Here is a 144,179-nt window from a genome sequence, read left to right as displayed (position 1 = left end):
ATATTCCAGAAGGCCAAGGTGAACAGCAATTCTGTCCTCCATCTACCCTTGATAGGCATCATTTCAAGAATGTAATGCCCCAACATTTTTGCCCTGTCTAACATGGGTAGTCATGTTCCTAATGTTCTACATGCAGACTGTGCTGTGGACAGGCAACTCTACCAATACTGGTCAATGAACTCATGGATCTTTGATAGCCATCCTGCTATAATGCAATGCCTTGACATTTCTATATTTGAAGGGACATTCCTAACTTTAACCTTCAGACCAATGCAAGTTCCTGCATGCACACCTAAACAAAGTGTCCAATGGGACCGTAGCTGGTCCATTCCACCCAGAGTGTTTCACCAGAGCTAGGAACCAAATAGGCATATAGGCCAATAAGCCACATATTTTAAATTTATTTTACAGTATAGCAAAAACAAATAAAAACATTTTTGCTATTTTTCGGCAACTTAGGGTGTGCTCTGTGTCCCACCCACCACTACCTTACAGAACACACCCTAATCCCATCTCTAGGTTTTCACTTGGAGTGAACAGAGAGCCGGTCCCATATATTCCAGAAGGCCAAGGTGAACAGCAATTCTGTCCTCCATCTACCCTTGATAGGCATCATTTCAAGAATGTAATGCCCCAACATTTTTGCCCTGTCTAACATGGGTAGTCATGTTCCCAATGTTCTACATGCAGACTGTGCTGTGGACAGGCAACTCTACCAATACTGGTCAATGAACTCATGGATCTTTGATAGCCATCCTGCTACAATGCAATGCCTTGACATATCTAAATTTGAGGGGACATTCCTAACTTTAACCTTCAGACCAATGCAAGGTCCTGCATGCACACCTAAACAAAGTGTCCAATGGGATCGTAGCTGGTCCATTCCACCCAGAGTGTTTCACCAGAGCTAGGAACCGAATAGGCATATAGGCCAGTAAGCCACATATTTTAAATTTATTTTACAGTATAGCAAAAACAAATAAAAACATTTTTGCTATTTCTCGGCAACTTAGGGTGTGCTCTGTGTCCCACCCACCACTACCTTACAGAACACACCCTAATCCCATCTCTAGGTTTTCACTTGGAGTGAACAGAGAGCCGGTCCCATATATTCCAGAAGGCCAAGGTGAACAGCAATTCTGTCCTCCATCTACCCTTGATAGGCATCATTTCAAGAATGTAATGCCCCAACATTTTTGCCCTGTCTAACATGGGTAGTCATGTTCCAGTTGTTCTACATGCAGACTGTGCTGTGGACAGGCAACTCTACCAATACTGGTCTATGAACTCATGGATCTTTGATAGCCATCCTGCTACACTGCAATGCCTTGACATTTCTAAATTTGAAGGGACATTCCTAACTTTAACCTTCAGACCAATGCAAAGTCCTGCATGCACACTATAACAAAGTGTGCAATGGGACCATAGCTGGTCCATTCCACCCAGAGTGTTTCACCAGAGCTAGGAACCGAATAGGCATATAGGCCAATAAGCCACATATTTTAAATTTATTTTACAGTATAGCAAAAACAAATAAAAACATTTTTGCTATTATTCGGCAACTTAGGGTGTGCTCTGTGTCCCACCCACCACTACCTTACAGAACACACCCTAATCCCATCTCTAGGTTTTCACTTGGAGTGAACAGAGAGCCGGTCCCATATATTCCTGAAGGCCAAGGTGAACAGCAATTCTGTCCTCCATCTACCCTTGATAGGCATCATTTCAAGAATGTAATGCCCCAACATTTTTGCCCTGTCTAACATGGGTAGTCATGTTCCCAATGTTCTACATGCAGACTGTGCTGTGGACAGGCAACTCTACCAATACTGGTCAATGAACTCATGGATCTTTGATAGCCATCCTGCTACAATGCAATGCCTTGACATATCTAAATTTGAGGGGACATTCCTAACTTTAACCTTCAGACCAATGCAAGGTCCTGCATGCACACCTAAACAAAGTGTCCAATGGGATCGTAGCTGGTCCATTCCACCCAGAGTGTTTCACCAGAGCTAGGAACCGAATAGGCATATAGGCCAATAAACCACATATTTTAAATTTATTTTACAGTATAGCAAAAACAAATAAAAACATTTTTGCTATTTTTCGGCAACTTAGGGTGTGCTCTGTGTCCCACCCACCACTACCTTACAGAACACACCCTAATCCCATCTCTAGGTTTTCACTTGGAGTGAACAGAGAGCCGGTCCCATTTATTCCAGAAGGCCAAGGTGAACAGCAATTCTGTCCTCCATCTACCCTTGATAGGCATCATTTCAAGAATGTAATGCCCCAACATTTTTGCCCTGTCTAACATGGGTAGTCATGTTCCCAATGTTCTACATGCAGACTGTGCTGTGGACAGGCAACTCTACCAATACTGGTCAATGAACTCATGGATCTTTGATAGCCATCCTGCTACACTGCAATGCCTTGACATTTCTAAATTTGAGGGGACATTCCTAACTTTAACCTTCAGACCAATTCAAGGTCCTGCATGCACACTATAACAAAGTGTGCAATGGAACCGTAGCTGGTCCATTCCACCCAGAGTGTTTCACCAGAGCTAGGAACCGAATAAGCATATAGGCCAATCAGCCACATATTTAAAATGTATTTTACAGTATAGCAAAAACAAATAAAAACATTTTTGCTATTTTTCGGCAACTTAGGGTGTGCTCTGTGTCCCACCCACCACTACCTTACAGAACACACCCTAATCCCATCTCTAGGTTTTCACTTGGAGTGAACAGAGAGCCGGTCCCATATATTCCAGAAGGCCAAGGTGAACAGCAATTCTTTCCTCCATCAACCCTTGATAGGCATCATTTCAAGAATGTAGTGCCCCAACATTTTTGCCCTGTCTAACATGGGTAGTCATGTTCCAGTTGTTCTACATGCAGACTGTGCTGTGGACAGGCAACTCTACCAATACTGGTCTATGAACTCATGGATCTTTGATAGCCATCCTGCTATAATGCAATGCCTTGACATTTCTATATTTGAAGGGACATTCCTAACTTTAACCTTCAGACCAATGCAAGTTCCTGCATGCACACCTAAACAAAGTGTCCAATGGGACCGTAGCTGGTCCATTCCACCCAGAGTGTTTCACCAGAGCTAGGAACCAAATAGGCATATAGGCCAATAAGCCACATATTTTAAATTTATTTTACAGTATAGCAAAAACAAATAAAAACATTTTTGCTATTTTTCGGCAACTTAGGGTGTGCTCTGTGTCCCACCCACCACTACCTTACAGAACACACCCTAATCCCATCTCTAGGTTTTCACTTGGAGTGAACAGAGAGCCGGTCCCATATATTCCAGAAGGCCAAGGTGAACAGCAATTCTGTCCTCCATCTACCCTTGATAGGCATCATTTCAAGAATGTAATGCCCCAACATTTTTGCCCTGTCTAACATGGGTAGTCATGTTCCCAATGTTCTACATGCAGACTGTGCTGTGGACAGGCAACTCTACCAATACTGGTCAATGAACTCATGGATCTTTGATAGCCATCCTGCTACAATGCAATGCCTTGACATATCTAAATTTGAGGGGACATTCCTAACTTTAACCTTCAGACCAATGCAAGGTCCTGCATGCACACCTAAACAAAGTGTCCAATGGGATCGTAGCTGGTCCATTCCACCCAGAGTGTTTCACCAGAGCTAGGAACCGAATAGGCATATAGGCCAATAAGCCACATATTTTAAATTTATTTTACAGTATAGCAAAAACAAATAAAAACATTTTTGCTATTTTTCGGCAACTTAGGGTGTGCTTTGTGTCCCACCCACCACTACCTTACAGAACACACCCTAATCCCATCTCTAGGTTTTCACTTGGAGTGGAGAGAGCCGATCCCATATATTCCAGAAGGCCAAGGTGAACAGCAATTCTGTCCTCCATCTACCCTTGATAGGCATCATTTCAAGAATGTAATGCCCCAACATTTTTGCCCTGTCTAACATGGGTAGTCATGTTCCAGTTGTTCTACATGCAGACTGTGCTGTGGACAGGCAACTCTACCAATACTGGTCTATGAACTCATGGATCTTTGATAGCCATCCTGCTACACTGCAATGCCTTGACATTTCTAAATTTGAAGGGACATTCCTAACTTTAACCTTCAGACCAATGCAAAGTCCTGCATGCACACTATAACAAAGTGTGCAATGGGACCATAGCTGGTCCATTCCACCCAGAGTGTTTCACCAGAGCTAGGAACCGAATAGGCATATAGGCCAATAAGCCACATATTTTAAATTTATTTTACAGTATAGCAAAAACAAATAAAAACATTTTTGCTATTATTCGGCAACTTAGGGTGTGCTCTGTGTCCCACCCACCACTACCTTACAGAACACACCCTAATCCCATCTCTAGGTTTTCACTTGGAGTGAACAGAGAGCCGGTCCCATATATTCCAGAAGGCCAAGGTGAACAGCAATTCTGTTCTCCATCTACCCTTGATAGGCATCATTTCAAGAATGTAATGCCCCAACATTTTTGCCCTGTCTAACATGGGTAGTCATGTTCCCAATGTTCTACATGCAGACTGTGCTGTGGACAGGCAACTCTACCAATACTGGTCAATGAACTCATGGATCTTTGATAGCCATCCTGCTACAATGCAATGCCTTGACATATCTATATTTGAAGGGACATTCCTAACTTTAACCTTCAGACCAATGCAAAGTCCTGCATGCACACTATAACAAAGTGTGCAATGGGACCGTAGCTGGTCTATTCCACCCAGAGTGTTTCACCAGAGCTAGGAACCGAATAAGCATATAGGCCAATAAGCCACATATTTTAAATTTATTTTACAGTATAGCAAAAACAAATAAAAATATTTTTGCTATTTTTCGGCAACTTAGGGTGTGCTCTGTGTCCCACCCACCACTACCTTACAGAACACACCCTAATCCCATCTCTAGGTTTTCACTTGGAGTGAACAGAGAGCCGGTCCTATATATTCCAGAAGGCCAAGGTGAATTCTGTCCTCCATCAACCCTTGATAGGCATCATTTCAAGAATGTAGTGCCCCAACATTTTTGCCCTGTCTAACATGGGTAGTCATGTTCCCAATGTTCTACGTGCAGACTGTGCTGTGGACAGGCAACTCTACCAATACTGGTCAATGAACTCATGGATCTTTGATAGCCATCCTGCTACAATGCAATGCCTTGACATTTCTAAATTTGAAGGGACATTCCTAACTTTAACCTTCAGACCAATGCAAAGTCCTGCATGCACACTATAACAAAGTGTGCAATGGGACCGTAGCTGGTCCATTCCACCCAGAGTGTTTCACCAGAGCTAGGAACCGAATAGGCATATAGGCCAATCAGCCACATATTTTAAATTTATTTTACAGTATAGCAAAAACAAATAAAAATATATTTTTGCTATTATTCGGCAACTTAGGGTGTGCTCTGTGTCCCACCCACCACTACCTTACAGAACACACCCTAATCCCATCTCTAGGTTTTCACTTGGAGTGAACAGAGAGCAGGTCCCATATATTCCAGAAGGCCAAGGTGAACAGCAATTCTGTCCTCGATCTACCCTTGATAGGCATCATTTCAAGAATGTAATGCCCCAACATTTTTGCCCTGTCTAACATGGGTAGTCATGTTCCCAATGTTCTACATGCAGACTGTGCTGTGGACAGGCAACTCTACCAATACTGGTCAATGAACTCATGGATCTTTGATAGCCATCCTGCTACACTGCAATGCCTTGACATTTCTAAATTTGAGGGGACATTCCTAACTTTAACCTTCAGACCAATTCAAGGTCCTGCATGCACACTATAACAAAGTGTGCAATGGAACCGTAGCTGGTCCATTCCACCCAGAGTGTTTCACCAGAGCTAGGAACCGAATAAGCATATAGGCCAATCAGCCACATATTTAAAATGTATTTTACAGTATAGCAAAAACAAATAAAAACATTTTTGCTATTTTTCGGCAACTTAGGGTGTGCTCTGTGTCCCACCCACCACTACCTTACAGAACACACCCTAATCCCATCTCTAGGTTTTCACTTGGAGTGAACAGAGAGCCGGTCCCATATATTCCAGAAGGCCAAGGTGAACAGCAATTCTGTCCTCCATCTACCCTTGATAGGCATCATTTCAAGAATGTAATGCCCCAACATTTTTGCCCTGTCTAACATGGGTAGTCATGTTCCCAATGTTCTACATGCAGACTGTGCTGTGGACAGGCAACTCTACCAATACTGGTCAATGAACTCATGGATCTTTGATAGCCATCCTGCTACAATGCAATGCCTTGACATATCTAAATTTGAGGGGACATTCCTAACTTTAACCTTCAGACCAATGCAAGGTCCTGCATGCACACCTAAACAAAGTGTCCAATGGGATCGTAGCTGGTCCATTCCACCCAGAGTGTTTCACCAGAGCTAGGAACCGAATAGGCATATAGGCCAATAAGCCACATATTTTAAATTTATTTTACAGTATAGCAAAAACAAATAAAAACATTTTTGCTATTTTTCGGCAACTTAGGGTGTGCTTTGTGTCCCACCCACCACTACCTTACAGAACACACCCTAATCCCATCTCTAGGTTTTCACTTGGAGTGAAGAGAGAGCCGATCCCATATATTCCAGAAGGCCAAGGTGAACAGCAATTCTGTCCTCCATCTACCCTTGATAGGCATCATTTCAAGAATGTAATGCCCCAACATTTTTGCCCTGTCTAACATGGGTAGTCATGTTCCCAATGTTCTACATGCAGACTGTGCTGTGGACAGGCAACTCTACCAATACTGGTCAATGAACTCATGGATCTTTGATAGCCATCCTGCTACAATGCAATGCCTTGACATATCTATATTTGAAGGGACATTCCTAACTTTAACCTTCAGACCAATGCAAAGTCCTGCATGCACACTATAACAAAGTGTGCAATGGGACCGTAGCTGGTCTATTCCACCCAGAGTGTTTCACCAGAGCTAGGAACCGAATAAGCATATAGGCCAATAAGCCACATATTTTAAATTTATTTTACAGTATAGCAAAAACAAATAAAAATATTTTTGCTATTTTTCGGCAACTTAGGGTGTGCTCTGTGTCCCACCCACCACTACCTTACAGAACACACCCTAATCCCATCTCTAGGTTTTCACTTGGAGTGAACAGAGAGCCGGTCCTATATATTCCAGAAGGCCAAGGTGAATTCTGTCCTCCATCAACCCTTGATAGGCATCATTTCAAGAATGTAGTGCCCCAACATTTTTGCCCTGTCTAACATGGGTAGTCATGTTCTAGTTGTTCTACATGCAGACTGTGCTTTGGACAGGAAATCTGGCAGCTGGATGATATATTTTGGTGCATTTAATCAAAGCCATTTTATTGAACAGTTGAATCATGTATCAAAAGAATAGCTTTGGTCACCAAACATCTTAAGGAAAAGAAAGATAATTCATTTAAATTTAAACAAGTTATTATAGAAGAAATTACAAAATACAAAGCTTAATCTAAATTTAATAATTTTTATGTTTTGTTGAGTTTTCCTTGTTATTAAAGTTTTTTTTTCACCCACAAATAATTTGGACTGTGATATGAGGACAGTGATCTTCAATTATTTGACTAATGCAATGTATATTCATAAATCTAATATTGTAAAGCATGCTATAGAAAATATTAATTTTAAAAGAGAAATATGTGAGGAGTGTACACATTTATGCTGAGCGTAAAATGTATATACATTTTTTTTCAGAACAAACTGAAATTTTGCCTTTAAATTGCACTTTAAGCTAAAAACTAGTATTTAATAAAAATTAATAAATAGATAAAACATCTAGTAAATTATTATTTACTGTTATTATGGCAAAGATAAAAGAAACCAGTTATTAGAATTTATTCATTAAAACTCTTGTTTAGAAGTGCTTTCTGTTAAACAGATATTGGAAGAAAAAATAATTTTGACCTGTGTGTGTGTGTCCGTGCGTGCCTGTGTGTTTGTGTATGTGAAAATTTGAAATCTTACTTGTTCATGACTTCTTTGCCATCTGCCAGTCAGCCATGGTCTTCTTTATGAAGTCGTTGCAGAAGTTGTGTCATGATGGAGATGCTATATTGTCCCTGAACACTTATTTTAACTGCCCTTTGGTTAACTTTCTATACAGAAACACCTCCTGATTCTCACATCATTCTGTTAATACATTTCTTTTCTACCATTAAAGATGGCAAACAGACTTTAATATCTTCTCACATGAGTGAAAATCAGGTCAGTCTCTGGAAATACAGGAAAGCTGCAACCTTTACCTTTCAGTTGAGATTTTTCCACTCATCGCTAACATTTCAGGAATGGTTTATTTTGCTTTAAAGCCCAACATGTGTGAAGGTAATCCCCTTATTCTCATTTATTTTATGGCTGATAATAATTAGTCTATTGACTAATAAGATACTGATTCAATGCTTGATTCATCCTCTATAGTGGATTATTTTATAGAGAATGTTGAGCAAGACCTGGGAACCTCGGGCAGAATTAGGTTTTGTTGAGTTTTATTTTTAATTAATTAATTAATTTATTTATTTTTTTGTTGCTAAATTTAATGTGACTGTCTGTGTTTATACAGACAATGTAATGTGAATGAATGTGTTAGTTAGAGAAATACTATCGTAGTTTAAAGTAAAAAAGCTACAATGTTTAAGTGTAGCTGTTACAGGCCTGCTCAGTATTTATTCTACAACTCTGTTCTATCAACAATTGTCATAATTATCTTATAAAACAGAAAAATGTCAGGATTGATTTATATTACTTATTATTTGCTACTGATATCTCATATCACAAATGCAGCTGTTGTATTACAGAGATAGTTTCATTGTTTTGTTTTTTAATGCTTTTTGAATATTTAACATATTAACAAATAAACGTTTTACTTTAATAATTTTCCCATAAATGTATCATCAAGTATCACTGAAAATGAGAGAATCTCTGCTTTAAGCTATTGGTTTATGGCACATAGTCTGGATAATTATGGTTCAGATGTGTTACAGTAATAAATATAACTATTTCTTTAAATTAGAATGATAATGAATCAATAATTTGCTTAGACTTTTATTACTAGATAAAGCATTTTTGAAAGATTATTCAGCTACACACATTTACATGACTGTTTGTCGCCACCTTTTGGCCAACAATGTAACTCCATAAAAGAAAAGGCATCAAATAGCTTTCAAACGGTCATTTTATCATTACCATAAAAATAGCGTTCATATCTGAACTATCAACAGTTATCTTAGTACTTATATTTGATTGTTTTTGACTCAGAGATTAATAGGCTGCTGAAAAATAATAAACATGCAACTCGCGATCTCGTAGTGTAGATCACAATTTTCATCCTAAACATTTTAAACAATGAAAACAAATTTGAAAAGTTTGTGGTCTTGGATAAACTGAATTTAACGTAACATACTAAAAAATGGTCTAGAACCGCCGCTGATTTAAGCCTTTAACTCATATGGTTTGTGTTTTGTGCAGTTACTTGTTGTTGATTCCTCCTGCATATGTGATTCTTCCTGAAATCCAGGATATGCAGCAGAAATCCGCTGGTGAAGTCGATCTTTCACTCACTCCAGCAGCTCTGTTTTCTCGTCTCTAAGGGCACCGAGTAGTCAATGAACTCCGAGGTTCCATGATGTCATCAAGGCTGAAGCTGATTGGCTGAGTGTCAGAAGGCTGAATTTATATTTACGTTTAAACGTCAACCAACCTAACCATCGAATTAATGTTGATATTTAAATAGGATTTTTGGTTTAACAATGTTATTTAGACAAAATGGTCACAAAATCACAATTACTTCAACAAAAAGTTGATCAATAATTACACTGAAACCAATATTGGTTACTATTATTATCAGTACCGCCGCTCCCTATACGCAGAGTACGCAGGCTGTATGTAGGGCCTCAACTCCGGAGGGGGGCACCATCTCGGCTGCTCAAAAAAAGTATTGATATTTATTTATTAATAACAACATAAACTGGGTGTAAATAACATATATATTGATAACAAGTTGTTAAATACATTTAAAAATCATTTTGTGACGGACGCATAAACAAACATGTGACGTTTTTTTTTTTCGCGCACGCGGCGGCGAGGCCCGGTCCATTTATCCTTGCGGCTGCCAGCGGCATATAATCATAATTGATGCAAGTTGTAGGTCTATGCCAGGTATAAGACAACAGCAATCTGAAGCCGAGAAGAGGAAGAAAGTACAAGATGAATCGTGTGCATCACTTTTAGGTAAGTTCCACGAATCTGGAAAACTTATTTTTGGTTGTTCAAGTAGTGAGGCTAACGTTTAAACTTCGCCACAACTGCTCTGCATTGTGCTTTAGACAGGACATGTTCTATGACTTTTCGCGTTTGCCCCTCTTCCCCATGTTGCTGATAATTACACAAACTCAATTATTTTTATTAACTTGTGCAATACTCTACAATTCTGCTTGCACACCAGCTACTGTACATAGACATGCACTGCACAATTATTTCACTCTTATGCATTATTTATTATTATGTAGTTATTATGCTATATAATTATATATTATATCATTATTTGCAGACAGCAGTTATCATTGTTTATTGTTTTGTCTATTTCTATACATTTCTTATTGCTGCTGTTGTTATTGCTTGAATCACTGCAATGACAGTAAAGTCTCTTTAGTCTCTTTTGTCCATTACAGTATGAAATAACAAAACTGAGGAATATTCTGTGATTTCTGAAAGATCAATAATATAAAATGAGCCAAGTTACTGTAAACCACAGGCCAGAAACCATTTTTATTGCATGAATTCATTAATGATTATTTTTTCTGAATGTTAATAAAGTTTTTTGCTTACAAATACTGCAATTAATTCTTCAAAAACACAAATGTCTTTGATTTATACTGAAAACAAGGGTCAGCTTTTGTCACCATAGATTACAGTGCAAATGAAATCCACATTTTAATTGTAGTTTTGTAAATATTATGAAGAGTGCTTGACTAGCCTATTGTTTTAATGGTATGTCATGAGTTTTTCTTTAAATGACTAATTTCTTCTGTATTGTACATGGAGGTCAATGCTGAAATTTGTCACAAAAGAAGATGAGGTGGCCTGACCAGCACAGACACCAGCAGCTGCACAGGTACAAGTGCAGGATGCAACACTGAGGACTGTTCATCTCTACAGGTACAGAGAGGGTTTATTCCTTAACTTTTGTAAATGTTTGAAATTGGGAATGCTTCTGCAGAAGACATGTCAGTATATATTTTGATTAAACTATTATTTTGTAATAGACTAGATAAATATTTGAATGTTTAAGCATAATTTGAGTTTTTATATGCATATTTATGTACATACAAAATAAATACATGTTTAAATGTTTGTGTGTTTTTGTTTCTCTGTGGGGGCACCACCGTAAACTTTCGCATAGGCCACCCTTTTGGCCAGCAGCGGCCCTGATTATTATTGATGTTTAGGCAGTTTTGCGCCCTGAAAAAATGTTATTACAACAATGATAAAAGATCAAAATTATCACAAAATCAGGATTTGTTCAACTAAAATCAGTATTCGCATTGGAAAAACACTGAAACAACATCAATTCAGTCCTGCTTTAAATACAGTATGATTCTATTCCAATGAATAATATTTGTGTTGTCTCCTTTTAATCAGAGACCACTGGACTGAAAAAAATAAAATAAAAAAGTCAGTAATTTTACACTGTAAAAATATTTTGTTAACTCAACATCTAAAAATGAGTACAGTTAATTGCATAGATTTGTTTTACCTACACTGTTTAGCATGTGCGGACTTAGTGATGTGGGGCCCTAAGCAATACCATGGCCCCCAGCATTTTTAAAAAATAAACTGCATGTTAAAGTATATATGGGCCATTCTTCAACTATAGGCACTTTAAGCCTTGTAAAGTTGAATAAAAAAAACTTTTTCAAAATTAACATAACATAGCCTCATAAGTTTAAACAATTTGTCTAGTTTTAAGATCTGTAAGAGGACAAACTTAGATATGAAGAGAAACATTTTTTCCATTGTGAACTGAACAAATGTCAATTCCACCACATCTCAGTATACAGCTTTTATTTCAAAATGAAATTAATTATGGCATTTTTGTATCAATAGTTTAATCAATTTTCCACAATATATAATCATTATAATATTGTCAATGAAATAAATTAGTTGTATGCTGAATTAAAAAAAAAATAAAAAGATATTTAAAAAGATATTTACACATTAAATCAAAAATAATTTTGGATTTATATATACAGTTGAAGTCAGAATTATTAGCCTCCCTGAATTATTAGACAGCTTGTTTATTTTTTCTCCAATTTCTGTTTAATGGAGAGAAGATTTTTTCAACACATTTCTAAACATAATAGTTTTAATTACTCATTTCTAAACTTATTTATTTTATCTTTGCCATGATGACAGTAAATAATATTTGACAAGATATTTTTCAAAACACTTCTATACAGCTTAAAGTGACATTGAAAGGCTTAACAAGGTTAATTAGGTTAACTAGGCAGGTTAGGGTAATTAGGCAAGTTATTGTATAACAGTGGTTTGCTCTGTAGATTATGGATAAAAAATTTAGCTTAAAGGGGCTAATAATTTTGTCCTTAAAATGATGTTTAAAAAATTAAAAACTGCTTTTATTCTAGCCGACATGAAATAAATAAGACTTTCTCCAGAATAATAAATATTATCAGACATACTGTGAAAATTTCCTTGCTCTGTTAAACGTCATTTGGGAAATATTTAAAAAAGAAGAAAAAAAATTGAAGGGGGCTAATAATTCTGACTTTAACTGTGTATATATATATATATATATATATATATATATATATATATATATATATATATATATATATATATATATATATATATATATATACATATGCATATATATATATATATATATATATATATATATATATATATATATATATATATATATATATACATATATATATATATATATATGCATATGTATATATATATATATATATATATATATATATATATATATATATATATATACATATGCATATATATATATACATATGCATATATATATATATACATATGCATATATATATATATATACATATGCATATATATATATATATACATATGCATATATATATATATACATATGCATATATATATATATATATATATATATATATATATATATATACATATGCATATATATATATATATATATATATATATATATATATATATATATATGCATACATATATATATATGCATACATATATATATATATATATATATATATATATATATATGCATACATATATATATATATATATATATATATATATATATATATATATATATATATATATATATATATATATATATATATGCATACAYATATATATATATATATATATATATATATATATATATATATATGCATACATATATATATATATATATATATATATATATATATATATATATATATATATATGCATACATATATGTATATATATATATATATATATATATATATATATATATATATATATATATATATATATACATATGCATACATATATAGAGTATACACATACATATCATTTATTTATTTTTTACATAAGGGATTAACAGTTCTTTCAATAGTTGGATAAACATAACAGATTGTCCTTGGCCTATATGTTGTGTTATATAGAGCAGGAAAAGTATTAAATAAAAACTATGCAGCCCACTTTAACCACCATTAATGTGGTCTAAAAGAGAAACCTGTGGCTATTTTACAGCTTTGCCACGCTCAATGAAAAACAATCACATCCTTTGAAATCTGGGATTAAGTAGGATTAAGCTGGCAAATATTAATTCCCACAGGGCCGGTGTGTGTGTGTGGGACAGGACTATAACTACAATGACACACTGACACACACACACAAGCACAAGTAAATGCTGGGATCAGAGGAAAGTCTGTCCTACAAGAGCTCTTTCATGAGGCCTGGGCTGCGCGTTTCATCCAAACAACCTTTCAGTGCTCTTAGCTCTCTGTATTGAACAATGCAGTGCTTTAAGGTGGTGTTGTGTAGTTTTGTACAAGAGCAGATGCAGAGCTGAAGTGCTGAATCATGAAGAGTTGAGTAAAGCATGAGCCAGTCCCACACACACACACACACAGTCATATGTCTGACTCACTGAAGGCCATTGGGGAGTTCAGTCACGAAACAATTCAAACACGTATTATTAGACTCCTTCTGGGATGTTTGTAAAATAGTTTAAAGGGACCACATCATGAAAACTAACATGCATTGTTTATCAAAGTATAAGGGTTGAGTGTGAGTTTTGTACATGCAAACGCCAGTCACATTTGTTCCATCTACCTCAGCAAGGAAACGCTATAACATCTCCACAGTAATGCATTAGAGACCACATATAAGACAATTTTGAAGGATGTAAACAAAAACAATGGTCCCAACGTATTTCATGTTGTATATATTTAATTTCTATAGCTACAGAGAATCCAAAAAGAGCCCACATTGATAAATAATGTAATGACAGCAATTTTAAAGGGTCACGAAAAACCAAAACACATTTTTTGAGCTGTTGACAGTCATATGTGTCCCACGCTGCTAAAAACACCATTAGGACATATATATTACACAAAACAGTAAAAATTGGTTGTTTTTGCGTTATTTCGAGCAAATTCGTTCTTCCAGTTTGAAATGAATTTTTGAAGCTGCGTCACGTCGATTAGATCCTTGTGTGTATTCCAGCGTGTAGACTGGATGTCTGTACCTGGGAGTGCATCGTGACGTCTCAGAGTGTGCTGCATTCATTTATGAGAAAGACTTGGCTCAAACCAATCAGCGCCCTCTATTATGTATGCGGTGCAACTTCATTAATATGCATGATAGCTTCGAAGACTGTTTTTACCTGCACAGTGTTCAGATGGCAGAGAGACGCCACGTTGTGTTGCCAAAATAAGTGGAACAAGAATTGTTTGGAGATAGGGGTCGTCAGTGTTGCTTTTATAATTTGCTGCAGTGAAGGTTTTGTTTTCATTCTCCCGCTATGAGAGCGCAGCTGGACTCACGTGTGGATTACAGTGCAGAAATACACGTCTAAGGAACATTTTTACCCAAAAGCTTTTCTCATCTGGAAATGGTGAAACCCAGATTTGCCGCTCGTCTCCTTTTAATAAAGACGCAGCTCCAGTTGGTTGATTGTCCTGTCTCTACAGATTTGGTAAGTGTGTGATCAGTGCTCTTTGTTTGTTTATTCAGATGGCAAAGTTAGTTCGTATCGTCAGCAGTACTCTTTCAGTGTTTAAAGACATACATTATTAAAAATGATCAAGTTACTAAGTTTACAGTATGTTAATATCACTACAATATTATGGAAAAGATCCGCTGTAAATGCTGCTCTCCGAGTGTAAACATGTAAACACCGCAATCAAACTATCACCGTCGTGTAGGATTTTCACCGCATTTTGTGACAGGATAGTCTATACACACACACGGCTTTCTGACGCTACCTACCGAATGCATCTAAGTTTCTGAGAAATGCGGAGGGTTTTTTTTTTCCATTCGCCGTGCGGCATTGCTTTAAAAAAACACACTTCCAGCAGTTCCTCGAATCAAATATCTCGTTTGTCACAAGGGGCATGAATGAAATGAAAAGAAAGCTTCAATCTGACGTCATGTTGACGTCATGTGCCTGCTGGGTGTTTAAGGCCATTTCGGTCATCATACAGTAAACATCTGTCATCTCATCAGTGACATTGTTGAAAAGGCCAGGTATATTTGGCGTTCTGATTTGATGCTGGTTTGATTGACAGCTGGGTCGGGCCTGCCCAGAAGACGCAAATCATTTCCGTTCCTCGATAGTGTCTTATTGTATGTGCGCCACGAGAAGTAAGTGTTCATGTCTTCTGTCTGTGTGCTTCTAACACTTAGTTTATGGATTTAGTGTTGTAACGCAAACTTTGAATTATGATTGGACAGCAAGATTGCAAGTACATCATCAACGCGAGTGGTGCGCGATCCGAGCAAACGCCATTATTAACGACGCTTGTGTTATCTCCACAATATATACCATTGAATTGTGTTGATATGTAAATTAGTGAAGTATTAAGCAATGTAAATGCCATGTTTACTCAGTATTTGGGCATTTGGATCTGTCTCACCTGTATATGTTTACTCATGCATATTTAGACCTGATGTCCTGTTAATCTTTAATTATATGCCATAACTGATGTCATATATCTTATATTATATGTTATATTGTTCTGTATATTATACAAATTGCAGTTTAATTATTGTGGTATGCTTCTCTTTTGTTTAAAATACCACGCACGCATGTGCCTTTATGACTGCATATAAATGCTGTAACAAATCAGCTACAAAGCCTGACTTGTGCTTTCTTACCGACGCCCCCTGGTGATCACATCTCAAATAGTAAAGCCAGTGCCATTTAACAAACTCACTAAGGGTGCTTTCACACCTGCCTTACTTAGTTCAGTTGAATAGCACTAGAGTTCGTTTCCCCTTGAGGTACGGTTCGTTTGGGCAGGTGAGAATGCAGCAATCGTACTCGAGTGCGCACCAAAAGCAGACCAAATAAGCATACCGAGACCTGCTTGAAGAGGTGGTGCTTTCAAACGAACCCTGGAGCGGTTCGTTTGTGGTGAGAATATGATTCGTACTAAAACAGGTCCAACCGCAAAAAAGTACTGCGCCTTTTGGACTAATCCAGCTGCCGTAGGCCAATGCGCTGTGCATTAGGGGATATGGAGGAAAAATATTTTTTGACAGCGCTTTACCAACAGAGAGAGAGAGAGAGGGGAAAACGTTACCTGATGGATCGTCTGTAATATTTCCGCAAGATGACCATGTCGCAGTTTAGCTAAATTAATTCACGCCTCCTCCTGAAGTGACGAGCGATGCATTAAAACACTGTTTTCCAGCCGCGGCCGCGCTTCATTCTCGAAATGTATAATTTGTCTAAAGCAGGCATACAATCAGTCAGCGCAGTCGTCCCTCCAGAGTAAAAACGAAATTTTGTGTCTGCCGGTTTTGGTTACTTGCGGGAGTTCATTGGCATTTTCCCAGCATGTTAATTCTAACCAATCAATAAGCAGTTTAGGGAATATGTTCAACAACATCTGGCCAATGAGAGATGTGGATTTTGTCAGATGACTGCATTTTGGTTCGTTCCAACTGGTTCGGACCAAAGCCAGCAGTGGAGTGAAAACGATCCAAAGACGGCAGAAAATGCAACAATGTATTATTTATTACCCTTGGTCCAGACCAAATAAAGCGAACTACAGATGTGAAAGCACCCTAAGAGACATGAATCTAAACAGTCTCTGGGTCAATGCGTGTAAAGATTTTGGACATCTTCTTGGACACTTTTAACGCTTCCAAACAGTTTGCTGCAATTATAAATCGCCCATGTCTTGAGGTAGTTATGAGGCGATTTACCTTCTCTGTGCGATTTGATTGGACAGGAATCACAGGACTGAATTTTCTAATCACCATAGACAAGACAGAAATAAAATAGTGACTGCAGGTTGAAGGAAAGTAGTGGAGTAAAAGTATTAATACACCATAAAAAAAAATGAACGAAAGAAAAAGCACACATTTTTAAAACTACTTAATAAATTACAATTCCTGAGAAAAACTACTCAATTACAGCAATGTGAGTATTTGTAATTTGTTCCTTCACGCCTCTGCATTACAAGCGAAGCGAAAGGGTCAAATTTGAATCTATTTTACGCTCACAAAGCAAATAACCTCAGCCCAATAAAGCCTCCGCACAATCAAACGCACATATGACGCCTATGCATATTGCGATGATATTTCCAGCATCTCGTCTCATTCTTGTGGTAAATGCAGTGCAGTTATTTATGTGAAGATGTTTGCATGCGTTTATGAGACCTCGCTGCAGTCATGGCTTCTAATGACTGTCATAGCGCCGCACACCGCCTGTTCTCGCAGCCTCGTTAGGGCTCGACATTGACAAAATAGGTCATTGTAATTCACTATATGCTAAAGGACACAGGAGCGCTGGAGCGAGGAGAAAGCAGCCCATGAGAGAGAAAGAGAGCAAGAAAGCAGGATCACTGCAGGACTCGGGTTTGTGTCGAGCTTGAAAGGCATCTGAAGCACAATCACATGCAGGCAAGCTTCTATTCTGAGTTATTATGAATTTTTCAATAAGATCTTCTCTTTTTTTCTTAAAGCAGCTGGATTTTCCCCTCCTCTATTCTCTCTGCTTTTATAATACAGAGAAAAAGGTTATTGTATAAGCAGCACACAAAAATATTACTGCAGAACAGGGGTGTTTTACCTCTTTGAGAAGTGATATTCAGACACTAATTAACCGTGCTGTCTCGGGCCTATTCAGAGACCTGCCCTGAAAATGACAGATTAATTATTACACTATGAACAATATCCAGAGATTTCAAATTGATATACACACTCACTGGCCACTTTATTAGGTACACCTACTACTACAAGGTTGCGCCCCCTTTTACCTTCAGAACTGCTTTAATCTGGCATAGATTCAACAAAGTACTGGAAATATTCCTCAGAGATTTTGCTCCATATTGACATGATATGCATCACGTAGTTGCTGCAGATTTGTCTGCTGCACATCCATGATGCAAATCTTCCATTACACCACATGCAAAGGTGCTCTATTGGATTGACCTCTAGCGACTGTGGTGGCCATTTGAGTACAGTGAACTCATTGTCATGCTCAAGAAACCATTCTGATATGATTCGCGCTTTATGAAATGAAGTGTTATCCTGCTGGAAGTAGCCATCATAAGATGGGTACACTATGTTGTCATAAAGGGATGGACATGGTCAGCAACAATATTTAGGTAGGCTGTGGCGTTGACACGATGCTCAATTGGTACTAATGGACCCAGAGTGTGAAAGAAAATATTACGCACAATTACACCACCACCACCAGCCTGAACTGTTAATACAAGGCAAGATGGATCCATGCTTTCATATTGTTGCTGTCAAATTCTGACCCAACCATCCAAATGTGGCAGCAGAAATTGAGACTCATCAGACTAGGCAATGCTTTTCCAAACTTTTATGGTCCAATTTTGGTGAGCCTGTGCCAATTGTAGCCTCTGTTTCCTGTTTTTAGCTAACAGGAGTGGCACCCGGTGTGGTCTTCTGCTGCTGTAGCCCATCCACTTCAAGGTTGGACGTCCATACCTCGGTTGTAACGAGTTGTTATCAGCTGGAACCAGTCTGGCCATTCTCCTCTGACCTCTGGCATCAACAAGGCATTTGCGCCCACAGAACTGCTGCTCACTGGATATTTTCTCTTTTTCAGACCATTCTCTGTAAACCCTAGAGATGGTTGTGCGTGAAAATCCCTGTAGATCAGCAGTTTCTGAAATACTCAGACCAGCCAATCTGGCACCAACAACCATGCCACGTTCCAAGTCACTTAAATCACCTTTCATCTCCATTCTGATGCTCGGTTTGAACTGCAGCAGTTCACCTTGACCATGCCTACATGCCTAAATGTATTGAGTTGCTGCCATGTAATTGGCTGATTAGAAATTTGCGTTAAGGAGCAGTTGGACAGGTGTACCAAAAAAAGTGGCCGGTGATTATGTAACGATTGGGATATTTTTTTGTTAATTTGGTGCTTGTGTCCTCATGACTTCCAGCTGATATAATGAACAGGGTATTAAAATTAAACCGCGTTCCAGAGAGAGTATGAGGTTTAAATTTCCTGCTACTTGGAAAACACTCAGATTAATAAAAATGAAGATTCAATATAAGTCATGCCATAGAAAGAAAGAAATAAATTTAAGATCCTTTTAGTCAACAGTTCCTAAAAAAAATCATTTTATTCTTAGTGTGAAAACATTTTGCCACTTTAAAGAATCTTTGGTCGCACTTTATATTAGGTGGCCTTAACTAATATGCACTTCCACTGAAATTAATCATTGGTAACAATGTACTACAGAGCACCAGAAGTGTTCTGCAATAAATTATGAACACATTAAGTACATTGTATTTATATACCGATATAAGTAAAAAGTAGTTAAGGCCACTTAAAGGGCACCTAGGTTACCCCTTTTTTCAGATTTAATATAAGTCTTTTGCGTCTCTAGAAAGTGTATATAAAGTTTCAGATCAAAATACCCATCAGATTTTTCATTATACCTTTTACAAGATGCTGTTTTATACTGATTTCCAGCAGGGGGTGGTTTTGTCGTACTGCGCCTTTAAGCCGAGTTCTGCCTGCCTACTATTTCTACATGCCTTCTCCCTCAGCTGCGTCAGACAACAGACAGACTTAAAGGAAGAAGGTCTCACGTAGCGTTTGTGAGATACTACAGTAAGAACTAACCTTTACTAATCAGTATTGTGAAGTTGCATTGATGAGTCACACACAATGCGCACACACACACACGCACGCACGCACGCACGCACACGCGCAGGCAGGTAGGCAGACAGACAGAGCGCGCTTAGCTTAGCTAAGGCTAACCTCAAGTACTGTGTGGATATCTGTTATGCTAATGTACAAAATAAACCTGATTTAACTTCCACAAACCAGGATAGAAGCGTCTTCTTTTATAATTGTTCTGACACACGGCTGTGCTGATGAAGTAAAGCTGAAGTAAAACACTGTAATTAATTACACACATACTCTGTTTTAAAACACTTTAAACATGTGAAACTTACTCTTAATCACATTTGATGATGATTGCTGATCCTAGCGAACAGAACTTTTATACCCGGTTGCTTTGCGTATGTCTGCCTGGTCTTGTTGACATATACACGTGACTACCGGAACATGTTAATGCGCGCATCTGTCAATCAATTCGGTGGGCGGGGGGAATCGCACACCTACGTAATGGTGCGATCGATTTGAAAACAGCTCCAATTGGCCGACCCTTTTTTTTGTAGTTAAATTGAAAAAAAAGGACTGGGTGTGTTCATATCACCCCAGTATGACGGTCTATACACTATACCAACACACAGATCTGTCCAAACAGCTTGAAAAGTAGATTTTTTACCATAGGTGCCCTTTAATATACAGTAAACTGGGACTGAATCTTTTGTAGAATTTAAAGGTTTGATTGAGAAATTATGAAATGTACTGTTGTTCTTTAACTCTAGAAAAATCATAGTAAGAGCAGAGTGATATGACATGGGGCATAAATGTGCATAAAAGGGCACCTATGGTGAAAAATCGACTTTTCAAGCTGTTTGGACAGACATATTTGTAGATATAGTATATAGGCGGTCATTTTGGGGTGATATAAACACACCCAGTCCTTTTTTTTCAATTTAACAACATTAAAATGGTGGACCAATTGGAGTGGTTTTCAGACCGACCGCAACTTGACGTAGGAGTCCGGTCCCCCCGCCCTCCGAATTGATTGACAGCTGCGCGTATTAACATGTCCTGGTAGTCACGTGTATAATATCAACAAAAGAAGACCAGCCCAAAGCAACCGGGAATAAAAGGTCTGTTCAGTTTGCTAGGATCATCAATCGTCATCAAATGTGATAAAGAGTGAGTTTCACAAGTATAAAAAGTGCATGCGTGTAATGAATTACAACGATTTACTTCAGCTTTACTTCATCAACACAGCCACATGTCAAAACAATTATGAAAGTAGACACTTCAATCCTGGTTTGTGAACGTTAAATCAGGTTTACTTTGTACATTAACATAACAGATATCCATACAGCAGGGGAGATTAACCTGTATTCCGTCACATTTGCATGCAAAGCTAAACGCGCACTGTCTGTATGTATGTGCGTATCGTGTCCGTGTTGGGTATGTGTGTGTGCGCACGTGAACTTTAACAACATTGTGTGTAACTCATCGTTTTAACTTAACACAGCAAATGTATCAAATACTCATTGGTAAAGTTCTTACTGCAGTATTTCTCACAAACACTACATGAGAGCTGCTTCCTTTATGTCTGTTTGTTGTCTGAAGCAGCCAAGGGAGGAGATTAAGAGCCTACTCACACTATGCCATCCGTACCGTGCCCAGGCCCGTTTCCCGGGTCGTTTGAGAAGTGTGAGTGTGCTGAATCGGGCTCAAGCACGGTTCACTTGGCCGGCCCTGGCCCGGTTGGAAGAGGTGTGCCTGAGCGCGGTACACTTGGGCTTTGGCGCGGTACGCTTGTGTGTGATTGCAAAACGCGCCAAAGCCCGAAACTGAAAGCGAGACGTGACTTTTAAGGGACTGTTTGATATGGATTTATTAATCATTCTTACTGTTCAATGAACGCAAACTGCCGTAGTTTATTAAAGACGAGAACTCCTCACAGCATGACAGCTGCGCGCCTTCAGCAGACCTCCTCATTCCTGCAGAACGAGAGCTTAATGATTGTTTATCAGCGCCAAAAGTGGCGGATCTGTCCGGTGAAATATCTGACTGCGTGTCACCGCATCCCTAAGGACTGTTTGGCGAAATATTTGACTGCATATCACTGCGTAACAAACGACTGAAACGATATAACTAGAGAAATCTCCACTGTGCTACTGGGTGAGAGCGTATGGCAAGCCATTTTAGCATTTAAACCTTGTTCTGACTATCCATAAATATATTTAGAGATATCTCTAATTATATTTTGACTAGTCATAATTATAATTCGACTAGTCAGATTGGAGATATCTGCAAATATATTATGACTGACTAGTCATATTCCTCCATTGACTTCCATTGAAAAATATTTGCAGATATCTCTAAATGAGTTTTGACTAGTCACAATTGTAATTAGAGATATCTCCAAATGAATTTTGACTAGTCAAAAATCCAATTCAAGATATCTACAACTGTAATTCGACTATTAGTAAATTAATTAGAGATCTTCAAATATATTTGTAAATGTCTCTAAATATGACGAATTAAAGATATCTCCAAATGTATTATGACTAGTAAAAACTCAGAGATATCTCTAATTACAATTGTTACTAGTCAAAATTCATTTTGGAGATATCTCTAATTACAATTGTGACTAGTCAAAACTCATTTAGAGATATCTGCAAATATTTTTCAATGGAAGTCAATGGAGGAATATGACTAGTCATAATATATTTGCAGATATCTCCAATCTGATTTCGTACTAGTACAATTGTAATTGCAGATATCTCTAATTGTCATTCTAAGTAGTGGAATTATAATTATGACTAGTCAAAATATAATTAGAGATATCTCTAAATATATTTATGGAGTCAGAACAAAGATTTAAATGCTAAAAAGGCTTGCCATAGAGAGCGCTTCACTGAACAGAGCAGCAGCGATGACGTAAAGAATGACGTAAGCGTGCCGAGGCCCGATATGGTGTGAGTGCGGGCCGTCGGGGGAGACGGGAGTGGGGACAAGCGTGCTTTGGCCCGGTTCGAGGCAACTGTACCTAGTGTGAGTACGCCTAAGGCCCTTAGAACGGTGGGCGGGGACGACTAGCCTTAAAGGCGCAGTACAACAAAACTGCCACCCAGCGCAAAAATGTATAAAATAGAATTTTATAAAAGGTATAATAAAAAAATCTGATGGGTGTTTTAAGATGAAACTTTACAGACACATTCTGGAGACACAAAAGATTCAAAATAAATCTGAAAAAAGGGGTAACCTAGGTGCCCTTTAAACACTTATTCAACAATTTTGTGTGTTTGTTACTTCATCAGAAATCGATCACAATATAAACGATAATCTAACAAAAGATACAGTTGAACAGACCTTATGCCTCTTTGGGTGGCGCAGATTAGTTATAATCCGTCTTTTCTGAATCTCACGTTCTGATGAGCTGTGAACAGATGAGATGTGCAAATCATGGATCAATGTGCAAAATAAACAGTGTACAGTATTCACTCACAGATATGCGGTTTAATACTTTTTATTTTAAACTTCGACTCAGAGCGCTCATTTAATCTACATGAGGATTGTTGCATCCGTGTTGAACAGACATAAAGCGAAAGTGCTTACAGGTGGTGCCGTAAACGGAGAGTTAATTGGGAGTTAATGAGCCTTACTGAAGATCTTCATCTGCGAGACCTCGGGTGAGCTGCAATTAAAGCAAACCTGCAGCGTGCAGAGACTCCAGTCCATTCGGTGCAATAAAAAAAGCAGCGACCCGACACTCGGGTCTGGAAAGCACCATCTGCAGCTGCGCCCCCGGCTCCAGGACAATAACAACGCCTGATGCTCAAAGATATCACTCATTCTACAGCCTCGGCTTTGTTGATTTAGATTTATAAAGAAAATAATTTGATTCTCGTTCTTCACCTTTATTTGACTCTTTGTAATGAAATTGTGATGTGACTTCTGGTCTCCCTCCCTTCCATTGATCTTCTCTTGGTCAGAAGTTATTATTTAGATTTTTTTTATTATTGAAATGACTAGAATCTATTGTTTTTGTTTTAGATTTTAATTATAAAGGTAGCATTCTTGATTATACCGTATTATTGATATGCCTTCTGGGTTAAATTAATCTTCAAATGTCAGAACTATTCATTGTAAACCTAATGTTGGAATGTTCTCAATTGATTTGACTTTGCTCTCTCTATATTTTAAGGATATGTTCAAACCTTTGAAAATTTTCAACACTCTTGAATCCATTGTACAACATTTTTTTCTCTTTCTTTTATGGATGATAAAATGTGCTTTGTCTTGTTGTTTTTCCATGTGATATTGCTGTGCGTTTGTCCCCTGTAAAATATTTAAAGATTATTATATTTCCAACCTGCAATTAAAAAATGAAACATGCTGTAATAACAGCTCATCATGCTGACTGATGTTGTAAACTAGAATTTTCTTATTGTATTATTTTTATGCATAGTCACAAACACACTTGTACAGCAAGTATATTTGTCCATTTTCTGCTGTTTGTTATTTCATTTCCCCATTGCCAAATAAATCGGAAGTCCTAAACCATTCTTACTAATTGATTTGCAAATGTTAAAAAATGCTGAGTTATTTTAACCCAAAGTGGGTTAAATATAGACAAACCCAAACAATGAGTTAAAGCTTGGTCCTATAAATGTAATAATACTAATGAAAACAACAGCAGTTGATTTTGTCCACATTTTACCCAAAAATTGGGTTTAAATAACCCAACACTTTTTAGTTACACCCCACCCGCCCTCAAATCAATCTAAATCCCCCTTCTCTGTACTTGAAATACCACAGAAATGATACTGTAATTCCCGCCTGATCTGATCTCTTATTGCATTGCTAATCCGTTCTCTAAAATACTTTTAGTAAAATATTGATTGAATCAACTCCTGATTTATACAAAACACACAAACTAGACATAGAAGGTTAAGTTATACCATATGTGGTATAAGGAATGTCCTATTATACACACACACACACACAAATAAAAGTAAGCTGTTCTCCTAAACATAGGCACGGTTCATGAACTAAAAGTTGTGCCTGCCAAACTTTGTAAAGCATGCAACGTCTTCCTAAGGTTATTCCAGGTTTGTCTGGTCTACATCTCTACATAATATCAACAGTTCTTTCCTTCGCTGTCTCTCTGTAGCTCACGGCGCCGACACAGTCAACACGTTAAAAGAAGCCTGGCGCTTTCATCATTCTTTCTGTTTGCTTTTTCGGGGCAAATGAAAGTGAGTTTGAGCAGCATTGTGGGGTTTGGTTAATCAGCGTGTTGTGCGCGCCTCAGTCTGCCTTTAATTAATATCTGTTCTCTCGTCCCCGAGGCCTGCTGTCCCGCAGGAGGGATGACATACTAAACCAAGTCCCTCAGGGATTCGCTTTTGGATTTATTTTGTGTGTGTGTGTGTGTGTGTGTGTGTGTGTGTGTGTGTGTGCGCGAGCGTGTGCTAATTTTCACATTCCTCCACCAGGAAGAGGTGTGTATGATTTCATGCAGTTTTCACAGTTGAGAAAAAACTCAAGAGGGATTTATGGATATTCTGGTCTCTTTGCTCAATCAGGTGCTGTTTCTTCAGGCTGTTTGTGTTCAGATGGTGGAATTATTTTCGTATCAAGCAAATTAGATGCTGATAGACAATAGCTACGCTTCCATGCAAACATGGGAATTAGACTTCTATGCGAAGCTGGAATATGGCATAAAACCAATTCAATCCAAATAGTTAAATTGATCAAAATCTTCAATTCCTGGTAAACTGGAGCCAAATATCAAAAAGGAAAGGAGAAGTCACTGTGGGCCTTTTTCATATATGATAAATATTGTACATCTTATATAATAAATTACTTGTGTCATAGAAAATGTAGACGAAACACAATGATAACGCAGAGGGATTAAATGATGGATATTTTAATCTCTTTGCAGAATCAGGTGCTGTTTCTTCAGGTTGTTTGTGTTTAGATGGTGAAATTAGTTTTGTATCAAGCGAATTAGATGGCGACAGACAATAGCTACGTTTCCATGCAATGACTTGAATTAGACTTCTACACAAAACTGGAATATCATATAAAACATTTGTGAATTAAGCAGCGCTTCCATCCAAAGAGTCAAAGCGAACAAAATCATCACTTCCTAATAAACTGGGGCCAAATATCAAACAGAAAAAATATTTTTTTGCAGTAGGAACAGCCACTGTGGGCCTTAAACTGCTTGCGCATTAGATGATGAAAATGAAACACTGATCGCACAGTGGTTTTTTAGCTTTGGGAGCGCAGATGCTCAAGACAGTTCTGGGGTAATAATACTGAACCACTTCCGCTCAGGCATTTTAAAATGACCAAATAACATTTAAGATGTTTTGCAATGCAGTCGGCCCACTGATTTGTCCATTACTGCCATACCATCACACTCATTTTTATTAAACACTGAAAAAAAAGATTCATTGGATTTACTCCATGTTCTAAAGCAGTGGTTCTCAAACTGTGGTACGTGGGCTTCCTTGTAGTGTTACGCAGAGGAATGAAATATGTCATGTACATGCTACACACATTTCAAAATTTATCAAAAATGATGTATATAATATGCCAAATATGACATATAGGCTATATTTCTGAGGTAATCTGCCATGTTTTTTTAACTGTGAGAGTTGTAGCTGCTTTACTGGGCCTACTACACTACTGTTTTTCACTACTGCTAATTTTGGTGGTACTTGGAGAGACAATTTTTTTCTGAGGTGGTACTTAATGAAAAAAGTTTGAGAACCACGGTTCTAAAGGTTAGTGGTTGCAAACAATTTTTATGGGGTGAATTTAAACAAACAAAATAAGTTGAACATAATTACATTTGGGGTAGGATGGTGATCCAGTGGTTGCCACTGTCGCCTCACACCAAGACGGTCGCTGGTTTGAGTCCCAGCTGGGTCAGTTGGCATTTCTGTGTGGAGTTTGCATTTTCTTCCCGTGTTGATGTGGGTTTCCTCTGGGTGCTCCGGTTTTCCTCACAAGTCCATAGACATGCGCTATAGGTAAATTCATTAGGAGTGTGAATAGATGTTTCCCAAAACTGGGTTGCAGCTGGAAGGGCATTCACTGTGTAAAACAAATGCTGGATAAGTTGGCGGTTCATTCCACTGTGGTACCCCAGAGGAATAAAGGGACTAAACCGAAGGAAAATGAATGATTTAATTACTAAATGTAAAGTTTGTTTAAGGCGACGCAGGGGCGCAGTAGGTAGTGCCGTCGCCTCACAGCAAAAAAATTGCTGGTTCAAGCCTCAGCTGGGTCAGTTGGCATTTCTGTGTGGAGTTTGCATGTTCTCACTGCGTTCACATGGGTGCTCCGGTTTCCCTCACAAGTCCAAACATATGCCCTATAGGTCAATTGAACAAACTAATTGTCTGTAGTGTATGTGTCTGAATAAAAGTGCATGAGTGTTTCCCAGTGATGGGTTGCAGCTAAAAGGGCATTCACTGCGTAAAATATGTGCTGAATAAGTTGGTGGTTCATTTCGTTGTGGCGACCCCATATTAATAAAGGGATTAAGCCTAAAAGAAATCAATGAATTTTCTTTTATTTATTTAAATTCAGTCCATATAAATTGTTTGCAACCACTTTTTCAAAGCCAGGCCAGATTCTCCCTTCTGCCAATCACTCCGATTACTGTTATCTGTAAACCTGTACGTCATTCCACTTCATCACTTCAGCACCATAAGAACCCTCACTCAGTGTTCGGCCTCTTGGCATACACGAAGGACTGCACTCTCCTAATAGTGTCAAATACTCTACTTACCTCTCTTTCTGTGATCTCTAGTGTCTGTGTCTCACCTTCCTACTGTTTTTTCATGATCCTTCCTCTGGTTGTCATCGATCCCCGTACCAGATTATCCGTGTGCCTGGCTTCTCTGTATACTCCTCCAGTCCTCCTTGATTCATCTGGTCATCTATAACCATCCTGCACATCAGTTACTGTGAGTTCTGTTTACCCGGTCATCCATATAATAAACTGCTGTTATACTTACATCGTGACAATGTGGCTCAGTGTTCAGCACTGTCGTCTCACAGTAAGAAGGTCGCTGGTTTGAGTCCCGGCTGGGTCATTTCTGTGTGGAGTTTGCATATTTTCCCCGTGTTGGCGTGGGTTTCCCCCACAATCCAAAGACATGCGCTATAGGGGAATTGAATAAACTAAATTGGCCGTAGCGTATGAGTGTGCATGGGTGTTTTCCAGTATAGGGTCATAGCTGGAAAAGCATCCTCAACCACATAACATGTGTAAAACATATGCTGGTTAAGTTGGCATTTCATTCTGCTGTGGCAACCCCAGATTAAGGACTAAGCCGAAAGAAAATGGATGAATGAATGAATGAATGAATATACTTACATCTCTGGTTCTCGTCTCCCTCTCTGACACACTTGCCTTAAAAATGTAGTAAATCCAATTAATCATTTTTTTTTCAGTGTATGATTTTTTTTTATGCTCATTCCTGTTTTTTTTGTTTGTTTGTTTTTTTGGTAAATGTGCTTCCATTGTACTTTATAAGCATTTTCTTATCAAATGTTTATCGTACTCTGTTTTCAATTTTTTACTCGATATTCCAAAATGTGCATAAAAAAGGTGGATGGAAGCAGGTAATGAATGGTCAAACTAACGACTGAGAATAGAACAATTGATCAAATCACACGAACAGGTGTATGAAACAGATAGATTGAACATCAAATGGAAAGGTCGACTGAATCATAGAAAGACAGAGTGGTTGATCAAATGTATTAAAAATAGATGCAACGATTGATTGACTGATGGATGGACAGTGATTGACAGACAATTGATAGATGACAGAATGAACAATCAAACAAATGATGATGTAGCAAATGAATGATAGCTTGAACATACAATAGGTTTAGTGAACAAACATTCAGTCAAAGAAACAAAAGATGAGAGAAAATGAAGCGCTATAGAAATAAATAATAAATGTTCAGTCAAATAAATGACAGACTATGCAAATTAATAAACAATCAACCAAACAGTCCACCAATTGACAAAGCAATTGATTAATATAGAAACATATAAACAGAGCAAAGAAATCATCTGTCGAATGATAGAACAAATACAAGCAATCGATAGACAGACAAAACAACCAAAGCATTAAATGTTAGACAAGACAGACAGACAGACAGACGCAGAAAGAAAGACAGACAGGTAGACAGATATAGATAGACAGACAGATATAGACAGAGACAGACAGATAGACAGATATAGATAGATAGACACAAGTAGGCAGACAGACACGAATAGACAGACAGATAGATATAAATAGACAAACACAAAGACAGACAGACAGATAGATAGATAGATATTAATAGACAGACAGACAGAAATTAACAGACAGACAGACAGATATTAATAGACAGACAGACAGACAGATATTAACAGACAGACAGAAAGATATTAACAGACAGACAGATATTAATAGACAGACAGACAGATTGATAGATTGATAGATATTGACAGACAGACAGACAGACAGACAGACAGATATTAATAGACAAACAGACAGACAGACAGACAGATAGATATTAATAGACAGACAGACAGATATTAATAGACAGACAGACAGACAGACAGATATTAATAGACAGACAGACAGACAGACTGATAAATAAATAAATAGATAGATAGATAGACAGATAGATAGATAGATAGATAGATAGATAGATAGATAGATAGATAGATAGATAGATAGATAGACAGACACAAGTAGGCAGACAGACACGAATAGACAGACAGACAGATATAAATAGACAAACACAAAGACAGACAGACAGACACAGACAGATAGATAGATAGATATTAATAGACAGACAGAGAGACAGACAGATATTAATAGACATATTAATAGACAGACAGACAGATAGATAGATATTAATAGACAGACAGACAGACTGATAAATAGATAGATAGATAGATAGATAGATAGATAGATAGATAGATAGATAGATAGATAGATAGATAGATAGATAGATAGATAGATAGATAGATAGATATTAATAGACAGACAGACAGACAGACAGGTAGACAGATTTAAATAGACAAACGCAAAGATAAATATAGAGATAAACAGACAGGGAGGTAGACAGACGGATGTAGACTGATAGACAGATAGTTAGACAGACAGGCAGAAAGACAGATATAGACAGACAGGTAGACCGATATAGATAGACACAAATAGACAGATAAATAGACAGTGAGGCACACAAACATATAAATAGACACAGACATACAGATAGACAAACACAAATAAACAGACAGATATAGGTAGACACACAAAGACAGACAGTTACACAAAAATAAATAGACACAGACAGACAGACAGACAGACAGACAGATAGACGGATGGACAGAGAAAGACAGGAAGAGACAGATATATAGATAAAAAGACAGATCTAGTTAAACAGAAATTCAGCCAGTCAGCCAGAAAGACAAATAAACAGTCAGAAAAACAGACAGATAAAAAAAAAAGACAGACTGATGACACACAGATGGACTAATCAAACAAACAACTGAAAGATAAACAGAATGATCAATCAGTACACAGACAGACACAAACAGAATAACAAACAATAGACCGAATGTTTGATCGATCAAATGACAGATGAAGCGATCAGAAAAACAATACATCGACTGATTAACGCACAGACAGAACGACAGTCAGGTAAATAAATACCAAACAAAATGAATATATTTAACAACGTAAAGAACAAAATAGCCTTTTATTCACTTCCATATTAGTTCCGAGTCTCTTTTCTCTTTAGAAAACAAGATTAATATCTATCACATACACAACCAAGTATAATGTGCAGATGAAAAATAGTTTTGTCTCTTTCCAGTACATATAATATAGTATTTAGACAGTTCAGAAAAATAAAAGCCTCTCCGTCCCTTTAGGAAATAAACTCCCAGAGAGTGATTCTCATCCGGGAAAGGGAGCTCAGAGATCTGCTTCCCAACAATCCAAGAGTCCACATACTCCTCCTTCAAACGAGTAGCTGACTTTTTAGATTGTTTTTTTTACACAAATAAATGCGTAGCGCAAAATATCCCAACACATTATAGAATATAGAACCATACAATATGTTAACAGATCCCACAAAACATTTCAAAGAGAAAAAAAAAAAACAAGTGAAAAGACTTATTACAGCATCTGACAACTGCAGATGTTCGGATTCAGTAACTTGAAAAGCAAAACGAGGCAAACGTCTTAACAGTTTCGAGCCACAATTAATATCAACTCCATCATCTCCAATTAGGTGGTGGATTTGTGACTTCATAAGTACACTACCTGACAAAAGTCTTGTTGCCTATCCAAGTTTTAGGAACAACAAATAAAGTTGACTTCTATTTGATCATTCGATATCAGAAGTGACTTTTATGAAAGGCCTTTAAATTACACTTTTTTTACCTGAACAAAATATGATCATGCTGTGATTTTTAATGATTTAATTAGGACAGTAAGGTCTGACTTTGCTCAGACAAAACGTCATGTCACTTAACAGAAAAAATGTACAGTATCGAATATAAAGTCAAGGTGCAGTGAAAAAAATAATTAATAATGTGGATGACTCCCATGAGCTTGGAGGACTGCATCCATACATCTAATAAATTAATTAATGAACTAATAAAACAATCTGAAATGGCAAAGGAAGTGTTCTTGCAGGACTCCCAGAGTCCATCAAGATTCTTTGGATTCATCTTCAATGCATCCTCCTTCATCTTACCTAAGACATGCTCAATAATGTTCAGGTCAGATGACTGGGCTGGCCAATCCTGAAGCACCTTGACCTTTTTTGCTTTCAGGAACTTGATGTGGAGGCTGAAGAATGAGGAGCGCTATACTGCTGAAGAATTTGCCTCTTCTGCGGTTTATAATGTAATGGGCAGCACAAATGCTTTCATACCTCAGGCTGTTGATGTCGCCATCCACTCTGCAGATCTCTCGCACGCCCCCAAACTGAATGTAACCCCAAAACATGATTATTCCTTTACCAAACTTGACCGATTTCAGTGAGAATCTTGGGTCTATGCAGGTTCCTATAGGTCTTCTGCAGTATTTGTGATGTTTGGGATGCAGCTCAACAGATGATTCATCAGAAAAATCGACCTTCTGCCACTTTTTCAAATGATCAACTAGAAGTCAAGTTATTATTTGGTGCTCTTACTACTGGGATTGACGACAAGACTTTTGTCAGGTAGTGCAGGTAAAGCGAGCATTAAACAGGTTTTCTCAATGAGAAATAGTGATATGATTGACTGTCTTACAATGGAAAAATTGTACACGGTACGAAATCTTTGCTGGTATAGAGACTCTACTTAGAAACTCCTCCACAAAGGAGAAAAACCGTCCCCGCCAACATCTCTACGGTCCAATCAATTATTCAATAAATGGCTTTTTTATGTAACACATCTTCATTTGCATAAAGGATTCAGTGACTAGAACACTTACACCGACCAACAATCATTTACAATTGTTTTTTTTTGTTTTTTTTCCAAAATCTGCACAATTAAAACTTGCACAAATACAATTTCTCCACAATTTCGGGTCTAACAAGGAAATAGTATTGGGGAAAACGTTCAAAAACAATTTTCAGCCTTGTTTTTTTAGCTCAATAAATATTCCTCTGCATTAATAAACCATATTCTGGGATGAATTTAGAAAATAAGTAATGTATTCCAAAGCTATGAATACCAAAATAGTCTATCACTGGACAAGCTCGTATCCAACTTTAAGGCCTATTAATTGTGGTATCAGGATACCCAAACAGTCTTTTTTAGGTCCAGAGACGTGCAGCATTAGATTGATTGTGTAAAAGGGGGCAGCGATTTCATCAACATGACAAAAAGCTCATTAATATTACACTAACGCTAATCAGTTACCTCAATATTTGTAAAACAGAAACAGTTCTTAATAGATATGGCTCGCTATTTCTGTCTTTTGAGCTTGCTAGTTTGTAAACAACCCATCCGGGGATACATGAAGTCATCAGTATGTAATAGTTTGATTCGGGGAAGCGTGTGCAGGATGCCGTCACTGTATTGATCAGTACAGTAAAGATAACAGCAGCATCATGGCAGGGAGAAAGAGGAGGAGTTTCGCTCAGAGACATCAGCTCAAATGCATTCGCAGTGCATTACAGAGCAAAAGCCGCACAGACATTCAGAGGCACAAACGATCCAGAGAGAAAACTTGACGAGACGCCAGAGCTACCACACCGCATTAAAGATCGAGAACGGGGAATGCATTAATTGCAAGTCGATAAATTCAGAAATCACAGTGAGTTCTTTGATATTGCAGACTTGTTATTTTGCAAATGCATGGCGGAAAAACCACAAGTAACTCACCGGTGAAAATCAATCAATTTGGTTTGTGAATTTGATCTGGGTTAAGCTCCCATCAGGTCACTGAGCTTAGCAAATCTGGGGGTGGGGCAAATCCCAAAATGCCCCTCTAAAAAACATTCAATGTGTCGACTTGTGGGCGTCCGTGACATCATCTGTACATATCAGAGCCCACCGAAAGCTTCTCTCAAAAGCGACTTCTCTCAAAAACAAACAGTCATTCACTGAGATTAGAAGAGTTGGCATAACAAGACGTAACAAATCAGCCATGATGTGCAGAAAATGCAGGAGAGGACAATCCGAGAGGTGACACGCGTAAGCAATTGCAGCATGCTACGAGCAAATCCTCCCAAGTTCATTACAATTACGCAGATATCAAAATACAGGAATAGACAGAAAAAAGCTTCAACTTAAATGTAGTGAAAGACACCGACCGCCCATATGTTCTTCCAATTGAAAATATAGATGTATTGTTTTAAGTCCGGCAAACTCTAATCTGATTAAAATGATAGAAAATGGCCATGCTGTAAAAGTTGCATGATTTATAAGCAATCACTATCCATAAATAGCTTTCGCTACATATAACCATCATGATTTCCCAATAGGAAACTTGAGACTCAAACGATAAGCACAATATATGCATATAATCGTTGGCTTTGTTTGTAGGTAAGAAAGAGTCTTGGTGTATTTGAGTGTCTGCTTTCACGCATCAAGCTGTTGACAGCTTTGAGGTAACAACCGTGAGTGCGATTTTAACACATCAGACGAACATAGCATAAGAGGCAGGCCAAGTCTGCGCAAAACTACAAACCATATCAAAAGCAGCTGAAGCTACATACCTCCCGTTCTGCCATTCACCACTTTGACCAATTACAACACTTATTGAGTTTTACACTTATAGCTGGCGAGTCGGATGCATCAGTTATATATACAGTGTCAGATGTGAGCGTTTTGGTTGTGTGAAGGTTCTTATAGCCCTTTGATGCGGCAGAGTGAAAATCAAAATGACAGCGAGAGAAAGAGACATGAGAGGGAAAAAGGAGACAGAGATGCTAAGATGCATTGAATATAAACAGTTGTCTTTGGTCTCCTCTGACGTTTTCTTTAAAAAAAAATGCAAAGCTTCAGTGTGACACCTTGCCTGTTTTGTTGATCCTGCCAGAGAAAGGGCTTCTTAAAAGAATTATAATCAAAAACAGGAAAGCAAGAACAAATAATTGAATCTGTCAGATCTTGGAATGGGTGTAACATATTTACAAGAAAGTTTTGAAATAAAGGAATGACGTCGTAGAGGAAAAAGACTGATACATTGCAGATCTTTGTATCATTCAGAATCTCTTTTTTTTCTCCTTGGTTCCACCTCTTGAAATTGTAGGAATGGCCAACATCCCTCTGGCATTCTCCTTTGTCCATGGAAAAACACAAAATGTTTAAAACAACAGTGTATCACATCCTTTAAAAACTGATTTGTGTGTCTGTAATGCCAAAAAATTTAAGAAACTTGCGTTTTAATCTGTTAGATTTCAAACGCATGCTTTCTGTTTTTACAAAATAAAGATGTTTTTTTTTTTTTAAGAAAGCAATACTCTTTATGTCTGTAAAGGAAAATGGCATTTCATGCCTCAATTAACTCGAAGGTTACCTCGTCTGGTCCTTAGCTCATAATGTTATGGTGAGAAATCAAAAATAAAGTGAGACCTCAGTGTTCCAAATTCACAATCTCATGATGAGAATTCAGGAAAGTGCATCTAGAAATGCACAAAAAATAAATAAATAATCGCTGATGACCGTATAAAAGGTAAAGGGAAAATCAAAAGAGCAAATAGCCTATGAAATGCCACCATGGAGCCCAGGACCGGGCTGCTCCGTCAACCAATTGTGAAGGCCGGCTGAGAGCACACTCCTGTCGCCGAGTCGTCACGGGAGCAGAGGCTCCGCCCAACTCACAGCTGAACTTATGGAGTGTCCCGTCTTTCATTGGCCATCTTCAGCTCCTCATTAGCTGGGGAGGGAGCCAATGACCATGGCAGGAGAGAAAGGAATTAAAATGCGAGTTATGGTTTCTGTGGTCCAGGGGAGAGAACGACAGGTGTGGAAAGGCCGTCCACGCTCAGTGCTGGGATCTGGATCTGATTGCTTCCGTTAGAGGGGAACTGCAGGAAAAAACAGGAAGGTATTAATTAGGACTTATGCATGGCTTGATTAAAAGTATGCTTAATGTGTAGCATTTACGTTGCAAGGATCGGTACGGAACGGTAATTATTGTGAAAAGCACTAAACAAATAAACAAATTAAATTTTTAATAGGTTTTTAGTAATATTTAGAATTGGATCTTATTTTTATATCACAGGTTTTCATTTTTATTTCATTCATTTGTTAATTTTGTCATTTGTTTTTTCTTTATATATTTTATTTGAGTATTTAAAATGGAAATTCCAGTGACTGTTTATGTTAAGCAATGAAAAAGCTTTTATTGTATGAAATAAGGTTCATTATCACCAGTGTTGGGGGTAATGCATTACAAGTAACGCAAGTCAAATAATAATATTAATTTTTAAAGAAACAAGTAAAGTAATGCATTACTTTTTTAACAATTAAGTAATAATATTTGAGTTACTTTTTAAGTTGAATTAGTTCACTTTTAAAATATAAATATCTGAATTATAATTAAAGTAATCAATGAATTGCGCAGACAATGAGAGAATGTGTTCGAAATACTGAACGCATTGAACAAAAGCAAAAGGTTATTGTCTCAACGTACAGTGATTTTACATAAGACAATTAGTACAGAAGTAGCAAACGCATTGCTTTAAACTTTCAATGATCTGTATCAGGAAGATCACTAATAATCTGGGTCAGGAAGTGTTTAGATAACATTATCCTAAAAATGTTCATGTGCTTTTAAAGATAAATGAATGTGTAGGTTATACAGTGCACTGTTAATTGCAGAACTCCTCTATAACAATTAAAAAAAAAAAACAAGCTCTGAAAGAGATCAAGCATCAGCCAGGTTATTAAAAAAGGCAAAAGCACCTCAAAATAACGTAACACATTACTTACCATAAAAAGAAAAACGTCATGCAAAAAATAAAAAATAAATAAATAATGCAACTAGTAATTTTTTAGAGAGTAACTCAAAACTGTAATGTATTACTTTCAAAAGTAACTTTCTACAACTTTCACCTTATCACAACAGACAATTTACAAAATGAATGCTTGGAGTTTATTCACAATACAATTTCAATGCTTAAATAACCTGGTAAATGAAGCTAGTAAATAATATTGGTTTCTAGTTTTAATAAAATGTAAACTCAGCCCAACAAACATATCTGCCAAGACAGGCTAGGGTTAGGTTTATTGTGCCTGTTCTTTAAAAAAAACAACATGTACATATATTCATCCAATCTCTGTACTGCAGCTACAGTATAGTCCAGCAGAGGATGCTCACATGCTTTTCTTGGGGTCAGTCCAACAACAACAACAAAAAAACCTTCTCAAAAAGCAACACAATTGCAATCAGATCCATTATTCAAAGAGCCAAATTAAAGACGGTGAAATCGCTGAAATGCTGAGCTCTACTTGAGATTCATTCATTGATTTTTAAATGGAAGCAACACAAATATGGTAAAAGGTCAGCAATGCCTTCATGTATAATAAATTAAAAAAAGCTATACAACTTTCATTTCTGTTGCTAATGCAAACAATTCAGCATGAACGTGATTTACCTAAGGTGAACATCTTCTGTGCTATTACAGCCAATTAAGTTTTTGGACCTTTTTTTCTTTGAAGGTGCAACTGTAACTGGGCAAATCTATCTGCAAATGTTGCAGACTTGGCTGTTCCCTCAACTTAAAGAAGCAGCACGTCAATTCATATTCCACTAGGATGGGGCACCACCCCATTAGCACTTATCTGTTCGTGCCTAATTGAGCTAAAGGTACCAAAGCATTGTAATCAGCCACCAGGCAGCTCGTGACAGAGCACTTAATCTCTGGCCTCTAAGAAGCCCTGACCTCACCCCATGAGATAAGTTAAAGATATGGTGCCCTATCATACACTGAATTTATAAATAGTTTTAAAACAAATCTTTGCGCTTAAAAAACAAAATTAATTTTGTAGGCTAATGGATGCATGTGCGTACAACACGTTTCCTCATCAACGAAAGAGAAAAAATGAAAGTGAAAGTAAAGGCCGATTGGAGGAGGCTCATCTCTCATTCTCCCACTGCAGATGCTCTGTTTAACCGTTTTCTCACTAGTGAAGCATTCAGTTTTTCCACTTACAAAGTCTGCCATGTAAATAGCAAATGCGCTATGGCACCACGCAACTGACTCTTAAAGGGAATGCAAGATGAGGCTCTGATTGTTTTTTTCTCAAAACACACCTATAACTCATTAAGAGAATAAGCTCAACCCTGTTAGACTATGCAACGCGACGCAGAGCCTATTTTTCCGTCCTTAAAATAGCAAAAGTGGATTTGGAGACACCCTTTTGCGCCCTGTGCATCAGACTTTGTGCCTAGATGGTTAAAATAGAATCCATGGTGTTTCGCCCACCTCTACCAGCTAACATTGAGGAACTAAAAGAAGGGATAACTGCAGCTATCCAAACTGTTACGCCCGAGATCCTATGGAGAGTGTGGAATGAATTCAAGTATCGGAGTGATGTCACTCGAGTGCCTGTAGGGAGTCATATTGAACATCTATGAATTTGTTTTCGACTGAAAAAAACTTTAAGTACTCTTCACATTGATTAATTACCAAATGGTCAATCATGTTTATTTGATTAAATACAGATTTTCAAAGTTGTCATTCTTTTTGAATCACCCTTTATTATAGCAAATTGGAGCAATAGCAAAATTTAAATAAATGATGTGTGTTTACAAGTGTGGGAATAACTGGCTAGCTTTAAACAGCATGGCTCATATATTCAGATGTGTCATCCAAAAATTATTCCTTCTAATGGCTCGGTTTCTTTTTCCCGCCAGAAATAAAAAACATTTAAGAATAAAAAAAAGAAATCAACAAATAATTAAGAATAAAAATGATCACAAGACTATTTGGTCTAAATTAAAACTTTATTTCAAACAAAAGAGCCCTTTTATTCAACATATTTTGTTTCCTCCATGCCAAAAAGCTTTCATTCCTCAACTGCAAGTAGTCAAAGTCAAAATGATTAGTCCTTCTGTGAATTTTTCTTTTCTTTTTCAAATATTTCTCAAATGATGTTTAACAGAGCAAGGAATTTTCACAGTATTTCCTATAATATTTTTTCTTCTAGAGAAAACCTTATTTGTTTAATTTCTGCTAGAATAAAAGCAGTTTTAAATTTTATTAAAAAAACATTTTAAGGTCGATATTATTAGGCCCCTTTAGCAATATTTTTTTCTGCTCGTCTACAGAACAACCAGCGTTATACAATGACTTGCCTAATTAATCTAGTTAAGCCTTGAAAAATATCAAGTCGAATATTATGTACTGTCATCATGACAAAGATAAAATAAACCAGTTATTAGAAATGAGTTTTTAAAACTATTATGTTTAGAAATGTGTTGAAAAAAATCTACTCTCAGTTAAACAGAAATTGGGGACAAAAATATACAGGGGGGCTTGAGTTGAGAAAAGAAGATGTATATCAAATGTTTATGGTGTGGTGTATTCGCTGGTTATGAATGGAGTGGGCAGAGAGTACATTCTCAGCCATGTGATGCGCTGAGCGAGTGTGAGGAGACAGATGGTGTGCTGCTGCCATGCTGTGGACAGAAACTGTGTGGACAGGAAGTCTCACCTGGAAGGAGAGCTTGGCAGGGCTGCGTGGAGCGATAGGACTGAGCGTGCTCCAGAAGTGAATGGTTGATGGCAGCGGACTCGGTGTCAGCAGCACTGGAGTCTGAGCGGGAGAGAAAAGGGAGGGAGACAATTCAAGAGGTTGGTTGTATGTGTGTGTGTGTGTATGTGTGTGTGTCATTTTACAAGGTCATTGTGTTATTTCTCTTTGTTTTTGGTTATCTGGTAACAGAAGTGTTCAGTATCTCTCTGCCTTTGTGAAAAATCCCATTGAGAGCTTGCAGCATGTGAAGCACCCTTTCACACAGCACAAATGCTATTGTTGCCTCACACACACACAAAAACACAAGATATTTCAGATAAACATAAAAAGTACAGCCTAAGCAAAGATCTGGCTCTTAAAAACGCAGGTAGGACTTCAATGAAAATCTGTAAGATAACGCTTAAGATCTGTGATCAGTCATTTATCAGTCATTGTGTTGAAATCAGAGTGGTCAAACTGATTAAATAGTTTTTCCTGAGGTGTACAAGTCTTAATAATGAAATTGTGAGCAGCACAAATCCAATCCCACCACATTGAGCAACCAACATTTTTAATAGTCTTTTCTACCCTATTAAAACATATGCAAGTAAACCCACTTCTTGGACAAGTAAAAAAAAAAGAAGAAAATTTGAAATATACTTGCGGTGGTAGGCGGATTGAAACACATCTTTTACCCACAGCACATAGATGGTCAACTACATGCGACAAACGAAAAAGTAATGTGATGTTAACTATATTTTTATTTAATGGGACCCTGTTTAACACCTTTTCTTTTTCGATGGTTTAAAGTTATTTAAAAAAAAGGCTGTTGAAATGAAAGAAATCCACCATTTTCTTACTTTTAGCCCATTTAGGAGCCATGTGCACCCACAGACAGGTAAAGACTGCTCTCTCTCTCTCTCTCTCTCTCTCTAAAGTTGCTTTATTGGCATGACATTTTGTACAGTATTGCCAAAGCATTTAAGATTTGTATTAAGTATGTAATATAATAACATAATTAAATTAATAAAGTATACAGCAAATGAGAAATAAATAACAGTAAAAAGAAACAAAAATAGACATTATTGCTAAAAGTTATAATAATTACAAGAATGAAAAGTTAAATTATTTAAATGAGGCAAATTAGTTGATTAACATTTTCGCAAACTTTTGTTGCAAAAGGTGCGTCTCTGTGGGTCTGCAGAGCATGTTTTTTTAATAATAATTTTTTTTTATTTTCTTTTTTTAAACAATATTATGGTAGCCAAGAGCTTAACATGCTGTAATTTTATAAAAAACATGCGCAATTACAATAAAACACCAGCAAATTGAGAAAAGATTCTCATCGGTTTGACATCAAACATGTTGCAAATCCACACAACGCATACACGTAAGGAAAAGAGGCTGCATTTCTCACAACACATGCAAATAGCATGGAACACAACGGAAATGTTTCATGGGGACCCTAAAAATGCGACAATGAGTTGTCTCTCACTATAACGCTGTTCACATTTCGGGGCCTCGCAGTTTCGTGGATTTTTTTTTGTGTGCAATTTGGCTTTTTATTTTGCAGCACATTGTGTTCTGTGTTCTGATTGGCCGTAGGCCATTGTCAATCAGTGTCTGTGTCTCCTGTACAATACAGAATGTGTTCAGCTTGCCAAATTAATATAAATCTTTGATCGCTAACAGTGTGAGTTTCAACAAGGATGCAAAAAGGGTTGTAACTGTCTGCAGCAAGACCATTGTAAAGGGGGTCACACACCGGATGCGCTTCGCCATGACCCACTGCGCAGCAGCCATGCATTTTAGAACTGTAAACATAGGTTTATGTTAGGGTACGCACACTGGCGCCGCAAGTCGTTTGCTGTCTGTGGTGTCCAGCTACAATTCAAGACACTGTTCATATTTCTACCGTGCCACAGAGAGCCATATGAATAATTTCATTTCAAATAACATGCTAATGTGCGAGTCTGGTGTGTGTTACTTCCAACTGTCATGTGTGGCGCATCCGGTGAGCAACACCCAAAGGATGAATTCTGCTTTCTCTTTGTGGATCAGTGACTACAGGAAAAAGAACATTACGCTGGATGCCAAAATAATCCACACAAAAGCTAAAAAGTTTTATGAACCTTTTGCTGACAGCAGTGAATGTTTGCCCCTGACAACAGGTTTTGATCTTTGATTTCATTCAATAGCACTAGACTTATTTTTCTATGAAAGTTTGAACTTTGAGAGTGTTTAATCAAGAGAAAAAAAGTGTAAAAATGTTAATGCCTGTCTGAAAAAAGTGTGTAGTGACAGGTTTTACAACCTTAAAACATCTATAATAGAAACAAAAAATAAAGCTGACTACTTTGCAGATTTCGCCTACTGTGGGTTATTTTTAGAACATAACTCCCGCGAATAATGAGAGACCACTGTATATTACTAAACAAATTCATAAGAAAAATGTCCACTACAAAGAACAGTATGTAAGCGGGCATGTATTCACAACAAACAAAGGCATGTTTTGATGATGCCTTGATTGAATGTGGAATCATGGTGGTTGTAGTCTTCATTACATCCGATGGGACTCCGTCAGAAATCATTTTAATGGATGAGCTAAAGTATTCAACACTTATTTTTATGGCAGCATGATGCAGAGGAAATTGCGCGTGATTGAAATTGAGGAAATGTGAGGGTGATGTGGCACAAAAGCTGCAGAGTTTTTATTATGAAACAGTCTACCACTTTGGTTTTTATCACTCACGATCATTTATAGAAAAAGCAACGCTGCTTTATACTAAATAACACTTTAAGGTTCTGTTAAAATGCTGCTCTGTGCAGCCTATTAAAATACAAAACACATTAAAGCATATTTGGCGTTTGCCTATTTTCTATAAAACCAAACCAAAATCGAGGGTGTACTGTCATTAGCATGAACACACAGAATATGCTCCGTCTCACTATTCAAAGTGGATTATACCCCCTAAATTATTTATTGATAAATGTTTTCTCTTTTTTTATTCTTGTTAGATGTATATTGTGTTTGCCTATAATGCAACTCAACCTTGAGATGACATTACTTTATATAACATTGCATGTACCATTTTGTTAGTAAGTTCAGTTTGAAACAAAGAAAAAAGGCTTATTTCTCTGGATTTGAACATTCTTCAAAACGTTTGAGATTGTGTAATTATTCAAGTCAGCAAAATATACAACACTGTTCTATTACATGAAAATAAATTGTACATATTGTGCGATATTAAAACAAGCCTAATGAAGAGCTGAATGACTCACCAGGGAATGTGAGGTGATGACTGTGGGTGTTAAGGTGTTTGTGGCACTGCCAGAGGCAAGCAGGCTGTTCACCGCTGCATTGACCTTATCCAGTGAGAGTCCAGGGGGCAACAGTGTAGACGAGGATGGCAGCTCCAGCACACGTGGCTTCTTTGATTTAGGAGGCTGGACGTCCTGCGTGCTCGCCTGGAGGGAGGCTGATGCAGTATTGGTGTCCTCTGAAAACAGTTTTAAATGAGAGGCTGACATTGAGGATTGATTTTTAAGCACTGCGGTTTTGGTGACCTATAAAAATGTTGAAGAACTGTGAAGCATGCCTTTGAGTGGCATATAGTTTTTATATAAAGCTTGAATGAGAAATTAGGCAAAAGATATTTACATCTGATCATGTACTTAATAATTACTGCAAACAATTGTTCTACAAAGTACTGTACACAACAACAAAAAAATGTTTGGCTGGGAAAAAGTAATATTTAAAAAAAAATCATCTATAAGGTCAATTGATATAAAAAACAACAACAGTAAGGACATTTATGGAGTAGAAATAACTAGAATTTTTGACTTCAAAGTGCAAGTCATATATTTGTGACTGTTGGTATCCTGCAATTTGTGTTTTAATTTCAGTTGTTCAGCGTTGACGTTCAGTAAATAATCATAGATAGTAGATAGTGTGTGTTTCCTTCAGTTATTTTAAAATCAAGTAATGCACCCTTCATTCAGAAATCTGCGAGCATATTTACAATACAAAACCTGTCAGTGAACTATAAGGGCAAAAAAATAAATAAAAAAGTAAAACAATCGTTTATTAATCGTAATCAAGTTCAAATGTTAAATTAATCGATAATTTGATTTTAGACCTCGATATCAAGAACACATTCGGGAACTTTCACTCATCCTTCGTTCTTGCAATCTTGAGTTTTGGAACTGAACTTTGATGGCTGATGACGTTAGAGAACCCGAGGATGCAAGAACGCATATTGAGAAACAGCAATATATTAAGTCAAAACTAAATTTTATTTTTGACGCGATTAATCTTTGCCCAGCATTAAAAATCAAAACAAAACATTTTTTAAGCACTAAATATACAGATGAAGTCAGAATTATTAGTCCCCCCGTTTATTTTCTGCTTTATTTTTTTATTACCGTTTTATTTTTTTTATTCCCAATTTCTGTTTAACGGAAAGAAGATATTTTCAACACATTTCTAAACATAATAGTTTTAATAACTCATTTCTAATAACTGATTTTTTTCTAAAAACTGATATTTTATCTTTGCCATGATGACAGTATATAATATTTGACTAGATATATTTCAAGACACTTCTATACAGCTTAAAGAGATATTTAAAGGCTTAACTTGGTTAATTAGGTTAACTAGGCAGGTCAGGGTAATTAGGCAAGTTATTGTATAACGACAGTTTGTTCTGTAGACTATCGAGGAAAAAAATAATGCTTAAAGGGGCTAAAAATATTGACTTTAAAATGGATTTTAAAAAAAACAACTGCTTTTATTCAAGTTGAAATAAAACAAAAAAAGACTTTCTCCAGAAGAAAAAATATTATCAGACACTGTGAAAATGTCTGTGCTCTGTTAAACATCATTTGGGAAATATAAAATAAATAAATAAATAAATAAATAAAATAAAATCAAAGGGGGCAAACAATTCTGACTTCAACTGTTCATATAAGAATGACTTATAAAAGATCATGTGACCCTGAAGACAAGTAATGATGATACAAATTCAGCTTTGTAATCAGAGTATAAATACTATGTGACAGCATTTCACAATATAACAGTTTTGACTATATTTTGAACCTAACAAATGGAGATTTGTGAAAACAAGAGAGCAAATGTGAGTCATTGGCAAAACAGTAGGTTGTTTACAGTTGCCAAGCAAGCTGAAGCATTAACATGGAATTTAAATGTCCCTTTTATGATAGAGACTATAATGCTAAGAAACAAGCCAAGATTAGCTGGGAATTTGTAAATGTAGTAACCCTAAAAATAGACCAAATCAGTAAGCTGCTATAAACATTAGCAGCCATTTTGAGCTTAAACTCTTTATAATGCATAAACAAACTGAATGTTTGACTAACCAGGTAGCTCAGGTTTCTCTTTCACTTCTCCTTCTCCAACCGGCGGGCCCACTGGCTCCACGCAAGGGGATGTAGCATCCACAGGGATTGGGGCATCTGTAACTCCAGGAACAGGCACTGCAGACACCGGCTGAGAATGGATATTAAAATAAATTAACAAAAAGCTAAATGATTCCAGCACTTAAACTAATTTTTACTGGTGCACATTGAATGCTTAATAATTGATCGTAACACGACTGTTTACCTCAACATCTGCTTTGTCCTCCAGACTGACAATCTCTAGCAAGTCTTCATCCGCTGAAAGGCTGGACTCTTTGGACTGCCCAACAGACGGAGGCTTTATGACCACAAACACATGCTGAGAGGGGTTGACAACACATTCTCCAGGAGGCAGAGGAATGAGCGAGGTTAGAGAACTGGGGTCAGACAGGTAGATCTGTGGTGGGTCTCCTAAACTCTGGCTCTTCTGTGCTTGATTGTTCTGTGAGATATAAAACACTGAGATATATAAAACAATGCAGAACAATGGCATGTTGACCTGTGCTTTAATGAGCAATGGTACATTAATGAGCAATGCACAAGCTTATACATCATTTACATACACAGTGTGGCATCTTCAAATGTAAAAAGAAAATCTTATGAGGAACTATGGCTTATGATTTGTTTATTTTACTTATCAGCAACTTATAGCAAGAATAACATTGATATGATACATTCAGAATAATATACACTCACTGGCCACTTTATTAGGTACACCTTACCAGTACCGGGTACATTTGAGTACTGTGAACTTACTGTCATGTTCAAGAAACCAGTCTGAGATGATTTGCGCTTTATGAAATGGTGTGTCCTGCTGGAAGTAGTTATTAGAAGATGGGTACACTGTGGTCATAAAGGGATGGACATGGTCAGCAACAATACTCAGGTAGGCTGTGGCGTTGACACGAAGCTCAATTGGTACTAATGGGCCCAAAGTGTGCCAAGAAAATATCCCACACACCATTACCCCCCTATCACCAGCCTGAACCGTTAATAAAAGGGAGGATGGATCCATGCTTTCATATTGTTGACAGCAAATTCTAACCATATTATCCGAATGTCAGAACAGAAATCAAGACTCATCAGACCAGGCAACGTTTTTCCAATTTTCTATTGGGCAATTTTGGTAAGCCTATGTGTGGTGTGGTCTTCTGCTGCTGTAGCACATCCGCTTCAAGGTTGGACGTGTTGTGCGCTCAGAGATGCTCTTCTGCATACCTCAGTTATAACGAGTGGTTATTTGAGTTACTGTTGCCTTTCTATCAGCTTGAACCAGTCTGGCCATTCTCCTCTGACCTCAACAAGGCATATGCACTCACAGAACTGCCGCTCACTGGATATTTTCTCTTTTTCAGACCATTCTCTGTAAACCCTAGAGATGGTTGTGCATTTTCAGCGGTTTCTAAAAATATTCAGACCAGCCCATCTGACACCAACAATCATGCCACGTTCAGAGTCACTTAAATCACCTTTCTTTCCCATTCTGATGCTCGGTTTGAGCTGCAGCAGATCATCTTAACAGGGCTCGAAATTGCGACCATTTTGGTCGCATATGCGCCCGAAAATTAATCTATGCGACCTCATAATATATCTGGGAGCATTAGTGCGACTACAGATAATGGTTGTAGTGCAACCTGTTTTGAGTTTTTTGTAAAAACGTGCTGAATCGCTCTTCCCTGCCGCTATATTGGTTCATATTAGCTGTCATTTACTCAAGGTATTCCGCTGTCAGAAGAAAGGGAAGGAGCTTTTATGACCACGGGAAATGCAAACGGCTGAAGAGTGAAAACCTAAAGCACACAGGTTTGCAAACCCTACCTAAAGTTGAGGCGCAGATGAAAGCGATCATGACACGTCACGTGGTGAATAATGATCCGCCAGCCGAGATCAATCGAGTACGCGCTTCTTGGAGAAGGTGCCCGAATCTCCATCCGTTGCATTCACTGCGTGTTTAGCGCAAATGTCCGCTAAAAGTCAAATCTAATACTGTACATATCATCGCCAAAGGAGCTCGCCTTTACTAAGTTTACACTGAAACTGCGGCTCATAACAAAGACCGGTATTGCGCCGATGGTTAGCGCAAGAGTCCTGCTCTGCCTGCTCATAAATTGGGTCGGCTGACTCGCCAGCTTTCCACTAACAAAGAAAAATGAAGATCATCTCAGACTGAACCTCTAAATTGACACAAACTGAAACCAAAACTTTTAAAGAGTGATAGTGAGACTTACTTTCTTTTGTCTATTCTTTTTGAGGTGTATATTATTTTTTTATTTATTTACTGATTACTGCTTTGCAGCTTTCATCATTGAATTGAATGATTTATTATAATCTTTTGTTTGTTTTGTAGCAGAAATATTATTTATTAAATTGACATGCATATAAAAACAGCAGTACAAAAAAAATATTTCTTACTGCAATGCTCAATTTTTGTTTGATGCAAACTAAACAATTATTTTTCATAAATTAACAGACTTTTTATAGCAGATAACCTACATTCATGCACATTCAAGGCAGTATCATAATGAGAAATGGAATTCATTGTTACTATTATTGTCATTTTTTATCATCATTAATATTCTATGGCCTAATTATTAGACATTCATTTTGGAATTATTGCACACAAATATCAATGTCTTCGCAGCATTAGTTAGATAGTTGTTTCTGGTTTTTGTCAGTCCTATTAAATGTTGTTTTAAAATACAATAAATCCCTTAAAAAACAATTTGCAGCGGTGCTCATTCATTTTTGGTGGATGCTCCTAAATTTTTTCTGGTGCTCCTAAAATTTTTTTGGTGCTCCTAAATATCTGAAGTTGGGAGCACCGGTGCTACCAAGTAAAAAAGTTAATTTCGAGCCCTGTCTTAACCATGTCTACATGCCTAAAAGCATTGAGTTGCTGCCATGTGATTGGCTGATTAGACATTTTTGTTAATGAACAGTTGGACAGGTGTACCTAATAAAGTGGCCGGTGAGTGTAGATATAATATAATATAGATATATTACAATATATTAGAAACATATTACATAATAACAACTTCATATTTCAGTAAGCGTTGATATAAAACAAATAAATAAATTGCAAACATGTATATTAAAGCATTTGATATGATTTTTCAGTTCAATAACTCAGTGTGGCTTGTGAAGCAAATTTTCATATTCACTTTAAACAGTTCGCTGATAGCATTTGTGCAAATGTGTCACACTGCAGCCAAATGTTTACTTTAGTTTTTGAGTAGCAAAGAACTGCGTACATGTGATGTACATTTTGTAATTACTGCAGTATGCATGTGCTGTATGAGCACCACCAGATATGTTTTACTACACAATGTATGCACAGAATGCACATGCACTCTGAACATAGCTTATCCACAAGGCTTCAACATAACACATTACTGAAAAAGGCAAAAACAACAGATGCCTTTGTTGACGAGTGCTTGGGGAGGATTTAAAAATACCTGCAACTCTATTTTAAACACTGACACCAAAATCGTGTCTAAAACTTGGCATGAAAACAGCTTCATAGTATTTTCCTCACTATTATGAAGCATATTAGAGTGAGAAAAAAAACAGATATAATCAACAAGAAATAAAAATTGCTTGATTTTGTCCAACAGGGATTAATAGGAAGATCGGATTAGGGCTGCACAGTTTATCACTGAATTATAGTTATCGCGATAATAATATATGCAATATATGTATCGCAGACATGTGTGATACATTTATTTTATGCATTGGTTGTTTATCTAAGTGCGGCACAATGGCTCAGTGGGTTGCACTGTCGCCTCACAGCAAAAAGGTCGCTGATTCGAGTCCTGGGTGGACCAGTTGGCATTTCTGTGTGGAGTTTGCATGTTCTCCTTGTGTTGGCGTGGGTTTCCTCCAAGTGCTCTGGTTTCCACTACAGTCCAAAGACATGCGCTATAGGTGAATTGAATAAACTAAACTATCTGTAGTGTATGAGTGTGTGTGTGAATGAGTGTGCATGGGTGTTTCCCAGTACTAGGTTGAAGATGGAAGGGCATCCGATACGTAAAACATTTGCTGGAATAGTTGGCAGTTTAATCTGCTGTGGCGACCCCTGATAAATAAGGGACTAAGGCGAAAGAAAATGAATGAATGAATGAATGAATGTTTATCTAAGTTTGACGTCAGATGGGGCCTTACAATCTGAGTAGATTGCTATTGGCTGGAGTGGGCCAAAAGTACAAATAAATACTAATAATGAGAGTTAAGACATTAGAGGAAAACGACAACAGCCAATCAGAGTCAGAATATCTGCTGAGGTTTTCATTCATACAAAGGGCCCTATCATACACCCAGCGCAATGCGGCACGACGCAATTGTTGTTTGCTAGTTTCAGCTCGACGCAAGAGTCATTTTGATGTTTTGCACCAAGCTGTTTAAACAGCAAATGCATTTGCGCTCATATGTGCGCCCATAGGCGTTCTTCTCCAAAAAGGAGGCGAGTTGAGGCGAATTACTGGTGCGTTGCTGTTTTGAGGGACTAAAATGCACTATTCAATAGACAAGCAGAGAGGTGGTCTAATGTCCAGCGCAGAGCGCGTTACTTGTGCGCCTTGCTTAATACACACAGGATGTATAGCAATATGCATATGTTTACAAATGAAAAAGAAGTAAAGAAATAAAATATTACAAAAGTTTTTTTTTAGCCTAAAGCATAAATATAAACACTACTGCCTCCATGCCTTCTTCATCTGGGGGGGGCTTTTTCAGTTTTTATGACAATTTGCTTTTGTATGATATTATTATTATCATTATTACTATTTATTATATGAATATTTATATTTGTTTTATAGGTTATGTCTGTGCGTAAAACATGTTTGCCTATCCATCAAAGTGAAAGTGAAAGTAAAGAATGAGGAGGCTCATCTCTCATTCTCGCGCTGTAGATGCTCTGTTTAACTGTTTTCTTGCTAGTGAAGCGCTCAGTTTTACCACTAACAAAGTCCGCCATGTAAATAGCAAATACGCTATGCAACTGACTCTTAAAGGGAATGGGAGATGAGACTCTGATTGGTTTATTTTCATAACACACCCTCAACTCATTAAGAGAATAAGCTTAACCCTGTTATACACTGCACCATGGCGAAAAGCGGATTTTTCCTTAAAATAGCAAAAGTGGATTCTGACACACCCTTAATGCTTTTGCGCCCTACACTTTGCGCCCTGATCGTCAAAATAGAGCCCAAAGTGTTTTAAAGACTGAATGTTTACAAATTAACACAATTTATTATTCTGAATTAGATCTGAAAACATATCCTTCACCTGTTTATTTTAATATAATCACACAAATAAATTATTTAAAAACAGATCTAATAAAAATAGCATTTTTCTAGAGAAATATTATACTGTAACATATGTCGTGTTCGCAATACTGCATATATTTCCAGTATCGTTCAGCCTTAGATTGCAAGGTTATCTTTATGTATTGGTGAATTTTATACGAGATGTTGCCCTGCCCTCACACCAGTAAAAACATCAAATAAAAAGAAATGTTGATTAAAAGAAAGATGGGAATTTATAAGATGACAAGAGGACATAGACTAAAAAATGATGCACTTTTATAATAAATACTGCATTTTTACATTTAAAACAAACAAACTGACTATACAGAGTGAGTCTAGATGAGTGTTAAAGAGTGAATCTCTACCGTGATTGCAGTGGCAGAGCCGGAGGGAGTCTGGGGGCTGAGGGCTGGTGTAGCACATGGTGAAGGCTGGGTGACTATCACCTGCAGATTGCTGCTCTCCACAGTCGACTGCGCTTGAACACTTCCCTGCTGTCCTTCTGTCTGACAAACTCGCATCTGCAGCATACATATGCATAATCACTGTCATTTAAATACCTGACTCCCAATGTGCCACAAAAGGTTTTAACCCATTGAGAGCTCATTTAACTAATGATTTACAGTAGGGAAAATAAGTATTGAACACGTCAGCATTTTTCTCAGAAAACATATTTCTAAAGATGTCGCTGACTTAAAATTTTCACTGGATGTTGGCAACACCAAAGAAATGCATCTCTAAAAGACATTGGGTTATTTATTTAACCCAATAGTTGAGTTAAAAAATTATTTGGTGGCTTGTTGAGCTAATTTGAACCTTTATTTTGTTATTTTCTAATAACTCAACCAATTGGGTTAAATAATGGGTGCTTTGTTGGGTTATTTTTAGCCTTTGTTTATTACACATAATTATTTTTTTTTATGCTTGTATTGTTTGGGTTTTTACCAAAACCAGGTTCAACTCCATGTTAAAAGCTCCTTCAGAAATATTATTCCCTGGAAAAAAAATAATGTGTTCAATACTTATTTCTCCCACTTTATGACAGACTTAAAAACAGAATGAAGTCCTGACCTCATGCATGGTGCGGTCCAGAGATGCAGGTTTAGGATTGCAGTCATTTAAGACATGCTCTGTTTTGATGAGTTTGGAGTTGCCTTTGCAGGGCGTCTGCAGAGACTGAATAGTGAAAGTGGAGTAGAGACCAGACTTCATGTAATCGTTGCGGGAGCTGCGTTGCACTGAACTTGGGGAGGAGCGCTGAACCTGCAGGCTCTTGGAGAGGCATTGGTTGGCGGTGGTAGCACCACCCATAGGTTTGGTCTGGATGGACAGCTCCAGTTTCTCCCCCGTAGAGGCCCTCTGGGAATCCTCGGTCCCCTTCAGTCCATCAGCAGAGTTTGGGTCCGGATAGGTTACAAACTTGTAGACAAACTTCTGACCGCTAACTTTCTTAATAATGTTCTGTGGGAGCATAAAAGTCTTGATGACAAATGGAGCAAAAATAATATCCATCTCAACTTAAATCTTTAAGCCTTTACTTTAATCTTTAATGTTTTTTCATTGTAGTTAATGGCATTTGCTATTATTAAAATATTATAACATAGTACATTGATCATTAGGCAAAGGTTAATTATTAATATATTAATAATATATACTGTGTGTATTTATAATGTATATATAATCTGCATTTATCATGCATATATTTGAGAAAAAAAAATTATATTCAGATTTAAATTTGTTTATATTAGGGGTGTAACAGATCACTGTAAAATATAATGAGAGAAGAAGTTGTGGTGTGTTATTCAGGATGTGGTTGGTTTTTTAGGTTATTAAAGGTGTTTTCTGTAACTACTTGTTTAGCCTTCAATAATGCATTGAGTGTAAGCTGCACGATTAATCCTTAAAAGATCAGGTTCTCAACACCCACATAACAAAAAATACAAATAAAGTTGATTTGCATATGTTTATTAATCCTTCGAATCACTGCATTCAAATCTGTGTTTGAAAAATGCAAAAAATCAAAAAAAGATTCAGTTTTTAGTCTTTGAGTTGGTTATGAAGTTACAAACAGTCAAGTAACACAAAAATACTGGGATAACAGTTTATGGTTTAGATAAAACCACTGATGTTTATGGTAAACATTAATCCCACATCCTCATCATATCCTCAAAAACGAAAGTTGTAGGCAGCAATTACATTATTTACCCAATAAGTGGCGACATCCAGTCATCAAAAATAAGCTACTAAATAATTCTTCAAAAATGATCCATCTAGCATTGAAACATGAAGTTTTATGAGTGAATCACTTATTGAAAATGAGACTAAAAATAAATATGGGTTGTACAGATCTATGAAAGCTGAAATCGTACCTAATACTTCTCCAGGCTTCAGTCTGATTCATTAAATTTAAACCAAGGGTGCCCAAACTTAACTTAAGGCCAAAAATTAAACTTGCTTGATCCTAATGGTCCAAAGGTAAATATAGTTGCCATGGGTAATATCCTAATTTATTTAATAATATTTAAAAACTACAAAAACTTTGCTTTAAGTTAACCAATACAGTATTTTATATTAACTAATACAGTTTTTTTTATAATGAACTTATAACAGTTAAAACTAATTTATAACAGAAACTAATTTATAACAGAATTACACTAGTTTTTTGCCTTGATTTGCTCACCGATGTCTTCTGGATAGTCCTTCATCCGTCAAGTGACAGTATTTATATTTGTAAAATCAGATTCATATACAACATTTAATTGAAACAATTAAACAGAAAAACAAAAAACAAAAAAAAAGTGATAACAATCTCTGAACTCTATGTTAAAGGCATTCACCCCAACCCTCTCCATCATTCTCACTCTCCTCTCAGATGGGATGATGGGCCAAATCAAATGAACTCAATGGCTCAACTTTGGCCCGCAGGCCCTACTTTGGGCATCTCTGGCTTAAACAATTAGAAGCATTTCATTTTTGTTATCAACAACACTGCAGCTCAAAAATGTTCAGAACTGTTCTGCTGCTTACTATTCATGTGTGAACTATAATAAGTGTTTTTGAGGGTTCTTTAATATATACACAGTTCAAATGAGCAGATTCCTATTAATGACAATTAAGTATTATTATCCTAATGACCCTAATAATAGGATGCACATAATTTAACATGATTATTCTTACCATTATTTGTAAAACTGACTCAATGTACAATCATAGTGATTCTTACACATACCTTATCATAGTAGTAACGAAGTGCCCTGCTTAGTTTATCATAGTTCATGTTGGTTTTGTTCTTGCGAAGACCCCAGAGTCTGGCCACCTCCTCAGCGTCCAGCAGTTTGAATTCCCCGTCCCCAGATGTCCAGGATATCAAGTGCTTCTGATTCTGATCATCCAGGAGGTGAAGCAGGAACTGCCACAATGTAATGGACGGATCCATCGCTACAGGGCACAGAAAACAGACCATTACCTTGTGCAGAGTAAAACCTACTGATTAAAGTTTAGGGGTGTTAAGGGGTTACTACCATGTGAACTTTGTTGAAAAAGGGACTAGTATAGGGATTAGTATAAGCAATATTGCACAATCAAGTCATAATGTTGCTGAAATATAAAGCGTTCAAAATAGTTAAGCCATACTTAAAAACAGCCAATGAAAATAGTGCTGTCAAGTGTTTACTTTGATATTTAACACTATAAGTAGGGACTAAAATGGAATAATTAGGCTATAACCTGATATAAAACAGCTCAACAACATTGCTAGTGTTTTTATTGAAATACAAACTGACTGACTGTGATGATGCCTGCTTATAATATACTGTACTCTAAGAACAGAGATCAAATTAATAATAAAAATAATGCTTCTAAAAAAAGATAGATTATTTGTCAGAGGAAGTCAGTTCTGAAAGTTAAGACATGCTAAAAAAAAAAAAACCTGCCTTTTTGGGGATTTAACCAAATCTACCAGTCACTGAAATAATATAATATTTAAATTATATTTCTATAATATATCTATTCTTCAATGTGGAAGTGTGCTCGTTTTTGCAGTTGTTTTACAACTTCTGATTCAGTTGCCTATGGAAGAAATTACTAGGAATAATTAATGGCAGAAAACAGTTAAACTACTTAGCTCTACAAACAAGGGTGTTCATGACTGTAGAGGCAAAATAAAATAATATAATAAAATTATCAGTTTGCAACATCAAGCAGCAAAACAAGCTGTTTTTACACATCTAAAAATGAATGGAAGTGAATGAGACCAGAAATCTCGAGCCAAAAAGATTCAAATGGCTGCGCCTGCTCGTAAGCAGAGAATAGGCCCACACATATCCACAGATTTTCTAAGTTGATTAAAAAGCATTTTTATTTTCTTGTCGGCTTAGTCCCTTTATTAATCTAGGGTCGTCACAGCGGAATGAACCGCCAACTTATCCAGCACATTTTTACGCAGCGGATGCCCTTCCAGCCGCAACCCATCTCTGGGAAACATTCACACACACACTCATATACATACTCATTACACAACAGACAATTTTAGCCTATCCAATTCACCTGTACCACATGTATTTGGACTGTGGGGGAAACCGAAGCACTTGGATGAAACCCACGCGATCGCAGGGAGAACACATAGAAATGCCAACTGAGCCAAGCCGAGCCGAGGTTCGAACCAGCGACCTTCTTGCTGTGAGGCGACAGCACTACCTACTGCGCCACTGCATCGCCACATTTTCATCTACATTTCTAACAAAAAAATCTGAAAACTGAATGATGTTAGGTAAAAATTTCTTGTTTCTTATTTTGTCACATAACAAAGTGAAAGATTTATACAAAGGGGATTTTAAGTGTGTCTTTTCATCAGTCAACAACTGTGAATAAACAGAAAAAGCTATGAAGCTAATAAAAAGAGTGCAGGCGCACTGAAAAGGGATTTTTTTTGCCATACAAAATCTGTGCCTGAAGTAATCTGTAGATTTTCTAACCTATACAGTCTATTATTTATTTACTTATGTAAGTGTGTGTAAAACATTAATTTAGTTTCTATATAGATTTATTTTCATAATGTCATACAGGAATTTAGAACTGGAAGTAAAGATTAGTTTAAGAAAAGGATTCAACCAAATCTACAAGTCACTGAAATAATATTATTTCTTGTATTTATAAGCCCACACATATCCACAGATTTTCTAAGGTAAAAGTTTTCTAAAATCTGAAAGCTGAATGATGTTAGGTTAAAAAATATTTTTTGCCACACAACAGAGTAAAAAAAATATACAAAAGGGATTTTGAGTGTCTCTTTTCATCAGTCAACAATTGTGAATAAGCTATGAACAGCTAATAAAAGTGCAGGTGCATTTTGCCATACGAAATCTGTGCCTGCAGAAATCTGTAGATTTCATCATGTCTATTTAGATACTTTTGTAAATGTGTGTAAAACATATTCTTTCAGCTTTAATATAGATTTAATGTCACAATGTCATATAAGAATTCAGTTCTGGAAGTTAATAATAGTTAAAGAATTTCAAAAAAAGATTTTTTGGGGTTTTAACCAAATCTACCAGCCACTGATATAATATGGGTGTCAAATGCTTATTACCACGTCAACATGGTAAAAAAAGGACTACAATTAAAATGCATGCAATCAGTACGCTTTATCTAAGCGTAAACCAACTCAAAGTGACTAGTGATTTTACTGAAATACATACTGAATGACTGTAGGGCTGCACATTATTGAAAAAAAACTGACATTGCAATATTTATATTCACTGCGATATATAACATGATATAAATGCAATTTCAGCAGATGACTTGAATAGCTGGTAAAAATTCATAATTTTAGATCGATAGTGATGATTTTGTATGGTAGCGTATCTACATAAAATAAAATTTAAAAATGACAAGCGAAGTTAAATACAACAGAAAAAAAATGCAAATAAACAATGATTAATGATTTTTTGGGGAGTCAAACAGTATTCAGATGCAGTAATTAAATAATAACTGTAAAATTATAAAAATATACTTTTAATTGAGTAAATAATTAATAAATGCACAATTCATCTTTAAGCTACAAATGTCATTTATTGTGCCCAATTGGTTTAAAATTGCCTCAAATTCTTACAGTCAGGTTTTAAAAACACATGCAAATAATACACTTTCACTTTAAGGTCAAAATATGAAATAACTCCACTATGTTGTAACTGTAATGTCTGGTCAACTATAGTTCCAACTAGATTGCAGATCCCTGCGATGTGACTGTTGCGGACTTGCACATTGCAATATCGATGCGAAAAATATATTTTGTACAGCCTTAATTGACTGTGATGACGCCTGCTTGTAAAATATTGTACTTTTATCTGAAAAACTGATTTCATGTGACAGCAACTGAAATACATCACATCCTCAGCACAGTGAATTAAATCATCTTTCTTTAGATATATAGGCCCAATCCCAATTCCAACCCTTTTTTAGTTCTGCGTCAAGTGATCGGTGCATCTGCATCGGTTTCTGTTGCTTTGCAATAACACTTCCGAAATGCTAGCTGGCAGTAAGTGTTTATGTTCCTCTGTGTCAAGTTTCTTCTCGGGTGTTTTGTTTTTTCTGAACGCTAGCTTTTAATGTACAAGTGGCTCAAACTTGCTTATTTTGAGGCTGGAATTGACAGACGTGCAATAACTTTAATCATAAGGTAAACACAAAACAACAGTTTCCATCCAGAGCTCCTTAACAGGACTCCACACTTGTAAACTCTCACCTCCGGCAGGTGTTGTAGTGCTGTCCCATATCTTAGGAGTGAATTTGATGCCTTCCCCTTCACGCTCTGTTTCAAGGACCAAGGGAAATGGGAAGGGATACAAAAATAAAATTGGGATTGGGATTTTTCACAGTATTCCCTATAATATTTTTTTCTTCTGTAGTACGTCTGATTTGTTTTATTTTGGCTAGAATAAAAGAAAACCATTTTAATGTCAATATTATTATCCCCCTTAGAAAATATTTTTTCCATTTTTCCTACAGAACAAGCCACAGTTATACAATGATGTGCCTAACTTGCCTAATTAATCTAGTCAGGCCTTAAATGTCACTTTAAGCTGAATACTAGTATCTTGAAAAATATCTAGTCAAATATTATGTAAAATCTCAGAAATAAAGGTACAAGTGCTATCACTAGCTGCCTTTTCAAAGGTACAAGTTTGTAACTACAGGGTCCATATTCATACCTCAAGGGTACATACTAGTCAGGGTTCAATGCTATGGATTTATTATACTAGCCCGATTGGTCCAGCACTTCAGATTTTTCACCGAACCCCCCGAAAAAAAGTCAAAGTTAATGGCTATTTCTTAGCCACATGTTTTAAATATTGTAAAAAAAATGTATTTGTATCTAGAAAAAATTTAATAAATGTATAATAAGCAAATCGTCGCTCTGTAGCCATGTAAACGTCTGCTTCCAAGACAGCCTTTTAGCCTCATAATTTGAGGTTGCCATCACTTCGCTGTACTGGTTTTTACCAGGTTACAAAAAAACGTCATGGTCTCAATATGAAATCAGATAATGCCTAGTTCACACTAGAGGATTTTAAACCTGATTTAAACCCGATTTGGAAGTTAACGAGCTCGCCGACAGATCGGGCTGTGATCGGGAAGAAATCTGCGGGTGCACGGCGCTCGCCGCTCTTTATGTGTGAACTACTGAACAACTTATCAACGAGGCTAAATATGCTAAATATGCTAAATATTCCAGAGCAGTCAGCCGACTCAACCCCACGTGTGGTCAAATGTAGTAGCGAGCTACAGCCAATGAGAGAGCATATCAGCATGAGCTGAATGGCTGTGTGTTCAGGAGCTCAGCAGAAACATCTGTGATTGGTCAGAATGGGCATCAGTGCACTCGCTTCATTCTGCGTTAGAACAGACATGAGAGTAGGCTATATTAACAGTGGAACTAGAATTCTGTAACTATTAGAATGACCATACTGCTCATTCTGACTGCTCTCATATGAAACGCCATATTGTCACAACATATTTACATTCAAAGCTATTATTGAGATATTAAAATTAAGCTTTGAATGTCTGGCATCATATTTAATGACACCATTACCTAAAAATATAATCTTTTTTTGGTAATACAGCCTATAAATATGTAGTTAAGATTCTAAAACACTTAAAGGCTTGGCTTTCATTTTCACTTTCAAACAGGAGCAATTTCCCGGCACAAAATATGCTGTTTTGAAAGATATCTGAAGTAAATTGATGTTTTTGCCATCAGAAAGTTTTGTTTATGTTAGCAGGAAGTTGCCAGGCAAGAAAATACAAACATATTTAAAGTCACAGCGAAAAGTATCAGACATGCATGCAGTCATTTTGACCAATATGGTAATTTAAGGCAGAAATGCTCAGTTCTTTACTGTTTTGTAATAAAAAAAAATAACAATGTCAGAAAGAAATACACTGATAGTTAGAAAACGGCAGGGTGTTATAAATATGTTAGTTTTATTTCAAAGAGTTATAAAATTACAAAAATTAAAAACTCTCTGTGTATCTATCCACTCGAACCTTGCAGATGAGTGATTAATCCGCTCATAAATCAGCTGATTTGACGATGTTTTTAAATGCTTTCTCCAAAGCTTGAAAAGCTGTCAGTGATGTAATCAGCACACAAGCAGCCAATAGTGTTCAGCTTTTTCTGACGACTCCTCCCTCAAATTTTCATTGGCTGTGGTTTGGTAGCTTGAATGAGCTGATGGGGAATGAGTTGTTGTCAGATCATGTAGTGTGTGACCCCCCTCTTGTGGATCGTTCATGGAGTGTTGCGTAGTGTGAACACCACAAAGATCAAAAGACACAAAGTCAAGTCATGTAGTGTGAACGGCACAGCGATCTGCTGATGTTTAAAATCCTGTAGTGTGAACTAGGCTTAAGAGGAACCGAAAAGCAACATGGTGTTAACGACATCACAGAGAAAGTAGCATTTAAAAGCTTGAAAACACAAACTGTTTCTCGATTCTAAGACTTTATTCATACACAATTGACAAATAGTCGCAGGCAAATTGAAGTTATTAAAACTATTATGTTTAGAAATGTGTTCGAAAAAAAATCTTTTCTTTGAATAGAAATTAGGGAAAAATAAACAGGGGAGCTAATAATTCAGGGGGGCTAATAATTCTGACTTCAACTGTATTTTACAGTTGGATTAAGCACACAAGCACAAAAGGTGAGTGAGCATAATATCTGCAGTGAAATCAAAGGAAAACAGGCAAGAATTAATGGCACTGCCATCAGCAGAGGACGTGTATCACAAGTTCAGAAAGAACATGTTGAGAATGCAAATTAACCCTATTACCATTCCCCCCTTCATTTACGTAACTCATAAGCAACACCTTAGAAACAATCACCATGGTAAAAGCATTTAAGCAACAGTTTCTAAGGAATAAAAAAAAGAGACCCCGCCACCCTTTAAGCACACTGAACCAAATAAATCGCAGGGGAATTGTTGATGACAATAAAGGCAACTGTTTTCATTTGAACCGAGCGCATACAAATCTAATTAATTAATACCGTCATTAAAATGAGCTGACTGATTGAGTGTGTGCATTCATTAATGGTAAGATGTCTTTAATAAATGGTGCTATTCTAGAAGTGAAACGCCAGAGGAATATCCTGTGGGCAGCGTGTGTGCAACTACACACGAAGGCATACGGAGGCTTTTATAAAGCTTTGGTTCAGGATTTAAATGTCATATTGTCCTGTTAGCCCATTATCCACACTCATCAAATCAGCATCTCACTGCAAAACCCCCAGACTGCTGAAATTACTCATTTCCGTACAGGCTTAATTTTTATTTTTTTTTAAAAAAGGACATGTCTGCAACACTTGCCATTACGGTTCATAGTTATTGTTATGAAGTAAGGATTGTTAGCATATGCTTCTTTCCACAATGATAACAGTGAAACAAAATAATATATCTGTAGTTTCAAGCAATTAACATGAACAGATTTACTAAAATACTTAACACCCCATAATGACAATGTGAATTTTTTTTTTTGAAATTGCTGCAAATTTATTAAAAATAAAAAACCTGAATAATCACATGTACACAAGTATTCACAGCCTTTGCCGTGAAGCTCTAAATTGAGCTCTGCTATATTCTGTTTCCACTGATCATTCTTGAGATGTTTCAGCAGCTTAATTGGAGTTCACCTGTGGTAAATTCAGTTGATTGATTTGAAAAGGCGTACACCTGTCTATATAAGGTCCCAGGGTTGACAGTGCATGTCAAAGCACAAACCAAGCATAAAGACAAAGCAATTGTCTGCAGACTTCCGAGACAGGATTGTCTCGAGGCACAAGTCTGGGGAAGGTTACAAAAATATTTCTGCTGCTCTGAAAGTTCCAATGAGCACAGTGGCCTCCATCATCCATAAGTGGAAGATGTTTGCAACCACCAGGACTCTTCCTAGAGCTGGCTGGTCATCTAAGCTGAGTGATCGGAGGAGCAGGGCTTTAGTCAGGAAGGTGATCACTAACCAGATGGTCACTCTGTCTGAGCTCCTGCGTTCTTCTGTGGAGAGAGGAGAAACTTACAGAAGGACAACCATCTGTGCAGCAATCCAACAATTAGGCGTGTGTGCTAAAGTGGCCAGACGGAAGCCACTCCCTGCCTGGAATTTGCCAAAAGGCATCTGAAGAACAAAATTCTCTGGTCTAATGAGACTAAAATTGAACTTATTGGAGTGAATGCCAGGCATTACGTTTAGAGAAGACCAGGCTAGCCAGGATAGAAGACTAGACAGGATAAAGGGAAAGATGAATGCAGCAATGTACAGAGACATCCTGAATGAAAACCTGCTTCAGAGTGCTCTTGACCTCAGACTGGGGCGACGGTTCATCTTCCAGCAGGACAATGACCCAAAGCACACCGCCAAAATATCAGTGGAGTGGCTTCACAACAACTCAGTGAATATCCTTGGGTGGCCCAGCCAGAGCCCAGACCTAAATCCTAGTGAACATCTCTGGAGATATCTGAAAATGGCTGTACAGTACACTGTCGCTTCCCATTTCAGGTTTTTTGTTTTTAATAAATTTGCAACAATTAAAGAATATATATGTATTGTGTGTAGAATTTTGAGGAAATCAATATATTTAATCCATTTTGGAATTAAGCTGTAACATAAAAAAATGTGGAAAAAGTGAAGAGCTATGAATACATTCCGTATACACTGTATATCTAACAGTGACAAAAAAACAAACTATTACATATAATATAAAAGCCTAATGTAACTTCACAGAAAAATTAACACAAATATGTAAACAAAATCTTTCAGATTATCAACTGATCTTTGATCCAAGCACCCCCAAATAAAAACTGCTCATCTCCACAATTAAAATTTTCCATCAAGAACCAGCTCAGAATAAATAGTTCATCTACATTCTGTATAGTACATTATATAAATGTGATGTTAAAAGACATTAATCAACATTTGAGAATGAATGTTGTCATAACAGACAGAATGAAGCACAGATTTTTAATGTAATAATACCTGATAAGCAGGGCCAGACGGAATCTGCGGACGTTTCTTGCTATTTCTGCGGAGAATTTTGGCAAAAATCTGCGGATTTCTGCGGAATTATTTTGGGAGTATCCAGAGAAGTATCATAACTAAAACCTTAATATATTAAATAAAATGTAATAAATTACTGAATAAATTCAGATTTACACATTTACTCAAGTAAATAAACAGAATTAATTATGGGCAAAAAATCTGCAGAAATCTGCGCGCACAGATTCCGTGTGGGCCTACTGATAAGACATTTAAAGACTTCCAGGTTCCTAATCGACACATATGCTTTGCTAAATGCTTTTATTTGTGTTCATGTTAAACTGACATTACACAAGATGCTGTGGTCTTGCCCTGACAAATTGCATTTCATTTGAAAAGCGAAAAGCGTCAAAATTTGTTTGTCAAATACTGGGGCAGCTTCATTTCTTTGTTGGTTTGGGGCATGTATAGGGCAGTATGTTTGGGCATGAAAGATCTACTTAGATTATTCTGTATTTTGTTGTACTTTGTGTTTAACTTTTAAAAACCTAATAATGTTAAAAAAAAAAGCATTACACAAGATTCTGTCAACGAAATCCAACAAAACTTTAATTTAATAGTTCATGATTAGATTTGATCACATTTAATCATTTCTGCTTTTCTTCATGGGAATGTATTTTTCCTTTATTAAAGCTGTTAAATACACATATTTTACCTTGGTATTTTTGCGGTATTTTAAAGGGTGGAGGACACAGTGTTTTAAGTGTTGTGTGTTGAAGGTTTTGCAATAACAGAGATGGAATGCAAACAATTTATGTTACTAAATATGTACTAAATCACCAAGGATACAGACAAATGAGTTCCTATAACTAAAATCATTCACAGTTCCTGTGTTGCAAATATGCCAGAAAGAAGGTATTTAGTTTTAACAAAAGCAAAAATGCTCTTTCCGGTGTAAAAGCCACTTTTTTTAGGCTGTTTTGGTTCATGGCTTCTATCTATAGGCCCACACGGAATTTGTGCCTGCAGAAAACCACAGATTTTATAGTTGTTTTTGAGGTTGATTGATAAATATTTGTGTTGTACATTTTCATCTACATTTCTGGCCAAAAATCTGAAAACAGATTTAAGGTTAAAAATTGTTGTGTCTTTTACTTCACATTACAGAGTGAAAGAATTATAAAAAGGAGATTTTGAATGTCTCTTTCTTTTTTAGTTATCAGTCAACAACTGTGAACAAACAGAAAAAGCTATGAAGTACAAACAGCTACTGTAATAAAAGAGTGCAGGTGCATTGAAAAGCTTTTTTTGCCAGACAAATCTGTGCCTGCATCAAGTCTATTTAGATACTTATGTAAATGTGTGTGTAAAACATATTCATTCAGTTTTAATGGACCCTTTTTAAAAGGTTATTTATAACGGTCATCATAACCTTAAATCCTTCCAAGATTTTTTAAAAACTGTATGAACATTTCTATGCATTTATGAATGCATTATATCATCTTTGCTTCAAATTACAAAAAAACAAATTACTGCTTATGCAAGGTGTTTCTAATGCAGCGTCTATGGGGCTGAGAGTAAATTTGCATTATTCTCTCATCTGGCTGCCGTCATCAGTCTCTCACTATTCTTTTCCTTTTTCTGAAAGCCTTGATAGCACCATCGTGGCATTTTTCTTTTATTATTTCAGCAAATAGGATTATCAAAAAATGATTTGTTGTAATGTCCGATTTACTGCGCTCTAAGTTTACCCAACCATGACGCCTTCCACAGTAGAGAAACCCGGAAATGTGAAAAGGGTCTATATAAATTTTCAGTAATGTTATTGAACAATATGTAAATGCTCATACAATTTGTAATGTAATATTTTCTGTAATTCTGTCACTGTATTATATAAGAGACCTGATGAAGCTTGGTAAACCAAACAAGTGATTCTAATTGGATTAGTATTGAAAACCTTAAAAGTTATTTTTTATTTCATGTGCTAAGACAGGGGTCACCAAATTTGTTCCTGGAGGGCTGGTGTCCTGCTGATCTTAGCTCCAACCCTAATCAAACACACCTAAACAGCTAATCAAGGTCTTAGTATGCATACTTGAAACATCCAAGCAGGTGTGTTGCCCCCCAGGACTGAGAAAGGTGACCCCTCTGCTTAGATTTCAGCTCATATACTCTTAAAATCATTCCAGATAACTTTTAATAAGTGCAAGAAAAATGGTTCTTGGAAATATTTTTGTAAAATACTTCCAGAATCACCACTGTTAAAAAAGTTGTCAGGCAGTAATATAAAATGAATAAACAAATAAATATATGAGAAACCTATAGCATCACAGCAATATAACAAAAAGCAGTTTTTTAAATAAAATTTTTTACTATTAAATTACAGCAGCACAATATATTGTTTCAGCATGAATATTGCAATGTGTGCATCTGCAATAGTCACATCGCAGGATATGTTTTAAAAAACTTTAAAGCATTCAGGTACAAGAACTTGTACGATTTTTTTTTATTTTTTTTATTAAAGATACATTTTATTGCATTATTTATACAATGTAAAGATACAGTCTTGTTTTACATTTGGTTTTTCCAATGTCTGTACCCGAGTACTGTTTGACAAAACCATAATGCAACAATAATTCTAAATTGTATATTCATTCATTCATTGTCTTGTCGGCTTAGTCCCTTTATTAATCCGGGGTCACCACAGCGGAATGAACCGCCAACTTATCCAGCAAGTTTTTTACGCAGCGGATGTCCTTCCAGCCGCAACCCATCTCTGGGAAACATCCACACACACAGTACGGTAATTTAGCCTACCCAATTCACCTGTACCACATGCATTTGGACTGTGGGGGAAACCGTAGCACCCGGAGGAAACCCACGCGAAGGCAGGGAGAACATGCAAACTCCACACAGAAACGCCAACTGAGCCGAGGTTCGAACCAGCGACCTTCTTGCTGTGAGGCGACAGCACTACCTACTGCGTCACTGCCTCGCCCACTAAATTGTATATTGTTATGCATGATTCAATCTCCCATTACAATCAATCTGAATTAATGTAAACTTTACAAATAGTTATTCAAGGCATCTAATGAAACTGTATTCATATCGCAGAAGAACAAAACATTTCAGTATCATGCAGCACTATAATAAATATCACAAACTTTTAATTAAAATAAAAAGGTTCAAAAGGAAAAAGAAATCTTTTGAACTGTTTGACCCACTGCTTATGAAATACATCTGTGTGTTCATTCATTCATTCATTTTTTTTGTCGGCTTAGTCCCTTTATTATTCCGGGGTCGCCACAGCGGAATGAACCGCCAACCCATCCAGCAAGTTTTCACGCAGCGGATGCCCTTCCAGCCGCAACCCATCTCTGGGAAACATCCGCACACTCATTCATACACATACTCATTACACAACAGACAATTTTAGCCTATCCAATTCACCTGTACCGCATGTCTTTGGACTGTGGGGGAAACCGGAGCACCCGGAGGAAACCCACGCGAACGCAGGGAGAACATGCAAACTCCACACAGAAACGCCCACTGAGCCGAGGCTCGAACCAGCGACCATGCTGTGAGGCAACAGCACTACATATATATATATATATATATATATATATATATATATATATATATATATATATATATATATATATATATATATAATACTAATAATCAGCACATTTTAGATCACTCATATTTAATATTACTAATGTCACAGTGAAGCCAACGCCAATGAATCAGATGCACATTCATCATATTTAGCCTACACTCTTGCTTATTCCCTGATTTTCCTTGCAGTGTTACATTCTAGCTGAAGAGCTTCGGCATGACTAATCAAGGGACCAACACTGCACAGCTTGCCTTGGTCTAATGCCTCATAAATCAGCATGTACATCTGAGAAAAGCAAACAAAGACCGGCACTGAACAACACAGATCTGTTTTTCCTCGTCAGACCTTATTGCCTTAAGACTGTTCGGGGACCTCAATGCTCAATAGTCAATTATCTGGAGTTCTCAGGCTGCCTGATGACTTATAGTCAATGAATGAATGGCCATCCCAAAGGAGGAGAGCCAGACAGGACTGTGATGTGAGCAGAATTAATCCAGTGCTAAAACGCCAAGCAGATCCCTAATAAACAGATCTACTCGTGAATTAAATGGGGCTCTCAACAGTTCCTTGAGGTTCATCAATGTGCCCATCCCGTCTCCTTGGGTTTACGTGCTGCCTGCTGGTAATACAAGATGACACTGGATTTGTTTACGCAAGCACTGCGGTTAACATGCATTGCACAATCATGTTCAATGCACTTTTGTAAGTCAAGGTGAATAGCATAAAAATATTAACTCTCAAGTTGATTGGGAAATCTATTTGTTTTATATTTTGCACAAATCTGAACATTGACTGATGATTGAATTTACATTTGTGTTTTGTTTTTCACATAATAATGAAATATGTACACAAAGTGGATTTTGAGATCATTTATACACATATATTGTGACGGATTAAATTTCAGCGTATAATTTGAATAGCTCTATTTGGAAAGATTTCATTCATTTAGATTGACTGGGATGATGAGGTGTTCTGTGTAGTACATCTGCATGAATATAATACATTTAGAAGCATATAAACATGACAGCAAAAATAAAAGTTAAATAACCGTTTTCTGAGGAGTCAAACAGTATTCAAGCACAGAAATAGAACAATCAAATGTAAAATAAAACGGTCATTATTTCCCAAATGATGTTTAACAGAGCAAGGAAATGTCTGATAATATTTTTTTCTTCTAGAAAAAGTCTAAGTTTTTTTATTTCGGCAAGAATAAAAGCATTTTGTAATTTTTTAAATACCATTTTAAGAAAAAAATTATTAGTCCATTTTTTGGTTCCCTGAAAAACATATTTTGTTTTCTGATATACTACAGTACAATCCATTGTTATACAATGACATTTCTAATTACCCTAACCTGACTAGTAGACCTAATTAACCTAGTTAAGCTTTTAAACGTTACTTTAAGCTGTATATTAGCAAGTGTCTTGAAAAAAATCTAGTAAAATATTATTTACTGCCATCAAGGCAAAGATAAAATAAATCAGTTATTATTAGAAATGAGTTATTAAAACTATTATGCTTAGAAATGTGTTTAAAAAAATATCTCTGCTAAACAGAAAACGGGGGAAAAAATAAACAGGGGGGGCTAATGATTCTGACTTCAACTCTGTGTGTATGGAGTCTAATAGTATTCAAGTACAGTAACTGAATAATTAAAATAATTCAATAAAGTTATTCATAGTTAATGCCACAAATAGAACGATTTCTTATGCCTGAATGTTTTTAAAATCTTTATACAATCACAGGCTTCAAAAACACATGCAAATAATAAGTTATAATACAAACTCAACATTGCACAATGATCACATTGTGATAACAATGCTGAAACAATATATTGTGCAGCCCTAGCCTGGAGTGTTTTGTATTAATGTAAACAGAGGAAATTAAGGACATGTTGCTCAATTATAGTACAATATGAAATAAACAGCGATATAATAACAGCTTTTAATTTATAAAATCCACCTCTCAAACATAAAAACAAACCATTCACGCTGTGAACTAGCTTGTTTGGGAGTGCTGAGATTTGAAATACTGTACTATATATATATATATATATATATATATATATATATATATATATATATATATATATATATATATATATATATATATTAATTAACAGTGAAATATAGAAAGCTGTGTTAAAATGACATTCAAGCTCTTTTTGCTGAATGAACATCACTGAAACATCCAGGAGGTAAAAACGTCTACCAAGCACTGGTATGCTGTGTTTGACGCAAAAACAGCAGTGTGTGGAGTCGGTTAATGATAGAAATTTGTTTTGCAAAACATGTGCTCCAACACAGTATCTGTGCATTAGCCTTCCAACATGTTTTGTTAACTCACCCTGGCCAAAATCAAATGTATATAACGTTAAAATCATTCACTGTGTTGTGAACAGGCACACTGAACAAAACGTTCTGCAACACACTATGGATTAAGCACCCTAGAGCTCACGTACAAACGAATCGTAAACAAAACGAAGCTATTGTTGAATGTATTCTGCTTTATTTGACAAACAAGCACTTTATTAAACTCGACTGTAATCACTCCACCATCTCCCAACCTCTGCGAAGTGCATTAAAACTTACCGCTGATCAGCGGATTCGACTCCATCACTCCCAAATAAATCGGTCTATGGCCTGTCTTATTCTTTGGAGATTAATTCACGTCCATCGCTGTGCTTGTTGGGTGTCAAAAGTCGGTGATTTAATTGCGTTTGGCTGTTATGTAACACATGCACCTCTCCCTCCATGTTAGTTGACATTAGCAGCTAAGTCGCTAGCTCGCGTTAGCTGCGCGTGCACCGTTCCTGTCAGACGGACTGAAGACTTCTTCAAACGTAAAAATACTCTGGTAAAATCCACCAGGGCTTTGCTTAAAAGGTGCAGTGTGACGCGCTGCCTTTATAGGAATACGGCAACAGTAATGAGGGGTTAGTTCCAGTGTGGTGGACGGTCAGGGAGGGCAAATAAACCCGAGACCCCTGATCAGGTAGCCGTTAGTCCGCGAGCTTCCCTCCTTCATCGGTGTCCAAGCAACGGACGGAAAGTCCTCGCGCTTCAGCCGACAGCACCGACAGTTAAAAAGCGCAAAATAACGGGCTAGTGAGAACCAGAGCGCTCCCTTCCGAAGTTTCTTTTTCATAACAACAACAACAGTCTGTGCTCGGCTCGGCTTTCCCCCCTCTTTGCTTCCTGTTTCCACGAACGCCTCGAACACTTGTTTCTTTTTTTCCACCTCTCTCTTTTTGCTCTGCTCTGAGTCCCTTGTGCGGCCGTGACGTCACTGCAACAGGCATGACGCGGGCTTGCTGTGGAGCGAAATGAATGAAAGGAAAAACTATTTCAGTATTTTTTCTAGCATCAAGGTCGAATGAAAATCTTCACACACTATGGAGTCAATCTAGGACCACAAATACCTGCAGAATAAAAGAAATGCAAAGCAAGTTTTGAGAAATAAAAATAAAATTTGCAAACAAAAAAAAGAACTGCTAATAAAAACCAAGCAGCGCATAAAAACAAAAATATTTGCAATTAAAAAAACTATATATATACAGTTGAAATCAGAAGTTTACATACACTCTAAAAAAAGGAACATAACCATTAAAAAAAAAATAATATATATATATATATATATATATATATATATATATATATATATATATATATATATATATATATATATATATATATATATATATATATATATATGATGGTAAATCATACTTAACGTTTACTATTTTAGGTCCGTTAAGATTACCTAAATGATTTACATTTGCTAAATGCCAGAATAATGAGACAATTTTTTTATTGAAATTTTTTTTTATTAATTTCCAGACAGTCAAAAGTTTACATACATTTTATTGGTATTTTTTTTTAGCTTTGCTTTTAAAATGTAAAACTTTTGGTCAAATGTTTTGGGTATCCTTCCACAAGCTTCTCACAATAGTTTGAAGGAATTTTGACCCATTCCTCTTGACAAAATTGGTGTAACTGAGTTAGATTTGTTGGCTGTCTTGGTCGCACAAGCTTTTTCAACTCTGCCCACAAATTTTCTATTGGATTGAGTTCAGGGCTTTGTGATGGCCACTCCAAAACATTCACTCTGTTGTCCTTAAATCACATTTTAACTAATTTGGCAGTGTGCTTAGGGTCAAGGTCTATTTGAAAGACCCATTTGTGGCTAAGTTTTAATTTCCTGGCTGATGTCTTGAGATGTTGCTTCAGTATTTCTGCATAATGTTCTCTCTTCATGATGCCATCTATGCAGTGAAGTGGACAAGTCCCTCCTGCAACAAAACAGCCCTACAACATGGTGCTGACGCCCCCATACTTCACAGTTGGGATGGTGTTCCTAGGCTTGTAAGCTTTTCCCTTTGTCCTCCAAATGTAACACTGGTCATTATGGCCAAACAGTTCAATCTTAGTTCCATCAGACCACAAGACATGTCTCCAAATATTATTCTTTTTACCAGTGTAATTTAGCAAATTGTACTCTGGCTTTGTTGTTGATTCTGGCTTGTTGATTTTCCCATGTTGTCACAAAAGGAAGCAGCGCGTTTGTGGTTTTTTTTCCTTAAATACTATTCTACAGTTGTGCCTCCAATTAACTCAAATGTTGTCAGTTAGCCAATCAGAAACTTCCAAAACCTTGAAACCATCATCTGAGCTTTATTAGAGGCATTATAATTGTATTGTATGAACACTTGACTTTCAAGAAAAATTATAAAAATTTCTCAAAAAAATCTCTCTCTCGTTATTCTGCTATTAAGCATAACAGAAACTAATTTGATAATCTAAACTTACCTAAAAGAGAAAAAGTTTAGTCACATTAACTTCTGCCTTTTTATAAAGCGTATACTGTGCGTGTGTGTGTGTGTGTATGTATATATATATATGGACAAAACCCATCCAGTCAATGGAGTATATGGACTTTTAATTTCAGTCACCAGCTTCAGGGCTTCCGGTTAATTGTCATCGCATACAAAATCGTGTCATTTAGGATCTGATTTCCTTAAAAAAAAAAAACAGCGATCTTCACTGCCTGGCTGAGATACGACATAAAGTGGGTATCAGACCAAACAAGAAGCCCTGAATTAAATTAGATTTTTCTGCACCATGTCTTTAAAATTTGAAAATTTATTTTACCCCAGTATATTCAATGGAATTTCTGTGCTAGCTGGTTGCTATTGAACCATCTTTCATCTTTTTTATGCTTTAACAACCAAATAGATGCTTTAGTCTAGCGGTTCCCAAACTGGGGTGCGTAGTGTGACCACCAGGAGTGCGCGAGAGTGCGCGTTTGTAATGACGGAAAATCTTTTATTATTTTTGTGCATTTATCTTGGGTACACTTCACTAGAAAGAAAAAGAGAGAGAAAAAAAAAAATCACAAAATGAACACCTGGTTAAAAACTGGCACTTTAAAGAAGTCAAGTGACAGTAGGGACAAACCATCTGTAACTCCCGCCAGTCCTTTACCACCCAACCTGCTCCGAGCTGGAATCGAACCAGCTACCTTTCGCATGTGAGTTGGTTGCACTACCAAGGAGGCTAAAGACCATGGCCTCTAGCATCTGTCGCTAGAGCACCTTTAGAGTTCAGAGGAGTGAGGTTTACCTGCACAGCACCTACTAGCTGGCCTCCGTTACACATCTACATCAGCCTCTTACAAGATATGCCTTTAAGGTTTTATTTCAAGGAACATTAGAGGAACTGCAAAAGAAGAAAAAGGGAGGCACAAAGGAGCAGTAGCTTCCATCCGAAAAGTAGCACCACTGGTTTCCTGGGTACACTGCAGCATCCACCAAGAAGCTCTAGCAATGAAAAACATGCCCGATGAACTTTTGTGTGTATTTAATGACGCGGTGAAAACCGTCAACTTCATTAAAGCTTGTCCATTAAATACACGCATTTTATTATTTTTATTTTAATCGTGTATCCAGAACTATGTCTAATGAGTTATTGCAGTTAAAAATGTGGAGTTTAATCAGAGAAAGGGGTGCTTGACAGGTGTCAAATATTAGAAAGACGTGAACACAGCAAAAGGTTTGTGAACCACTGCTTTAGTCTATTTAACTGAATGTATTGTAATTACATTACATCACTGCTGTAACAGGAACCGTATGAAATTGAAAATAGTCACATAAAGCTTTCAGCGGAAGTTTATCTTTGGCTGAAAAATATACCCTAGCTGTGCATACTGTATAGCCAATTGCAATGCTCATTTTAATTTGCTTTTTAGTTAATTGTGAGTCTGCGATGCTTTTTCCCTTTGCACTTCACGTTTTTACGTATTTCACTTAGTGGCCCTGATTTGACAGAGGCGGAGTCAAGGGAACTTGGGGGTTTACGGCTGCCTCCACTGTCATCTCACAGCAAGGTCACTGGTTTGACTCTCTGCTGGGTCAGTTGGCATTTCTGTGTGGAGTAGGCATGGGCCAATATAAGAGTCTGACAGTATTTAACCTTGGTTTCACGGCATCACAGATTACTGCTCCAAAATAAGTTCTTGCATATACTTTAGGAACGGTATAACAGAAAACTTGGTTTTAAAACCTTGATCTTTCCAAACCGCGGCAAACCTTGAAACCGGTTATCGTCCCATACCTAGTGTGGAGTTTGCATGTTCTCTCGTGTTGGCGTGGGTTTCCTCCAGGTGCTCCGGTTTCTCCCACAGTCCAAAGAAATGCTATACACACTAAAAAATATTCTTGAGGCCAAACAAACAAAAAAAAAAAAATGAATGCAACAGTTTGCATCAAGTTACGACAACATCTAACAAAACGAAGTTCAACAAACTTTATTATGTTAGCGAAATGCCATTTCCTCTTCAATCAGAATTTAAATGTTACAATTTAAAACAGATCCAGTGTTATGTACTTAATTACATGCAAGTTTTTCAATTTAGAAACTCAAATCAATTAAGTGGCTGAAAATGTTTAAGTTTTTAATGCTTTCAAATTTACTGTTCATTTATTTGCATGTAAGAAATAAATTCAACAACATTTATGTTTTCAGGTATTTTTTATTTATTTTTTTAAACCACAGGGGCGGTTCATTCCGCTGTGGCGACCCCAGATTAATAAAGAGACAAAGTCGAAAAAAAAGAAGAATAAATTAAACCACAGATTTTCTTTGTTTTACAAAACAAAAACATGTACTGTCCCATAACAAAAATAACAAAAAACATCAGTGTGTGAAATTAAACATATAAAACAACTCCATTAATGTGGAAATCAACCTATGTGGAGTTATCAACCCAATTTCTTTGGATTGCTACAAGTTAAATATTGTTTTAAACAAATTGACATATATATTTACCTTTAATTTAGTCACATTTTCAGTTGATGTAATTATCATTATTTTTCTGTGTTGAAAACTTAAACTTATTCTAGAAACTTAAAAGTTTTAATCTAATCAGCAATTTAAAATTTTATGTTACAACAATGTATTAAACTTAGTAATAACAAACCTCTTGACTTATTTTTTAGAGTGTAGGTGAATTGAATGAAATTATCTAGTGTATGTTTGTGTGTGTCAGTGTGAGTGTGTATGGGTGTATCCCAGTACTGGGTTGCAGCTTGAACAGTATCTACTGTGTAAAACACATTCTGGATAAGTTGGCGGTTCATTCCGCTGTGGCGACCCCTGACGAATAAAGGGAATAACCCAAAAGAAAATGACTGAATAAACAAATATTTAATTAAAACAAATAAACATTCATTTAAATAATATAAATTCTTCTACAGGAAACTATTTAACGCTGTAGTTTTTAGTTTGGGTTGTCTCTCTTCTAGAATAATCATATCCATTTATATTTAGATACTGAAAACCTGACATCATTTAAAAGCCACGTAAAGCACACTGCATGCTCAAGTACACCTCACATGTCATACAATAACGCAGGAAGCCTAAATTATCTTCAGAGATAATTTAACGCATTGAACATCTCGGGTACACTCAAGTTCCCTGTAAGTCCTGAATTTTAAGAACCTAAAATCTCCAAAATGTCACATAATAATAATGAGTGTATTGTGTGTCATTGTGCCCAAATGTGGCGGCGAGTCTTTGTACAAAGAAAAAGAATCTATTTCAGGAAGCAAGAGTCTTAGAGTGCTGCCACAATTCAACATCCAGTTTCTATGGCAACGGTTACTAGTGTGACAGGGTAGCCGTCACACGGATGCTGCGGAAACTTAAAATTAACCAGCGTCTTCATCAGTCAGATCAGCTCAAACACAGGACCAATTAATGATCAACTCATTTAAACCTCGTTTATTATTAGAGGAGCAATGGTGAAGAGCAGCACACACACTGCTTCAAAGTATTTTATCGAAAGGCATACTCATGTATCGAACTAATTATGCGGAATGGTTAATTAATGCAGCTTGTGATCTTATTATTTTTTCATAAAATACATTTAATAAATAGAAAAACATGAGTATTTTGGGTTACAGCTTATTTTATTTTAGTTTTTATTTTAAGTTTTTATTGCAGAGAGATATCATTCACAGCATCAGTAGACATACAGTTGAAGTCAGAATTATTAACTCCCCGTTTGATTTTTTTTTTCTCTTTTAAATATTTCCCAAAAGAGGTTTAACAGAGCAAGGGAATTTTCACAGTATGTCTGATAATATTTTTTCTTCTGGAGAAAGTCTTATTTGTTTTATTTCGGCTTGAATAAAAGCAGTTATAAATTAAAAAAAAGCCATTTTAAGGTCAATATTATTAGTCCCTTTAAGCTGTATTTTTTCGACTGTCTACAGAACAAATCATCAATATAAAATAACTTGCGTAATTAACCTAACCTGCCGAGTTAACCTAATTAACCTAGTTAAGCCTTTAAATGTCACTTTAAGCTGTATAGAAGTGTCTTGAAAAAGATCTAGTAAAATATTATCTATAGTCATCATGACAAAGATAAAATAAATCAGCTATTAGAAATGAGTTATTAAAACTATTATGTTTAGAAATGTGTTGAAAAATTATCTCTGTTAAACAGAAATTGGGGAAAAATAAACAGGGGGGCTAATAATTCTGGCTTCAACTGTATAACTTTTACAGTTTTAGTAAATTCCCTAATCAGGGACCAAAGAGGAAACACAAGTTTCTTCATAATAGCGACAGACCATTTCCATTTGCCTTATTAGACATCATATCAAAACTATATACAGAAAAAAAGAAAGAGAATAAATAATAAAATATTTCACTTAAAGGGGCCAATAATATTGTCATTAAAATGGTGTTTAAACAATTAAAAACTGCTTTAATTCTAGTCAAAATATAACAAAAAAGACTTTCTCCAAAAGAACAAATATTATCAGACATATTGTAGAAATTTCCTTGCTCTGTTAAACATCATTTAAGAAATATATATCTGTAAAAAAACATTTAAAGGGGGGCGAATAATTCTGACTTCAACTGTATATAGTACAAAAACTATTTACAGATCAGAGAATCAGATCAACACATAAATAATAACATCCTCAAGAAAAACAAGTACAATGCAAAGTAAAAAATGAAAACAAAGTTTGCTTAAAGACCTTAAATGAGTAATGGATTGAAAGGTAGCAGGTAAATTATTCCAATCTGTTGCACCTTTAAACATAAAAGCTATTTTACCAAAAGATTTTTTACGACGAGGAACAAAAAGATAAGTCTGATATATATATAATATATATAAAACAACTAAAAATTGTTGTGAATAATGAGGATACTTAAAATGAATACATTTAAATATAAATTGAAGCCAGAAGATATGTCGGCTTGTGTGCAAAGATAGCCACTGCAGCAGATCATACATTAAACAATGATGAGTGTAAAAAGAACTACCCAGAACAAATCTGCAAAGTCTATTATACATATTAAAACGAGCAAGATCTAATTTCGATGCACTCTGATAAACAATATCGCAATAATCAAGGATTGAAAAAATAAGTTGAAGAGCAAGTTTCTTGCGATTGCGAACACTAACTGAAAAACAATGCCTAGACCGATATAAGGTACTAATTCCAAAGTTGACTTACAATACTTACAATTTGATTACCTTGTGTTTTAAAGGAAAGTTCAAAATCAAGTCACACTCCGTATCAACATCATCCAAAGAAGTACCATCATTACAAAATATAGGAGTACCTTTTTGATTTAAGTTTTCGTTTGGAACCCACAACCATAATGTAAGACTTTATTAATATAAGTTTTATTTAGCACTAATTTTCTCCATAATGAATATATTTTTTAAAACATGGATTAGCTTCATACCAGCATCTAGTAATAGCTTTTTTACTTGAAGGTTGACTCTATACCTATATTTGTTTTGTCTTTCCAATGAATCCATTGACAGCATACCCAAATAAAGTACCTCAAAGCTGAAATCAATTGAAATATTTAATATACTTTCTAAAATGCTATGTATCTCTTTCCAAAAACTTCTAACATTAGGACATGAAAATGGTCCTGTGAACCGCAATGCCTCCAACAATAAGTTCCCAATAAAAAAAACAATGTTTCTCCAGAAAAATTCTCTCTATTACGAAGAACGGGAAGTAGCCCATACATATATTTAGCCAGCCACTCCTCATTTGAGATGATAATGCCACTTTCTTTCTCCCATCTTTCTTTAATGTAGAGATGAACCCCCTAGTGATTTATACAATTTAGTTATAGTTTTTGACATTGGTTCAGCCATATAAGCTGAGGAGAATATTATAACTAGAGCACTCTTAGTCCTATCGTTATAATAGTTGGCAGTTCATTCCGCTGTGGCGACCCCTGATAAATAAGTGACTAAGCTGAAGGAAAAAGAAGCACAAAAAGTGATCTAAACATTAATAACAATCCCACTGACACATATTAACTGAAAAATTTTACACTTTATTCAGCAGCTATTTCTGGAAACAACAGTACAACCTGTTAAAAGGCAACGTTCTTCTGAACATGATTGCCATAATGTTCACATTGTTTGAAACAAACATTGCAGTCATATGTGCAAAGATGAATACACTGTGCTGTGATTGGTGTATGGTACTAAAACACCTCTCTCCTTCTGTCCTCTGGAAGATCCTTCAGTCCTTGCAATTCCCTCAACCCCTGTGAAAACAGAGTTTTATCACATTTTATTACATTCTAAATCACAATAAATGGTAAAAACAAAAAAGCAAAAGTAAAAAGCAAGTTAAAAAAATGTATATTAATAATCACGTATACCTCCAGAACCATGCGAATGTTGGCTTTTATCTTTGCTGCATCTTTGGTAAGAACTTCAGTATACCTAAACATTCAAATAATGGTAAATATTTGCACTGTAACACAAAAAAGGCTGATTTCAAAGGTAAAAATGCATAAGCTGACAGTATTCATTCATTCATTCTCTTTTCAGCTTAGTCCCTTTATTAATCTGGGGTCACCACAGTGGAAAGAACCGCCAACTTATCCATGAAATGTTTTACGCAGCGGATGCCCTTCCAGCTGCAACCCATCTCTGGGAAACATCCATACACACTCATACACTACGGACAACTTAGCCTAATTCAACTCTACCGCATGTCTTTGGACTGTGGGGGAAACCGGAGCACCCGGAAGAAACCCATGCACATGTAGGGAAAACATGCAAACTCCACACTGAAACGCCAACTGACCCAGCTGAGGCTCGAACCAGCGACCTTCTTGTTGTGAGGCGACCGCACTACCTACTGTGCCACTGCATCGCCCTGATTAACTGCAAGTTTTCTTAAAACATACAGTAATTAGCGGTAATCTTTTAGCACAGAATTTCCTGCTTGACAATTGAGTTTTTATGCATTATTATTGACATTCCTATGGTTCTTTCTTTTTCCTTTCCTCATTTTCATATTCTTATGGTTGTTTTTTGTGTAATAAAGAATATGATGTGTAGATGTTAGTACGGCAAAACAATGATTAATGAAATATGCTAGTTTACCATAAAAATGTGTAATTTATTTTACGGTTTGTATCGTATTTTTATCTGTAAAATACTGGCAACCACAGCTGATGTTTTTTAACCAGGAATTTTATGATTTAGTTTTTACAGTGTACACTATCATTAAGTCTATTTACTTATGTAAATATGTGTATACATAAACATTTGTTCAGTTTTTATATTAATTTAAATAATTTTTTTGACTGATACGCAAATGATTACATGATTTATTTAATTTACAGTGTGTACCGTTGAGCCCCGGCTGGGTCAGTTGATGTTTCTGTGTGGAGTTTGCTTGTTCTCCCCATGTTTGCGTGGGTTTCCTCCGGGTGTACAAATCCAAAGACGTGGTAGAGGTGCATTGGGTAAGCTAAACTCTCTGTAGTGTATGTGTGTGTATGAGTGTGTTCTTTTATTTTACAGTGAATTACTAACACCTGTTAATTACATTTTGAATTCCTAACATCTACACATCACATTCTTTGTTAGTAATCCAAAACAATGATGTATTAACACTATTAATGAAATATATTTTATAGTTTGTACTGTATTATTTTCAGTAAAATAACGGCAAACACAGCTGTCGTTATTTTTAACCATAAATTTCCTGAATTGTTTTTTACAGTGTATACTATAACTAGGCTAGAGCTAATACATATTTTTAGCCCATCAAGTATTTACTTACGTAAATGTGTGTAAATATACATTTATTCAGCTTTTATATTTATTTTAGATATATTAGATAGACTAATATGCAAATGTTTATATGATTTATGTACAATAAAGTTTGCAAAGTAATATTTTCTGTATCTTTTAGTTGATGTAATATATGCAAAACTTGCTTTGTTTACCAAACAAGTGGATCTAATGGAATTTGCATTGTAAACCTTAAATAAAATTTACAAAATATATATCATTTGTTTTCAGTTTTTAGTTATTATGCTCCCAAAATTATTCTGCATGAATCTGCAAATTATTTATTATTATTATTATTTTTTTTAATTTTGAGCAGAAATATAAAAAAATGCAGCTTTTGTCAGGCCTTCACTATAACTAAAAACCAGTGCTGTCAAATGATAAATCACACCCAAGATAATGGTTTGCATTTACATAAATATACAAAGTACACTAAATTGGCCGTAGTGTATGTGTGTGAATTAGAGTGTATGGATGTTTCCCAGTACTGGGTTGCAGCTGGAAGGGTATCCACTGTCTAAAACATTTGCTGGATAAGTTGGCGGTTCATTCCACTGTGGCGACCTCTGATGAATAAAGGGACTAAGTCGAATGAAAACGAATGAATAAATAAATTTAAAGTCATAGTCATGCGTATATTTAGACACAAAAATCTATTTAGCAAATATAAACTTTTAATTTTGATGCAAATAATCTCGATCGTTTGACAGCACTACTAAAATCCTCTTACTCTGTGAGCTGATTTGTCTTCTTTTCAATGAACTTCAAAGCCTCTGCGTGCGTGAATTCGACAAAGAATCCATATCCGACTGCCACATATATTCTTGATGCATCAGGTCTGGAAAAAAAGAAATGAGATTGCCCTTTCAAAAAATGTTCAACATCTCCACTGACGCACAGCACCACAGACGTCATGCAAACAACACTTACACATGAGCCTGCACATAGAAATTGCAGCCAAGGTCAACATCGGTTTTCAGTTCTTTGCTGCCGCTTTCCTGAAGGTGAATCAAACACAGCCACATATTAAAAGCGCACAAGGCAGAATGAGAGCAACTGAGATGGACAGTAATAGTAAATGTAAAAATTTTTTACACAGCACAAACTATATCTGAAAACAAATAAGTCAGGACATAAGAATAAGCACAAAATATGCAAATACATATGCAAATCTCACATACCTGAATGCTTTGTATTGTGTTCTTCAGCTGCAGGTATTGTGCGATTTTCTCATACACAGCATCTCTTTGCTCCAGCACTTTCCTGGCAGAGCAGAGAGTACTCAAATGAAAAAATACTATAGTAATTTATGGTAAATACTATAGTGTTCTTGAACTATATTTTATTATATTGTGTTCTTCAGCTGCAGGTATTGCCGTATTTTCTCATCCACAGCATCTCTTTTGCTCCACCACTTTCCTGGTGGAGCAAAAAGAACTTACATGAAAAAATACTAATGTATTTATTGTAAATACTATAGTATTTTGAATCATATTATAGTATAGTACTTGAATTAATATTTTGTGGTGACTTTATAGTTATTAACACAACTATAGCATTATAAACAAACAACTAATACTGTGGTTTTCTACAACTACAGGGTTTACTATAGTAAATACTGAAGCACACCATTACAGTTTAACAGTTCACAATATTTATTATATACTTACATATACTAAATAATATAATACATACACTCACCGGCCACTTTAATAGGTACACCTGTCCAACTGCTCGTTAACGAAAGTTTCAGCCAATCACATGACAGCAATTCAATGCATTTAGGCATGCAGACATGGTCAAGAGGATCTGCTGCAGCTCAAACCGAACATCAGAATGGAGAAGAAAGGTGATTTAAGAGGCTTTGAATGTGGCATGGTTGTTGGTGTCAGACGGGCTGGTCTGAGTATTTCAGAAACTGCTGATCTAATGGAATTTTCACGCACAACCATCTCTAGGGTTTACAGAGAATAGTGCAAAGGGAAAAAAAAGTTCTGTGGGTGCAAATGCTTTGTTGATGCCAGAGGTCAGAGGAGAATGGCCAGACTGATTCAAGCTGATAGAAAGGCAACAGTAACTCAAATAACCACTCGTCACAACCGAGGTATGCAGAAGAGCATCTCTGAATGCACAACACATCAAACCTTGAGGCGGATGGGCTTCAGCAGTAAAAGACCACTCTTTGGTGCCACTGCTGTCAGATAAAAAAGCAAACTGAGGCTACAATTCACACAGGCTCACCAAAATTGGACAATAGAAGATTGGAAAAACGTTGTCTGGTCTGATGAGTCTTGATTTCTGCTGCCACATTCAGATGGTAGGGTCAGAATTTGGCATCAACAACATGAAAGCATGGATCCATCCTGCCTTGCATCAACTGTTCAGGCTGGTGGTGATGGTGTAATGGTGTGGGGGATAATTTATTTAACACCACAGCCTACCTGAGTATTGTTGCTGTCAACCCCTAATGACCACAGTGTACCCATCTTCTGATGGCTACTTCCAGCAGGACGCACCATGTCATAAAGCGCAAATCATCTCAGACTGGTTTCTTGAACATGACAATAAGTTCACTGTACTCAAATGGCCTCCACAGTCACCAGACATCAATCCAATAGAGCACCTTTGGGATGTGGTGGAACTGGTGGTTCACATCATGAATGTGCAGCCGATAAATCTGCAGCAACTGCGTGATGCTATCATGTCAATATTGACCAAAATCTCCGAGGAGTATTTCCAGTACCTTGTTGAATCTATGCCACGAAGGATTAAGAAAGTTTTGATGGCAAAAGTGGGTTCGACCCGGGACTTGAAAGGTGTACCTAATAAAGTGGCTGGTGTGTGTATAGTACAATTCACTTTACTATAGTATTGTTTAAAAACACCATTAAAATTACAATAAAGTACTATAGTGTTCCTTATACTGGGTTCCACAGGGTTATTAATTCCTTCATCTTGTCCCAACACAAATCGATCAAGTTAACTTTATTGTTTTTACAAATTTAAGTAAACTGAAATAAAAAAATGTAGTTGTGCTAAAAAAAACTCAAGAATCGTGTTGATTCAGCTCATTTAAACAAGTACTTTGGACAAGCGTACATAATGTTTCCAGAACACATAGTAGCATTTCATAATAGATTAGCTTAAACAATATAGATTAGCATAGAGCTGTATTTGTATGGAATTAACGTACAAGCATGGTAACGTTAATACCATGGCAGCTTCGTGTACGTGCAAAATATCCATATTAAATGATACTTACTGCAGGTCTCGTCTTAATACTTCACTGATGAATGTCTCATACTGCAAGACTTTGTCATTAATAACAGATGTGCCAGAAGTCATGATATGAGATGATAACAGATCGAAGTTTTATTTAATAGCAATCGATGTTTCTAATATTAATGTGCATCAAACATTAACAGCACGTCGCTGGGCTGATGCAGCGATTAAAGCTTACATATGACAGATTAATATATTGTAGTAGCAAATATATGAAGTATCGAGTACGTTAAATGAAGCTAAACCTTCCTTCGGTCTGTCACGTGGCTCCACACTTGTTTACAAGATACGCGGAAACGTCCTCGGTCTAAACCGGAAATGGCGTTAGCTAAACTTTTGTTTTATAGTTTTCCTATAATGAACATCTACGTTTCGTTTTTATTTAATTAATGTTTACCTATTAGAACAATTCTCTCAATAAGACAAATATATTTGTAAATACAATATAATTTAAAGCGTTGACGCAACTTCCAACAAATTCTTTCTCATTCAAAACGTGTTAATTAAAATACCTGATTGCTTCAAAGATTTTATTAGAGCTATATATACCCAATTTCATAAAATATCTGTATTTACTATGTCTGCGAATAAAAACTGTCAAGTTTTAAAGTGACTCGGTACAAAATAGACTCGGTTCAGAGTGTTCATTTCGTGCACAAACCACCTAAACCGGTGTAAGACGATTCGAACAATTCATTTCAAAGATCCGACTCATCAAAACGACTCGTGTTTGAATCGCTACTAGTTCAAAGGTCATACGGCAGCTGCTCAAATGGCGCATGTTCATACAGAAATGTGTCTAAAAGTTATGTAGTTACACCACCGTTTGACTTTTCATCGTAGTATTAATTCCAGAATTGAATATTCATTTAAAAAAACTTTAGAAGTGTCAGTGTTTATAGTTCGATTTCAGTCAGCATAGAAATGGCAGGTCCAGAGCTGCTGCTAGACTCCAGTATTCGCCTTTGGGTTGTTTTGCCCATAGTCTTCATCACATTCTTCGTCGGAGTTTTGCGGCATTACATCACTAAACTCATCCATAATGAGAAGAAAGTGGATCTGCAGCAGGTGTCTGACAGGTGAGAATCAAAAATACAGGTGTTTAGATATAAACAGATACATTAAACAACAATAATCACTATCTGGAGTTCAGAAACAACATCAATCAATCTGTTACGTTCAGAATTAAAATAAAATCAGTTCTGATTGCTGAGTAAGTAGTGTAGAAATATTCCAAGTACCCTTTATATGAATAAATAAACATGTGTAATTAACTATGAGAAATCCTAAGTTCAGAATTTTTATAAAACCTGACTAATTAACAAATCAATTAATTTTGGGGGCTGCACTGATATTTCAGTACAATGTCATCAAATGATTCTTGTTCTACACTGCCCGACAAAAGTCTTGTTGTCAATCCCAGTTGTAAGAGCAACAAATAATAACTTGACAACTAGTTGATCATTTGGAAAAGTGGCAAAAGGTAGATTTTTTTTTTTTGATGAGTCATCTGTTGAACTGCATCACAAGTACTGCAGAAGACCTATTGGAACCCGCATGGACTCAAGATTCTCACAGAAATCAGTCAAGTTTGGTAAAGAAAAAATCATGTTTTGGGGTTAGATTCAGTTCGGGGGCGTGCAAGAGATCTGCAGAGTGGATGGCAACATCAACAGCCTGAGGTATCAAGACATTTGTGCTGCAGATTACATTACAAACCACAGGAGAGGGCAAATTTTTCAGCAGGATAGCGCTCCTTCTCATACTTCAGCCTCTACATCAAAGTTCCTGAAAGCAAAGAAGGTCAGGGTCAGGGTATCTGCGGGGTCTTAAACTCTTAAATCTCAAAAACTAAATTTTAGGCCTTAAAAAGTCTTAAATTTACTGAAATATTGTGTTGTAGGTTTTTTTTTAAACGGGTCTTAATTTTCCTTTGTTCATGTATAGCTACCCAGTCTGGCCAACACCCATCCAATAAAATAAATAAAACTTTTTAAACTTTTTGTTTAAGAATGTACTTTTTAATCCTATTTACCATAATGGTTTAATTATTTTCCTTAAAATAACATTTGTTTAAAAGTGCTCCATGTATGAGGAAGCTGACCTGGACAGACTGCTGTGCATACATTTAGTTTATTATAGTTTTTAAAACCTTTAATTAATTAATTAAATTAAATTAAATAAATAATTAAATAAAGTGTATGTATACAACTAGAGCTTGCTTGTTTTTTGTCAGTATTTAAAATATTTTGCTCAAAAGTAACTAAAATATCAAAATCTTTAATCATTAAATATTATTGTATTACATTTATTTAATAATAAAAAAAAGTTTGACTGGAAAAATAAAAATCTTTCCCAACTGGGCTATTAAAAAAAAATCCTTAGGATGTAGCCCTGTCAGAGCCTAAAAGTTAATGTATAGTGGCCCCTAAAAATGTCTTCAAAAGTGTTTGGAACCCTGGAAGGTGCTCCAGTATTGGACAACCCAGTCACCAGAAATTAACATTATTGAGCATGTCAGGGGTAAGATGGAGGAGGCATTGAAGATGAACTCTGGGAGTCCTGCAAGAACACTTTATTTGCCAATCCAGATGAATTTTTTTAAAATAAGTTTTTTAAGTCATTGCAGAGATGTATGGATGCAGTCCTTAAAGCTTATGGGAGTCATACAAAATATTAATTATTTTTCCACTGCAGCATGACTTTATATTCTATACTGTACATGATTTCTGTTTAGTGACAAGACTTTTGTCTAAGCAAAGTCAGACCTTACTGTTCTTATTAAATCATTAAAAATCAAGACATGATTATATTATTCTGGTAAAATAAGTGTAATCTAGAGGCCTTTGTCTTTCATATAAGCCACTTCTTATACCAAATGATCAACTAGAAGTCAAGTTATTATTTGTTGTTCCTAAAACTTAGATAGGCGACAAGACTCTTGTCAGGTAGTGTAAATATGCCTGACAGGACTTTTTTTTTTCTTTAGCCATAGGAACTTTCATTACTTGAAAAATATTTATAAAATGAGTTATTAGCCAGAAATGTTTACTGAAAAATATTTTTAACGCTATTTTAATATATTTAAAGTTAAAAAAAGTGTATTTTTTACCTTAACTACATGTAGATTTATATAATCCTATAATCAGAAAGGTTTAAGCATTAATCCTTTCTTACTTCACTTTACAGCCAGGTTTTGCTGCGCAGTCGCATATTAAGAGAAAACGGAAAGTATCTTCCTAAACAGGTTTTGATTATTGTATTATATTATGAATGACACATCTTGTCAAACTATATTCATTCACTTCATGTGTGACTAACCACTGATCGCTGTTCCTTTTCAGTCATTTGCCATGAGAAAACATTACTTCAACAACCCTGAGACTGGATTCTTCAAGAAGGTCAAAAGAAAGGTGACCCCCAAAAACCCCATGACAGGTAAGCACCAATTTAACATCCTTAAATGAAATAAAATATACAACCTGCTATGCTCCATCATAACATCTGCCATCACAGATCCCAGCATGCTGACCGACATGATGAAAGGAAATCTGACCAACGTGCTGCCCATGATTCTGATTGGAGGATGGATCAACTGGGCCTTTTCTGGTTTCCTCACAAGTAAGAGCTTTTATTATTTGCTAAAAACAAAGGAATACACTCAGTGGCCACTTTATTAGGTACACTTGTCCAACTGCTTGTTGATGCAAATTTATAATCAACCAATTACATGGCAGCAACTCAATGCATTTAGACATGTAGACATGATCAAGACGATCTAATGCTGTACAAACCGAGCATCAGAATGGGGAAGAAAGGGGATTTAAGTGACTTTGAACGTGGTTGTTGGTGAAAAACGGGCTGGTCTGAGTATTTCAGAAACTGCTGATTTTCATAACCACCTCTAGGGTTTACAGAGAATAGTCTGAAAAAGAGAAAATATCCAGTGAGCAGCAGTTCTGTGGGTGCAAATGCCTTGTTGATGCCACATGAAAATGGCCAGACAGGTTCCAGCTGATAGAATGGCAACAGTAACTCAAATAATCACTCGTTACAACTGAGGTCTGCAGAACACGGCCTTGATGTGGGGGATATTTTCTTTGCACACTTTGGGCCCATTAGGACCAATTAAGCATTGTGTCAACACCACAGCCTACCCGAGTATTGTTGCTGACCATGTCCATGACCATGACCAGAGTGGACCCATCTTCTGATGGCTACTTCCAGCAGGATAACACAAAATGTCATAAAGCTTGAATCCTCTCAGACTGGTTTCTTGAACTTGACAATAGGTTCACTGTCCTCAAATGGCCTCCACAGTCACCAGGTCTTAATTCAATAGAGCACCTTTGGGATGTGGTTGAACGGGAGATTTACATTATGGATGTGCAGCTGACAAATCTACAGCATCTGCGCGATGTTATCATGTCAATATGGACCAAAATCTCTAAGGAATATTTCCAATACCTTGTTGAATCTATGCTACCAAGGATTTAAGCAGTTCTGAAGCCAAAATAGGGACCAATCCAGTACTAGTACGGTGTACCTAATAAAGTGGCCGGTAAGTGTATATTGTCTGTGTATATGTGGTTTTAAAGGGTCAGTTCACCCAAAGATGAAAATTACCTCAACATTTTATTCTCCCTGTCTCATTATGAGTTTCTTTCTTCTGTTGAATAAAAAAGAAGATATTTTGAAGAATGCTGCTTGCTGGCACCCATTGACTTCCACAATAGGAAACAAAATACTATGGACGTCAATGGGTCCTAGCAACCAGTTTTTAAAAAAAATGATCTTTTTTTGTGTTGAACTGAAGAAAGAAACTCAAATAGGTTTTGAGCAAGTGAAGGGCGAGTTAATGATGACAGACTTTTTAGTTTTGGGTAAAATGTCCTTTTAACTCCTTAAACAGTCATTTGTAAGGATCTGAAATACGAAGTGTGTCATTCTAAACCTTAGCAGCCGGATGATGAATTTTAATTGGGTGATGTAACGCTTGGCCAGTACATTCATAACTCATTTTCTGAAAGGCAGGCATCAGTAGGTGGGCGCTGATCATAGTGGGATTACATTTAGGTTTGTTCAGCACAGCTTATGGCTAAAAAGTGGCTAACAGAGACACCGTTTCTTTCTCAGCTGTTTACATTCATAGACATTGCCAAGATGTAAACTTGTATGTTTTTTTTGTTGTAACTGTATGTATTTGACATGAAAGAGAACAGATAAATCATATTTACGAGTCGAATATACTTATTATAGGTATTAATTATTAATATTTCAACTCAATTTACTCTAAAGGGATAGTTCATACGTTCTAAATTTTGCCACAGTTTTGTAGCACACTAGCTCATAGATGTCTTTAAATCTAACATACCGATACGAACATCTAAAGACCTTTATTTTATTTTTACAGGACTTTTTAATCTCTTTAATAATTCCAAATTTAAGAGCTGAACTGAACTCTTAAGGTCAGTGTTGCTTTAATGTTGTCCCACTGGTTTTCCTTGCAGCTAAAGTTCCTTTTCCTCTGACGCTGAGATTTAAGCCCATGCTACAGAGAGGAATCGAGCTGGTCTCTCTGGATGCCTCATGGTACGATACTGACATGTGAAGTTTTTGATTTGTTTCCAGATGCTGAAAACCCAGAATAAACTCTGTTCCTCTTACAGGGTTAGTTCAGCTTCATGGTATTTTCTTAATGTGTTCGGGCTCAGAAGCATGTACACCCTCATCCTTGGACAAGACAATGGTCAGTTAATTTGTGTATGAAATCTAGTTATATTTATTATATTATACACTGCCTGACAAAAGTCTTGTTGTCGATCCCAGTAGTAAGAGCACCAAATAATAACTTGACTTCTAGTTGATCATTTGGAAAAGTGGCAGAAGGTTGATTTTTCAGATGAATCATCTGTTGAGCTGCATCCCAATCATCACAAATACTGCAGATGACCTACTGGAACCCACATAGACCCAAGATTCTCACAGAAATCAGTCAAGTTTGGGGAAGGAAAAAATCATGGTTTGGGGTTACATTCAGTATGGGGGCATGCGAGAGATCTGCAGAGTGGATGGCAACACCAACAGCCTGAGGTATCAAGACATTTGTGCTGCACATTACATTATAAACCGCAGAAGAGGCAAATTCTTCAGCAGTATAGCGCTCCTCATACTTCAGCCTCCACATCAAGTTCCTGAAAGCAAAAAAGGTCAAGGTGCTCCAGGATTGGCCAGCCCAGTCACCTGACATGAACATTATTAAGCATGTCTGAGGTAAGTTAGAGGAGGCATTGAAGATGAATCCAAAGAATCTTGATGAACTCTGGGAGTCTTGCAAGAACGCTTTCTTTGCCATTCCAGATGACTTTATTAAAGAGTCATTGCAGAGATGTATGGATGCAGTCCTCCAAGCTCATGCAAGTCATACACAATATTCATTCTTTCTCCACTGCAGCATGACTTTATATTCTATACTGTACATTATTTCTGTTAAGTGACAAGACTTTTGTCTAAGCAAAGTCAGACCTTTCTGTCCTAAATAAATAATTAAATATCAAGGCATGATTATATTATTCTGGTAAAATAAGCGTAATCTAGAGGCCCTTGCCTTTCATATAAGCCACTTCTGATACCAAATGATTAACTAGAAGTCAAGTTATTATTTGTTGTTTCTAAAACTTGGATAGGCAACAAGACTAGTCAGGTAGTGTATATCGTATGGGTCAAAGAGAAGCATTGAATTTTACATTAAAATGTGCATGGTTTTATTGAATAAACATGACTTATTCTTTAATATATTTTAAATATGGGCTATACCGAATGACAGATTACAGAAGTAATGACCTTTTAGTTAACTAACTAACTAACTAACTAACTAACTAACTGACTAAGTAATAACTATATTTTTGGCATATTTTTTTAAAAATAAAAATCTATATTAAAGTAGACGCTTGCAGTTTATATGCAATTTATGTCTATAAAATCACTTTTGTAAATTAAATTTCATTCAGACAGTAAACTGGGACTCCTCATCTTTTTGAGGTAAGATACCGTAAGAGATATATGAGCAATATCACACTCGTAGCAGTGCGATACGGCTGTATATCGGCACTGGTGGGAGGCGGCCTTGTGCCGATATACAGCCCTATCGCACTGCTACGAGTGTGATATTGCGTTTATACAACAGTTTGACGGCATAATTGTGTATATAAAAACAAAATCAAACATGGAGAGTCTTAAAAACCCTTTTGTATGAGGAACTACTTTCTTCCGCGTTGGATTTAAATCCTAAGCTGACAGTTAAACAGCTGAGCAAGCATCTTTTAAACTTTAGATCTGTAGTGTCTGCTGGCTGTATGTGGGCGGAGTAATACACAAAGGGTAAAGTGGCTGTACGGGTGCTGATATTACTTAAATATATCACAGCTATCAGCCAATCAGATTTGAGAACTAGACAGAACTGTTGTATAAACCTAATTAATACCTAAATGTTATTTCAGCCCTGGTGGCTTTTCTTCTTCCTGTTCATTTTCAGCTGCAGATCAGTCCAGAATTATGCAGGATCAGATGACGGGGGCTGCGATGGCGATGCCCCCTGATCCTAATAAAGCATTTAAGGTGAGCAGTATTTATGTTCATATCTTTTTTTGTATTTATGTGTGGTGCAAATATTTCTCTCTGTGTGTTTTACATAGGAATATGAATTTATGCATGTACTAAACCTTGCGTCACCAGTGAGTTATGCTTTGGAGTTTGTATGTATCAGATTTTATTCATGGAGGAGTAATTGAGTTGGTTAACTTTTTTCATCAGCTACACCAAGCATGCAACAGCAGCCCCCGATGTAGAAACACGATCGCTTTAATTTTAAAACCTCAGTCTTAGGATGGCTGTGAAACCGGAATCTTTGCAGATTGTGTTCAGTGCAGTAAGTCCACGTAGTTCAAATGCACAATAGAAATCATATACAAATTCAGTGACACTTTAGTTTAGGTCACAACGCAAGCTAGTAACTACTGGCTTATTACCTGCCTATTATTTAGATATTAACTGTTCATTAGTAGTTATAACGTATGATCTTATTCTGCATCCCTAAATCTTAACCAAAACCTAAATCCAACTTCTACCTTATTAACTATTTATTAAGCTAGAAGCATTAGTTAATGGTTTGGTAATACCATGGATTGTAACCTAAACTAAATTGTAACCAAAATGTACTTCATAAACCAACATTGGTTTGTAGCAAATTCTCATCCGAGCCTACACTCCTCACTAGCTAGTTTTCCTTCTAACGTGAATAAAATCTTTTCAATTTCATAAACAAAGAAAAAAATCCCAAATGTGAATGGGGTATATGCACAGCAAGTGTTTTTCCCCTTACTGGTAAACTTCCGGTGAATGTTCAATTTTTTCAAAATTGACCGTTCACCGGACTCTTTTTCAATTTTATACGGTTCCTTTTACAGCATCAATGCTGTAATGTAATTAAACTATAATCAGTTAAATAGACTTAGGCCTTCCTTTAGTTGTTCAAATGTAAAACAAGATGAAAAGACATTTACATACAAGGGCCAGTCAGGATGAGCAGGTTAGCATAGAAGCTCGATTGAAAATACTAGAGTAAAATAAATATCATATTTTAAAGACATGGCGAGGAAAAATTGAGTTTCATGTTGTGCTTCTAAGACACACTTTATATCCAGGGTTTATACGGTCATGCAAAACCTGGAAAAGTCATAGAATTTTGTCATGGCATTTTTCAGGCCTGGTAAAGCTTTGGAAAAGTAATGGAAAACAATGTATACTTGTATACTCTGTATACTTGAATATAGGTTAGTTGTCTTTACTTTTTTCTGTCCTTAGCCAATCACATACTCTCACATTATTAGTGCGGTGTAAGCATTATCTAAATCAATTTGACATAGATATAAAAATAAATTATATTTAAATTAGTTTGCTGCGTGTTTTACAATATGCTGATTTGAACATGCATTGTTTTGCTTTTACCACGCATATGTAGACATTGCATGAAACATTAGGTCATGAAAACTTACTTAAGTCTTGGAAAAATCATGGAAAAGTCATGGAATTTTAGTCATAAAAATGTGTATGTATCCTGTATATCTTATATCAATCTGGCAGTGAAGATCGCAGATTTTTAAAGGAAAAAAGACCCTAAACCCGGCGATTATGTTACGACATACAGCTTACCAGAATGGCTTTAACTGGGTTACTGACAATTAAAACTCCTTCTGCTTATACCCTATTAGAAAATACGCGAGGCACACCTCACTGCCATTTTTGTTAAGACGGAAAAAAGAAACGCGGTGCGTTTTATTATGTCACAAAGTAACGACTGAATCAGCTGCGTATAATCATAGAGCATAGAATCACTGCCGCTAGTGTCACTCGGTAGCCATTTTGGAATGAAAATTCACAATTTAACTAAAAGAGCCTGGACCGCATAATAAGCCCTTGCTTAGTGTGTTTTCTTGAGCGCGAATAAGAAGCTAATTAACGGAGGCGTCGCAGTTTTTAAGGTGGACCGGATAGAGTCACTAAGAAGCTGCAAATAAGAAGCTGGATTCAGCCTCGTCCCTCCTTATCAGAAACACAACAGCAGTCTGGTAGTGATTGCTCTTTTTTTTTTCTAGGTTAATTATTGTGATATTGTAACGGTCGCTTAATGTTTGATATGCACTGTGTATAAATATCCGGTTTCGCCTGTTCTGACATCAGCTGCAGATGTGAATAAATGGCAGAAGAAAGTAGTTCCTAATACAAAACGGTTTTAGACTCTTCATGTTTGATTTTCTTTTTTATGTACAAGATTGTGCCGACAAACTGTTGTATAAACGTAATATCACACCGTTAGCAGTAGGGCTGCTTGATTATGGGAAAAATCATAATCACGATTATTTTAGTCATAATTGTAATCTCAAATAATCTGTGATTATTCAAAATGATTATCAGTTTAAGTCAAAATTATTTGTCCTCCTGTGAATTTATTTTTTATATATAAATATTTCCCAAATGATATTTAACAGAGGGTTTTTTTTACAGTATTTCCTATAATATTTTTTTCTTCTGGAGAAAGGCTTATTTGTTTTGTTTCAGCTAGAATAAAAGCAGGTTTGCATATTTTGAAACCTATTTTAATAGCTCAATATTATTAGCCCGTTTAAGCAATATATATGTTTGATTGTCTGCAGAAGAAACTATTGTTAAACAATGACTTGTCTATTTACCCTAATTAAGCCTTTGAATGTCACTAAGCTGAATACTAGTATACTAGTTGAAAAATATCTTGTAAAATATAATGTACTGTCATCATAGCAAAGATAAAATAAATCAGTTATTAGAAATGAGTTATTAAATCTGTTATGTTTAAACTGTGCTTTAAGCATCTTCACTGTATTTTTTATTTTATTATTGAATTAATAATAAAAACAGTCGGCAGCAGCAGGAAAGCTGTCACTTTAAGAATAGTGCGGCTCTGAGTCTCATATGGTTTCTCTTTCACGTGTCTTTTGATTCACAACTTGTTAGTTTATTACACAAATAAGGGTTAATATGAATAATCACTAAACACCGCGCTCTGACACAAATGTGCATGTATTTGACCATTAAAGCACTCACATTAAGATGGCATTAGACGAGGCTAAGCAAGGCGCGCACACACACACAACAGCACGTTCTCTTTTGCGCTTTTAAAAATATGAATGATGCGCATCCCGTGCTGCGAAAGTTAGACTACATTACAGCACATGCTTTTAGTCATTTTCACGTGGAACTTTGCTTTGCAGAGGCAAAGAGTTTTCACACGTGTACAACTGAAAGGGGGCGGTATGTAATGGAATAATAGTTTACCTCGATTAATGGTTTTTCATAATCGTTAAAAGCCAAAATCAAAATCGGATTTTCGATTAATTGCACAGCCCTAGTTAGCAGTGTGATATGGCTGTACATCAGCACTGACGGGACGCTAAGGCACGCCTCCCACCAGTGCTGATATACAGCAATATCGCTATGTGGTATTGCTCATATATACAAGAAAAAAAATTCATATTAATAAAACTTTTACAATCTGCACTCCGAAATAAAAGTACAAAGACTGCCACCTGGTGGTTCAAAGAAAAAATGTCTTGATAAGAACTTTTTAGATCCCTTTAGTACAATTTGTGTATAATATGCAACTTTTTAAAGCAATAATTATGCATTCATGAACATGTTTTGACAGTTAATATGACGTTGATTTGAAGTTTGAATAATAAACTGTCTACTATATGACTATGGCTACAATAATAAAGAATATCCGCTATAACTGTAAAACAAAATAAATTGCTAAATACTCTTGACACATGAAAGGGTAAAGCCTGCAGCCCACAACAAAAGTGGAAAGTTATCACGTGTCATATTTAACAAACTGATAACTATGAACTTCATGTAATTTTGTTCACATGGATCATTTGAATATTAATCAGATGATGTCATTACGCTGCTGTGCTGTCAGCTAATCGTTGCATTGCTGATCATGATTTTGAGGATCGATAGATCTGTCCTTCACAACACACGCAGCGATCTCAGATCAGTTCATCCAGACATTTTAATCTGATTCGCGAAGTTGTTTGAAGAACCAAATTAGCCAGAGATCAGTTATCAAGGTTAAAAGATCCAGGATCTGCCAATCTTAAATCATTTAAGCGAGGTACGAAGAACGGACCCCTGGAAGAGTTTTGTTTGTGTTGTCGACATACCAAGAAGGTGCTGTTTTCTGTGCTGTAAAAGCAAACACACATTGTTTCACACACAACTTGATTTAGTGAAAAGTGCTAGGAAATCCTTGAGAGGAAAAACGTAGATATGCTAACTGACATTTGTTGTATGGAGAAGCACAGTAAGTACTAAACCAATCACAATAGACTATGCCAAAACATCGGACCAATTGGAGCAGAGCAGGCTCTTTGAAAGGCGGGGATTAAAAAGAAATGATTTTTGAACCAACACTTTCAGACACTGAGAGAAATGAGCTCGGTGTCTCTGTGATGAAATGATTATTTATTTTAATAACAGAGGAGCAACTTTTAAACTAAATCATAACAGACCACCTTAAAGAGGGAGTAATAACATGATCATTTACTCACCCTCATGCATGTTGCTGCATTTCAACTGTGGATCAGATATTTAGCCAGATGTTCACACTGCTCTCGATGATCTTCTTCTGTCGTTGTAACAGAGCGAGTGGGAAGCCCTGGAGATCGTGGAGCATAAATGGGCCCTGGAGAACGTTGAGGAGGAACTCATGTGTCAGGATCTGAACTTCAGAGAACTCTTTAACTAAAAACCACAGTCAAAATCAAACATCTGATATGATATGAACCAGCGATTGCTTAACATGATTCATATGCTGACACTTGACGAATGCTGGAATGATCCTGACGGTGTTTAGGGTGATTTTAACGTCCTAAAGAGATAGTTCACCCCCAAATAAAGAAAACTCTGTCATCATTAACCCTTGTTTTTTTAAAGAATGTAGGAAACCTGTAACCATTGACATCCATAATAGATAAATCAAATACTATTAAAGTCAATGGATACCGGTTTCCAAATTTACGATGACAGGATTTCCATTTTTGGGTGTACAATCCCTTGAACACCCACACGAATGTCCTGAGAATTGAAATTCAATACAAGCACAGCGAAGATAGAAAATGACTGCCAAATGTATTAACATACAGATGTTTTCATGTTTTATGCCTTAATATTATATTTATGTGTGAACTGATGCATTGGAAACATGTTTTAGGACAGTGTTTCTCAACCATGTTCCTGGAGGACCACCAGCACTGCATGTTTTGGAGGTCTTCTTTATCTGACACACCCATTACAGGTCTTTCAGTCTCTGCCAATGAGCTGGTGATCTGAATCAGATGTGTTTGGTTGAGATGTGCAGAGGTGGTGGTCCTCCAGGAACACGGTTGAGAAACACTGTCTTAGGAGTTCAGTGCCTTCCAAACAGTTGTTTAGGATTTCAACTTTAATTAAACCAGTTCTATACAGCAGTTTTTCTCTTTAGCGCTCGATTTTTATGGAGGTTTCTTATTGCCGTGCCGTTGTTTCAAACACTGAAATATTCTGACATAAATTGATTGTAGAGCAGATGTTATTTCGTCCTCTGTGTTCGAGAGATGTATTAATATAATAAACATTATATTGAACCCTCAGGTGAAGAGGAAATCAATTTGTGCTCGTGTCTCGGTTTGAATGAGATGATAGGAAATGATAAAGCCGGTGGACTATTTATGAATCACACAGATATGATCACGTTCTCATGCTGGAGGTGGAGAAAACACTCCGTACTCAAAATTCAAATAAGCTTTTATTTCATGACTTATTTATAATGTTTAATTCCTATACAGAAAATGCCTCCACAATGCATAAATAGCAAATTTAGTGACTGGGTTGATATACCGGGCTTGCAAAAAAAAAAAAAAAAACGTTTGTAGCTTTAAAAGTTGAACTGTTCTAACATTTATACACCGCTGACTTTTTTCAAATGGATTTCATTGGAATAAGCAGACAGTAGCTCTAACAAATATCCGATTTTCATACCTGCTTTAAAAGAAATGAGACTGTATGTGATTTTCTAACATGGTGGTTTCCAGCACTAGCAAAATATTTTAGTAATCAATGCTAGTACTAAAGTGATCGATCACTATGAAACCGTAAAAGTGAAAAAGGCTCATCGCATTAATAATAATAAACCACATACAAAATGGAAGACTCATTCATTTTCATTCAGCTTAGTCCCTTATTTGTCAGAGGTCGCCACGTTGGAATGAACCACCTACTATTGCAGCATTTGTTTTACGCAGCAGATGCTCTTCTGGCTGCAACCCAGTACTGGAAAACACCCCCACACATACAATATGGCCAATTTCATTCATTCATTAATTTTCCTTCGGCTTAGTCCCTTTATTTATCATGGGTCGCCACAGCGGAATGAACCACCAACTATTCCAGCATATGTTTAAGGCAGCGGATGCTCTTCTAGCTGCAACCCAGTATTGGGAAACACCCACACACTCACATTCACCCACACACTATGGCCAATTTCATTCATTCATTTTCCTTCGGCTTAGTCCCTTTATTCATCACGGGTCACCACAGCGAAATGAACCACCAACTATTCCATCATATGTTTTATGCAGTGGATGCTCTTATAGCCGCAACCTAGTATTGGGAAACACCCATACACTCACATTCACCCACACACTCATACACTACGACCAATTTAATTAATTTTCCTTCGTTTTAGTTCCTTTATTCATCACGGGTCACCACAGCGGTATGAACCGCCAACTGATCCATCATATGTTTTACATAGTGGAGACCTTTTCAGCCACAACCCAGTATTGGGAAACACCCATACACTCTCACATTCACCCACACACTCATAAACTTCGGTCAATTTTATTAATTTTCCTTCGGCTTAGTCTCTTTATTCATCACGGGTCGCCACAGCGGAACGAACCACCAACCATTCCAGCATATGTTTTATGCAGTGGACGCTTTTATAGCTGCAACCCAGTATTGGGAAACACCCATACACTCACATTCACCCACAAACTCATACACTACGACCAATTTCATTCACTCATTTTCCTTAGGCTTACTCCCTATTCACACGGGGCATCAGCTTCAACGCTTCCCATTCACTTTGAATGGGTGATATCAGGCGTTGCCGAACTGCATTGTGTATCCGCCAGCGCCGCTTGAAAGTTAGGACTTGCTAAACCTTTCAAGTGCCGATGGAAGCGTGAGCCAATCAGATCGCTGTATGCAAATACACCAGCTCAGACAGTGGCCTATTGCCGACTAATTTTATTGGCTGACGCTGATATGATGATCACGTCAGCCCCAACTTCAGACACAACCTCTGTCAAGCGTTGACGCTGAAGCCCCATGTGAATGGGGTGCTAGTCCATTAATTCATCACAGGTTGCCACAGCGAAATGAACCACCAACTATTCCAGCATATGTTTTACGAAGCGGATGCCCTTCTAGCCGCAACCCAGTATTGGGAAACACCCATACACTACGGCCAATTTAGTTGATTTAATTTACTTATACCGCATGTCTTTGTACTGTGGGGGAAACCAGAGCACCCAGAGAAAACCCACATGAACACTGGGAGAACATGCAAACTCCACACAGAAATGCCAACGTGCTCAGTTCGGACTCAAACCAGCGACCTTCTTGCTGTGAGGCGATAGTGCTAACCACTGAGCCACCGTGCCACCCAAAATGGAAGACTGTAGTTGTGAAATAAAACTATTTTAAAATGAAAATGCCCACTACAAGAAACTTCACACCAGTTCATTCGAGTCTCACAAATCCTGTCAAGAACTTAACAGTTAAATCGGCATAAATATAAAGGTTTTACTTCAAAATACATTTTAACTCAAGCCGCGAAAACATCCGAAAGCCTCTTTTGTTTCTGGACAGGTTTTGAGAGACTCCTCTGTGTTATAACGGTAGATATTACACTGTACTGTAGGTTTAAGTGCTCCTGTCACACATAGCGATATACATCTGTCATTCTGAGATATAAACTGCCTACATTATCGTCTGAATAAAGCAGTCACTTAACAGGAAGTGCAACTGAAAAAGCATTTTCTGTACGATCTCTATGCAGTGCGCACAAAATAAATCACAACACTGTCAACAGCTGAATATGCACTTTCCCCATCGCCGGAAAAAGGATCTACGCATCCTTTCATTCAGAGGTAAAACAAGGTAAATGGAAGCCTAAACCTCGACTTATTGGTCATCGTTTATTTATATCAAAAGAGCTGTAATACAATTATATATATATTGACTCTATTATTAACAAAATAAAATGAAAGCTTGCCCCAGTTTCCCAGCGTTTGATCCAAAGTGATCAAAGACATCGTTTATTCTTACAATACAAAAATACTGTACAAAGAGGTGCCTTAAAAATCACATAAAGAGCTCTATCCAGAAAGCACTTTGCTCAAATATTCTCATTGCTCCAGAGAGTTCGTAATAAATTGCACGCAATTAGTCTGGGAAAAAAACGTACTATGTGTTTTCCTGCCTTTTTACAAATAAAAATAAGAGAGAAGTCATTCTCACAGGAAAACAGGCCTCTGTTTGTGTCCTGCAACAGAGGGGGTTTTCCCAAACGCAAAGAAAATATCACGAGAAATGAATGAAAATAAAATCGGAAGATCTTTAGAAGCCGCTCATGAGACTTATAATCGTTAGCATCTGCTGATTATGAAAATAAATAGCTCACGAGTGAGTGGACAGATAGCGATTTCTATGTTTCAAGCCTCCACCCACCATTATTTGTGTTAGTTTGTCTTCAACAAGATCTCAGAAATCCGAACAATTTCTGATCATGACATCCCTGATATGAGAAACACCATTCCTGCTAATATTCGTGATGCTAACCAGCGTGCGGCTTCGCTGGTCGGCTCCCCCAGTGTGAACAGCAGCTCAGCCAGCTCAGAAACAGCAAGCTTAGAAAAACAATTAAATAAAATAAACGCGTGGGTGATGACGAACCGCAAACCTCCACATTCCCATTCATCCTCGCTGAAGCGATGCAGATAAATCAGTGCGATCCGCCGCCGCAACCAGCCAAACCCGTTTCATGAAGGAATCCCATGATGCTCGAGCACCAGCCTGAGAGAGACAGAGAGAGAGTGGCCTCTGTGGGAGCCAGATGTTCAAGTTTCTGGAGATTAGATGGAAGTGATAAGAGCTAGAAAGAATGAAGTGAGGCTGGAAAGCAGCAGAGATCAGTCCGTCTCCATGCTGACGCAGGCCGAAGCTCCGTCTGCGCTGTCGTTGGTCTGGGAGGAGATGTGGTTCTCAGGCTGGGTGGAGCAGGGCACGGGCGGAGGGACGCTAGGCTGTCGGATCTTGTCTTGGCGCTGGTAGAACAGGAGGTAGGCGGCGCTTGTCTACAGAAAATACAGGGATATCGTAAATGCCTCGAAAATACGGTAATGTTGTGAAATACGTTCACACTTTACAGTGTTGCATCAGTTAATGCCTTTACTAACATAAACAAACAATGAACATACATCGTACGTGGTCGAAATTATCATACAAGTATGATAATTATCGTACATCAGGCAATCTCTGCTCCAAGTGGATAAATAAGATAATAGTATTACAATTAAAAAATATTTTACTAACTTTTACTGACGATATTAGCCCCTTTCACACAGTGATACCGATATCTGGAAAATTTCCAGAACGACTTTACCGGTAAATTCAAAAAAGAGCTGTTCACACAGGCGAGGACGTTACGGAATTTTCCCGGAAAAGAGCATTCACACATCCATTCTAAAATACCGGTAATTCTGACATCATTAACCCGAAATGACCTCTAAACGGCTGCGCTTGTATTTGTAAAAATTTGATTACATTACAAACTCTGTGGATGATCAGTATTGTGAACAACTTCGATAAAAACATATAGAGAAACATTTTCGCATGTCGAGATGTAAATGATATGTGTGTGTGCTGGCACTCATAGACTGTTTATGGGCACACGCAAAGCTTGAAGGTAAACAAACAACGGCTTATCATAAGCATCTTATTGATAATTATTTACACAGTTGGCATAAAGATGAACATATAAACGTGATCTGACTAATTTCTAGCAGCTAAATGTGTCTGGGAAAATATTCAAAGGCTTTTATTCTCAAACCGTGCGGACGTGAATGCGTCTGACTGTTCTGATTGGCTAAAGCAGACATCTCACGTCAGCATGTTCTAGACCTGCACACGCTCTTTCCGGCAATCTTCCTTTTGCGTTCACACAGCGCAGCATTCCGGCAAATTGCCGGTAATGTTACAACTTCTCTTTCCGGAAAATAGCCAGAACGAATTTACCGGTATTTTCAAAAAGAGCCTGTTCACACATACAAGCTTTCCGGAAAATTGCCGGTAATTTTCCGGAAAGGTGTGTATGTGTGAAAGGGGCTAATGAGTCACTTATGCTGTGCAATACAGTTGAAGGCAAAATTATTATCTCTTTGATAATAAAAATCTTTGCAAAAAATGTTTTGGACCTGTGTACACGTGTTATTATGGAGACATGACACATGTCAATCAATTCAGTGGGAGGGGAAAACAGCACTCGTACACCACGTTGCCATAAGCCTCAAAATCACTGGGATTTCAGTCCTATTTTAATGTCAGGAAATTTTTATAAAAGAGACTTGTTGGGTTTCTATCACTTCAATATGACAGTAAACACACTATACCTACACACAGTTCTGTCCAAACAGCTTACAAAAGTTGATTTTCATGATAGGTGCCCTTAATTCATTTAACTTCTGAATTTTTTTTTGTGCTGTCAAAATTAGTGCGTTAACGCAAGCGATTAATTTGAAATATTTAACGCGTAAAAAAAAATTAACGCAATTAACGCAGTTGCAGGTTTTTTTTTTACTTTCTGTTTTGTGGACGTGTTCAACATTCAAAGAAATATGGATAAGACCAAGGAAGCACTTTTTGAAGGCAAGTTTTTGTATAAAACAAATAATGACGGATCACTAGGCTATCCAGAGCGATCATGCGTGTTGATTCTGAAAGGAGTCGCTCCGGCACGTTGTGTGTGTCTGTGTCAGGGGTTGAGTGAGCGACATAGTTGAATGGGGCGTGCGCGCGAGACTTACCTGAAGATCAGTGGGGGTGAGTTGTGAAAAAAAATAATTTTTAATTTTCCATATCTGTAATGTCTGTATTTTGGCATTTTTTTGCAGTCCACTTAGAATCAAACTTGTCAATAAATTTTTTTTTCTTTATTGGTATTGTTTTAAAATTCAAATGGCCTTAACATGCCTGTGTTTTAATTTCTGTAATAAATATGGCTGTCAAGCCAGGATCTTGATGGTTTATTGTGGGTTTGTTGTTTACATGAAGAGATCTGTTACAAGTTAAACAAAAACTCTAATAAACACTTATATTTTGAATTTAAATAGTTTTTTTTCTTGCGTTTACATTAATTTGACATTTGAATACACAAAATGACAAGTTTCAGTCTTTAAAATGTGATTAATCGTAATTAATCGCGATTAATAAAAAGAAAGTGCAAATAATTAGTAAATTTTTTTAATCAATTGACAGCACTAATTTTTAAAAATAATAATTTAATTACTCACTCAAAATGTGGCTGGACAGCATATGATAATAATCTAACAGCCACCACAAGTCTATTATTTAGAATTAACCAACTCTAGTACAATGATAAGGCCCTTTCTGCTAAAAGACATGATTTTATACAGTTAAAAAATTTTTTGGACCCATATGACATCAAGTCCTTTTACAGGCAGGGAAACATATTGCGTTTCAAGGAAAAACAAACATTTGTTTTTGTTTCTGAGAGCGTGCAGTGATGAATCATGCACAGCCAGACAAAATCAAAATTCATTTTCTCTATGTTGACAAATCAAAGCACAGAAAGGGTTATTAATCTCACCACGATTTGTTCTTCTCTTGCATAGGTCACCTTGCTGTCGTCAAAGTAATACCACTGGCCGTTGTCCTTGTTCCGGGCATAACTAGTATCTGGCGGAGAAAAATTACAATAGTCAATGACCAATATAGTGAATCATTTATGGCATGCTGTTTTGAAATGAACACTAAGAGCTCTGAATCATACAGTGTCCGTCTCGGAGTCCGCCGTAGTGGTTGGACACAGAGATCAGGTCATATGGACAGGGAGGTTCAGTACTGTTCACTGTCTTCTTTAAGAGGAAACCTGAGAAATCCAAATCCCTGCAGACAGAGAATGAGAAGCAGAGCTGATCAACCAAGAGGAAAATATACAAGTATATGGGTGTGTTCACTCTTGTAGTTCAGTTTGTAAAAAAGAAAATTAAGTAACACTTAAGTTTGTAGTCCACATGAACCGGAAGCAGCAACCGAGAAAATAAAATATTAAATGAGAAAACAGTGGGCTTGGCTTGTTTTTTTTTTTTGTTTTTTTTTTACTGCGAGCTGATTGGATGTAGCAAAGTAGGCTTTTCATTCAGAAATATAAGTAAAAAGGTTTCGGAAGAGTTATTACTCTTATAATATAATAAGTTATAAAGAGTTATTACAACCTAACAGACACATCCTCCTCACCATTTCTGTTTGTGGTCAAACTGACAGCTGGAGGGGCGGGGTTAAGTATGTTAGCCACGCCCAATACCTCAGACAGATGTAATCTGAGAATTTAACTGAAAACAAACAGGAAGTGCACTTTTACATTTCTAATAAAGATTACAATAGCAAACCATTTTTTTTGAATGACATGAATGATGAATTGTTCACCACAAAACTAGCAATGTAAGCTGGCCAAATCATATGGTTAGTTTTGATTTCCTGTGTACTTTTAGTAACAATTCACACCATTTTCAGTGCTCAGCATATATGAGTGCACCCCTCACAAATCTCTCTTTTCATATTTTTAATAGGAAGCTCTACAATATTATATGTGTGCATATACATTAGATTAGTCAGTACTGAAGCCAAATCTGGAGCTTATCTAACAAAATAACTTATGATAACAGTCCATAAACTACAACACCCAAATTTATATGTTAGAGTAAAATATAAATACAAATTAAAAAAAAGAAAAAGTCAAGAGAAACTTAAAATGTAAAAGTTTAGTTGAAATTTTGTGGGTTGTAATTTCATTTTTGCTTGAATTTAATTGTATTATCTTTCATTTTCTAAATATGTCTGCCTCCTCAATTATTATTCTATTAAATATATCTGTTTAATAAATCTGTTTTGTGTAAATGCACCAAAATACATTGCCTACATTCACTGAGAAATGGAGACTAATGTTCGTTTTCAAAATGTACTCAGTTATGCTGAGCACTGTATATAGCTTATAATAATAATCAATAATATAATAATAATAATAATAATAATATAATTAATATAATAATAATACCTGCCTATTATTAAGATATTCACTGTTTATTAGCACTTATAAAGTAAAATCACATTTTACATCCCTCATCCTACCCATGACCTAAACCCAATTATAACCTTACTTACTATTGAGGGGTCACGAAACACCAACACATTTTTTGAGTTGTTGACAGTCATATGTGTGTCCCACACTGCTATAAACACTATTAGGACATACATTTCACAAAACAGTGAAAATTGGTTAGTTTTGCGTTATTTCAAGCAAATTCGTTCTTTCGGTTTAAAACTATATTTTGAAGCTGCGTCACGGCGATTATATTCTTGCGTGTATTCCCGCGTGTAAAATGGCTGTCTGTACTGGTGAGTACAACGTGACGTCTTTGAGGTTTCAGCATTTATTCATGAAAAAGACTTGGTTCAAACCAATCAGCGCGCTCTATTGTGAATGAGGTGCAACTTCATTAATGTGCATGATAGCTTCGAAGACTGTTTTTACTTGTTACAGTGTTCAGACGGCCAAATTAAGTGGAAAAACAAGAATTGTTTGGAGATAGGGGTCATCAGTGTTGCTTTTATAATTTGCTGCAATGAAGGTTTGTTTTCATTTTCCCGCTATGAGAGTGCAGCTGGACTCACGTGTGGATTACAGTGCACGTGACACGCAGCAGAAATGCGTTTGTAAGGAACATTTTTACCAGAGAGCTTTTCACATCTGAAAATGGTGAAATCCGGATTTGCCGCTCGACTCCTTTAAAAAAAAAAGACTTGTTTCCAGTTTGTGTTGATTGAAATGTCTCTACAGATTTGGTAAGTTAGCGATCAGTGTTCTTTGTTTATGTTTATTCAAAGGTAAAGTTAGTTCGTATCGTCAGCAGTACCCTTTTAGTTTTTAAAGACAGACCTTAGTCAAAATGATTTATTTACTAAGTTTACAGTATGTTAATATCACTACAATGTTATGGACTTAAAGATCCAGTGCAAATGCTGCTCTCCGAGTGTAAACCATACCCATCAACCCTCCCGTTTTTCCCAGGAATCTCCCGTATTTTACAGTTCTATCCCGCTAGCATCCCGTATTTTTTCACATATTTTCAGTGTTTCTCTGAAGGGTGGCAAGAAACATTAAAGAGCCGAGCATCCCTATATGTAACCCATACCGCCGGACCACAAGGGGCCGCCCCTTGCTCTTAAATATGATTCTGTTCCGTGCTTTCACTTTGTTTAGGCACTAAAAAACTTTGAAATAAACATAAAAATGGCGCGATTGCCCTTCCTTTTCATTACAGGTGCCGTCACCCCTCCTATGCAATCCTCAAAACATTCATATAATGATGCATGACTTTCAGCTGACGCGCTCTATAGTGATAAACAGACGCTGTTTCCCAAAAGGATTTTGTACACGCAATTTGAAGTGGAGCGAAAATCTGGATTTTGGGTGCGTGTTTAAACAGACATATACACATAATTAATAATAATAATAATAATATCTAAAGATGTCGATCTTGGAGTTTATTTTTAAAAACCCAACTAATTTTATCTTAAATGAGCATAAAAAGTTAGGAAAGCAGTCAAATACCTTCATTAAATTGTTAGATGTGTGCATTTTTAAAGTGACACCTGTTATTTAATGTAATCAAACAAAAAAAAACGAGCATAAAAGATTCATTCGTTGCTCTTTAATCAGAATATGTAAGTTATACAGGGAAGAAACGGCTAATGAGATTTGATAGCTTGATTCTATTTCATTATAACAGGTATTCATTTTAATAAGCTGAACTGTTAGCTAATGTTTTTGCTGCTAATGTACATATTTATTTTTTCTTTTGTGAATAATAATAATAAAACATATTACTGACCATTAAACGGTTTATTTACAATGAAACAGCTCTAAATGAACATATTTAGTAATTAAAAATTTGGATTTTTAAAGGGGGGAGGATCCTTTATTATGGTGGGTATATCCCTTATATTCACTTCCCAATGCTGACAGGTATGGTGTAAACTTAATCAACCTTAATCAAACTATTACGGTCATGTATAATTTGTTGCATTTAGTGTCAGGATAGTCTATATACACACGGCTTTCTGATAAAATATTTTTCGAAAAACAAACATGACATGCACTTTAAGAAAAAAAAAGGTATATAAAGGGATAGTTCGCCCAAATCTGAAAATTCTGTTATCATTTTCTCACCCTTCAACCTGTTCAAGTTTCTTTCTTCTGCTGAACACAAAAGAAGTTATTTAGATTTTTTGTGGGAAACCTGTAACCATTGACTTCCACAGTATTAGTATCTTCAACTATGAAAGTTACTGGTTACTAACATTCTTCAAAATATCTTCTTTTGTGTTCGACAGAGTGAAGAAACTTATCAAGGTTTAGAACAACTTGAAGGTGAGTAAATGGTAAATATATTTTATTTTCGGCTGAACTTTCCCTTTAATGGCCTATTTTTCACCTGTATTAAACTGTTGTAAGCAACATTTTGTCTTTGACAAGGAAAAATGAGGATTCTATTACATGTATGGTGATATCTTTTATGCCAGTTTTCCAATCATTTAGATGCCAATGTTCTGGAGTTTGGAGTTTATTTAGAATAAGTTTCAATTCCTCTGGTTGAGGTGCACCAAACCTGCCAAGCGTGAACACAACTTAAAAATGAATCATAAAATAAATCACTGTTGATCTTACCGCAATGGGAACTCCACAATTGTGTCCAGTTTTTCTCGAGAGTATTTGGTGTAGGAGAATCGCTTTAAATGGATGATAAGAACCTCCGGCAAAGACCAGAGATCCAATTTCTTAGTGGCGAGCTGATGTCTTTTACATGTGGGACAATACCTGCATACCACAGAAAAGAAAAGTTACATGCGCAGAAGATTTAGTACATCACTAGAAATGATCAAAGTCTGGAATTTGTGATTACCAAGGGTTTTCCTCCTCCAGTGTCTCTACGGTGGTAAAGAGCTCTATACATTCCTGCAGCTGAACTGTTGTTTGCTGGTGAGGTACATCCATGCTTTGATGCTTTATATATTTCTGCAGAAATAAAGAAACAACACATGTTTGCAATAGAAAAGATACAGTTTGCACAGCTTGGACAGACAAGACAGAACATAGTCAATGAAGAATGGATTTTGATTTTAGTTTAATACTGGTTTAAAGAAAAGTTTGCGTATCATAAAAATTTAGACATCCACACAAGAACATTTTAGATATATTGTTTTTATATTTAACTTCTGCTTAAATGTTTTCTTTAATTTCTCTGATATTTTTAATTTTTGTCTCATTTGTAGGGCCAGACTGAATCTGTGGACATTTTTTGCTATTTCTGCAGAGAATTTTGGTAAAAGTCTGCAGATTTCTGCTGAATTATTTTGGGAGTATCATAACTAATACCTTAATATATGAAATAAAAAATAATATCTTTTGAACTTTTACTTAATGTTTAAAATGCAAATCCAATTAGATTCACTTTATTTGGTAAATAAAGCAAGTTTGTCATATAGATTCCGGGTGGGCCTAGTCATTTGCAATGCTTCAACTAATTTGAAGTCCTTTCCGTCATTGAGTTACAGGCTCGTATACCTTTATCTGCTTGTCTGATTTTCATATACTGTGCTATAAAAGTCTATAATGTTATGCTTCTTGTCATTTGGTTTATATGGCATATAATGCTTTAACAAAAGACATTTCAAATTTCTTACAGGAAAAATGAATGGAGGACATACTCCAAGATGCTTTTAAAAAACTCTATAAAACAATTATAAGTAATAAGTTCCATCATTTTTGTTTTCATATTCTTCATTAACTTTTTCTTTTGTTGTCATTTATATCAGTTTGTTTTTATGCATCTACAACTTCTTTTTTACTTTTCATTCTGTTTTTATTACTAAATTACTAAGTGTAATAGGCAAAATACATTTAATGGGTAGATTTTAGAGTATATATTTTTCTTTAATGGCAAAAATCATTAGAATAATAAGACGTTCCATCAAGTAAGTTTCCTACTGTAAATATGTCAAAACTAAATTTTTGATTAGTAATGTGATTTTCTAAAAACTTAATTTGAAGAACTTTAAGGGTGATTTTCTCAGTTTTTCACAACGAATGCTTAGATTTGATGGAGCAGATTTTTCTTTTATGCCAAACATCATTAGTATAATGAGTAAAGATGGCCCATGAAGACATTTTAAAAGTTTCACATTGTAAACATTTCAAAACTCAATTTTGATTAGAAATGTGCAGTTAAAAACTTAATTTAAAGAACTTTAAGGGAGGGTATCTCTGGCACAAATTGTCCTATCCTAACAAAGTATACATCAATAGAAAACATGTTTATTCATATTTTATATGCTGTCGAAATCCACTGAATAAACTTACACTTATGACTGGTTTTGTGGTCAGGATCACACAGTAACTATTACAAGCCTTTCTGGAGTTGCTGATAAGCTAATAAGGAAACTTACTTCAGTCCATAGGTCAACAGAGGACTAAAATATCTATTACAAAAAGCATAATAAAAGTGAAATGCTTTACACTTTCACTGACATGGGTATCTTTAGCCACTCTACCCAGCAGCAAGGCCCATTACCAAATCTATTCCTTAGCCTTCCCCTTACTCCTAAACTGGTGTCCCAATTCTCTTTAGCTTGAAGGTGTAGGGCCATGAGGAAGGGCTACATTTTTCAGGACCACACTCAGACCCAAGGGGTACGAAAATTTTCCAGAATCCACCATCTACAATGGCAACATGGCTGCATATTCAAGTTAGGAGATGCAGAAATGCAGATGCAGAAGTATTTTTTGGCATTAATAAGAATTTTTACAACAAACAAGCTAATGTTTTAATACACTCACACAGCATTCATGTATTACAGCTATGCTTATAAAAAAAAAAAAAAATAGTAAATTTCGCTATCTATAATCCCTATAATAATAACTCCTCTATAGTAGACCCACAACATACTTTCACATCTGTCACTCGATGACACTGGAATGCCCAGGCAGAAAAGTCTAGTGGCTGGGAATGAGCTTTTTACAGTGTCTGCTATAAAGTTAATGTTGTTTTCTTGTGTTTACTTAAATGAATATGGCCATGGTGTAAATACACAGTACAGTTACGAACTTATTTGCACATTATGGGCTCTATTTTGACGGTCCATGCACAAAACGGAAAGCGCAGGGCGCAAACGCATTCAGGGCGTGTCAGAATCCATATTTGCTAATTTACGGACGGGAAAATCCGCTTTGCGCCGTGGCGCATGGTCTAAAAGGGTTGAGTTTATTTTCTTAATGAGTTATAGGTGTGTTTTGAGAATAAACCAATCAGAGTCTCATCTCCCATTCCCTTTAAGAGCCTTGCGTCGTGCCATAAGCGCATTCGCTATTTACATGACGTAAAGTAAGTGTAAGTGGAAAAACTGAGCATTTCACAAGCAAACAGTTAACAGTTTTTTTTTTAACAGACAACAATTAAACAGAGCATCTACCGCGCAAGAATGAAAGATAATCGATCTACTTTCACTTTCGCTCTTGGATAGGGAAACCTTGTACGCACAGACATCAATTAGCCTTAAATAATTAATTTTGTTTGTTAAGCGCAAATATTTGTTTCAAAACTATTTCTAAATTAAGTTCTAATTTCCAGCAAACGAATAAATGAACAATATTTACGAAGTGTGTTCAAAAACCTAAATTATATCCTAAAACACATGCTGTGCCCCATATGGTCTAAAACCTGCAGGTGGGCAAATCTAAGCTTGTTTTTAATAAAACAAATATAAATATGGATATATTAAATAATACTGCTAATAATAATAACATTATACAAAAGCAAATTGTTATGAATGAACTGAAAAAGCCTCCCGAGATGAAGAAGACATAAAAGCAGTGGTTTTTCATATTTATGTAGGCTAGAAAATAATGTTTTGTTATATTTTAATCCTTAATATTTACATCCTAAATATATTCTTATTATATCCTATATATACCCTTAATATTTAAAATTTTTCAAATGTAAAGATATTTGCGTATTGCTCTACATCTTGTGTGTATTAAGCAGTGTGTAAGCGAGGCACAACTCTATTCTATTCTATTCTATAGGTCTATTGAAAAATCTATTATAGTTTCTCAAAATAGCGACGCGCCAGCAATGCGCCTTCCTTTTTAGACCAGAACGCCTATGGGTGCACATATGTACGCAAATGCATTCGCTATTTAAAGAGCGTAGCGCAATGCCTCAAAACGACTCTTGCGCCAAGCTGAAACTAGCAAACAAGTATTGTGTCGCACCTTTTGCCACATTGCGCGGGGTGTATGATAGGGCCCTATATCATTATGATAACATGAATACCCAAAAAATAATGTAACTAGAATAACTACAGCAGTCACTATCATCAATCTCAAGAAGACATATGATGATGTGTGCGGGTGTTGTACTGTTGTGCCATTTCTTAGGTGTAAATTTGAACCCCATTCCTCTTCACACTCTGTTTCAAGGACCACGTGGAAGGGGTACAAAAATGAAATTGGGATTGGGCCGAAATCTCTTAAAGACCTCTTAAATTATGGTTTGTTTACATAATGCCAATAAGGCTATATAAGTTTATTTTATTAAACTAGTTGAGAGAAACATTAAGAAAACCAGGTAAACAATAATATCATATAACATTTTTCATTTTCACCTCAAATGACACAATACTGACTCACCGGTGCATTAGCAGCTCATTTGCAGCTATCCTTTAAAATACGCCTGACACCAATCCTCTAGGGGTAACATAAAGATCAAAGAGCTTATTAGCAATCTTACCTCGGCTTCATTCTCATTGTAGTACTTCTTCTTCATGTCAGGATCCCAGTCGATGGCGATGTATGGCTGAGCTAAACAGAAACAGTGAGTCACGCCATTAAGAGCAGGTACATTCACACTTGCAAACACTCTTGAGTTTAAAGACACCATCTCAGCTATGAAAAGATGTGAATTGAGCATCTGGAATGATAAAAGACATTCGCTCTCACTTTGTGATGACCCTCGCTTACGCCGCACGTGACCCTACAGTAGTACAAAAGCATGAGAAGTTTAGAGAGGTTTATATACTCACAGCTGAAAGAGATGCTGCCACCCGCCTCCGCCATTCCTCTCTCTGTGGTGCCATTAGAGTTCACTGCCTGAATGGTAAAAAGGGCTTTTTTTCGTCTCTCAGTGTAGCGTCTTCTACCCGGATGCCTCTTATTGGCTGGCGTGCAGGATGCGGCTTCTTCCCCGTCTTCCTCCTCCTCATCTTCATCCTCTTCTTTTCCTGAAGGTTCTGCTCCTGCACTTTGGTCGCCGTCAGTGGTGTCAGTGCTGCCACATGCTGATTGGCCCTCCTCTGTACTGCTGCCCCGCTCTTGTTCACTGCTCGACTCCTCCTCCTCAGCTCGCTCCTCCCCCTCGCTGCTCGGGCTGGCTTCTGATTGGCCATTGTTCTGTTCGTTGACCTCATTGCTCGCCCGAGGCTCCTCCTCTTTCTTGGATGACCCCGCCTCCTCAGAATCTTCCTCTCCCTCATCTGTGCAGAAATCAGAAATCATGACAATTTTACCCTCATGCAGCAAATGAAATTAAGCTTTATAGGTCTACACGGTAAAAATGCTGGCTTTGTGTTCAGACAACATGAAGGAATTAAGTTCACTTAATAGTGGATGTAAGTGGATTGAACATATAATGGAATTAAAATTAATTTCATTAATAAAATTAAATTGCCCCCTCAAAAAAGACTCAAGAATTCTGTTGTTTCAGCTCATTTTATGGAAGTAGTCTGAAAATTATTTTTTTGAGAGTAATAGAGGACTAAAATATTCATCAATAAACATTAGAAAAGTATCAGTTTTGACACTTTAATAATAATAATAATAAGTCCTTACATTTACATAGCGCATTTGTGGACACTCAAAGCACTTTACATATTCGGGGGTGGATGGGGAATCTCCTCATCCACCACCAGTGTGCAGCATCCACCTGGATGGCGATTCGGCAGCCATATAGTGCCAGACCATACACCACACACCAGCTGATTGGTGGAGAGGAGTGATAAAGCCAATTATCATATCGGGATGGTTAGAAGGCCAAGATGGACAGAGGCCAGTGGGCAAATTTGGCCAGGATGCTAGGGTTAAACCCCTGCTCTTTTTCGAAGAACATCCTAGGATTTTTAACAACCACAGACCACAGACAGGACACAGGACCTCGGTTTAAGGTCTCACCCAAAAGATGGGCTGCGTGCAAAACCGCCTACTACTCAGTAGGTACTGTATTTGAATTTAAACGTACAACTCAGCCGTTAAAAAAGTATGCTCTATATAGAATGAATGTGAAAACTATGAATGGAATTCGGACGTACTAAATCTGCCATTTTGTCATGGTCACGTGACCTACCTGCGTCAGTTGCGTCGCCTCACTTCCATTCATGAATTCTCTCACGGGGCATTATGGGATAGCGCAGCGTGCATGGGATGCGCACTTCAGAATCTCGCCGGAAGTAGTAAGTCATCCGGGAACTTCTCACCTACTGATTTTCGAATTCTATGAATTCGGACATACTACTCGGCTCGCATACTGATTTTAGCGTACTATATAGTATGGAAGTATGCGGTTTCGGACACAGCAATGGTGTACAGTTTAGCTCCAACTCTAATCACACACAACTGTTTATAGATTTCTAGTGATCTTGAAGACACTGATTAGCATGTTCAGGTGTGATTAGTGTTGCAGCTAAACTATGCGGGACACCGGCCCTTCAGGACCACCCCTGCTCTAAGCTCTTAAATTATGGTTTGTTTACATATTGACAATAAGGTTGTCTCAGTTAATATATTTATTAACATGACCAAACATTGAACAGAACATTTATTACAGTCTTTATTTGTGTTTGTTAAGGTTAGTTGTAAGTCCATTGTAAGTTCTAAGCCTGAATTTGGAATTTAATAATGCATTGGTAAATGTTAAGCTATAATTAGGCAAACATGGAATCTGCGCACGCAGAAATCAGCAGATTGTAATTAGATTCATGTAATTAGAGTTGCATTGTAAACATTAAATACAAGTTAAAAAGGTATTATTTTTACTTCATATATTAAGTTTTTAGATATAATAATCATAAAATCATTCCACATAAATCCGCAGATTTTTTACAAAATTCTCCACAGAAATAGCAAAAAATGTCTGCAGATTCTGTCTGGCCTAATCTATGATTAATAAATGCTGTACAATTATCATTCATTATTAGTACTTGTTAATAAATACATTAACTATAATTAATGAAATAAATATTATTGTAAAGTGTGACCAAAATCTATTATTTTCTATATACTAAAGGGTAATATTTTCTTTTATTACAACAATCTTGGGTAATTTTTTGATGTCTTATCTTTTTTTGTAGAGTCAAATAAAAACAAACAAACACACACCTAAAAATCTCTTACACAAATGGGACATCTTTGTTCTGAAGAGTAACTCGTTTTCATACCAATTATAAAATATATATCAATGAAAGGGAATATGGATATATATTCAATTAAAATGCATGCATTAACAGTCAAAATAACAAAATATAAAAGGATAAAACCATCAATAAGGATGTACAAACATTTAGGTTTGGGGGTCAGGATGACAGCAAATCTTTGATTAAAATTACAGTAATTTCAGCATTATTGGATAATATTATTATAACTTAAATAGATATAAAGATGTAATTGAGTCCTATCTGAACTTAATTTTCATCATAATATCATTATTTAAATCATCAGAAACATTTTTATTATTAGCATCAATATCATGAATAAAAATCATGTAAACAATCTAATTAAAAGGTTTGCCTATGGAAACCACTAACATTTATATAGGATTCTTGAACGAATACCAGGTACTAATAAAAGAAAAGTACAAAAAATTAACTTTTTGTAACAACTTTTGATCAACTGAATGCATCCTTTCAAAAGTAAAAAAAAAAAATTAGTCAATAGGTTTTCTCTTTAAATCCTACAGAAAACTAAATATTCAGAATTTAAAGTCATACCATCACTAACTCCATTGGTCTGTGCCTTGTACAGCTCTTCCTCATCATCTTCCTCTTCCTCCTCTACTTCCTCTGAGGGGTCAAGAGGACGGACATAACGCCTGTGCGGAGACACAATAGTGACACATTAAAATGGCCCAACTCTGGCCATTAAAATAACACTATTTTATGATGACAACTTAATTTGGTCAAAAAGTAATCCTTCAAATAACACTAAGGCCCTGTTTACACCTGTTTATGTCAAAATGCATTCAACTGAGTAAACATTCATCGAGTAAACATTCATCTGGTTGAATGCATTCAAACAGCCACAGAAGTAGAAATTATAAAAGAAATAAAAACAGAAAATATTATCATTATTTGTAGTAGCAGTAGTTAATTATTCCAAAGTATTCACTGTTAACATTGCATTTTAACAGACTATTAAAATAAGTGTTACTGCAATGAGGGGAATCCAGAAAACAATAAAAACAATTGTGTAATAAAAGCACTCACATTATTTCATTTAAATTAAGGTTCACTCCACAACCAAGTGAATCAATGGGAAGAAAGCTTAACAAGACAAAGCAGATTGAAGTTTCACTTCTACAAAAGTTACGGACAATGTCTAGTTTGTTTGCTTTTATTTTAAAATAAACATTTTACTCCTTCAAATGAAGATACAGGGAAAAATTGGAAACTGAATTTATGGTGATGATTCTAATGAATCCAGCCTACCAATTTATTTCTACAAAAAAGTGATTTGACCTTTGACACTGGAGGTGTTTTGCGAGTTTGTCAGCTCACTAAGAACTATTTGAAAACTTAAACCAACTGGATGGATGGATGGAGTAGAAGATGGATAGAGCAGCAGATAGAGCGATGAATAGATGGATAGAGTGGTGGATGGATAGATGGATAGAGTGACAGACCGACAGACAGACAGATAGATAGATAGATAGAGCAATGGATAGATGGATAGATGGATCAATAGATGGATGAATGGATGGATGGATGGATGAATGGATAAAGTAATAGATGGACAGATCAATAGATTGATAGATACGTAGATGGATTAATAGGTGAATGAATAGACAGACAGATGGACAGAGATAGATAGACAGACAGACAGACAGACAGACAGACAGACAGACAGACAGAGACACAGACAGACAGACAGACAGACAGACAGACAGACAGACAGACAGACAGACAGACAGACAGACAGACAGACAGATAGATAGATAGATAGATAGATAGAGCAATGGAAGGATGCATAAAGTAATGGATGGATTAATAGGTGGATAAATACATAGACAGACAGACAGAGAGACAGACGGACACGGACAGACACAGACAGACAGACAGACAGACAGACAGACAGACAGACAGACAGACAGATAGATAGATAGACAGACAGACAGACAGACAGACAGACAGATAGATAGATAGATAGATAGATAGATAGATAGATAGATAGATAGATAGATAGATAGATAGATAGATAGATAGATAGATAGATAGATAGATAGATAGATAGATAGATAGACACGGACGGACACGGACAGACACAGACAGACAGACAGACAGACAGACAGACAGACAGACAGACAGACAGACAGACAGACAGACAGACAGACAGACAGACAGACAGACAGACAGACAGACAGACAGACAGACAGACAGATAGATAGATAGATAGATAGATAGATAGATAGATAGATAGATAGATAGATAGATAGATAGATAGATAATTATAAAGTACAGAAAAAAATAATCAAAAAACTAAGTAACTGACCCTGGCAATGCACTATTTACTGTATTCATGGTCAGACTTACGCCAGTCTTTCCAGGAGGAGCTGGTAGAGATGTTCTGGTGTGCAGTGGGCTCGTGGCACAGACATGCGCAGCGGATGACCGAACAGAGACGTGCCATAGCTGTTGCTCCCGGAGCCGTAATCTCTGTAATGAGAGCGTTCGCGCATGTAGATGGACAGAACCACCTCGTCACTGTCCTCATCCACACAGCCACTGCTCAGCTGATACCTGCATCAACACACCACAAAACACAGTCAGACACACTCACACACCACCGCCCCAGATGCAGCTTAAACACGTTATTGCAGTTTACTTTGCTCAGTCTGCTCTTTTTCTTTTTCAAATATTTCTCAAGTGATATTTAATGGAGCAAGAAAATTATTTGACAGTATTTTCAATAATATTTTTACTTCTGATGAAAGTATTATTTGTTTTATTTAGCCAGTTTAAGCCATATTTTTTCAATTGTCTACAGAACAAACCATTGTTATACAGTGACTTTCCTAATTGCCCTAACTTGCCTAATTAACCTAGTTAAGCCTTTTAATTGCACGTTAGGATGAATACTAGCATCTTGAAAAATATCTAGTCAAATATTCTGTACTGTCATCATGGCAAAAATAAAATAAATTAGTAAATGTTACAGAAATTAGTTATTAAAAACTATTATGCTTAGAATTGTTGAAAAAATCTATTCCATTAAACAGAAACAGGAAAATATAAAACAATTAACAGGAGGGCTAATAATTGAGACTAACTGTATGACAGACACACACAGGCTTACATTATTATAATAAGCACAGTACACATATATTATGGATATATTAGAATATATTGTTTTTTACTCGTATTTAATACACTTTAGACACCTAATTAGTTTAATTACAATTAAATAATATACGTTTTAACATTTTTGATGAGTGTAATGTTTAATGTGTTTGTAATTAAAAATAATTGCATTATTTTTTTTACAAAATAATGCTTTAAAGTACAGGTATCAAACTCAGTTCCAAAAGGGCTGCAGCTCTGCACAGTATAGTTCCAACCCTAATTAAACACACCTGATCAAACGATTTGAGTCCTTCAGGCTTGTTTGAAGCCTACAGGTAAGTGTGTTGGAGCAGGGTTGGAACTAAACTGTGCAGGGCTTCGGCCCTCCAGGAATTGAGTTTGACATCCCTGCTTTAAAGTCTTGGAAAAAGTCATACATTAAAAACAATAAAAAAATAAGATTAATAAATGAATGAATGTTTTATTGTTATTTATTTATTAATTCCTTTTCTTGGCGGTTTATTCCCTTTATTAATCTGGGGTCACTACAGCGGAATGAACCGCCAACTTATCCAGCAAGTTTTTACGCAGCGGATGCCCTTCCAGCCGCAACCCATCCCTGGGAAACATCCACACACACATTCACACACAAACTCATACACTACGGACAATTTAGCCTACCCATTTCACCTGTACTGCATGTCTTTGGACAGAGGGGGAAACCAGAGCACCCAGAGGAAACCCACGCAAAGGCAGGGAGAACATGCAAACTCCACACAGAAATGCCAACTGAACCGAGGTTCGAACCAGCGACCTTCTTGCTGTGAGGCAACAGCACTACCTACTGCGCCACTGCCTCGCCCACAATAAAACATATGAATATTATATGTAAATAATATTTTGTTATACGGAAAAGTCAAATTTTATATTTGTTTACAATAGTTTACACTCTGTATAACAATATGTAAATGCCTCTAATGTTTTATACATACATTTTATAAAAGCATCTGGTGATATCTATGCATTCCAGACTTTAGGATTTGCAACCAAGTATTAAAAAGTGAAAGTTTGATTTCTGATTATTATTTTGTCAAATAACTTTTGGACCCTTAACAAGTGAGAGGCACATATGCAAACTGTTGTAATTCCTACAGCGTTCACCAGATTTCGATGTAAATACCCTCAAACTAAAGTTGACAGTCTGCAGTTAAAGCACATCTTTCCAGTTTCATTTTAAACTGATTGTGTTGGTGTATAGACCCAAAAATGTTAGAATTGTGTCGGTGTCCAAATATTTATTGACCTAACTGTAGATCTTTTTAACTAAACCTGTTAAACGAGATGAATTCTCTCTTACACAAATATATCGTCCCGGTCCAGTATACAGCTCAAGGACTCATCCGATTGGTAAATCCTATAGAAGCGGTGATTGAAGACGTCTGTCACCGTCATCTGTGCAGAGAAGATCAGTTACTAATTTAGACAACAGTAAATCAAAGCTGAAATGGGTTAGTCAATTTGGAGACATGAACTACATCAGGAATAACCATAAATGTTCTGTCAAAACCACTGGTAGCATTTCTTACAATCAAGTTCATATGTTCTTATTAATTACAATAACTGGGCAATAACGTGGTACTAACCCTGAACTTACCCCCTAAGTAGTTACATTGTCTATCCCAATACTTTCTAAGAAAATTACACTGCAAGTTCATGTAAGTTTGCAAACTTGCTCCAGACATTTTCTTACAATCACTCCATACCTCTATAAAACATTGTGTATGTCTGAGTATGCCTCACACAGGTGAGTGGGCTTGACAAAACAGCCATAGAAACACTCTTATCTCTATATATGCACCAGACACTTTACTTAAACTCCATCTTGCAAGGACTTAATAAAAAAAAACAATGTTTACTTGGGAATGTACCACAAATCATGTTGTACAACTTGTTTTCTTTAAACTTAAACACCTCTTTTGCACAATATGGTTCAGTCTTATATAAAAGTACTTGTACAGTATGTCTTAGGGTATGTGTATTGTTAATTATGTATATTACATGCATAGTTAGCAGTTAAGATTAGCTCTCCAGTATAATACTTATGTAATGTATGGCCTTATAATAGCTCTTAAGTCCAGTGTTGTGTTTATATTTTAGATTATGTTTATTTATGTAGCACCATGGTCCTGCGAGAAATGACATTTGGTTCCATGCACATGTAGCAGAAAGACAATAAAACTGAATTTGGCTTGACTTAAATGCACATATTGTAAGATGAAGTGCAAATAATCAACTTGACAACATTTAAAAAGCTTGTTTGAACCTGGTTGGGTGGGACGCCTGTAGCCTGAGAGAGAGCAGTGCACAAGTCAAGCACTCGGCCCGCTTTAGGAACAATCAGACGGTACTGCAGAGAGAAGAAAAACATTCATCAGTTATCAGAATCAAGTAAATTCAAGCGTGTGATCTATTTGACTGTTAATAGACTTCAAAGTGGAATTAAATTCTAAAGGAGTAAAGATGTTCACTAGGAAGGGCACTGCTAATGGTTTTGAGAACAAAAGAGCATCTGTGGATAATAGAGCTGTGAACCTACACTGGTCTCACGGTTCGGTTCAGTTACGATTATCATGCCATAGATTCGTTTCAATTCGATATCTCAGTGCATCACGGTGCATTGACGGTGCTTTTCATACACAGTTTTATATTTTCTTCACAGCAGTAATTCTTGTATTAAAATTTAATAATATATTAATATTTATATACTATTTGTAATATAATTTTGTCATTTAATACAGTCAGATATATAAACTGTATCTTTAAACAACACGAGCATTTAGCAAATGATATAAACAAATATAAATATCCAGCTCGCTTTCTGATCCTTGTCTAGTTCTCTTACACCCCTTTTATTGGTCACACCCTCAAGAAAAACGGTTGCGATTGGCTCTTGCGCGCTGCGCTCTTCACAGATGAGTGACACTGATAAGGGGCAAGCGGCAGCGGCGATCACAGCTGATCCATGATAGACACGTTGGAGAAAAACTCTGCATCTAGAAGTAACTCTTTAAAACAGCCGAGAGGCGAAGAAAAGTCACGCCAGCAGGTCAAATGGGCCAGTGTGTGTGTGTGTGTGTGTGTTAGTGAGAGAGAGATATGGAGTACTTTAAATATTATTATTAATATTTTTGTTTTAATATGAAAAAAGTAAACATTTTACAGAGTTATTCATATTTTAATTTAGTTCAATTACATTTTTCTTTACAAAAAAACACATTTTGAATACGATTCCAATTAAGTGGACACATTTTTTGATCACTATAATGTATTTTAGGTTGGCGCAGTAGGTAGTGCTGTCGCCTCACAGCAAGAAGGTTGCTGGTTTAAACCTCGGCTTGGTCAGTTGGCATTTCTGTGTGGAGTTTGCATGTTCTTCCCGCGTTTCCTCCGGGTGCTCCGGTTTTCCTCACAAGTCCAAAGACGAGGTACAGGTGAATTGTCTGTAGTGTATTTGTGAATGAATGTGAATGGATGTTTCCCAGTGATGGGTTGCAGCTGGAAGGGCATCCGCTGCGTAAAAACATGCTGGATAAGTTGGCGGTTCATTCCACTGTGGTGATCCCAGATTAATAAAGGGACTAAGCCGAAAAGAAAATGAATGAATGATGTATTTTAAAACATTAAATTATGATTAATTGAGAATTAAACGAATTTCATAGGGCTCTAGAGTAGTGGTCACTGTGTAGTGTCCTTAATGCATCTTTACTAAGTGCTGTTCGCTTTACGCTAAACAAAACTGGTTTTGATGACATCATCACATTCAGTACAAGCAGCTGCCTTCGTGTTTACATCACTGTGATCAGCCAAACTCATGATGAGCATGATTTTCTACACATATGCTGGGTTTCCTGTCAGAAATGACTGAACATTGTGTTGATTGCTGTTTTGTTTTTATTGTGTTTGTGTAAATGACACACCTGTGTGGGTTTGGCTGTGGGATCCAGTGAGACATAGAAGACCTCCATGACCCTCTCCTTGCTGACAGGTAAGGGCACACTCAGGTAGCAGAAGGGGTCAAAGGTTACGGAGACCTTATTGCACTCGGGGCAGACCAGAGTTGATTTGAACAAGCCGTGAAAAGTGTCAACGATGACCGAATCGTTGCGCCGCAGATGGTTACGCCACGCTTCCTCTGCCACTTCCTGTAGGATGGAAATAGAAACGTGATTCCTTTAGTCACACATTGTTTTGTCTGTGGAAGTTCTAAATATGGTTATGTTTGGAGGCTGAACTAAAGTAGAGTTTACAGATATAATTAAAACAAAATCTATATTTAAAAAACTAATTTATTGCTTTTTTTTTTTTTACAAAGTATTAAGCCAGAAATTATTATTTATTATTTAAGAAATTGTAATTTAGTTACAATATAATTACTAATAAAAAAAAAAGAAATTATATTTGCAAAAATGCATTCATTGGTTATAAATAATAAAAGAACGGTTATAAACTGTAACAGTTAACATTTTAATTATTTATCAATGTTTATTAATTGAATTAATGTTTATTAATATTAATATTTTATTATGAACAAATTAATAATAATAATAATAATCATCATCATCATCATCATCATTATTATTATTATTAATAGAAATATTAACAAAAATATTTTAATCAATTAAAATAATATTCCTTAATTTTATATAAATTTATATTAACTAATTTTTTAATCCAATATTTAACAGAATATTATCCATTCATTCATTCATTTTCTAATTTGGCCACAACGAAATGAACAGCCAACTTATCCAGCAGATCTTTTATGCAGCGGATAACAGAATATTATAATAATAACATTTAATTTAATGGAAAAATATCTAGTTGCCAAATGAATGTCTTATTTTGATAAAAGTTTAACTTTAATCAAAGCTATTTAGGCATATTCAAATGTAGACTATTAAAATAGAAATCACACACAAAAACAAAACAGTTTTGGTTGTGGAAGCTCTAAATATGGTCATGTGTGAAGGTTGACCAGGTTGAACATTTACAAAAAAAAATTAATCAATATAAATAAAGACAGATTTTTTTTTACTAAATTAACAACATTATTAACCATGTAATTGCTTGATTAAATGATTAAACAATAAAGCATATATGCAGTGCTAAGCATAATTGATTACAGCCCATATCAAAAATGATTATTAGTATCCATTTCTCATTGAATATAGGCAATCTATTTTGGTGCATTTAAACAAAACAGATTTATTAAACAGATATATTTATTAAAATAATATTTTAGTCACCAAAAATATTTAGAAATTGAAAGATAATACAATTAAAATTATATCGAAGCAAAATATTGCAAAAACAAATTACAAACTACAAAATTTCAACTAAATTTTTACTTTTTTTTTGTTTCTCTTGATTTTTCCTCTTTTTTTTTAAATTTGTGTACCGCATGTCTTCGGACTGTGGGTAAACCAGGAGAACCCGTAGGAAACCCACGTGAATGCAGGGAGAACATGCAAACGTTGTGATTTTGTAATTTTGACATTAAAATTTTTTTGAGAGCTAAAGTGGCAGTGTGCCGATTTACTTTGAATCTTTTGCTACTTATGTTTGTTTTTTGATCGTGCACCTGCCTTCAAGATTTTTCTAGATGTGCGCACATTTCTGTTTTTTGCAACATGCAAACTCCACACAGAAACGCCAACTGACCCAGCTGAGGTTCGAACCAGCAGCCTTCTTGCTGTGAGGCGACAGCACTACCTACTTCGCCACTGCATCACCAAACATTATTATTATTATTATAACATGTTATTAGTTCCTATGGTAGTTGGAGTTTGACAGGATGACGTCTGGTCACATTCTCCAGAAACAGTCATAAATGTGAACGGTGTTGTTTATGTATCAATGGGTTTTTAGTGTGTATTAATATTCAAGAGTGAAAAGGCACCTGGTCAGGTCTGCCGTCAGCATCTCTGAGTTCAATATACTCCTTCTTTTTGACGCGGTTGAGATCTTCATGCAGACCATCTAACAGGAACGACAGCAGCTCTTGAGAGTCATGTTGCTGGTAACCCAGAAACTGTGATGCAAAATGGCCCACTTTTGTCTACACAAAAACACAAAAGCAATGCTGGTTAATGTCTATGCTGCTAAAACAAACTAAATATTACTAAACCAGGATGTTTAGATGTTAAGTCGATAAAAAGAAACAACGATATGCAGTGCATTTGCAAAGTATTTATAGCGCTCGACTTTTTCCACATTTTTTATGTTACAGCCTTTCTCAAAAATGTATTAAATTAATTTATTTTCTTCACAGTTCTACACACAATTCCCCCTTAAATGACAATCTGAAAAAAAAGATTTTTGAAACTGTTGCAAATTTAATAAAAATAAAAAACGCATCGATAGGTGACTTGTGCGAACTTGCGAAGCACAGGTATCCCAGAATGCATTGCAGCTCAACCAGCGAAAGTTAACGGCAGAGGATAAAACCTGCAAGATTTAAAAATACTCCTCTGTTGTGTCTCAAAATAAAGTTAAAGAGTTTTTCAGATGAGAAGGTAGTTGTTTTAAACTCAAAATTCACAAAGATAGTGTGTCTTTGACAATGTGCCCCAGCCTGTCAGAAAGACTTGGGAGCTTCGTCATCACCTCCCCTGCCGAGAGGAGCTTTAATCGGCCAGTCCATCTCTGATGTACCGCTGGATCTCATCTCTCCAATGTAGATAAAACAAGATATTTAATTCATCTAGTGGATATCTAAAGGCCAGTTTTTTGTCTTTTAAATCTATTATTTGTTCTCAGGTATATTACTTTAACAGTGTTACTTTATTATGTTTTATAACTGTCTTTAATTATGTTACGGTGTTGTATGCTGTTTGTCTTTGTTTACCAAACTGCTTAACATTATTTTTATTTCTTATTGTGTACGTCTTGTACTTTATATTTGTATAATGTCCATTGTAGTTTATTAAATCGGATAATCAAAGGCACGAGTCGGTGTATAAAAACACATTTTACTTCACATTTTTAGAAATTTGTTTACATTTTTCTAAATCAAAATTATTTATTTATAATATTAATATTATATCAAATATAAGGTGCTTTATATAATTAAATCATGTTATTGTTGATGTACAGTGAAACCAATTAATCTATGATAAGCTAAGTGAGGTTTTAAAGTACGCTACCATTCCATCTGAAGAAGTACCTGACTTGTGTCCTCGTGTCCTCATGAGTTTGTTCTTCCAAGTTTGAACTTTGCAAGTCAGAACTTCCAAGTCTGAACTTTGCGTACTTCGTATTGAGAAACAGCCTACGTCTGTCTGAGGTATTGGGTGTAGTTAACATGCTTAACCACGCCCCTCAGACTGTCAGTTTTGACAACAAACAGAAATGATGAGGAGGATGCGTCTGTTAGGTTGTAATAACTCTTCTGAAACCCATTTCCCCTTTTTTATGAATGAAATACCTACTTCACTACATCAAATCAGCTCGCATTTTGCATTTTAAATAGCAATTTTTTTAAACTCTAGATTCATTTTACTACATTATCACCCTTAATTTGTAGTAATGTGAACATGTTATTGTATTTTTAATTAAACAAATGCAGTCTTGGTGAGCAGAACACTTCATTTTAAACCTTTGAATGTTTTTTTTTTGCAAAGAAAGAAAACTGGGAGTTGAGTCATAATGGACTGATTACAGTCATTTAATTAAAATACTGATTTCAGCTCTTGGTGTCTACAAACACATTTCGTGCTAAAATATGCAAATGCAGAGTGATCACTAAAATTAAGTTACCTTAAATACCCGAGGAACCACAGAATAATGCCTTCCTGACCACATCTGTTTGATGACGTCTGCGTACGCCTCTGCAATTTCCCCCTTCATGCCCAGAGGGTTGCTGAAGTTCAGCTCCTCCAAATACAAGTTCTTCAGGAAGTACTCGGTCAGTGGCGGCGTGTTACTCAGACACTGCAGGAGAGAATGCGCACCTTCAGTCTCACATATGCACTGACGACTATGTGCACAGATGTTATTGATATCTAACCTGTAAAGCGGAGTTCATGAAGCAGGTGTTGCCCAGGTTTGTAAGGCCACACACTCCAGGAGGCCCTCGATACGAGTCCTCATCAGCAGAGTTACGCCTGCACACAATATCATTAAATATTAATAACAAATATTCTAATTAAATAACTTGCATCTTTTAAAGCTCATTAAGTGGACCATTTATTCCAGACAGCAGGCAATACATATATTCAACTGAACTGACATTCTAGCTGCTTTGCAAACCCTGGTTTGTTATATTATATTATATTATATTATATTATATTATATTATATTATATTATATTATATTATATTATATTATATTATATTATATTATATTCTGAAACGTTAAGTTATATTTTGGAGGCTAGTTCCTTTGTGAACTGGGGAGGAACTGTACACCGAAATATTCACAGTAAGCACTTTAGTTCCAAGAAACCATAAGAATTTTGATTTCTCATGATATGGCGCACCTAAAACATGGCCATTTTTAAACTGATTTGTATTGGGAAGAAAAAAAACTACTTTTGTTATACTTTTTTACAAAAAAGGTTTCATTTGTTATAAGGTGTTAACTACAAACCAGCAATAATGTTATATTTACTATAACTGACCAATGCTATAAAAAACATATTGTACATTTTTGGTTTGTTAACCAACTCAATAACAAATGAGATCTTATTGTAAAATGTTAGAAAAACATCACATAACATTAGATTTTTTTTTTTTAAATTAGGTTTGATTTTACCACTTTAAAAAATGGCTTATATTGTTGTTGAACTTAAAAAGTTGTTTTTTAAACTGTTTGTTTAATTGATTATAATTTACCATCGTGTCAACTACCATGCCAATATTCATTGAGAGAAACATGTAGAAACTAGTCAAAAAACACTATATATATATATATATATATATATATATATATATATATATATATATATATATATATATATATATATATATATATATATGCAGAAGAAAAATAAAATTTATTAAAAAATTTAAGTTTATCAATGAGTAAAAAAATTTTTTTTTTCATAAATTCAACCAAAATCCAAAAAAGAAAATGCACAAAGTTTACCCACAAGTAAAAAACAAAACAAAAAACAAAACAAAAAAATCATTCTTAATTAAATAAAGAATAATTAACTACCATGCCAATATTCATGAAAAGAAACAAGTGGAAAATGTAAGTAAATAAGCACTTCACCGTATATACAGTGCTCAGCATAATTGATTACAGCCCATTTTGAATATGAATATTTGTATCTATTTTTCAGTGAATATAGGAAACGTATTTATGTGCATTTAAACAAAACGGATTTAATAAACAGATATATTTATTAAAATAATATTTTAGTCACCAAACATATTTAGAAATTGAAAGATAATACAATTAAAATTCAAGCTAAATATTTCAAAAACAAACTACAACATTTCAACTAAATTTTTTTTATTTTTTTTGCTTCTCTTGATTTTTCCTCTTTTTAAAAGTTTGTATTTTATATTGTTCTGTAACATAAATTTGGGTGTGCTAGTTTTTGGACCGTTATCGTGAGTTATTTAGTTAGATAAGCTGCAGATTTTTCTTCAGTACTGACTAATCTAATATATATGCACAACTATAATATTGTAGAGCTTCCTATTAAAAATAGTAAAGTAAAAGATAGATTTGTGAGGGGTGTACTTATATGTGCCAAGAACTGTATGTATAAAAAAAATGTAATTTAAAAATTAAAGTTTTTCTATGAGTAAAATAAATGTGCATATTTCATTTTTATTAATTTAACCAAAATTTTAATAGAAATTAAAACCATTACAGACCACCAAAACATGCTGTACAAACACTGACCTCTAGCATTAAAAATATGATCTTCATTCATTAAAAAAAACATGAGAGTTAGCATGAAATTAGCTATTCAACAGCGAGTGTAGATAATATGGTTTCTTTTATTTTCAAATAACCTTTCCATCATTAAACATTAAATATTTCTGTGCCACACTGATATGCATTTAACGTCAATAAAATAAAATTAATTACCAAAATAAAAAAAGGCTCTGATGACATTTACGAGGTAGTTTAGTGCTTCAGACACCAGACTTTTCATAAACCCAATCAAAACAGAAACGGAACTAGTGCTGGTACACGAGAGAAGGAAGCTGGTGTCTATACACTCACATGATCTGAGGCCTGGACGTAGGCCACGTACCATCCGCATTCCTGATCTCCATAATCACCGTCTGTAGAGTAAGCAGAACATGTCAGAACAACACACGCACATGGGTGGCCATGACGGAGCATTCATTTTTTACAAGTGCTAGAAGCAGGCATTGTCCATATATTAAGGCAAGGCATGTTTAATTATATAGCACATTTCATACACAATGGTAAGTTAGAGTGCTTTACATAAACAAGGATTAAAGAAACACAAAATAAGTATAGGGAAAAACAAAAATAAATAATAAAAGTGATTAAAAACAGATTAAAATGTGTCAAAACAGGTTTTAAAGTATTGAAATAGAAACGAAAAACATAATAGTGCGATCTGTCGGATGTAACACAGTGCTCATTCAGTAAAGGCACAGCTAAACAGATGTGTTTTCAGTCTTGATTTAAATGTGCCTAATGTTGGAGCACATCTGATCATCTCTGAAAGCTGATTCCAGCAGTCGGGGGGTGTAGTTTACTTGAGCCTAAAGATCTGAGTGATCTATTAGGTTTGTATTCAGTGAGCATATCTGTAATATATTGAGGTTCTTGGCCATTTAGTGATTTATATACCATAATTATACTTTAGAATTTATTCTGAATGTAAATGGGATCCAGTTTAAAGTCCTGAGGACAGGTCTGATGTGCTCTGATTTTCTAGTCAGAATAATGGCAGCAGCATTCTTGATAAGTTGCAACTGTCTGACTGTGTTATTGTGAAGGCCAATTAGCGGTCCATTACAGTAATCTACCCTACTGGTCATAAAAGCATGAACAAGTTTCTCTAATGGCCCTTTCCACTGAGTGGTGTGCTATGGTTCGATATGGTTTTATGGCCGTTTCCACTGTCAAATGGCACCAATAAGCAAAGTTTACTGTACCATTTTTGGGTACCCTTTCAAAAGGGTACCTAGCACAACAAAAGGGTACCAAAAAGCTGAGCAAGACGCGCAGCTGAACACTATTGCTTTACAGAGATACTTTACTAGCTCGTGGACAAGCCAGAAATATGAAAACAAAGGAAACCTCCTTTTTAAATACACAGCTAAGGCATTACACCGTAATAATATATACATATAATAATGAGCCATGGTCGACCTGAGCTCAAACAAACCGGGCAATCGTCTTGATGAACAGCTACAAAGTCAAGAAGAACAGCAGAATCTACCCTGTGCCCTGTTGTTCTTAACAAGTCTGTCTACAGCACGGGCGGTTTCACTTTCCTCAGAGAGCTCGCGTACGTGTCTATATTTGAAAAAGCAAACTTCTTGAGCTGATGTTAATAACGTGTGCATTATTATTAAAGTGCTTCTGACATCCGATCCTTTCAGAAACGGACAAATGCAAAAGTGACGTGCAAAAAAACAAAACAAAGGAGAAGCCCGACAAAACAAAGGAGCAAATGATTATTTCAGCAACCTAAAACATGAACAAACTGCCATGTTTAACTATTATTATCACTTTTCGGACTATTATGAACTCGGAATGACAGAATTACTTTTTAACAATATGTTAACCTTACATGTGCCGCTGAAGATTAAAGATGCAGATGAGAGGCTATGTGTTGTTTTTGAACCCAAATAAGGACTAAATGTAAGCTGTGTGTAGTTTATCTGTAAGTGGTAACATATCGGAGACTATAAGAGTCTATGGGCTCTATTTTGACGGTCCATGTGCAGAGCGCAAAACGCAGGGCGCAAACGCTTTCAGGGGTGTCAGGACGCGTTTTTGCTAATTTAAGGACAGGAAATCTGCCTTGCGCCGTGCCGCATGGTCTAAAAGGGTTGAGTTTATTTTCTTGATGAGTTATAGGTGTGTTTTGAGAATAAACCAATTAGAGTCTCTTCTCCCATTCCCTTTAAGAGCCAGCTGCGTCGCGCCAAGAGTGCATTGCCTATTTACAGGATGCAAAGTAAGTCTAAGTGGAAAAAATTTGCATTTCACAAGCAAACAGTTAACAGTTTTTTAACAGAAAACTGTTAAACAGAGCATCTACTGTGTGAGAATGAGAGATGATGGAACTACTTTCACATTCGCTCTTGGATAGGGAAACCTTTATGCACAAACATCAATTAGTCTATAAATAAATAATTTTGTGTGTTAAGAGCAAATATTCGTTTCAAAACTATTTTTAAATTCAGTTCTAATTTCCAGCAAACGAATAAATGAATAATAATAACAAAATGTGCTCAAAAACCTGAGTTATATCCTAAAACACATGCTGTGCCCCATATGGTCTAAAACCTGCAGGTGGGCAAATCTAAGCTTGTTTCTAATAAAACAAATATAAATATGGATATATTAAATAATACTGCTAATAATAATAACATTTTACAAAAGCAAATTGTTATGAATGAACTGAAAAAGCCTCCCGAGATGAAGAAGACATAAAAGCAGTGATTTTTCATATTTATGTAGGCTAGAAAATAATATGTTTTGTAATATTTAAATCCTTTATATTTATATCCTATATCTATTCTTATTATATCCTATATATATCCTTAATATTTAAATTTTTTCATATGTAAAGATATTTGCCTTTTGCTCTCTTGTGCGTATTAAGCAGTGTGTAAGCGAGGCAGTGGAAACAAAAGCCTGCTAAAGGTGACCCGTACCAACTCATACCGTACCACTCAGTGGAAATGGACCACAAGTCCTCACTGGAAACAAGTCATCTAATTCTTGTTCAATGTTTCTGAGATGATAGTATGCTGATTTAGTTATTAAACCCGCTGGGCGAGGTTTCTGGCTGGGCTCATTACTGTAAATGTCACCAAATGGTTACATAACATAATCAGTGTTTAGGAGTGTAAACTGCAGGTGTGTGTGTGTGTATTACCATGCCGGAGCTGAGACAGGAGTCTAGGACAGTCATGTTCAGGTTTCGTAGCCTCTCCGAGCTTGTATCCACACTCCTCATCCACAATCGGCTCTCAGCAGTTTCTGACACGTCAAAATGCTGTCGAATCTTCTGATGTATAGCATCTGTCAGACAAGAAAACACAAGATCTGTAGATCAGATATTAAAGGCTGACAATGCCCTGAGGGGTTTCACACATCACTTTACAAAAACATAACTTCATGCCAAATGTAAAACAGATGAGTGTGAGAATAACATTTCGTAATCAAGTGCGTTTTAGATAAACATTTGATACTTTTAAGAAGGAGCATCACTGTGGCTAGTGGGTAGCACGATCGCTCCACAGAAAGAAGGTCGCTGGTTTGAGCCTCGGCTGGTTCAGTTGGTAATTCTGTGTGGAGTTTGCATGTTCTCCCCGTGTTCGTGTGGTTTTCCTCCAGGTGCTCCAGTTTCCCCCACAAGTCCAAAGACATGTGGTACAGTTGAACTGGGTAAGTTAAATTGTCCTTAGTGTATGTGTGTGAGTGAGAGTGTATGGGCGTTTCCCAGTGATGGATTACAGCTGGAAGGGCATCCGCTGCGTAAAACATAGGCTGGATATGTTGGCGGTTCATTCTGCTGTGGCGACCCCACATTAATAAAGGGACTAAGCCGAAAAAAAAAATGAATGAATGACCTTATAAGAAGCATTTGAAAAGCATTTTCCCTTCATCTAGTTAAACACATATGTTAAGATCAAACATTACTGCTCAAAAGATTTGAGGTCAGTAAGATTATGATACAAGAAATGCATTTTTTAGTAAGAATGCAGTAAATGCAAAAGTGACATTTCTGTTTTAAACAAATGATGTTCTTTGCTGGAGTATAAATGTATAAAAAAAGTATAAAAAAGTTTATTTGTATTATTAATACAAAAAGCTGCCCTTAACATGAGGAAATCTTTAATCAGACATTTATCAGAATATTTTTTTGACTAATCTAGAAATGATGAAATTTTACTCACGTATTTTGTCAGCTCGACTGAACTGTGCAGTTACAGTGCTCTCCAAATTGCTAGAGAGACAGAGGTAGATCTCCACAGGATAGACCTCGACTTTAACAGTGCTGGGAAGATCAACAACCTGGAAAAAGAAGATTTCATTTCATTTTTCACACATGTTTTAAAGGGGACCTATTATGCCCCTTTTTACAAGATGCAAAATATGTTGCTGATGTCCCTAGAGTGTGTATGTGAAAATTCATCTCGATATAACACACTTAATGTTTTACACCTCTTTGAAAGTTCCTCTTTTAGGTTGTGATCCTAATTGTGCCATTTTGGTGACTGTCGCTTTAAATTCAAATGAGATTGTGCTCTTTTCAAAAAAGGGTGGAGCTACAAATGCATAGAGGCAGATTCAAAAACAAGCTTAACGTCCTATGCTAATATGGGAGAGATCGTTACTAATGGCCGGGGCTTTCCCCCTCTAATGACATGTACAAAGGTAGAAAGTCAATCAGTGTTTCCGCAGACTGTTTTTATGAAGCATGATAATAAAAAATAAATAAAATGAATACATATTTACCATTAGAAGCTGGTTATATTCACATACTGTTGCCACACAACTGTATTTAAACCCCTTATAAAAAGTATTTCTGCATAATAGGTGCACTTTAATTTCAGTACAACATGAATGGTGATTCTGCTGAATAAGAGTGTGTCAGCGTCTGGTCTCCATCTACAGAAAATGTTTAAAGTAAAAAACTGAATTATCTTTTTGTAACTTTCTAAAAGATAAAAACATTACAAATATGGGCTGAGAATTTATGCCTGAACTGAAACTAATAACGTAACTATTTTAAAAATGTGATCTATTAAGCATTGTAAATAAGGTCTCAACTTGCAGTATGTACTTGTTTCGGGTAAAGGTCAGCTCACACTGCGATTTTTTATAATCCTGAACAATTGTAGAATGTCAGATGGCATAAACATGGCTCCCGTGTCACACTGAAGATCTCAGCTGTCATAAAGTCAGACTGAACGACAATGAACAAACCTGCCAAACATGAATGAAAACACCCCCGGAGTTTGACGTCATCCACCCGTGACACTTTCACTATCCTGTGCATTCTGAAATGAGTCCTTACAGGAAACGTAAACAATCTGTAGCTGCAATTTTGCACACAGCGACTATTAATAAATAAATAAAGCAGAAAAAAAACATTTCCCCGTGGTCATTTGATCAATTTGTTGCTCCTATTGGTTCTTGGATTAAGGCTCATCACAGCAGTTGTCACACTGCAGGAAGGTGTCGGAAATCTTCTGACACAGCCAGAATTCATCGGAGGAAAAATCTGATCACAACGGGCACTAAGCGGCTGTCAATAAACATGTCAAACCAACGATCAAAGATCACAGATTTTAGCCTGTATATATTTTAGGATTTCCCAAATTTGTCTCAGATGACAAAATCATGGCTGAAATCTCAGTGTGAGCAGGGCTTTAGAGAACAAACAATACCAAGAACGTGTATACAGTACACACACATATTTCTTTTGGGTCACATTTGTAGCATCACCAAACATTAGTAAATCATAATAGATCACATATATTTTTAACCCCCAAACACAAGATAATACTAGACTTAGATCTTAAGATATCGCGCAAATAAATGGTTATAAATTGTGGGATGATGACTAAATTTACAACAGGAGTGCACTTGGATTTGTGATTTACACTAAATTAAAGCCCATAGCTGGAAGATTAGCACTCATTTTGCTTTTAACTTGTTCTTCTCTTTCTCACCTTTTTTTTTCCATGTGAAAAAAAGTCTTTATTTAAGGGGACATTTCACACAAACTTATTTGAGATTATTTGTTCTGTTGAACACAAAAAGAAATGTTGAATGCTGAAGAATGTTGGAACGCAGCAGCCATTGACTTCCATCAAAGTCCCTTTAAGGCAAGTCATTTCACTCTGCAGCCATCTTTGAAACGCCTCTCGGGCAGTATGCTCAGGCATTTTGTCTAAATGGGGAACATCAAATTCTTTAAAACTGTTTGCCAAGCTTACGATTACACTACATATTTGGAATCACCAACAAAATTAAACAACAACTGTCTCATAAGTTTAGTTTCTATACTTTTAAATCAAACAAAATCAACATATTTTCATGTTGCTAATGCTCATGCGCACTCAAAAGGAACGAGATCACAACAAAATCTCATTTATGGCCATTCTACATGTTTTCATCATCTGGATAATGCCTCATCAGATCGTGCTGGTCTTCTGAAGTAATTCACAACTTGGTCTTAATGGTGCATCTCCACCAGAAATGACACAGACTCTTTGTTTACAAGTCCAATGTCATGTGACGTGCGTTTGACAGCACGGACTGAACCTCACCTTGTTTTTATACAGATTACAAAGCTAGAAAACTTTTGTCCTCAAGTGTAGATGGTTCATCGATGATTGGCTTATGTACAAGTAGGCGGGGCTTCATTCGCCATATTGACCGTAACACTTTTCCACATTCAAAACAATATGAGTGACATGTCTTGTGTATTCTATAGTCTTTGCTTCAATAGTATTTTCGTTTTGTACCTACTATAATAAAGATACTATACATCTGCTGATTTCCAACATTATTCACTTTATTTTGTTTTGTGTCAAACAGAAGAAGGAAAGTCATAAAGGATAAAAACCACATGACTGTGAGTAAATAGTGAGGACATTTATGGATAAACGATCCCTTAAAGGTTCCTTAAAATTAAAATAACATTTTTTTATGTTAGCTTCAGCATGTTAGTTTTAAGGACATCTATAAGCTAGCGTCCTCCAAAACAATGACAAAATTCACATTTAGAAGATAACGCCTAATACTTCAGTTTATCATCAAATCTTCTGACCAATCAAATGCTCTCTAGTATCTGACATGCCCCGCCCCCTTTAAGACACTTCTCATTTGCTTTTCATCAGCCGATTCGAATGCTATCTCTCGATTGAATGAGCATTATCAGTGGTTATCAGCTGATAGATATGGGCCAGTAGGGGCCTTCTGCGCCTACTGGTAGGCTCATAAGGCTGTTATCATCCTTTTACATGGTTAATCATCTATAGATCACATAAAGCTGCGCCCGAAAATTTTTAAGAATTTAATTATTTTAATTATTTATTAAATTTCCCATTAATTGTATTTTGTTAACGTCTACCCCTACCCAACTTTAATAGTTATGTAAAAAGAGATCTGGAGTCTTCTCTATTAGTATAGCTGATTAACCATGTGGATGGATGATTACAGCCTTCTGAGCCTACTAGTGGTGCAGAAAGCCCCAACTGGCACATATCTATCAGATGATAACCGCTGATGACGCCCATTCAATAGAGCGATAATGTTCAAAACGGGTGTTTTCGTTTGATGTTTTTGAGCTCAACATTTCTCATTGGCAGAGCTGTGATAAAGCAAAAAGCTACTGGCTGATTTATTAAAGGGGGAGGAGCTACTCTATACCACGCCCATTCTTAATTTTTCAGTTGAGATTACATCAAACATCAAATAAAAATGCTAATTTCCAGCCACTTCACTTGACCTTTAAATCCAGCCATCAGTCTTAGAGTGACTTATGCACAGGGCCAGAAAGAATCTGCGGTTGTTTTTTGCCATTTCTGCAGAGAATTTCGGTAAAATCTGCAGATTTCTGCCGAACTATTTTGGGAGTATCATAACTAAAGCCTTAATATGTGAAATAAATATTTTAAAATGCAAATCCAATTAGATTCACTTTATTTGGTAAACAAAGCAAGTCTCTCATGTAATATATCTACTAAAAGACAGAAAATATTACTGTACAAACTGCATTGTAATATCAGATGAACATCATATCTATAAATCAGATGAGCATTTTCATATTAGTCAATATTATTACTGTAATTAATTTAAAAACTGAATAAATATAGATTTACACACATTTACTCAAGTAAATAAACAGAATTAATGATAGGCTGAAAATCTGCGGAAATCTGAGGAAAATCTGCTGAATTCAGAGCGCGCAGATTCTGTGTGGGCCTACTTATGCAGCATTGACATTGATACAAAATAACAGTCTCTATAAACTACCTTTCTCTCCAAAGGAGGCTGATTGTCCATCATGTCATACCACGACAAGAGTTTACGCCAGGCTTCTGCTGGGACCAGGATAAAGTCATCATTCTCTGTCAGTCGTTCTTTCAGGCGATAGGAATCCAGATCTACAAAACACACAGAACTCTTTTAAGAACATTCACAGTTATTAACAGAAAGAGACTTTCAAGGTTTTATGAGGGATTTCTATGAAATCGAATGATATACATGACAAACATGCCTTCGTACAGCTCCGTGTTATCAATCTTTCCAGGATAGGAGGTTGAATTTTGGTCCCCAGTGTCCACATACTCTTTCCACTGATCATACCATCTCTTGTCCAACAAATACCTGCAATAGAGATAATCAAAGTGGTCACAATCAGCACTGTGTGCCTATAGCAGACATCATTTCATTAGCTTTAAGACAAAGGATGTGTTTAATGCAAATAATACAGGGCGCCATTGGCAGAAAAAAAGTAAAAAAAAAAATAAAAAAAAAAGAAAGTTTTTTTTATTTATTTATTACAATGATTCCAGTTTCATGGCAAAACCAGATCAAATTTACAACCTTTTCTAAATATCACATTTATATAAAGACAAAAATGATAATAATAAAAATACATCAACAGAAATAAATAATACATAAAATCTATAAAGGTTTACTTTTGATAGAAAAATAGCCTTTTTGAAGGATTTACATTTAAAAATGTTTCTATCAAAGTCTCTCCAGATAAACATCGCTGTCTGGTAACATTTAAAATAAGCTATTCCAAAAATATGTTTACCACTTTGGTTTCTGTTGCAATATTGACATTTTGGGGGAGCGCCGGTGACAGGCTTGGATTAAGTCAAAGTCAGCTTTATTGTCAATTCAACTACATGTACAGGACATACAGAGAATCAAAATTGCGCTACTCTCAGACCCTAGGTGCAAAACAGCAATTCTATATCATTCAGGGTAATAAAAAGCACCATTTTAGCATGCAACATTGTTCCCGAATTGAGTTTGAAACATTTGAATGTGCGTTAACCTTTAACAAGACACATGCCCTGTATGAATGAAATATAACAAGGTGATGTATATTTACGTTTGATTAATTGTGCAACCTTACCATTCAGCTGTCTCAGGGGTTAAAGTTTGTTGGTTTACATACCCAACAGACATCCACAAATAGGTCTTTGTTAAAGTTTTGAAAGCATTTATCTGGTTTTCAGAATGGAAATTTAAAAAAAAAAGAGACTTCTTGTGTTTCGATCACCTCAATTTGACTGTGGACATACTATACATACACACAGTTCCGTCCAAACAGCTTACAAAAGATGATTTTCATCATAGGTGCCTTTTTAATCAACATTAGCACTATTACATTGACTGTGACAATGTTGTGCTTTGACAGACATTGGCTGCTAATTAGGCATGAGCTGGTATAAGATTCTGACTCTATGATAACCTTTGATAAAAAAAATCACGGTTTTACGGTATTTTGATCACTGCTCTATTATAAATATTCTTTTTAAAGGTCTGCAAAATATTTAACAGTAAACATGTCAGGCTAAATAATTCAAATGAAACAATTAATTTATACTGCTTTCATTAGTTTCTAAAACACAGATTTATTTACAATTTAAAATGCCATTTTTGCATGTTCTTTAAGTTGGAGATATGTTGTCCTAAAAAAAAAAACGTAAATAAAAAATTGTATATTTAACGTAGACTAACCATATTCCATGCACAACGATGTTCCGTACAGATGACCTTTTAACATCAATGTCTGAATAAATACTTACGGGTGTAGACAAGCTATATATCTGTATAATCTTTGTCTTTTACACTTTCATCCCCGATCACAACAGAGACGCTTCTACCAAATGTTTCCGAAGTTTGCTATGCCCATTCAATGAGCTTGAAAATGAACAGTGGGCAAGCCTAAGGTGTGAGTGTCGCTTGGGATGGGAGACATTTAGTGCAAGGAAAATATGCATTTGCATTTAATTTATGCATCACACAGTGTTACAGTGTTTTTTTTTTTTTTTAAATAAATAGCATGTTATCACATATTGTTCAAAAAATGAACTTTTCTTGAAAAAACGTTTTGAAATGAGGATATTTAAATGTCAGTTGTGAGTGATGATAACCACTCTCCACCAGAGAGAGCCTCATCAGAGACAGGCTGCAAACGCTTCTTGCCCGTGATCAGTGATGATGTTTACATTCATAAAAGGTCTGTTAAGTTAGCATTAACTTGTATGAATTTAATGTTTTAATATTTTAAATTGTCATGCTGTGATAAAATAAGCATGATCTAAAACTTAAATGATTGTTAAGTTCTTTCATCGCAAACTTTCATAAAAATATATTAAATATATCATTACCATCAAGTTACACATGATAATAGTATATTCTGGCATAAGTGTTTAATAAAACTTCAAACAACGACAATTTTTTTCTGTGAATTAAAGTTATGCGCCCTGTATAGAACACTGTTTTAATCATGTACAGAACACCGTTAATGCCTACCATCTTCCGTACACATGCGGAGTCTGCACTTTTTACATCTTTTCTCAAAAATTACTGGTCCAAAATACATAAATCAAAATTTTGATTGAGCAGGAGGTATTTGCTCAGAGAATGAACACACAAACATGCTCATCTGGCTTTCAATGACGGAGGAGTGGTCGTTTGAGTGCGCAGAAAAGCGGTAAGTGTACGGAACATAGTTAGTCTACGTTATCTTAGGAATGGTAATGAAGAAAATGTTGGCGATTTTAAAGCCTTGACTTTTTCAAATCGCGGTATACCTTGAAAACGGTTATCTTCCCATACCTATTGCTAATATGACTTCACTATTTGAAGTTTCCAAAGAAAACTCATTTGAGATTATATTATTAAGAAGAAAGTCTGAATATGTGCGAATATAAAACCAGCTTTACTGCAATCCTTTCTTGTCCAAGAAACCAACACAAACCGAAAGTAACTTTCCCACAGCAGCCTGTCACTGCTTCCAGAGGTGAAAGCGAAACTTAAAGGAAGTGTATGAATATTTCAGGCACTATAAAATCGAATAACTCAAGCATTTGTTGAAGTAAATGCTCATTTGAAAACTGAAGTAAAATAACAAGACCGAGTTTAAGTCAGGCAGTTGTGAACGTCAGACTTTCAAAACAAAACCAACCTGTCAGAACGTAACGACGCTTAAGAAGCTGTCCACCAGGTAAACAGATCAATTAGGCCTGAAAACTCACTTGTGTGTTAGTTTCCCTGTCTTATTTGATCTGTAAATCATTATAATCTCTCAATCACAGTGGCAAGCCTGCTACTGAAGCTGAAGAGCCTCAAACCGCACAGACTCAAGCATGTTATCAGTTGTATAGAACTGAGTTAGCGATGTATCTGTGATGTGGGTGTTGTTGTTTATTGATTGTTTGTTTGTTTGTTTGTTTTTAGGCTGAACTTTCTCTCACCAGCTGTCCCCGGCCCGGAGCTGCTGTTGGTTCAGGTTGTCGATCTCCCGCCATTGGGTCTCGAGTCCCGGAGGCTCTGTGGCCGAACCGGCGCTGCAGTTCGCAGCCATAATCACTCCTAAAATCCGAAAAGCGCCGTTAGAGCCGCATAGACACACCGGAATGTTTTGACGAAGGAAGTAGGAAGCGGTTAGAATGACAACTTCCGGTCTGAGAGAGCGAGAGATGATGGGCGAAACTCCATGGGCGGGGTGAACGCTGGAGAAGAGGGCGTGTGACTTTTGTCGCAATAAATAATAATAAAATAATCCATTATTAAGAATTATAGTATAAATGAAATGGGGTGATGTATTTGACCCATGAACATTTCCTGCTTGTTATCAAACTATTTGATAAACCTAACGAGGAGATTCAATTACTGTTAAAACAGCTATAATAACATTATTTATCAATATGTGGCTCTTTTTCGATTCTCGGAAGCTATAGAAATTAAAAATGTATAACAGGAAATACGTTTAACTAGACCATTGTTTTTGTTTACATTCCCCAAACTGGTAAAACAAAAGTAGCCTAAATGAATAAAAGCTTGTTAACCCTTTAACCGCAGGCCCGTAGCCAGCCTGGTGAAAGGGGTGGTTATTTTCTTTCTCAAAAAGTGGACCTTATTTGCGGTTAAATGCCTCGCTTTGGCTACTATTTAATTATTAGATTTAAATACTGCATTATAGTGACATTTTAAGCGCTATTTTAGCTGAAATATATTGTTGAAATCTCATCAGTGACATGCATCAAACTTGGTCCTGGAGGGCCGGTGTCCTGCAAAGTTTAGTTCCAACCCTAACCAGACACACCTGAACTAGCTAATCAAGCTCTTATTAGGCTTTCTAGAAACATCTTTGCAGGTGTGTTGAGGCAAGTTGGAGCTAAAATCTGCCGGACACCAGCCCTTCAGGACCGAGTTTGGACACTCCTGATTTAACAGTCTCTGGGTCAATGCGTGTAAAGATTTTGGATGTCTTCTTGGAAATTTTTAATGCTTCCAAACGGTTTGCTGCATTTATAAAGCACCCATGTCTTGAGGTTGTTGGGTATTATGAGATACTTTCTATGTGTGATTTGGACAGGAATCGAAGGACTGATTTTTCTACTTTAGCCAATCCCCATTGACAAGAGAAAATAGTAGTAGTGACTGCAAATTGAAGGAAAGTAGCTGGAGTAAAAGTACAGATACAGCACTAAAAATGTACTCAAGTGATAAGTTAAAGTGCACATTTTAAAAACTACTCAGTAAATTACAATTCCTCAGAAAAACTACTCAATTACAGTAACTTGAGTATTTGTAATTTTACTACTTTACATCACTGATTATAATACATTATATTATTATTAGTAGTAGTAGAAGTAGTACATGATATAAATCTAATATTGAAACAATGAAACCTTTAGAATTATTTTCATAAATGCTATTTAGCATTTATTTTATTTTTGTATATTTTTGCATTTCTGCAGTACAGGTGGAAGACATTAAAAAAAACTCACGCCATCATCCTTTTATCTAAGACCCAAGATTGCTCAAGTTTAAATGAAGAATTAACATTTGGCACAAGGTGGCAGTGTTTGACAAAACTACACAGACACCGACCAGCGACTCAAATTACAAGCTAAAATATCCTTTTAACTACTCTGATTAATCTTAAATCATTGTTGTTTTATGAGTGGGCAACACTACTGTTTAAAATGATCCTTGAACTCATAATTAACCTAATAAACTAAGTGTCCGAAAGCTGCTGTTCTAAAACCTGGTATTTTTAATTATTATTTTTCTTTCATAATGACGACGGGTCTAAAACTGTTTCCGAAATCTTTTTTTGTTTGTTTTTTTGTTTTGTCATTGAACTTTATTTATTTGGAGCTTTTATACCCAACACAACATGAAATTCACAATACAAAATCAACATATAGGAAAATAATGTAATAAAAATAATAGCAAAACAAAAATTATAACAAATATAAAATAATACAATAACAGAGAGTCAAAATGACAACCCTTCATTTTTTTGCTCTCCAAATACTGCAAAAAGCTACCCCATTTCTGATTAAAAGTATGGATGGAGTCTTGCCATACGTTCATATGATGCAGTAAAAGTCATCAGCTCAATCCAATCTTTAAAAGAGGGAGCATCTGAGTAAACTGATTCCCAAATCAAGTAAACAGTAAAACACGCTTTATATCTTATGTAATACAAAGACAATACCGAATTTGTGTTATTTCATTCTAATCCTTCGTACAAAAATAACGTCTCATTGCCCCTGAATATTTACAACATGTGCCATTGTAATAATTCATATTTCTGACTGACTGACTGACGTGAGGAGGGCAGCTGATAATTTGGTGATGAATGTCTTTGGATCCTTTCGTCAGATGTCATTGTTTCTTCACCTCGTGCCATCCTGTTTTAGTCTCCAGACTGTGAGGAAACTGTTCATTCCTCGTCAATAGAGAAACAGAAAATCATATGTTGTTAAAGAAAACGCCGTCCGCCATCTTTACAGACCCACAATCTAGTTATTCACCTAAGTTCTGTTGCACATGATGCACTTATGTAAATAGAGCAGAATGGTTCTCTTTAATACATATTAATATTTATACCCAAGTAGAGTGGTTTGTGAGCTGCATGTGACAATGCAATAGTAGTGCATGCAAAATGGATGAAAACGTGGACTCTCGTGTTCCCGTGTATTACAGTGAACACGTTTATTTAGTGTTTCTATTGAGAACTATGTGAACGACACTCACCGGCCACTTTATTAGGTACACCCGTCCAACTGCTTCTTAACGCAAATTTCTAATCAGCCAATCACATGGCAGCAACTCAGTGCATTTAGGCATGTAGACATGGTCAAATCTGCTGCAGTTCAAACTGAGCATCAGAATGGAGAAGAAAGGTGATTTAAGTGACTTTAAACGTGGCATGGTTGTTAGTGCCAGACGAGGATTTTCACGCACACCCGTCTCTAGGGTTTACAGAGAATGGTCTGAAAAAGAGAAAATATCCAGTAAGCGGCAGTTCTGATCGGTGCAAATACCTTGTTGATGCCAGAGGTCAGAGGAGAATGGCCAGACTGGTTCGAGCTAATAGAAAGGCAACAGTAACTCAAATTACCACTTGTTACAACCGAGATATGCAGAAGAGCATCTGTGAATGTTCAACACCTCCAACCTACCACAGCAGAAGATCACACCGGGTGCCACTCCTGTCAACAGGAAACTGAAGCTACAATTCGCACAGGCTCTTCAAACCACAATAGAAGATTAAAGATTGAAGAAAAGAAGATAATGCACCATGTCATAAAGCGTGAATCATCTCAGACTGGTTTCTTGAACATAACAATGAGTTCACTGTACTCAAATGGCCTCCACAGTCACCAGAACTCAATCCAATAGAGCACTTTTGGAATGTGTTGGAATGGGAGATTCGTGTTATGGATGTGCAGCTGACAAAACTGCAGCAACTGCATCATGCTATCATGTCAATATGGACAAAATCTCTTAGGAGTATTTCCAGTAACTTGTTGAATCTGTGCCGGGAAGGATTAAGGCGGTTCTGAAGGCAAAAGGGGGTCCAACCCGGTACTAGTAAGGTGTACCTAATAAAGTGGCCAGTGAGTGTATGCACTGAGAGATTTAAACAATATAACACTACACCCAAATAACGAAAAGATATTTACTCTAAAACTGGTTTGTAGGCCTACAGTACGTGTATTTGGGTACACTTTGTCATGAAAATATTGATTTAAAAACTCTCCACTATGCTTATTTTCAATGTCTCAGTCTCCTGAATCATACATTCAGCTTTAATTATAAAATATTCAAGTCTAATTTTCACCTTTTTTAGTTCAAAACATCTATTTTATGTATTATTTGTCATTTCTGTAATACCAAAACTCAATCTTTTTTAGATCTTTTTTGTATCTAGCACCTAAACTCTGGAACAGCCTTCCTAGTACAGTTCGGGAAGCTAGATTAAACTAGATTTAAGACACATCTCTTTGCATTAGCATACACATAAAACAGAAATGCCTTTGAAATCAAAAGGATTCCTCTAAAGGATTATTAGTTTGCATTATTTAGGGCAACCGGAGCCGAGAACACTTCCCAAAAGACATTATAATTTAAAGGCATCTGTGCTTATGTTGGTCTTTTTTTATTATTCACGAGGTTTCCATAATCCTGGACCAGGCCTATCTAGAGCAGCTGCTGTGGTGGTCATGGAGGAGTGGAGAGCATGAGTCGAATCCCTGTAAGACCCCAGTAACAGACGAGTCTTCACATTGATCCTGAAGGGCCAGCCTGTACACCAGCCGGTGACTTTTTCCACCTACAGCTTCTCCACAATGGATGTCCAACGCTCTCCAGCCTCTGGTGCCTAGACTGCAGCTCTGCACAAGATGTTTGGCCATAGGAGAAATGGTCATGCCCAACTGAGACTGGTTTCTCTCGAGTTTTTTTCCCTTTACTTTTGTCAATTGGTGAAGTTCCTCACCACTGTCGCCACTGGCATGCTTGGTTTGGGACTTGTGAAACTGCACATCAATGGATTTACTCTTCAGTGTTTGGACTGTCAGCAGTGAAAATTAAACCACACTAAACTGAACTTAAACTCTGAAAGCTGAACTGACATAGTTTCAATTTACTATCTTCTATGTAAAGCTGCTTTGATACAATCTACATTGTAAAAGCGCTATAGAAATAAAGATGAATTGAATTGTTACATTAGTTATAAAAATGCATTAACATAAAAGCATGTGACTTGCTCCAAGTGATGTCACTTCCTCTGCCGGTTGTGTGGTGGTTGGGGGGTCCCTAAACCCAACTGATAGTGTATTCAAAAGCACAGATTGACCCACCGACCAATTCCCTAAACCCAACTGACAGTGTTTTCAAAAGCACAGATTGACCCACTTCCCTAAACCGAACCAACAGTGTTTTTAAAAGCAAAGATTAACCCGCTCACCCACTTACCTGAACCCAACAGACAGTGTTTTCAAAAGCACTGATTGACCTACCCACCTACCCACTTCCCTAAACCCAACCGACAGTGTTTTCGAAAGCACTGATTGACCCACCCACCCACCCACTTCCCTAAACCCAACCGACAGTGCTTTCAAAAGCACCGATTGACTCACCCACCCACTTCCCTAAACCCAACCATTAGTATTTTTTTAAAAAGGACTGATTGACCCACTGATCCCCTTCCCTAAACCCATCCGACAGTGTTTTCAAAAGCACAGATTGACCCACCCAACCACCTTCTTACCTAAACCCAACCGACAGTGTTTTCAAAAGCACTGATTGACCCACCCACCTTCTTCCCTAAACCCAACCGACAGTGTTTTCAAAAGCACTGATTGACCCACCCAACCACCTTCTTACCTAAACCCAACCGACAGTGTTTTCAAAAGCACTGATTGACCCACCCACCTTCTTACCTAAACCCAACCGACAGTGTTTTCAAAAGCACCCATTGACTCACCCACCCACTTCCCTAAACCCAACCATTAGTATTTTTAAAAGCACCGACTGACCCGCCCACCCACTTCTCTAAACCCAACCGACAGTGTTTTCAAAAGCACTGATTGACCCGAAACTGTTCACACGAAAGTAATCGGTCAGCTGGTAGCGCGAAAAGGAACGTGGTCATACCGCCCCATAGCGTTTGTTTTAAAGATGAAGTGCAGCCATACATACCTCTGGCTACATAATTCGCGATCTCCAGAAATGTGTATAGGGCTATGTTTTTACAATGAGCCCGTTTGGATTTTTAGATATTTGGACTACAAAAGGCCTTTTTTTTTGCAGCGTACATTATTTTGACAATAGTGAATAAACCAAGAGGCTTTCATACAGTATTATTAAAACATTTATTTTGTTCTCGGGCATGCATGAAAAGCACATACCGACCATATTTATTTTTCTATATCAAACATCTTGCTGTCAGGCTTTATATAGAAGAATTTTTGAGAACAGAAACACTGAACTAAGAGTGATTCAGAAAACAATGAGTTTATTCACAGCACAGTGTCCCACTCTTGTTTTTTTCATTATGATTTCATACTAAGTTTTTCGACATCATCATTCTGTTTTTAATTACAATTGATTGCTTTGCTCTTTCAGTTATCGATTCGACATCAATACCCTTTCAAATATGACATCTTCATATTAACACTGGCAAGTACTGGCAATACAAAAAAAAGCTAATCGAAAGACGTAAATAGACAACTCTTTAATGTGATGTGGCAAAACACACAGCAGTCATGTTACCCAAGTAACACACTAAGACTTCTCAGATAGAATTTCCCATGCATATTGTCAATCAAACACAAAATAACTGCCTCATAACACACAATATAATACTTACATCCATTAAACCTCCAGTTTTCCTTTATTTACACTGTTTAAAATGTTGAACTGTACATTATTCTTTATGATGGTGCATTCTGGATGCTGTACTGATATTTAGCTTTGAAATCCTGTTGTCCTGCTAATTTCTTAATAAGAGCACCAACATGTCTTTGGCCAAAGAGATCGATCATCACCATTGAATAAATAAATAAATAAATAAATGCATTATATGAAAATAAAATTAGATATATTGAAAAGCTAATTAATAACACCTAGCTAGAATTATTTAAATAAATATTAAACATATATATATATATATATTTATACAACAGTTCTGTCTGGTTCTCGAATCTGATTGGCTGATAGCCGTGCGATATTCCCGTAATAACAGTATGTACACTTGAGTATTACTCCTCCCACATAGAGCGACAGCAGATCAATAAACTCACTATTGCAGTGAGAATGTAGCTGTTTAGATTGCATCTATGCAGTGTATTTACATATAAGGATAGTGCCTATTCAAAAACAATTATAATTTCTGAGACTCAACAAGTTGACGTAGTCTTTCATTGAGCCGAGCAAAGAGAGTTGACATTCCTCCACAAGATGGCCAATTATAAGTCCTTAGTGGAGGAAAAACTCACCATAACTTTAAACTATAGCTGATTTAATCATTATTAAACTGTTAAGTGAGAACTCTAAGTCGATCTTTCATTTGTTTGTTGTAGTGCTGTATTTATACCATAGTAATCTGGAAGTCGGGGCGACTCAGTGGTGCAGTCGGTAGTGCTGTCATCTCACAGCAAGAAGGTCGCTGGTTCGAGCCTCGGCTGGGTCAGTTGGTGTTTCTGTGTGGAGTTTGCATGTTCTCCCTGTGTTCGCGTGGGTTTCCTATGGGTTTTCCCCACAGCCCAAAGACATGTGGTACAGGTGAATTGGGTAGGCTAAATTGTCCACAGTGTATGAGTGTGAATGAGAGTGTATAGATGATCCCAGAGACGGGTTGCCGCTAAAAGGGCATCCGCTGCGTGAAACATGTGCTGGATAAGC

The 144,179-nt window shown here is 36.3% G+C and overlaps 4 protein-coding genes across 9 annotated transcripts; 1 reads left to right on the top strand and 3 right to left on the bottom strand.

Moving 5' to 3' along the window:
- Positions 1 to 31,183: 31,183 nt before the first annotated feature.
- Positions 31,184 to 68,728, bottom strand: elk1 (ETS transcription factor ELK1). Its single transcript, XM_691202.9, has 9 exons — positions 68,096 to 68,728; positions 53,587 to 53,795; positions 51,429 to 51,818; positions 50,723 to 50,878; positions 45,257 to 45,493; positions 45,013 to 45,142; positions 42,916 to 43,133; positions 39,613 to 39,714; positions 31,184 to 35,978 (listed from the first exon to the last, which is right to left on the bottom strand). Exons 1-9 carry the CDS (start codon positions 68,118 to 68,120, stop codon positions 35,880 to 35,882), a joined length of 1,566 nt encoding a protein of 521 aa, XP_696294.3. The 5' UTR covers positions 68,121 to 68,728; the 3' UTR covers positions 31,184 to 35,879.
- Positions 68,729 to 76,363: 7,635 nt separating this feature from the next.
- Positions 76,364 to 81,709, bottom strand: uxt (ubiquitously-expressed, prefoldin-like chaperone). Its single transcript, NM_001004671.1, is given in 6 exon segments — positions 76,364 to 76,600; positions 76,718 to 76,781; positions 78,877 to 78,984; positions 79,077 to 79,144; positions 79,328 to 79,409; positions 81,409 to 81,709. Coding segments are annotated over 6 exon segments (468 nt in total). The 5' UTR covers positions 81,492 to 81,709; the 3' UTR covers positions 76,364 to 76,537.
- A 471-nt stretch (positions 81,710 to 82,180) lies between these two features.
- zgc:86609 lies at positions 82,181 to 94,667 on the top strand. 6 transcript variants are annotated; one of them, XR_012383703.1, is made up of 9 exons: positions 82,199 to 82,507; positions 84,618 to 84,675; positions 84,773 to 84,866; positions 84,945 to 85,049; positions 86,939 to 87,020; positions 87,098 to 87,177; positions 88,963 to 89,045; positions 93,664 to 94,213; positions 94,398 to 94,651. XR_012383703.1 is itself a non-coding variant. In NM_001009987.2 (8 exons), exons 1-8 carry the CDS (start codon positions 82,353 to 82,355, stop codon positions 93,766 to 93,768), a joined length of 762 nt encoding a protein of 253 aa, NP_001009987.2. In that variant the 5' UTR covers positions 82,181 to 82,352; the 3' UTR covers positions 93,769 to 94,667. The 6 variants fall into 6 exon arrangements, 2 of the variants coding, with proteins under 2 accessions (NP_001009987.2, XP_021333920.1); XR_012383702.1 differs by having other exon boundaries at positions 93,664 to 94,252; XR_012383705.1 differs by having other exon boundaries at positions 88,928 to 89,045.
- Positions 94,668 to 97,346: 2,679 nt separating this feature from the next.
- On the bottom strand, positions 97,347 to 136,926 carry usp11 (ubiquitin specific peptidase 11). Its single transcript, XM_002663073.8, has 21 exons — positions 136,727 to 136,926; positions 133,504 to 133,613; positions 133,260 to 133,390; positions 129,167 to 129,284; positions 128,143 to 128,288; positions 125,274 to 125,335; positions 123,097 to 123,193; positions 122,847 to 123,020; positions 120,988 to 121,146; positions 119,006 to 119,230; positions 117,352 to 117,435; positions 116,386 to 116,480; positions 114,279 to 114,485; positions 112,461 to 112,561; positions 109,506 to 109,955; positions 109,214 to 109,284; positions 105,329 to 105,441; positions 105,094 to 105,243; positions 101,137 to 101,252; positions 100,954 to 101,042; positions 97,347 to 98,422 (listed from the first exon to the last, which is right to left on the bottom strand). The coding sequence occupies exons 1-21, from the start codon at positions 136,834 to 136,836 to the stop codon at positions 98,258 to 98,260; spliced, it is 2,973 nt and encodes a 990-aa protein (XP_002663119.3). The 5' UTR covers positions 136,837 to 136,926; the 3' UTR covers positions 97,347 to 98,257.
- Positions 136,927 to 144,179: the final 7,253 nt, after the last annotated feature.

The sequence above is a fragment of the Danio rerio genome, chromosome 8, assembly GCF_049306965.1.
Source record: "Danio rerio strain Tuebingen ecotype United States chromosome 8, GRCz12tu, whole genome shotgun sequence".
Lineage (NCBI taxonomy): Eukaryota > Metazoa > Chordata > Actinopteri > Cypriniformes > Danionidae > Danio > Danio rerio.
This window is presented reverse-complemented; position numbering and strand designations above follow the sequence as displayed.

Coding starts and splice junctions, on each gene's coding strand:
- elk1 (XM_691202.9), bottom strand. CDS start 68,120: ATGGAGTCGAATCCGCTGATCAGCG. Junction 45,494..50,722: donor GCTCTGCCACTGCAATCACG/GTAGAGATTCAC, acceptor TATATCTCACAG/AACAATCAAGCACAGAAGAG. Junction 45,143..45,256: donor AGGACAAAGCAGATGTTGAG/GTAAACAGTCGT, acceptor ATCCATTCTCAG/CCGGTGTCTGCAGTGCCTGT.
- zgc:86609 (NM_001009987.2), top strand. CDS start 82,353: ATGGCAGGTCCAGAGCTGCTGCTAGACTCCAGTATTCGCCTTTGGGTT. Junction 87,021..87,097: donor GTCTCTCTGGATGCCTCATG/GTACGATACTGA, acceptor TTCCTCTTACAG/GGTTAGTTCAGCTTCATGGT. Junction 89,046..93,663: donor ATCCTAATAAAGCATTTAAG/GTGAGCAGTATT, acceptor TCGTTGTAACAG/AGCGAGTGGGAAGCCCTGGA.
- usp11 (XM_002663073.8), bottom strand. CDS start 136,836: ATGGCTGCGAACTGCAGCGCCGGTTCGGCCACAGAGCCTCCGGGACTC. Junction 121,147..122,846: donor TGGTTCCTCGGGTATTTAAG/GTAACTTAATTT, acceptor GTTTTTGTGTAG/ACAAAAGTGGGCCATTTTGC. Junction 101,043..101,136: donor CGGACTCCGAGACGGACACT/GTATGATTCAGA, acceptor TTTCTCCGCCAG/ATACTAGTTATGCCCGGAAC.